At 57.5% G+C, this 123,469-nt stretch overlaps 5 protein-coding genes across 15 annotated transcripts; all 5 read left to right on the top strand.

The window, feature by feature from the left end:
• The first annotated feature begins 5,815 nt into the window (after positions 1–5,815).
• On the top strand, positions 5,816–51,328 carry MTA1 (metastasis associated 1). 6 transcript variants are annotated; one of them, XM_087447791.1, is made up of 21 exons: positions 5,816–5,988; positions 22,764–22,831; positions 28,785–28,878; positions 33,130–33,180; positions 33,647–33,773; positions 33,840–33,903; positions 36,479–36,596; positions 40,226–40,328; positions 41,338–41,437; positions 42,050–42,238; positions 43,870–43,944; positions 44,212–44,270; positions 44,710–44,825; positions 45,075–45,226; positions 45,319–45,508; positions 45,640–45,729; positions 46,817–46,969; positions 47,074–47,109; positions 50,116–50,147; positions 50,481–50,632; positions 50,714–51,328. In XM_087447791.1, the coding sequence occupies exons 1-21, from the start codon at positions 5,961–5,963 to the stop codon at positions 50,862–50,864; spliced, it is 2,148 nt and encodes a 715-aa protein (XP_087303917.1). In that variant the 5' UTR covers positions 5,816–5,960; the 3' UTR covers positions 50,865–51,328. The 6 variants fall into 6 exon arrangements, with proteins under 6 accessions (XP_087303917.1, XP_087303918.1, XP_087303916.1 ...); XM_087447792.1 differs by lacking the exon at positions 5,816–5,988 and adding an exon at positions 21,376–21,418; XM_087447790.1 differs by lacking the exon at positions 5,816–5,988 and adding an exon at positions 21,409–21,476.
• A 3,171-nt stretch (positions 51,329–54,499) lies between these two features.
• On the top strand, positions 54,500–60,093 carry CRIP2 (cysteine rich protein 2). Its single transcript, XM_087447789.1, has 8 exons — positions 54,500–54,620; positions 57,779–57,873; positions 57,958–58,015; positions 58,316–58,456; positions 58,532–58,600; positions 58,680–58,774; positions 59,187–59,244; positions 59,323–60,093. Exons 1-8 carry the CDS (start codon positions 54,578–54,580, stop codon positions 59,388–59,390), a joined length of 627 nt encoding a protein of 208 aa, XP_087303915.1. The 5' UTR covers positions 54,500–54,577; the 3' UTR covers positions 59,391–60,093.
• A 7,379-nt stretch (positions 60,094–67,472) lies between these two features.
• CRIP1 (cysteine rich protein 1) lies at positions 67,473–69,178 on the top strand. Its single transcript, XM_004434330.3, has 5 exons — positions 67,473–67,586; positions 68,487–68,581; positions 68,660–68,717; positions 68,896–68,941; positions 69,060–69,178. The coding sequence occupies exons 1-4, from the start codon at positions 67,547–67,549 to the stop codon at positions 68,934–68,936; spliced, it is 234 nt and encodes a 77-aa protein (XP_004434387.1). The 5' UTR covers positions 67,473–67,546; the 3' UTR covers positions 68,937–68,941; positions 69,060–69,178.
• A 3,247-nt stretch (positions 69,179–72,425) lies between these two features.
• Positions 72,426–110,367, top strand: TEDC1 (tubulin epsilon and delta complex 1). 6 transcript variants are annotated; one of them, XM_087447782.1, is made up of 10 exons: positions 72,426–72,673; positions 72,767–72,845; positions 73,152–73,354; positions 73,712–73,867; positions 74,975–75,073; positions 77,814–77,900; positions 78,370–78,537; positions 79,191–79,248; positions 79,832–79,966; positions 89,571–94,988. In XM_087447782.1, exons 1-10 carry the CDS (start codon positions 72,533–72,535, stop codon positions 89,630–89,632), a joined length of 1,188 nt encoding a protein of 395 aa, XP_087303908.1. In that variant the 5' UTR covers positions 72,426–72,532; the 3' UTR covers positions 89,633–94,988. The 6 variants fall into 6 exon arrangements, with proteins under 6 accessions (XP_087303908.1, XP_087303909.1, XP_087303910.1 ...); XM_087447783.1 differs by lacking the exon at positions 89,571–94,988 and adding an exon at positions 110,289–110,367 and having other exon boundaries at positions 72,429–72,673; positions 79,832–80,017; XM_087447784.1 differs by having other exon boundaries at positions 72,429–72,673; positions 79,832–80,017; positions 89,571–89,633.
• Positions 110,368–110,880: 513 nt separating this feature from the next.
• Positions 110,881–114,567, top strand: TMEM121 (transmembrane protein 121). Its single transcript, XM_087447788.1, has 2 exons — positions 110,881–110,929; positions 113,036–114,567. Exon 2 carries the CDS (start codon positions 113,192–113,194, stop codon positions 114,146–114,148), a length of 957 nt encoding a protein of 318 aa, XP_087303914.1. The 5' UTR covers positions 110,881–110,929; positions 113,036–113,191; the 3' UTR covers positions 114,149–114,567.
• Positions 114,568–123,469: the final 8,902 nt, after the last annotated feature.

Raw genomic sequence — 123,469 nt, 5'->3', positions numbered from 1 at the left:
TGGGCTCACTCTGCCAGGTCTCCTGGTCTCACTTGGGGTGGCTCATGAGGCTGCAGTCAGATGGTAGTGGGCTGATGAGCTCTCCCCCACTGGGAGCTGGCCTTTAGCACCCCACATCCCCCACCACAGCAGCCCCCTTAGGGCTGAGCCCAGAGCTGGGCAGTGTCATCTGCTGCCTGCTGTGGTTATGGCAACTACAGGGCAGTCCAACTCCCAGTGGGGACTGGCCTGGAGCCTGCAGCCCTGTCCAGTAGAGTGTGGTGCCTGAGGACAGGTGGCAGGGCCTGGAGATGGCATTGCTGTCACACTGGGGGTTGGCTTCCTACTGCTGCCCTAACAGGTCACCACAGACTTAGTGTCCTCAGTTCATTCACTGTGAGTTCTGTAGAAGTCCAGAATGGGTCTCATCGAGCCAACATTGGGGTGTGGGCAGGTCCGTACTCCCTCCTGGAGCCTCCAGGGGAGAATCTGCTCTTGGCCTTTTCCAGCTTCTAGAAGCTGCCTGCATTCCTTGGCTCGTGGCCCCGTCCTCCATCTTCAAAGCCAGCAGCTCAGCGTTTCTCTGGCCCTGCTCCCATCCTCACTTCTTCTGTCTCTCTTCTGCCTCCTCTTTAAGGACCCTTGTGACGACATCGGGCCCACCTGGGTAATCCCTTATTTTAAGGTCAGCTGGTTAGCAGCCTTAACCACCCCTTGCCCTGTAAGCTAGCAGAGTCACAGGTTTGGGGTGAAGGCGTGGACGTCTTTTGGGGAGGGGGCACTCTGCCTTCCACAGGGACTCCTGGCATCGAGGGGTAGAGGCTGGGGGAGCTGTTCAACATCCCACAGAGCACAGGACGGCCCCCCCACAACCAAGGATGATTGGGCCCCACATGTCAACAGTGCCCCAGCTGGGAGCCCCTGGGAGAGAGGGGGGCCTCAGAGGGACGAGCAGAGAGGGAGACTGTTGGGGCAGCATCAGTCTTGTTAGGATGTCACCCCGGCCACCACTGACAGTGGACACTGCAGTGCAACCACCACACGTCCCTTCTAAACTGTCCTGTCACTTCTGCTTCTTGACCGGGCAGGTCTCTTACCGGGCTCTACGAGGAACAAGGTGCCCCCCGAGGACTTACAGGGATAGCCTCGGGCGGGGGCCTGTTTGGGCACACCCCTGGGAAGGGGGGCCACTGGGTGCTCTGTGGCAGGGAGGGTGGTCTCCTGTGCTCAGGCTCGCCCAGGCGGCCCGGTGGTCTCCCTGGTCCCCAGCATCCGTCTGTACTCATGAGTCAGGCCAGCTCGGAGCAGGGAGTGGAGGCTGCTCTAGACACCCCAAGCAGAAAGGGAAGCCCCCCGTGGTCCAGCTCTCAGGGCTGGCGGGGTGCCTGGGAGGTGTAGTCAGTGCCCTCCCAAGGGCCAGCGGACGTCATTGCCGAGAGTTGCCCCTGTTGAAAAAATGACTTCATTGGCTTTGCAAGAACACTTGCTCACTATTAAACAATCTGACAATAAAGTTTTAAAAATCTCCCCACAATTTCATCACCGAGATAACCGCTGTTAACAGTTGGTGGCTATTCAGGTATTTGTAAAGGCCGGGGCAGAGATAAGAGGACACATGGAAATACAGAGTAAGCGTAGAACGACTCATTTCAAATGAAAAATTAATTTTAAGGGAAAACATGATTGCTGAAATTCGATGAATGGTTCTTCACCAGTTTAAAAGATTTCCCTAAGATTATTTTTAGAAATGACAAAAAACATTAAGAGATGAGTGTCATGTGCTTTTTAGCAGCAGCTTCGACTTCTTGCTTTGAATGCTGAAGAGCTGGCACTTGTACAACCGTCACCCTGCCCGCATGGGAGACGTACTCCTGTTGTCGAAGACCAGCCAAGTGTCTCATGCTTACATCACTGGCTGCCACCTCCCGAGCAGTCCCCCTCGTTGGGGAAGCCCACGGCGAGCTTGCCACTCAAAGTCTTTGACTCTATCCTTATTGGCTGCATTTAAGGTCAGCTTCTACCTTTTTTTTGTATGTGTGAGGAAGATCAGCCCTGAGCTAACATCCATGCTAATCCTCTTTTTGCTGAGGAAGACTGGCTCTGAGCTAACATCTATTGCCAATCCTCCTCCTTCCCCCCCCCCAAAGCCCCAGTGGATAGTTGTATGTCATAGTTGCACATCCTTCTAGTTGCTGTATGTGGGACGCGGCCTCAGCATGGCCGGAGAAGCGGTGCGTCAGTGCGCGCCCGGGATCCGAACCCAAGCCGCCAATAGCGGAGCTCGCGCGCTTAACCGCTAAGCCACGGGGCCAGCCCAGCTTTTACCTTTTTAAAGAACTTCATTTCAGTGTTGCTGGAGAAATCAGGGCCAACCTGGTTGTCGTCCTTGTATATGATATGCTTCTTCTGAAAGCTGGTTATATTGATCCTTGAAGTGCAGTAACTCAGGCAAGACAGGTCTCAGTGTGGGTGGTACTTGTGGGTCTTTCTGGAGCGTGGTTTGAAACTTTCACGTGCAGGTCCTTGCTGCTCAGGGAGACTTTCTCGCGGCGCATCCTCGAATGCTTTCTGCACTCCTCTGCCTCGTTCCGGTCTTCCTGCTCTCCCATCTCCTGCCTCTTCTCTCACCCCTCACCACACAGCAGCCAAGGGATGCTTTTGAACAAAGGTCAGCTCAGGTCACTCAGAGCCCTCCAGTGGCGAAGCCAAAGTCCCCATGGGCCCCATCAGGCCCTGCACAGGGAGGCAGCCCCGTTGAGTGGCCCCTGGGCCGCATGGCCTACCGTTAGACCGCATGGGTCCCTTTTTGGCCGATGTCCTGACCTAAACAAACACTGTTCCTCACTCTGACCCTTCTGTCACCTTAGCTTCGGCATTTTGTCTTCAAAGCCCGTGACATCATCATCCATGATTTGTTCATTCTCTCTCCCCTCCTCCCGCTAGATTGCGTGCTCCCTGAGGGAGGCACTCCTCCCCGCCACCTTGGCGTCTAAATAGTGTGGCATGAAGTGTTGCTCATCCAGCAACCGCAGAAGGAATCAGTGATTGTTGTCATGGCTCATCCTGCCCCAAGACTGTATCCAGCCTTTCCGGTCGTGGTGATGGACATCCTGCCCCTCTTGCTGCCAACTTGCTCCGTGTGACTCCAAGGAAAGATGTCCCCTCAGCTCTTACATCTTGCTCTCATTCTCCTGTTTTGTCATTTCTTATTTGAGCTTCTGATCACTGGTCTCGTGTTATTAAGCTCCTACGACCTGCAGTGCTCCTGGGGCATGGTCTTCTGCGTCTTGAGTTGTATTTTCTTCTCTGCTGGGTTTTCATCCGCCCCTCGCTGCCTCCCTCCTCCTCCGATGTTTCTGCTGTTGTCGAATGCATGTGGTCGCCGTGCCTCCTTCACATGTCATGCCTCTTCCCACCGAGGAGCGCTCTCCTGAATGTCTGTTTGTTCTGCTACTAAACAGATGGATTTGTAAGTCTTTTTTGCAAATTATCTGAGCTCTGTTGACTTGCCCCTGAGCTACTTTACCAGCAGGACACTGTGTGCAATCCCTTTTTTGTTAGTCTAGAGAGCGGGGAAAGCAGTTCAGAAACCAGCTGGAGGAGATGGGCTCTGTGGAGTCTCCTGAGATTTTATTAAATGTCACTCTGCTGTGTGAGGGCGTATCCTTATCCTTTGTGGGGAGACTTGGAATTCAGATGGCTTCGCTGAGACACTGGACCCTGGTGGCCTCACTTCCCATGAAAGTCAGCCTTGACTGCCCACTCTCTGGAAGCCATTTCTCCTCCACCCCCACTGGAGGAAGGAAAACAGCCTCCCTCCTTCAGTCTGCTCCTCTCCCCAGCTGGGGCATGGCGAGAGTCCTCACCACGTTGCCATATTCTCAGGTTGAAGCCCATCCTCTTTCTGGAGGGAGGCAGAAGCAGGCACTTTACAAGGCATGAAATTTCCAGCTTTCTCTGTGCCTAACAGCTGCCTAGGCATTTTTTGGTAGTTCTCACTAACTTTGTAGTCAGTTGGTTAGGTATCGGTGGAAGAAGGTTTTATCCTGCAGCTTCGCTGCCCAGATGAGGAGATGTAGGCCCTGACGTTAGGACAGGGGCCTGTGGGGAGGGAGGGAGACCGTTCTGCCACCACCCCCTGTTTGGGGAAAACTGCCTGGATATCATCACCCCTTCGCCTGTATCTGAGCTCCTCCTCCTGCTGTCCCCTTCCAGCCACCATCAATCTCACTGTGGTACCACACCCTCCAGCTCCCCCGTGGCTGCCCTTCCCATCCAGTTCCTCTGAGAGATGGTGGCTCCACTGCTAACCAATGGGCATTTCTCTTTCTGGTGGCCTGGGCTGCTCTGCAGCATGTGGCCTTTGGCCCACTGCCCTCCTTGGACCCCTGCCTAGCTTTCACCTCAACGCATGCTCTGGGCTCCTGCCCACCTCCCTAGTTCCCTGGAGGGAACTGTCCACAGTGGGGTTCCTACACGCTCTGTCCCTGGGTGCCTCGCCCACTGCTGTGGTACCCTGCCCTCAGCCCTGAACGCTCCCCTCTGTGTCCTACAGGGATGTCCCTCAAGCTAAACATCGGCCCCCTGCAGCCATAGACCTGCCCCATGTGATCAACAGGGCAGTAACCCACGATGTCGCTCAGACTAGCAACCTGGAGCCCCCAACACCTCCTTTCCCTTGCCTTCAGCAGTGATGTCGATCCTGGCTCCAAACTTTGGCTGGGATGCCTGCTTCTCTCCCTCTGAGATGCTACCCCCTCCACCTCATGCTCTTCCCAGCTGGGGGCACCCGGGCCATTGGTCTTGCCGGCTCCACATGGTCACCAGACTCTCCGCAGTCCTTGGACCTTAAGCAACAAGCATGCACACACACGCACTCACACGCACACACATGCACAGGGCTGGGAAGAAGAGGCAGACGCCTCACTCCTCACAGGGGCGGCCCTTCCAGCCTCACTGTTCTCTGGGCATGGCACCTCCCACCCCCCCACCCGCTGGGTCTGGGCCACTGTCAGTGAGGCCTGCGAGACCCCCAGTCTCAGGCAGGGCCTTCCAGACGGTGTCCTCTGGGCACAGGCACCTCCCTTCCTTTGGGCTTTCAATCAGGCCACAGTTCAGAGAGACCATGCCAGTTCAGGAACTCACCCACATCCAGGTGGGATGCGGGCACCATCACTGTCCAAGCACGGCAGTGGGGGCTAGGCAGTGAGAGGCAGGGACAAAGACCTGGGGTGAGTGGAGAGGGCCAGGCCTGGAAGAGAGGTGTGGGGCAGGGTCATGAGGCCAGGGCTGTGCCACTGAGCTTCACGACAGTGGGGAATTAGAGGACCCACCCAGGAGAAGGGTGTGTAGGAAAGAGGGGACAGGAGGCCCCGGAAAGGACTCGGAAAGGCGTGGAGGGTGTAGTGAGGACTACCGCGGGAAGGGGCGCTGGGGATGCCGGCAGGACGCAGGCGTGGGGGGAAAGCGGGGAGGACCCACCTGGGAAGGAGCGACCGGAGGACTCATCCGGGAAGGGGCTCGGGGAGGATCTACCGGGGTGCTCCCGGCAGGACCTGCCTAGGAGGCATGGGGAGGGCGCAACCTGGAAGTGGCGCGCAGGGAAGACCACCTGGGGGGCGCGGGGAGAAGCCGGCCTCCGGGCGCGGGGCGCGCGCGGCGGCCGGTCGGGTAACGGCCCGCTCGGTGGGCGGTGGCGCCCGAGGCCCCTCCCTCTCCACGGCCGCTCCTCCTCTTCCTCTCCCGCCCGCGCCGCGGCCCTCGGTCCCTGCGCGGCCTCGGCGGCCTCGGCGGCGGCGGCGGCGGCGGCGGCGGCAGCAGCGCGGCCCCTTTAAACCGCCCGCCCGCCCGCCCGCGCCCCCGCCCGCCCCGCGCCCCCGTCCCCGTCCCCGTCCCCGCGCCTCCATTTTCCAGGCCGCCGCGCCGAGCCCCGCGCCCCGCCCGGCCCAGCCCGCGGCCCCCGCCGCCGCCGGCCTCCGGACATGGCCGCCAACATGTACAGGGTCGGAGGTAAGGCCGCCCGCCCGTCCGCTCGCTGCCGCCTTTATGCGCTGCCTGCGCCGCGGCCCCGGTCCCGTCCCCGCGCGGCTCCAGCCCGGCCATCCCCGTCCCCGCCAGACCCGTTCCCCTGCCATCCTCGCCGGATCCTCCCCGCCATCCCCGTCCCCACCGTGCCCCGGCCCCCCGCCATCCCTGCCGGGCCCTCCCCACCAACCCCCGTCCCCACCGGGCCCCCCATCTCCGTCATCCGCCGGCCCCACGCCATCTCACCTCCCCGCCAGGCCTTGGTCCCCAAACCACCTCCCCGCGCGGCCTCGCCATCCCCCTACCTGGTCCCCTCTGCCCCCCACGTCCAGGGCCCCCTATCTTCTCCCTCCTCTCCCCAATTTTCTTCTCATCCCCCTTCCCCTCCCCCTCCGCACGGCCCCCCATCGGCCCACTTCTGGTTCCTTCCCTCCACCTCTGCACCCCTCCCCCACTGTAGGCTCGCCTGCTGGGCCATCCTTCTTCCTACCCCGGAGCCCCCACCCGTCTCTTCTGCACCCCTATCCCCACCTCCTACCCTTCCCACTGCATCTTTGCTGAGCAGCCTGCTCCTCCACCACCGCCTGTGCCTTACCCCAACCCGAAATGGCCCCTTGGGCCAGCCCCAATTGGGGCCAGTGGATGGTGTTGGCCAAGCTGGGCACCAGGGAGGTGGGGGCTCTGCCCGCTTGTTGGGGGCTGAGTGTGTGGCCTGTTGGGCCCCAGCAGAGGAGCTGTGGAAGGTGCTGGGAGGCTGGAGCATCCTTTTGGGCCTGGCCGGTGGGAGGGCCTGGGCCTGGGGCCTGGCCTGATCCCCCATTCCCTAAGCAGGAGCACATGGCATTGGGAAGTGGTGGCTGCCTTCCAGGGAGCAGGGGGTTTTGGGGCCATTGAGGTATGGAGTCCCCACCAGGCCATGAACGGGGAGTCCCTTCTAGGGATGAAGAGCCTTGTGTGTGGGCCGCAGGGTGCCTGAGAGCGGCCACTTGGGTTTGGTTGTGTGTGTGCTTGGGGGCTTCCCCCAGCAGGATTCCCTCGCAGGGTTCTCAGCAGCCTGCAGTCACTCTGAGCAGGCTTCTGAGGCACCCCTGAACTTTTTACTGCCTCCCGTCACCCCACCCCAGCAGAGAGGTGCTTTGCAAGGGTTTGGGAGAGGCAGGCAGCCCCGTACTGCTCCACAGCCTAGGTGGGGGTGTGCTGAGCTGACTGACCGGGGCCCTGAGGGTCTTCCTCCCCGGGCTGTTCCTCCTGCTTGGGCCCCAGGAAGCCCCCGGGTTTGGGCCATGCCCCACTTTGTGAGGAGGGGGCTCTGGAAGGCTGCACCCCTGGTTTTCCACTGGGTTCTGAGCTGGTCCTCAGTTGGCTCCTCCACAGGGAGGTGGGGTACCCTTGTTGCCCCCCCATTCCATCAGGGCCCACTCTCTCTGAGACTTCCAGACGCTCACTTGCCCACCTTCGGTGGAGTATGTCAGGGCTGAGAACGGTGTCAGCCTTGTTCTTAAGTCACCTCTGTCCCCAATCTACCCCCCTCCCTGGCCAGCTGACCCCCGAGTGCCTGGGACACGTGTCTCCAGCCAGCCAGGCCAGCCTTGTGACCTTGGGCACATCCCCATCTGTGCAATGGGTCAGTGTGCACCTGCCTGGCCGTTGAACCCTTCTTTGCCTTCTTGGACTCAGAGGCAGTCACAGGAACGTGGCCTGCCCCCCATTTAGCAGCAGGCCCCTGTTGGGCACCTGTGGGGAGCAGGCATGGTGCAGGGGCTCTGTGAGGGAGGGGCCCCTTCATCTCCCAGCCTTAGAGCCAGTGGTCCGTGAGGGGAGGCAGGAGTGTCAGCCTCCAAGGTCCTTCCTCAACACACCGCCAGAGAGAGTGCCCTTGTAGCTGCCTGTCGCCCCCACTGCCCTGGACCGCTGAGGGCTGACTCACCTTCCTCTGTCCCCACAGCCCCCTGCCCCCACCAGCTGCAGCCGCTTCTCCCAGTGCTATCCTCTCTGCACGCGCCCCCGTGGACCACCTTTCTGCAGTGCAGACCCATCTCCTGCCTGGCATGAACCCCCGCATGGGCTGCCTGCACCGAAAGGTTCTCCCTCACCTGGTAGAGGGCTCCCATCTGCCCTGGGCCGTTCCAGCTTGCCTGGTGCCCCACTGAATTCACCCAGCCAGAAGCTCCTCTTCGCAGGCAGGATCTTACCCTCCCATCCCCAGGGTTGTGGCTTCTGGCCCTGATGTAAGTCGGTGTAGCATGTTGAATAAATGAAGGAACTATCACCAGAATGGAGGAACGCAGCTCCTGGATGGACACGCCGAGACCGAGGGAGAGGCAGAGACAGGATGGTGGGCTGTGGACCCCTGGGCATCGTCTACCCTGCGGGGGGCTGGATGCCCTAAGCCGGCAGCTGCTGTGCCTTCACCCCTGCCCCCAGGCGCTTCTGCCAGCCCCTGCCACGTGGGGTGGGGGCTCCAGCAGGGCCCCCGCTGTGCCTGCTTGTTGAGACTGGTCCCAGAGGGAGCCCTCCCTGACCCGCCACCCTGGCCGTGGACCCCCTGGACCCTGAGTTGTGTCCTCCCAGCATGTGAGCTGCCTCGCTTGGCCTCCAGGCCCCCCGTCTGGCTGTGAACTCACTGGGGGCCTGGCCACCCCTAGACCTTGCCATGTCTTAGTGTCCCTGTGGTGTGGAAAAGGATCTCTGTGTCCTGGGGCGGCTCCTGCAGGGGAGGCCTGGCCCACCCCAAGTCTGCATGTCCCTCCTCTAAGGGTGTCCTGGAGTCCCCCTTCCAGGGCCCTGGGTTGAGTGCAAGTGGGCCAGGGCTACAGGCGTGGCTGCGGGTTTCCACTCAGCTGCCTGTTGGTGCCTGTAGAAGAAACTGCATTTACCCTGGTTTCTGGACAGAACCCTGAGGCGGCGTCCCATGGGTCCTGGCAGGGCTGGTGGTCATAGTGGGTGGTGTTGGCAGGTTGGCATGCTGTCCCGAGGTGCTGCCTGCTTGGGGTTGGGGGGCATCTGGATTTCTCAGGCCCAGACAGGAAGCGTGCCCCTCTCTCCCTGAGCCACTTGCTGCCTGGGGCTTGGCTTTGTCTGGGCAGCCTGCCCTGGCCTGGGGGAGCGCTGCAGGGACAGTCTGGGAAGTGACCCCCCAAACAGAGCCTTTTCCACAGGTGCCACATTCGGCAAGGACAAGTACAGGTCACCAGCTAAATCTGAATTTTAGATAAACGATGTCTTCCCATAAGTATGTCCCAAATACTGTATGGGATATACTTACACTAGAAAGTTCTTGGCAGAAATCCAGAGTTATTTGGGCATCCTGCATTTTACCTGGCAGGTTGTTCCAAGGCCCTGCCAGGATGTCTGGGCGGGGCAAAGGCGTGGCAGTGGCTTTGTGCCAGCTGACCAGCTGGGTGGAGTGGGTCAGCCTGGGAGGGGACAGGGCCTGGTTCTCCCCAGGGAAGTGACCTGGCTGTGGACAGAGGCCTTCTGTCAGCAGTGTGGCAGGCAGGCAGAGCCCGGACTTGGTTGGCAGGGTCAGGATCCGAGACCTCTGCTCCTCTAGGGTCTGTTCTCCCGAGGGGCCAGGCAGGTTTCCAGAACCAGCCGTGGGCTGAGGGCACCATAGGGCGATTCTTTTTCTCTCTGTGCTTTTAGTGCAAAGATGATGGATAAGGTTTCAGAACAGAAAAGCAGAAGTCAGCCCATGAGCCACCCTGCAGCACGGTGACTGTTCGGGTCGTTGGGCTTCATAATTGACAGGCTGTAACCATCTCCCCTCAGGTTTTTTCTTTTTCTTTTCTTTCATCTCTAGAAGTTAACATCTATTATTTTGGATAGTTTGCTTTTTTGAAAATGTACTTTAAAAAGGTGACAGGAATACCCCTGACCCTCCAGGCAGCTGGTGGTGTTAAGATGTGTTCCCTGCTGCTGTCCCTTCTCTTTTGGGGCAGCATCTTTTTTTTTTTTTTTTAGATTTTATTTATTCATTTTTTTCCCCCCAAAGGCCCAGTAGATAGTTGTATGTCATAGGTTCACATCCTGCTAGTTGCTGTACGTGGGACTCGGCCTCGGGTTGGACGTAGAAGTGGTGCCTTGGGGCGTGCCTGGGATCCGAACCCGGGCCGCCAGCATCAGAGCGCGCGCACTTAACCGCCGAGCCACGGAGCCGGCCATTTTTTTTTTTTTTTTTTTTTAGTTGGGGCAGCATCTTGCACGCTGTGATTTCGTGCCTTGCTGTTTGCATTTACATCATTGGTATCCTGTCCTCTTGGCAGAAATGCTTCTTTCTTCCTTTTGTTTAATTTAAACTTTGGTGGGTAAGACGTTCACATGCATGAAAACTCCAAACTCGTGAAGGGCCAGCAGGGAAGTGCCCTGGGACCCACCGCAAGCGGGGGCGCCACGATGGGCTTCCTGGGCTGCTAGGGGGCGCGGCTTTCACCCACCCGGCTGCCCCGCCAGAGGAGGCCTGCTGGGGTGGGGGCGGGCCAGTGCCTGCTTCTGGCATTCCATGTTGCTTTGAGAGAAAAATTTGGCCATTAAATTTTTGGATTAATAAAAAAAGCAGCTGTTGGTCAGGGATGTTGGAGTCAATGGTCCAAAGAAGCAAATCCCTAACTCTCGGAGCCCCGCAGGGCAGGGGGGTCCGGGCACCCCTGCATGTCTGCCTGGCCTTCCCGGGGTCCTGCTCAGCAGCTGGCTCAGAGCAGGGCATCTGCGCCTGTGGGCGTGTGGACATGGGTGCTGGACACTCAGGGATGGAGGCGGGCACTCTGCGCTCAGGAGGTAGGGCGGCTTGGGTGAGGACCGCCGCAGGGCCTCGCTCCTCCCAGGTTGCCTCCAGCTGAAGTTGGGGTGCACCTGCCTGGATTTGGGCTGGGTCCCCTTGCAGTCTGTTGCTCCCCGGGAGGAACCCCCCCGCCCCGTGATGTGCTAGCGTGCCTTCTCTCAAGAATTTGATGTTTGAAAAAGTGTCTTGTTATTCTGCCCAGAGCCCTCATGTGTCTCTCTGTCCCCATCTGCCCCGTCTGTCTTCAGGGCAGTGGGTGGGCCCATAACTGTGGTCACAGGGCGCAGGCTTCTGGGGGCTCCCGAGGGCCCCGTGCATGGACAGACAGATGAGGGGTGCTGGTGCTTTGCTCAAAGCTGCGGGGGGTCTGGGCTCTGAGGGGGCTCTGCCAGGTGCAGCTGCCAGTGTCAAGGTGTGGCCCTTGGGGAGGGCCTGGTGGGCAGGGCTGCTGGGAGGGTGGGCCGTGGGCTGGGCTCTGCTCGGTGCCCCTGGTCCCTCGAGTCCCTGCTGTAGTGCGGCCTCGGGCGCCCATGGGATGCCGCCTGCCCTCCCCACGCTCGCTGGGGCCCCCCTAGAGTTCCAGGTTTCTTGGAGCCGCTGGGGCCTCGTTCCTCCTCATCAGTGGGACGTGGGTCGGCACTGTGCCTTTTTGTGGGGACACTGTGCGAGAGCCTGGCCCTTGCTGTCCGCCTGCCTTCCTGGGCCCTCACAGCCCCTCCCTGATCGTCTTCCGGGCTGTCCCCCGGCTGTGTGGTCCATGGCCTGCCTTAGGAGATGATCCTTCTAAGGAGCGGATCTGCTTAAAACTACTTATTGGCTTCCACAGTGTGGAGAGTTGGGTCCGAGCGCCTTAGAGGCCATATAATCCGGCCTTGCTGCCTGGTGCCTTTGGGCTCTGCTGTGTTCTCTGCTGCGCAGCCCAAGGAACTCAGAGTGCCCTTCACAGCCCCCCAGCGTCACCCCCACGAGTGGGTCCTGGCCCTCTGTTGTAGCTGCGAAGGGGGCCCGGTGGGCCCAGGGCCCCAGGTCAAGGCCCAGGTTCCCCTGGGTGACGAGGGGCTCTCTGCGTGGGTGATCGTGATGACCTAGGTGCAGGGCTGTGCGCCTCAGGTGTGAGTAGCTCAGGACGGCACCCCCCCGCAGGGATCCCCACCCTCAGGATTCCCCTGGAGCAGGGTCCCTACTTCCCTGCCCCCTCTGCAGCGTGGGTCCAGGGGCCACTCGGGCTCTCCAGGGTCTGTTTGTGGGTGCCAGGCAGAGTGGGCTCCTCGGGCTGCCGCGGGGCCTGTGTGGAGGACCCAGGGGGTCACCTCTCCTGTGGCTGTGTGAGAGGACAGCCACATCCCACGTGGGTCAGTGCAGTCAGTCTTGGGTGGACGTGCTCCTGTGGAAACAGCATGAGCCTAAAGGCCTGTCCATATGGTCAGTGTCAGAGTCAGTGGTGGGCCTTCTCTGGGGCTGGCGGGGAAAGTTTTGGAGGAGGGGCATGTTCTTCCTTCATCCAGCAGACATGTCCAGAGGACCATGGGGACATCCACGGCACTCAGGCCTGGTGCCCAGTGGGGGTCCTGGCCCTCCAGCCATCTGCACGACAGGATGTCAGCCTGCGCCCTTCGCTCCAGCCCCTCAGGGAGGCAGGCCCCTGGGTCATTGGCCGCTTCCCCCCTGGAAGAGTCTGATCTCCATCCTGTCCCTTTGCACCCTAGCCCAGTGGGGTGTGTGGGTGGTAGGCCTGGCAGGGGATGGAGCTGAGGGCAAGGACAGAGGGAGAGGGTGCCCCCATGAGGGTGGGCCAGGCTCCGGGCTTGCAGAGGTGCCCAGGTTTGGCAGGTGAAGGTACTGGACCCCCGAGCAGTGTTTGGGACACGCATCGTTTCTCTGGGCATCCTGCGCTAGAGGCTGTGTGTCCGGGCCGGCTCTGCCCTTGCAGGGTGTGGGCCCCCTGGAGCCAGCTCGAGGGAGCGGGCGGGGGAACTAGGTGCTGCTTGTGTTTCTCTTGATTCCATCCTCAAATCTGGAAAAAGAAACATGCTCAGCTTGCACGTGTCTGCGCCCCTGTGCTCCTCTGTCCTGCCTTGGATGAGCAAGTAGGGAGCCGGTGGGAGTCGGTTCTGGAGGGATTCTGAGAAATGGGGCTTGGCAGGCAGCTGGCCAGGGAGCCGAGCCACTCTCAGTCTGGTGGGGGCGTCGCTGCCATGCAGCTTGGCCCTCTGGCATGTATCGTGTTCTTGTGGGGCCTCCTTTTGTCCCCACCTGGTTCCTTGTGGCCCCCGTCCCTGTGAGCCGACGCTCATCACTGTGACCACCCTGCCTCAGTTGCTCGCTGCTCATACTCATACAGTCCATCCTTGTTACTCATTACGGATTCTGTATTTGCAAATCCGCCAGCATTGATTTGTAACCCCAAATCAGTACGTGTGCCACCTTCATGGTCATTTGCAGGCGTGCACAGAGCTGAGAACCTAGACCCCCGACACGCACGTCCCCAGCTGAGGTGAACGAGGGAACACTGCCTTCTCGTTTCATCTGACACTATAATCGTGTCCTTCTCCCAGTCAATTTAGTACTGTGTTTTGGCACTTTTATACTTTTTGCTGGAGATTTCGCTGTTTAAAGTGGCCCCAAGCCTGGTGCTGCAGTGCCGGCCAGGGTTCCCGAGCGCAGGAAGGCGGGGCTGGGCCTCACGGAGAAAACACCTGTGTCAGGTGAGCCTCCTTCAGGCGTGAGCGGGAGGCTGCTGGCCATGAACTCGATGTTGATGCGTCGACCCTGTGTGCTAAGGTGTCTGCGAACAGGAGCACACGTCAAACGAGGTGATGTCTTGATCGGCTGATGGAAGTGTTGTGCCCAGAGGATGGCAGGACCTGACCCTGTTTCCCCAGGAGCGATGGTTCAGTGCTTGCTAATCCAGGGTTAGCGGTGACTCTACAGAATATAATTACTGTGACTAACGAGGACGGACTCTGTGTGTCTGTTAAATTTAAAGTCAGGTGTATTGAAGCACACTCTTCACATAGTACCCTTCCCTGATTCTTTGACTTTGAGAGATGGGCACAGTTGTGTAACCACCACAATCTTCAGAACATTCCCACAACCCCACAAATTTCCTTTTTGCCCTTTTGTAGTCAGCCCCTCCCTCACCTGCAGCCACCGTCTGTTTCTGTTCCTACAGTTTTCCCTTTTACAGATGCCGTGTAAATGGAATCGCAGGATACGCAACCTTTTAGTCTGGCTTCTTTCACCGAGTGGGGTGTATTTGAGGTTCGTCCCTGTGTCAGTACTTGGTTCCTTTTGCTTGAATGGACTCATTGTATGGATGTACCACAGTTTATCCAGCAGTGGTGGATATTGGGATTTCTCTTAGTCCCTTCAGGCTGCTGTAATGGAATACCATAGACAGGGCGGCTTCTAAACAAGGGAAACTTATTTCTCACAGTTCTGGAGGCTGTAAGTCCAAGATCAAGGCTCTAGCAGATTCGGTGTCTGGTGAAGCCTGCTTCCTGGGCTGGGGATCTCTCTGGGGTCCCTGTTGTAAGGGCACTAATCCCATTTTCCAGGGCTCCACCCTTATGACCTGAGCACCTCGCCAAAGCCCCATCTCCTCATGCCATCACCTGGGGGTGAGGATTTCAGCATGAATGTTGGAGGGACACAGACATTCACATCATAGCGGGATGATTTCCAGTGTTTCGGGATTGTGAGTAAAGCTGCTATAAACACCTGTGCTCGAATTTTTGTGTGGACATATGTTCTTAGTTCTCATGGATAAAAATCCCCAGGAGTGGGGTTGCTTGGCTGAATTGTAAGCATATATTTGACTTCATGAGAAGCTGACAAATTATTTTCTGTAGCGGCGGTACCGTTTTGTGTGCCTGTGTTCCACTTCCTCCGTATCCTCACCAGCACTTGATCTTACCGGGTTTTGCTCTTGCACAGCAGTCTGATAGGTGAGCAGCCCATCTTGTAGAGTTGTAATTTGCATTTCCCTGATGATAAAGTGATGCTGAGCATCTTTTCGTCTGTTTATTTGCGATCCATGTGTCTTGGGTTAAGTGTCTGCATAAATCTTTTGCCCAGGGTTTAGAATTGGGTTGTTTTCTTATTGTTTAGTTGTGAGAGTTTGTTTTGTATTCTAGATTTCAGTCCTTTATCAGATATGTTTTGCAAATTTTTCTCTTTTATAATTTGTACATTTTGTGTATTTACAAAATCTGTCTAACTCAAGGTCACTAACATTTTATCCTGTTTTCTTGTAGAATTTTTATAGTTTTGGGTTTTACTTTTAAGTTTATGATCCATTTCAAGTTAATTTTTGTGTGAAGTAAAGGTCAAGCTTCTCTCTCTCTCTTTCTTTTTCATATGAATGTCCATTTGTTCCGTTACCATTTGTTAAAATTTTGACTATCCTCTCTCCACTGAGTGACACCTTTGTCAGATCAACTTGCCATGTATCTGTGGTTGTATTTGTTGGCTCAACTCTTTTCCATTGATACGTGTCTATACTTCTGCCCATACACGCTGTTGTGATTACTGTAACTTGACAGTAAATCTTGAAATGAGGTGATGAGAAGCCTCTGACTGTGTCCTTTTTCCAAATTGTTTAGCCTAGGCTGGTATCTGAGATTTCCTGTATAAAGCTTAGAATTGGCTTGTTGGTTTCTGCAGAAAAAAAAAATAGTGAAATTTTGATTGGTATTGTGTCAGAACCATCCTATAGATCCGTTTGGGGGAGAATTGACATCTTAACCAATACTGAGTCCTCCCAGACAGAGATTGGCACGCTACGGCCCACTGCGTGTTTTTGAATGACTCATGAGCTAAGAATGGTTTTCACATTTTTAAATGGTTGAGAAAAAAATCAAAAGAATACTTTACCACGCATGAAAATTTTATGAAATTCAAATCTCAGTGCCCATAAATAAAGTTTTATTGGAACACAGCCTTGCTAATGAATTTACACGTATTCTCTGGCTGCTTTTGAGCTACAGTGGTGGAGTTGAATGGTTGTGGTAGAGCTCATCTGTGGCGCTCTGCTCACTGCGGTCCCGTTGTCACGGTCGTGACTCATCAGCACTTCAAGGGCCACATGTATCGCCTTGCCTTCACATCCCCCTTGCGTGGAAACATCAAGAGAGAGTGGACTTTGAATGTAGTAGTTTCAAGGCCTGGTGGCATGGGCATCATTTTGTCATTGACTAAAATGACAAAGCATCATTTATTATCTGATGACACTGTAGCTGTGCTAAAGGAATGTGGTGTATGTTGGCACTAGCCTAGTATTCCCAACCCATGAGAAGAAAATGGTCAGAAAAGTTAGAAAATTTAAAATGAGTATCTCATCACAGCTGAACTTTTTCTCAAAAATAAATGAAAATGAGACTATAATCAAAGTTTCCAAGGACCTCATTTATCAGCCAAGCAAGGACAGCCACTTACGATGGTGACGTAATTAAATCATGTTTGATTGCAGCGACCACAGAAATGTGTCCAGGGGAAATAAACTTTTTTAAGACAATCAGGGAGCACCATCAACACTAACAAAGACAAGGCAGACATCTTGACTGGTTTCCTCTGCTCTCAATGAGTCAACAGATGTTACCGATCGATAGCTGTTCAGTTGTTTATTCAAGGCATCAGTGGTCAGTTTGAAGTTAGTGAAGATGAGCCTCTGTGAAGAGTCTGGTGGACCAGGTATGCCGAGAATATTTTCGAACAATTTGGGAAAACACTAATTTAGTGCAAACTGAAGTGGAATCTGCCAAGATGCTGCGATGGTTAATTTTATGTGTCAACTTGACTAGGCTAAGGGAGGCCCAGATAGCTGGTAAGACATTATTTCTGGGTGTGTCCAAGAGGGTGTTTCTGGAAGAGATTAGCATTTGAATCAGTAGACTAAGTAAAGAGGATCTGCCCTCCCCATTGTGGGCGGACATCATCCAATCCATTGAGGGCTGGAATAGAACAAAAAGGCTGAGGAGGGGTGAATTCTTGCTCTCTCTTTTTGAGCTGGGATGTCCATCTTCTCCTGTCCTCAGACATTGGAGCTCCTGGTTCTCGAGCCTTCGGACTCTGGGAGTTACACCTGCAGCCCTTGGGTCTGCAGCTTGCAGACAGCAGATTGTGGGACTTATCAGCCTCCATAACCACACGAGCCAGTCCTTATAATAAACATATGTGTGTGTGTATACACACACACACACACACACACACACACACACACACACGCATACATCTCTCCAGTTGGTTCTGTTTCTCTGGAGAACCCTGGCTAATACAGATGTGTTATAAATGATGGTGATAAAATGTATGGAGCAGAAACGGGCTTGGTTGGACAAATTTACAAAGCTTGTTAAAATGTAAGGTGCTTAAAGCCTACAGTTACTCGTATTCCTTGTCAGCGGGTACTTTGTGGACAATATTTGAATCTGTCATGTCTTATGGAACCAGTTGGGTCAACAGTGAACTTCTTTTGACCTCGTGGACTTAACTATCATTAGTTCTGTGAATTTTTATCAGATATACAAGCTGAATATCTTGACTTGCCCTACCATACAGCGGCTTGATGGTGTAGCAGTAGTTAAATTTTACTGTAATTTCTTAAACTCGGTGGAAATAGAAATTTTTCAGAATGAGAAGAACCACTCTCAACCACCATTATCAAACACGGAATGCCTTTGGAAATTAGTTTTTGCTGCATACTTGATAATGATCCTTCATGAATTCATCTGAAAATTGCATAAAATAGCACTTAATGCAAAACTTATACTGTGGTAAAGTCATTTTGGTGACAACAAATGTCTGAGTCACAAACTTGCTTTATACGGTTTCCTTACTGTCAAAAGTCAAAACGAGAAATGCGACCTCCATTCCGGCCAGATTTGCAGCAGGCGTATTTCCTGAGCTCAAACTACAGTTCCAGTAGTGCTTCCTGGACCTCAGTGCAAGTGCAAAGGAAATTTCTGTATTTCAAAATGCATTTAACAGTGTTGAGGAGCTCCCACCCAACCTTCATTTGAGAGTGATGGATCTGTAATGCAATTGCATGCTACAGTTCATGGTCCCCAGGACCATCCTCAAGTTCAATAATTTGCTGGAAGGACTCATAGAACTCAGCAAAGCAGTTATACTCATGGTTACAGTTTATTACAACAAAAGGGTACAGACCCAAATCAGCAAAAGTAAGAAGCACAGAGGTCAGTGTCCAGGAGAGACCAGGTGCAAGCTTCCAGTTGGCCTCGCCCAGTGGAGTTGTGGACGGTGCATAATTCTCTCAGCCACCATGTGTGACAGTATACACGAAGTATTGCTTACCTGAGCCTCAGGGTCCAGGTTGTTTATCTCAGGTTGGTCACATAGTCGTGGCTGACCATCTTTGTGGCTGGCCTTAGTCGCCCGTCTCTAGCCCTCCAGAGGTTATGTCCCCTGGTCAGCAGAGACTCTTATCAGGCAGGACACTCCAAGGGCTTTGAGGTTACCTCCCAGGAGCAGGTCAAGGGCCAAACCTTACTTTGGAAGGTGCAGAGTGTGGACAACCCAGGCCAGTTGAATTAACCCTTTACTGCACATAGGCTAAAAGGAAAATGTCCAGAGAAAAATCTAATGGAGTTCAGTAAATACCTTCCAAGTGATGAATATGCTCCATTAAAACTGTATACCTGTAGTTAGATACCAGTATTTGGCAGCGCCCATCTGCGTGGAAAGACGTTCACAGATGAAACACATGAGATCGCATCACAGATCAGCATGCACAGGGGAGCATTTCCCATTGATTTTGATGACAGCCAATGCTAACTTTGAACTCCAAGGAAGCAAAATGTCCTCCCCCCAGAACAGGATTCAGTTCTTATTAGTAGACCCCTATTATTAGACACCTTTACTTGATTATTATTGTTTTAATTTAATTTCATCAGTAAAAAGTTTGTGGCAATGTGTTGTATTAGTACCTACATGGTATCCTTGGTAAAGTATTTACCATCTGGCCCTTTACCGAAAAGGTTTGACAACCTGTGTTCTAATCCATGGTACCTTATGTTACTGTTTATTGAGATCTTCATTGATTTTTCTGACCAGTGTTTTGTAATTTCCAGCATATAGGTCTTTGCACAGAACTTTTGATCTTTAAAGATCTGTAGACCATTTGTAAACTGATGCTTAAGTGTGGGATGTGTCTTGGAGCTATTGTAAATGGTACTTTTTATATACTATTTTAGTATCCTATGAGCTTGCTGAATCCTTACTCTTTAGTTTTAATAGCTTTTTTTGTAGACTGAGAAGTTCTGTGTAGACAGCCATGTTATCTGCTTGTAGAAAGTTTTGCCTGTTCCTTTCCAATCTGCATGCTGTTCATTTCCTTGTTTATTTCTCCTCCTTGCACTGACTGGGACTTCTAGGTGAACAGCAGTGGAGAGAGTCGACATATTTGCCTTCTCCTGATTTTAGGGGGAAGTGTTTCATCATTAAGTGTGACGTTAGCTGTAGGTTTTTTGAAAATGCCTTCTATCAGGTTGAGGAAGTTCCCTTTAATTCCTGGTTTGCTTAAGAGTTTGTATCAGGGGGCCGGCCCCGTGGCGTAGCGGTTAAGTGCGCGCGCTCCACTACTGGCGGCCCGGGGTTCAGATCCCGGGTGCGCACCGACATGCTGCTTCTCCGGCCATGCTGAGGCCGAGTCCCACATACAGCAACTAGAAGGATGTGCACCTATGACATACAACTATCGACTGGGGCTTTGGGGGGAAAAAAAAAGAGTTTGTATCAGGAATATGTGTTGGATTTTGTCAGATCTTCTCCAGTGTCTATTGAGACGGTCATGGTTCTTTAGTCTGTTGACGTGATTTTCAGTGTTGAACCAACCTTGTATTCCTGGATGAATCCAGGAGTGGAGATTTATTATCCTTTTTTATATGTTACTAGCTTCGATTTGCTAATGTTTTGTTGAGAAGTTTTGCATCTGCGTTCGTGAGGGGCGTTGGTCTGTGGGTTTCTGGTGACCTCTTTGGTTGCGGTGTCCGTGTGAAGCTGGCCTCGTGAGCCAGTCGGGGAGTGTTCCCTCCCCTTCTGCCTTTGGGAGGGTTGGTGTAGACTTGGTGTTAAATCTTTCTTAAATGCTTGGTAGGATTGCCCAGTGAAGCCATCTGGGCCCGGAGGTTTTTTTGTGTCTTTCTTTTTCTTTTTGGTTGTTGTTGGGAGGTTTTAGTGTATGAATCAGCTTCCCTGCTCGGTGTGGGGTGGCCTGTTTCTTCCTGGGTGAGCTTTGGTCCTTCATGTCTTGCAAGCACTTGGTCCATTTCATCCACGTTGTCAGATTGACTGGTAAAGCTGTCTGTACGTCCCTTCCTTCCCTTCTCACGGCAGCAGGATGTGCAGTGATGTCCCCTCTCGCATTCCTGGTGTTGGTTATGTGTGGCTTCTCTCTTTTCCTTATCAGCCTGGCCTGAAATTCGTCGATTGATTGTTTCAGTGAGCAGCTTTGGTCCCATTAATTTGTCACCACTGCGTTTTACTCACCTTCGTTTTTTCTTTTTTTGCTGAGGAAGTTTCAAGTGGTATAGGTCCACGCCTGGAAATCAAACCCGGGCCGCCAAAGCGGAGCAAGCCGATCTTAACCACTAGGCCACGGGGCTGGCCCTGGCCTTGGTTTTTGCTGGTTATGATTTCCTTCTGGCTTGTTTGTTTTCCCATTTACAGAAACACAATTGACATATAGTAAAGCCCTCTCCTCGTAAGTGTGCAGTTCTGTGAGTTTTGGGAAATGTCTACAGTCATGAGACAGCCCACTTCCTGTCTCCAAGCCCTGCAGGCCCGAGTGGTTACCCCTCCTGCCACCTGCAGCCGCTGGCCTCTTCTCTGCCCTCTGGCTTTCCTGGGCAGGGACTGCGCCGCCCGCAGCCCAGGAGGGCACCCTTGAGTGGCATCCGAGCACAGTGTGACCAGCAGGACTTCAGCTGGGACTGCCAAGGAGGCTGCCATTGGACGGACAGACCCGCTGCTGGTCTGTCTGCTCCCCACTTGAGGGGAACATTTGGGTTGTTTGCAGTTTTTGGCACATATGAATAATTATTTGAGGTTTAATTTGCTCTTTATGTAGTTTCTTAGAATGAAAGCTTAGATGATTGATTTGAGATCTTTTTATAAACACCACTTTATGGAGATAATTTTCATTTGATAAAATTCACCCATTTTGCTTGTACAGTTCAATGAGTTTTAGTATTTTCATGAGTTGTACAGCATCACCACAATCTAAATTCAGAACATTCCCATCACCCTAAAACAAACCTCGTGCCCATCGACAGTCATCTTCTGTAGACGCCTTTGTTTTCAGCTGACCTCTGAACATGGCCCGCTGAACGCTGCGGCTAGGCTCACTCTGGGTGTTTAGTCTCGTTGCTCTTTTGTTCCGTGGAGCTCCCTGAGGGCGCAGCATGTCTGATCCACCCGTGTCCTCAGGGCAGCACAGGTGAGCCCGGGGAGTAACGTTCACAGATGTGTGCCCCCTAGGTGCGTGCCTGCAGGTGCATCCTCACAGGTGTGCACCCGTAAGTGTGTCCCTACAGGTGTGAACCTGCAGGTGCATCCTCACAGGTGTGTCCTCACAGGTGTGCGCCCCATGGATGTGTCCCCACAGGTGTATCCTCACAGGTGCGTGCACCCACAGATATGAGCCTGCAGGTGTGTCCTCACAGGTGTGTACCTGCAGGTGCGTGTCGACAGCAGGAGGCAGATGCTTTTTCAGACCGCTCCACAGGGTCCAGGCAGCACAGGTGGGACCTCCCATGTGGGCAGGGCTGAGCTGGCTCCTTCGGCATTTGCTGCTCTTACTGCAGTTTGCCAAATCTGTGCCCAGTTGTGGGCATTTGGGCCATATCCAGGCTTTAACTGAATTCCAGCTAAGAGGAGCCTCCTGGTTGGCCGTCTCCTGCAGGGCTGGCCCAGCCTGCGACTGCAGGCCTCCTCCATGGGTGGGGAGGGACGTGGTGAAGAAGGCCTTCGCATTCCTGGTACAGGTTGGCAGGGACAATGGCTTGGCCTGCTCCTGGAGCTGAGCCTCCCCTGAGCTGCTCCAGTATGCCTGGAGCATAAAGGCGTCGGCTGGGCAAGCCAGGCTGGCAGGTGGGTGGCCTCGTGGCTGTCCTGGGCTTTCCAGGGCGAGCCTCCTGACCTCCCACTGTGGACCTCTCAGAAATCTCGGGAGACTGCCAGCATCCCTAAGCCAGAGCCTGACTCTCCCCCTATGGAGCCTGTGGGAAGCCAGAGAGCACGTGTGGTTTGTCTGTGAGGAAAGTTTGTACTGACCTGATGGTCTAGGGGACCCATCAGGGTGCTGTCGGCACCCTTTGATCTTGCTCCTCTGGGAGCCTGACAATGTCCCTGTGCTAGCAAGCTCTGCCTGGTTTCTGTCCTGCCTCTGCCCCGGAGACCCAGCCTCCGTTCACTGCTTTTGTTTTTGGAGGGAAAGGTCGAGGGGCATGGGGGGATGTGCATGGAGTTGGGGGAGGAGACACAGGGATCCAGCAGCCCCCAGTGTGCTGGCATGGTCTCTGGCTGCAGCACTCTTGGGCTACCCTCCAGGCCAGCAGCAGCCTCCTGGGAAAGTGTCCCCAGGGGGAAGGTGTCCTAGGGGACAGTGTCCTCAGGGGGAGGCTGCAGCCTGGCCCCCATGGCCTCTCTTGGGAGGGACGGAGCTCCTGGCGTTGGGACCCACGGGATGGGGAGGGCTGCTGGCTCCTGCCTGGAGCGGCCCCCTCCTGCCTCGTCTCGGGCCCTTGCCCAGCACCCACTGATGTGGTTCTGGTTATGTCATCTCTCCCCTGAGACAGTGGGGCCTTCACCTCCTTCATTCCCTCCTGATCCCTAGCCCCCAGAACCGAGGGTGCGAGGGAGTGGAGGGGGGTGTTTGGGCTCCCCTGGGTCCCTGGGGCGGTGGGAGATTCTGAGTGTGGCAGGCTCTGCTGCGGGATGACGCTCTCTCTGTACCTGTTTGCAGACTATGTGTACTTCGAGAACTCCTCCAGCAACCCTTACCTGATCCGGAGAATCGAGGAGCTCAACAAGGTAGCGTGTGTGTGTGCGGTGTGCCTGGTGGTCCCATCCCTGCCGGTGGGGGCGGGGGGGGGCAGCGTGCCCCTGCCCTTCCTGCGGCTCTGCCTAGGGCCATCGTCACAGATGAGACAAAACACGCCCCCAGCCTCTGTGCTGTGTTTGCAGGGGACTTCTTGGGTTGGCCCCAGACTGGCCACTGTCTGCTCAGACCTTTGGGTGGCTTCGTCCCCAGGATCACCTGCCTAGACTGGGTGCTTCTCCTTGGAGAGCCCATTAGTGAGGTCCCTGGTGGCCTCACTTGAGGGACATGCTCAGGGGGTGCCTGAGCAGAACAGAAGTGTTCAGAAAGCGTCTGGGTTGGACGATTCTGGAGACCAACCAAAGACCCAAGGAAGCGGCCTGGGCAACCATAGCCCGAGGGTGCCTGTGGGATCCATGTGCCTAGGGGTTCCCTGCTTGTCTCCTGTCTCCCTCCCCGCTTACTTGGGCCGCCCTCCTCCCCCTCACTCGTCAGGCACTTGCAAGTTGATCAGGGAAGGGGGTTGTGCTGTAACGGAGGCTGGGTGAGCCCAGAGCCCACCTGGGGCCTGGGATGCAGTGGGAGTGGGCTGACGGGTTGCGAGCCCCGCTACTCCCCCATCTCTCGGATTCAGAATGGCCTCCGTCTTTGGTCAGAGCCTCTCGCATCCTCCTGGCCAGTGGGAATGAGCAGTCTCCCTCCGACCCAGAGTTGTGAGCTGCCTCCCCTCCTCTCCTGCTGGCCTCGTGGTTGGAGGTGTTCGTGGGTGGCGCTGGGGGAGAGGGCAGGCGTGTCCCTTCCTCGTCCGTGGACATGGCCACAACGATGCAGGGTCAGCGGAGCCCCTGGACATGCAGCTCCTTCCTCCCTGGGCCCCTTCCCTTGATTCCTGCAGAGCAGCTACTGAGCTCCTCTCTGGAGCAGCCCCTCTCCCGGAAGCACCCGTTGTTACTTGTGCTGGCGAGGGGGCCCTTGCTGTGCCTCTGTGAAGCCAGCCCTCAAGAAGCTGCTTTCTTAGACCTCAGGCTTTGTGACAGTGTGGCTTGGGATTCTTGGGACCAGGCAGGATGGGGTGGGAAGGTCAAGTGCTGACCCACAAGGGTCAGACTTAGCTGCAGCCGAACCTGACCCCTTGGCCATGCTTGCCAAGGGCCTCTCCCTGTGGCATCTACCACCACCACCAGGACAAGGAGAGTCGGAGGGGTGCCTGTGTCCCAGCCTGAGCATGTCAGGCTGGTGGGAGTGATCTGGCAGCTCCTGGAAGTTCTGGGGCCAGATCTGGAGGTGGCAGGGCCAGGGGAAGCGACTGGGACATCCTGTGAGGCCACGGCACTGCCAGAGCTTATGCCCCTGCAGGCGCCTCGTTGGCGGGGCCCTGCTCACAGCTTGCCCAAGCCACAGGGCCTGCGGGAGAATGGGCAGCTGGCCTCCTCAGCTGGAACAGGAGCAAATGGTCGCCCATCTGCACGTGCCGGCACACACTGACGTGGGGACATGAGGAAACAGGCACAGAGACTCCTCAGATGGCAGTGGAGCATGGTTGGAGGGGCTGGGTGTCCACACGTCCTCCAGGTCTCTGCAGTGACAGGTGGTGCTGGCAGGTGGTGCTGGCAGGTGGGGCCGTGGCAGCTGGTCTTCCTGGGGCACAGGGCAGGCGGCACCCCAGGGCAGGGGCCATAGGTGCCCTTGGTGACAGGGCCTGCACAGCTCTTGCCCCTCACTCTGGCCATGACATGCAGAGGGCAGATCACACAGTCGGGGCTGTGGCGTCTGCCTGTGACAGCCACGTGTGTGACAGTAAGGTACAGACAGAGCACTGACCCACCACAGTGGTGGCAATGGCTGGTGCTGGTGTCTGAGCTCCTGCTCAGGGCCAAGGCCATGGCACCTCTGCATTTGTGTGCACTGTGGTCTCCCTGACAGACCAGGTCAGAGGGTAGGGCAGCTGAGGGACTTGCCCGAGGTCCTGCCCCCAGCAGGGCGGGAGATGCCGTCAGCGGTGGGAAATTCCAGGATTCTCAAGGCGAGAACACAGCTGGGGGGCTTCCAGGCAGGCACAGTTGACTGAACACATACTCTGTTCTCTTGCCCTTGACACCCCCTAAAATAGCAGGAAAGCAATGCCAGGGCTCTGCACCCCAAAGATGGAGAGAATAGGAGAGGAGGTGCTGCCCTGTGAGGTGTGGATGCAGATTTGGACAGAGGAAAGCTCCTGTCCCCCAGTTGTGGTGGTAGGAACAGTGGTGACCTGCAGGGCTCGTCCCGGGTACCACTGAGGCGGCTGGCGTGGGTTGAGAACACGGAAGACAGTGGATATCTGTTGTGGTAGTCAGGTGGATCCCTGGGGACCCCCTGCCGCTGCCAGCCTCTGTCTCCAGCTGGAGAAGTGGACTCGGGATCCACTCGGGGTGCAGCCCAGGCGAGTGTGGTTCAGGCAGGGGCTGAAAACGGGGTCAGTTTGTGGGGTCCCCCTCATTGGCTGACCCTGCCCCCTGCCCCCTTGTCCCTGGGACCCAGGGCAATGTCTGCTGTGCAGGAGGGCAATGAGGTGCTTCTCGCTGGATAGCCAGACCTCAGCTGGTGACATTGTGGTCCCAGCAAAGCGCCGTTTCCCAACCTTGCCCTGTGGTGACGACCTCACTTGCCAGCCCGGCCTGCTCTCAGCCTCCCAGCCTTCACAGAGCTCACGGGAACAGGAAGGGTGAACCAGAGGCCGGAGGTGTTCAAGGAAGGCTTTTAACATGAAAACCGATCAAAACGAACCCGGAAGAGGAGCTGATTCAGGGAGCAGAAGAAAACCAAAAGCACAGGAAAGCTCTCCTATCCTCAGAGAAGCGGGAGGGGGTGCTGTGAAATGGGAAGACCCAGGGGTGAGAAAAAGCTCCTGAAAGTTAGAATGAAGCTTTCCAGTCATTAGCAGAAATAAAGAATGCAGAGATAAAGGTGGGGACACCTCCCAGAAGCCGGCACAAAAGCACAGAGACTGGGAGAGAATGTGGAACCTCACCCAGCGGTCCCACATCCAGTTAGTAGGAATGTGCGAACCAAAGACCCTGCGGACAGAGTGACCTGAGAAAGTGCTGCTCCCCTGTCCTCCTCCCCAGGGCTGCCTGCTGTGGGGTCCTGGGCCCCGCGGGGACACTCGGCCCTGCCCTTTCCGTGGGTGCGCAGAGTGGCGCCCCTCCGCCCCCCAGGACCTGGGCCTTTATGAACCTCCAGAGTCAGTGTTGTTTTCTCCTAGAACTTGCCCGGATATTATTGCGTTTACTTTATTTCCGTGGAAAACTAAATCTTTACAATACTGAAGAAAACTGCTGTTTGGAATGGAAAGGGGGTGCTAGGAACCAGGGTGGGGCGTGAGCTTGAGGAGCGCAGCACCATTGCGCTGGGGCTGTTGTCCTGGGGCCGTGGTGATCCGGGTGACTGAGGCGAGGAGGCTGGGGAGCAGGCGGGAATCCCCCGAGAAGCCTTGGTGCCACAAGGCCCCTGCTGCCGACAGGAGCAGCGGTAAGGATGGTGTGGAATTAGAAGCCAAGTTTGAGGATGTGGGTGTGAGGTTTAGGTTTGGAGCGTGGAGTGTGGGGATCTCAGGAGAGCACAGCCAAAAGGCAGAAGAGACGGTGCTGCCAACCCCAAGGGCTGAGTGATGGAGGGGACGGGCCTGGGGGTACACACACACACTTACACAGACACACGCAGCCTGCTCTGGAGCGACAGCCGCCCCACCTTGGGGTGGCACCCCAGACCTGCCATGGGGGCCGTGGGTGTCCAGCTGCCCCGTGCAGACAGGAAACAGACGAAGTGCCTCGCAGCTGCACAGCCCTCTGCCCGTAGGCCCTTTGGGACCCCAGCACCAGGCAGGGGACCGAGCAGATTGAGGGGACAGGTTGCAGTTGTGAGGGGCTGAGGCCGCCGGGATCTGGGTGGAGCACCAGAGAGGGTTCTGGAAGCCCCGAGGTCCCAGGTCTGGCCCAAGCCGGGCTCACATAGGTGCAGCTGCACAGAGCAGAGCGGACAACAAACCGAGAAATGCACGTTCTCACGGGGGCGAGGGGCAAGTCCCAGCAGCCAGAGGGGTAAGACCTGTTGAACCCCCGGCCATTCAGCCAGGACCCCAGGAGGGCTGCAGCCTAGAGTGGGGCTATTGTAAGCCAGCTTCGGAGGGAGGAGACACAAGGGACACAGTGTGTGGGAGGAAGAGGGTGCGTGGCTGCAGACCCCACAGACCCCGCCAGGTGAGCAGCGTGTCAGCACACTCAGAGGATATGGACAAACGTCCTGAAGACATAGGCTATCAAAGGACTGAATTACGACTGCTGCTTAATTTAAAGTGTTAGTGGTCATTGTTGTAGACTTTATCCTAGGTTGCTTCTGTGGTTCTGTCGCAGTACTGGGTATATGTGTTGCGTTGAATGTCCCTCGTCATTTCAAGCACAGCAGACGGTTTCTGGAACCGTTTCTAGGAGGTACTTTTTGATCTGGGATTCACGGCTTGGGCAAAATCTTAAATGCCTCTGAATACTGAAAATGTTTACAAGTCTTTCACAGCAATTTTGACACATTGTGTTTTGAGAAGCGTAGTCTTCCTACAGGAAACCCAGGCGCCACCGCCGGGCTTTCCTGCAGCCGCTTGTCTTGATCCTGGGCTAGAGAGCAAAGCTAGCTGTAGTTATTGAATTTTCCTTGAAGAATTCTTCATTCTTTTTGTGTTCTTTCATAGTCTAGACAGGATGATAGTATCGGTGTACACCACTTTGCAGTATTGGTGGTGAACTTGTAAAGCAGCAAAGTTGATAATGCTTTTACTTAGTGCTCTCAGGTGTGAAAAGTTCTTGAGACTTTTTCTTGAAAAATTACTGGTCTAATGGAATCAGATAAGGAAAAGCTAAATACTTTTCTTAAAGATGATTTTGTTTAATGTTATAAATGCTAGTATACTAAATTCTAGAACGGTTAGAACTGTGATGTAATCCTTGCATCATTATTAAAAATTTTATAAACTCCTGTTAGTTCAAAAAAGATACGTTTTTCCTATGAGGTTATTTACCCAACAGGCTTCTTCAGCGTCCTTGCTCCTCCCTCTGTTCTCTTTCCATACTCGGTGGACTGTTTGCAAGTCCTTAAACTTGCTTCTGATCGTCAGGTTAGCAGCTTCCACAACCGTTGTAATCACGGAAGCATCCTCCCCTCGTGCTGATATGCAGACAGCCAGCTCCAAGCCCCAGCTGGGTGGCTTCTCTGTTTCTGATGTGGATCCAGGCCCCAGGGCTGTCTCTCTTACCTGGCTGCTGGGGTTTGCTCACGAGGCGTGATGGAGGCCAGCGGTCGGCTGTCCTTGATCGTGCCCCTCTGCATGGCGGAAAGGAGGGGTCGCCTTCGAGGCTGAAGGCAGAGCAAGGTTCGGCTGAACACTGGTCACAGCTTTCCATTCCGGTGGCCAGGTGTCAACCAGGTTCTGGCTCCAAGCAAGCAAGGCCTGGGGGAGGGACCCGGAGGTCCAGTTCTCCCATGGACAGCAAGGGGGTGGAAGGGGTGGAAGCAGCCTGGTAGGTGGCGCCTCTAGCGGTCTGGTCTCAGGCTGTGGCCCTGCCTCCTCAGGGCCGAGTTCCAGGTTAGGAGGGGCCGGGGTCTGCCTGGTATTCTCGGGTGGCACCGGAGGGAGGGGAGACCTGGAGGGTGGGACGGTAGAGACTGGGTTTAGGTCTCGTGTGTGTCTCTTACTGGGTCAGAGGTGCCACTGCCTCTTAGCCCACGGGGACCCTGGGCCCACTCCAAGGGCGTCGGCATGCTCTGCGGTTGGCTTCTCTCAAAGTGTGCCCATTGCTGGTCGCACTTGAGGTCCTGGACAGGGGATGTCCTTCCTGGGAGCTGCAAGCCCCCTCTGGTGGTGTGTCCACCTCGGGCCAGGGGCCTGTGCATTCCTCATACCCTGCCTTGCTGTTGCAGACGGCCAACGGGAACGTGGAGGCCAAGGTGGTGTGCTTCTACAGGAGGCGGGACATCTCCAGCACCCTCATCGCCCTGGCCGACAAGCATGCGAGTGAGTCTTGGGCTTTCACATGGGGGTGACCCCTGGGGGGTGGTCTGCCTGGCCCGGCCTGTGGCTCTCGTGGTCCTGACCCTCCCTCTGTGCTCTCCTGGCCTCCCCTCCTCTTCCTCTGCAGCCACGGCCTTGGGCTCTGGGCCCTGGCTGGGGTTAAGGAAGTCCCTATGCGAGTCCCTCGGGGCTTCTCTGAGAAGCAGGTCCTGGCGCGCACTTGTCTGGTGTGTGGCTGGCTGTCACTTACCCGGGGTTTTTTCCTAATATGATTAATTTTGGAGACTTTTCAAATCTGGTTGGACCATTCCTTGGATGTTACAGGGTGGTGTGGCACAGGGTTGCTGCGGGTCCAGAGGTTTCCCTTGATGTTTCAAATAGTGTTTTCAGAAACCAAGTCCGTCTCTATTTACAATTCAAACCTAAGTCTAGGAGACACTGACTCAGAGGGACTCTTAACCAGCTCAGCATGAGGATCGGAAGCTCCTGGCACAGGAGGCACATGGCCTCGTCTCTGTGTCAGGGGCTGCTGTTCTTACTCTAAACGGCGTCCACAGACCGGTGGACTGGTCTGGGTCTGCTTCCACATGGGGGCGTTACTTCAGAGGCTGGGCTGCCCTGTGTCCTCCACACGTCTGGGGCCAGAGGAGCCTGGAGTGGCCCGTGTCCCACAGTGTTATGCCGGTTCCACGTGGCCCTCCTTCTGCTGACACGGTGGGAGGTTCCAGGGTCTCCCACAAGAATGTGACTGTCCCTGGTCCCCTGGACGCTTGGTCACGGGCGGCCCTGGGCCAGCCTTGTTGCCACGCCATCAGCCTGCGGACAGTTGCATTTCTTGTCGTGAGTTCGTCAGGTGTTGCCTTGACTCTCTTCTTGTCACTGGGGTGGGCAGAGGCTCCACTTGTGAGCCCCTCCACTTGTGAGTCACCCCTCGCTGACCCCAGCTCCTCTGGGTGGAGGTCAGGCATGGGGGAGCCAGGACTTCCCAGCGGTGGCCAGCCTGCTGGGCCTTACCCAGGCTCTAGGTCAATGCGAGGACTCAGGCAGGAGGAGTCCTTCTGTGTGAGAGGCAAGACACCCAGGCCCAGTGGCCTGGGACTAGGTCTTCGTAGGCCTCGGGGATGAAGGTGAGAAGCAGCAAGGTATGGGGTGAAGGAAGATGCATTTAGGACCCCCTGTCCCTGCCTTACAGCTGGAACCCTGTTCCCAGCATCCTGGGTAGGATGAAGCCTTGAGCTATCTTCAGGGTCAGCACTGCTGGGCTGGGCCCCCAGGGCAGGCCCCTACACCGCACAGGGGTGGACGAGCTCTTAGGGGAGCCGCGTGGGCTGCAGGATGTGCAGCCAGCCCCAGGGGAACAGCTGGTTCTTTGCCGGCCTGGTCTGGCTTCTCAGGAGCATGGGATCCTGGGTGGTATTTGCCCAAGGGCCGTGTTTGCAGGAGCAGCTGTGGGTCTGGGCCTTGGTGCATTTTACACTACCCTGGAGTTTTTCTGGCTGTTGTGCAGTTTGTGTCTCATTTAATCAGTGATGTCCCCGTGATGCACGGTGGCTCCGTGTCCGGTGGTAAATGATGAAGCTGTGCCTAGAGGGGAAGGCATTAGTGATAGGACACAGTGGCCCATTGACTCCGACCCTGAAGCCTATACCCACCACCCCCACACTCTGTGGCCTCCAGGTGTCAAGGAAAAGAGCTGGAGGTTCCGGGGGGTCTATAAGCTGCATGTTCCAGGGGAGTGGTCCCTGTGGTCACTGGCCCTGCTGGTGTCAGCGAGGCTGGTTCCTGTTCCCTGCTGTTGGGACGCTGATGAGGGCCTCAAGGAGTGGGCTGCCAGGCTGTGGACCTGCTGGTCCGTATGGCCCAGGGTGGCATGTGTCACCATGGACTTAGGTGTCAGTGACCAAAGATCTGCTCCTCACCTGTGTCCATTGCCCAGCCCAGAGCGATTGTGGTCCTCACCCCCTTGGCACATGGTGGCACGCTATGTCCATGGGCCCCATCCTGGAGATCAGCCAATGGCCAAGAAGGCTCTAGGAGGGAGCTTGGCTGGGCGTTAGGTGATGGGAGCTGTTGGAGGGGCAGGTTTTCCAGGAGGGCCACGTTGGAGCATGTAAAGTTCCGCACTGTGGACTAAAAGCTGAGCAGGCAGCACGTGTCGTGTGAGACAGGTCTGCTGCTCTGCCGAGGCCACCGGCTCACCCACCTTGGTGCGGGACCCCATCCGTTTTCTCAGGAGTCTGTCCTCTGTACCAGCTGCTCTGTCTTGCAGTGATTCTTGCAGGAGCCACGTTCTGGGGGCCGTCTCTCCTGGTGTGTTCATGTGAGCCGTGGCCAGGGTGAGGCTGGTCCATCCTGCTGTCCCAGGCCCTCCCCAGCATCGGGGGGCAGGTGTGAGGACACTCTGGGGGCCCTTCTGGTAGGAGGGACAGAGACCACGGGAACCCTCTGCTTGGACAGGGAGGCCCCTGGAGCACACGATCAGATCAGCTGCTAGGGTTTCTTCTGGGCCTGAAGAACAGAAGCCCCCGCCCCGCTCCTGCCAGGGCGTCTAGCCCCCAGTGTAGGCCAGACGCCCCCGGACCACACAGGCCACCCCGTGGCAGTGAAGCCCCTCTCTTTATGCTTGTTCTGGGGTCTCCCAGCTACCATGAACTCAGCCCTGGCCCCTCGTGGGAACCAGAACAGCTGCCTCAGGCCACAGCAGACAGGCCATGGCCCACTGCCCTGAGGTGAGTGTGCACGTGCACTCGCGCACACACACGCAAAGCTGTCCTTCTGAGAGCAAGACCTTCCCGGGCAGAGTGGCAGGGACAAGTGGCAGGGACAGGTGGCAGGCTCTCCTGGAAACCCTGTGGATGAGCTGCAGGGGCTCAGGGTTGCCAGTGGGGTATGTGCGCTGAGCTGGGATGGGGTGGGAGTGCAGAGCTTGCCTATGGCTTGGGGGGTGAGCCTGGGGCCAGGGCACACCGGGTCCCAGAGAAAGGGGCACTGTGCCATGGCCCCCTGCCCCTGGGTTAACCCCCTGGATTCCTAGAGGCCGAGCACCCCAGCACCACGCAGGCCTGAGGGAAGGCTTGGAATGCTGGGGAGGGACACAGGCTCTGGGGAGGCACGCTCTCCCCATCTCCTGTAGGGGCTGGAGGCCAGCCTGACCCAAGCCCTGGCTGCTCCAGGGCCCCCTCCTCACCACTGCTGATCGAGGCCGTGGTGGGGTGGGGGTCTCGGAGCCACTGTAGGTTTGTGTCAGGCTGAGGAGGGGCTCTGTCTCTGACCCAAGTGGGTGCTGTCCATGTGGACCCTGGCCGGCAAGGCCCAGGATGACAGCTTCTGGTCCCAGTTCCTAGCTGTGCTATCTGGACCAGTGGTGCTGATGCACGTCAAGCTTCTGGGCACTGGTCACGTCCCCATGCTGGGGGTGCAGTATGCCTCGTGGGGTCCCCAGAACTGGGCCAGGAGGTGATGAGGCCAGCAGTGTGGATGCTGTGGCTCGTGTGGCCCACTGCCTGGAGCAGACCCAGAGCTGCCTCCTCCCTCAGCCCCAAACCCTGGCCTCTGAGCCGCTGGCATCCCGGGGTTCCGAGGGCTGTGACAGTTGGGGGGACTCCCCGCATCCACCACAGGGGGGCAGCAGAGGGTCGTGCAGGATGAGAGGGAAGGGGTTGCCTGGGTGGGGAGTGGCCGGAGGAGGGCACATGGGGACAGCTGGGAGCATCGCTCTATGCCCCTCACCTTTGGGGCCTGGGGTAGAGGACGGGGTTTAGCTGCAGGTCTGGAGGCTCCCAAGGTGCTGCCCAGAGCAGGGGGAAAGCAGCCCATGGGGTGGCCGAGCTGCACGTGCCCCTGCCCTGGTGTCGTCCCCGCAGGCCCCTTGCACTGTCCCAAACCTCCACTATGCCTTTGGGGGCATCACATCCCCCAGGCCTGAGTGTGCCGGGGGTCCACCTCGTGGAGGGCTCCCTACACCCACTCCTCGACACACATGAGTTTTGGGCTCTCCCTGTGGGCATCGCTGTCCCAGTCCTGGGGGTGTGGCCAGGGCCCCCCAGCACCGGGGCGGGTGGGCAGCGTGGGCGCTGGGGTGGGCAGGTAGCCAAGGTCGGCTAGGTGGAATGTCCAGAGGCCCAGGTGTGTTCTGGGTTTGGCCAGTGGTCTTCACCCCACTCCAGGAGGCCGGCAGCTCATGTCTGCCCTGCCTCCCAACCTGGAAGCCTTGTCGCTAACCCACTTTCTGGGTGCTGTCTGTCTGTTCTGTAGCCCTGTCAGTCTGCTATAAAACCGGACCGGGGGCCGACAACGGCGAGGAAGGTAAGACCACCTCTGCGGGCGGGTCCTCGTGCCTGTGTGCTGCTGGGGGGGCGCGGGCCGCCTGCATGGCCGTCTGCACCGTGCGCTGCAGCTCACCCGAGGGTCCTGCTGGTGCCAGGAGGGCTATGGGGCAGGGTCTCTGCTGGCCTTGCGCTTAGCGGTGGGCGTCTGCCTTCCCGTCCCGACCGGTGGTGGCTTCTGCCTCGTTTTCCCTTCTTGCCCTCTTGCCTGCTGCTTCCGAGGCCAGCACAAGATGCTATCTTCCCTCTTCCCGTCCTGGCGCTCGGGGGTCCCTGGTGCTTTCTGGGTGCCTGGGCGTGAACAGGTAATTTGGCGTTAGAGCATCTGCTGGGGGCTTCCAGGGACCTCCACGGCCACTCCAGCTCGGGCAGGGGGAAGGGCACGCACAGCCGGCTCATGGGCCTTCCTCTGTGGGGCCGGCTGATGGGGGCTTTTCGTCCTGCAGGAGAAATAGAGGAGGAAATGGAGAACCCAGAAATGGTGGACCTGCCCGAGAAGCTCAAGCACCAGTTGCGGCATCGGGAGCTGTTCCTCTCGCGACAGCTGGAGTCGCTGCCTGCCACCCATATCAGGTACCCGGGTCGGGCGGGCGCAAGGGTCTGTCCCTCCTCCTCTGACAGCGTGTCCTCCTCTTGCAGAGGGAAGTGCAGCGTCACCCTGCTCAACGAGACCGAGTCGCTCAAGTCCTACCTGGAGCGAGAGGTGAGGCTGGTCACTGGGGTCCCCTGGCGCTGCGGGTTCAGGGTGTCCTGGTGGCTGGAGGCGGAGGCTGGGCACCATCCCCCCACTGCTGGCCTCTACTGGCCTGGGTTGGGGGACACTTCTCCCACCTCACTGTGGGCCCAGACCCTTCCCTGCCCGCAGCATCTTGAGACCAGGCTCTGGTCACCTCCCTTCCCAGTATCCTGTGCAGCCTCCGCTCTCTCCAGCCCGGGAGGATACAGGAGGGGCACAGCTGGTGTGTTCTCTCTCCAGAACGGCTTGTCTCGGGGGGATAATGGTTGCAGCTCGTGCTCTCACTGCAGACGTGTGGCCGTACAGCAATGCAGGCCACTGCCTTGAGCCCTCACTGTGTTGACCCAGAACTATGTTGTCTGGGTGACGAGAAGGGTTTCTAAGTTTATAAAATCAGAAATGTCAGTGCTGCCAGGGTTGCACTGTTGGGGCCAGGGCCTTGGGACCAACCTCCTTGTCCGGGGACAAGAACCGGGGACCCCACACACTGGAGGATGCTACCCAACCCATGCTACCCACCCCCTGAGTTGTAACAACCAAAAATATCTCCAGGCAGTAGACATGCCCCCAGGGAGCAGCGGCGCCCCAGTGAGAGCTGCTGCTCTGAGGATGTTCAGAGACAGCCAGCTGAGGTCTGGAGGAGCTGGGGCACGTTAGTTACTTAGAGGGATGGGGTCACGGTGTAAGGAGACTCCCGGGGTCAGCTGAGGAGTGGGTGTGTTCTTGTCCTGGCTGCGGGGCCTGTCCCCTCCCTGCGTGTCCCCATGTGGCACTTGGGTCTCTGAGGAGACCTCCTTGAGTCAGCTCAGTCCACTCTGCCCGTGGCTGCCCCACAGCTCCGTGCCCCCGTCTCGACACTCGTCGCACGACTGTCATCATCTGCATCTGGCACCACTTGTTCTCGGCCACAGTCCCCTCCCACCATGCAGAGCCCGGCTCATTGCGGAGCTCAGGGGGACACGGTGGGTGGGGAACAGACTACGGATGAGAACCAAAGATGGCAGTCTGGTGAGGGCATCCTGGTGCTGTGGCTGCATCTGGGGCCTGACTCAGGGAAGCCGCCAGGAGACAACGCCTGAAATCAGTCCTGAAGTGCAGGCCCGGCTCGGCCAGGGCAGCCAGGCACCCCACCACACGCCGGCACATTGGGAGAAGGCCACCTGGAGCCTGGTGCTCCGGGAAGGGAGAGGAAGGCCTATGCGTGACCGGAAAGACCCCTTAGTGACAGCCACACAGAGGAAGTGATGCGGAGAGATGTTCATGAGCGACAAGGCTGGCTGTAAACAGTTTAGCTGTGCGGCAAGCATGTGTGTGCTGTGTTGCGTGTGTGCAGCAGTGGCCTTGGACCGACGCTCAAGGCCCTATGCGTGTCTCCAGGTGGCAGGGGCTGGGGGGTGCTTGCCTGTTTCCACTTAGCAGCTTAGGAAGCACATCATTCTTACATGATGAGAAAACGGGCTGCAGATTTGGGGGCTGGGTGCCCCGAAACCCCTGACACTCGACACAGCCTTCCCTCCCTGAGATCCGAACAGCCCCGCTCAGGCAGTCCTCACAGGCACGGCTGTAGTCTCTGCGGACTCACACCCCAGGATGACACTGGGAGGAGCCGGTCGGCTCTGCCCAGGCCTCCAGGGGCCATTTATCAATTTAAAGAAAGAGAGAAGGTGGGCAGGCCAAGGCAGCTGCAGGTGGGTTTAGAACAGCAAGGGGAATGGAGCGAGAGCTGGAAAAACAACCAAAGAGGAGCCCAGGGAGGTAGAATGGGAGTCAGGGAGAGCGGAGCCCCAGGCACATGAGTGCTGAGACCCCGAGTTTCCCCCGGCGAGTCCTCTGGTGGAAGGCCTGGGTCAGCAGACTTGCTGTTCAAAGACAATCCAAACCAGCTTGACGCATTTCCAAGAAACACCAGTAAATGTTGGGGCACAGGGTGCCGGACAGCGAAGGGTCGGGAATGCCGGACTGTGTGAATTCCAACCAAAACAGCCTGGTAGCTGGCGAGTTAGGGGAAGATAGGCTTAGAGGCAGAAGCTGAATCAGCGATGAGCTGTGTACAGCCTGCAGCTCTGCTGACAGCTCCGGGCATCGAGTCCAGAACATTCTGTAACTCCTCATTTGTGTATGTCTCCTGTGACAACCCACACCAAAACCGCACCATCTTCTTGAAGGATGTGCCCAGAATCTGTCGGATTCATCCCTAGATGCTTAGGATTTTGGTTGCTGTTAAACACTTTTTATAAACTAAATTTTCAAGCTGTTGCTGCTGATAGAAATGCAGTGATGTGGGGGTATTGGTCGTACCCAGCAGCCTCGGTGAGCTGTCTCAAGTCTGGTAGTCTGTCAGCTCTTGGTGGGTTCTAAGCAGATCATCGTCCTGTGCAGTGGTCATGTCGGCATCCTTCCTGCTTCTCGGTTTTTGTGTATTTTCTCCCATTGCTCTAACCTCCACCACAAGCTCAGACGGGCAGTGTGGCCCCACTGTGGGCTCTGGGCGAGGCCTGTCCGGCGCCCCGTGCTGACGCCTGTCTCGTGTGGTGTTTTTCAGGATTTCTTCTTCTATTCTCTAGTCTACGACCCACAGCAGAAGACCCTCCTGGCTGATAAAGGAGAGATTCGAGTAGGGAACCGGTACCAGGCGGACATCACTGACCTGTTAAAAGAAGGTAGGACGGGGCGGGGCCTCAGCTCCGCGCACAGGGAGGCTGGGGTATGGGCCGACTCTGAGTGTGTGAGGGGGTTGCTTTGGAAGTTGGTGGCAGCAGCTAGCCCTGTGCCCCAGCAGGGCCTGTCATCAAGCCATCTCTGCCACGTGGAGATTTTGTTTTCTTCGGCTTTTGTTTTCATTACTTCTTTAAAGCTCTTTTTGTGTTCAGAAAACTTTGGATGAATTTGCCCGTTTTGCTGATTTCTGCTAGTAGGTGTGGCCTCCGTGAGGCCTGCCATGCACCAAGGGGATGCGGTGCCTGGCTCCCTGACCCTCCCTCGGGCCTTCAGCAGCCTGGGGGTCGTGGGTGGGCTCGACCCCTTTCTTCTCGGCCTGTCTTGTACCCTAACGAAGCAATGTAGGCAGGAGTTTGGGACCCGTGGTGACCGGCCGGGGGTCACTGTTCTGGCAGAGAAACTCTGTGTTTCATCTGACAGTTGTGACCAGTGGCGTTTGTGGGCTTCCTTTTGGTGGCACGTGAGATGACACTGCCTCTCACGCTGTGAGCACTCAGGCCCCTGAACAGCGGCGGCTGCACTCGGGCAGCCTGTGTCCCATCCTCCCCGGAGGCCTGGGTTGGGGTTGGCAGGCGTCGAGCCTCCTTGCCTGGCAGACTGGGCTCCTGCGTTGCCTGAACAGGCCGTGCAGCTGTGGGAGCTTGCTCGGCGGCTGGGCCTCCCACAGCCACTTTCAGCTCCCGCAGTCCCCTCTGCTTCTCGTCAGCTGGCCTGGCCCCTTCTCACGGTTACCGGTCACTTCCCTCCCGCTGTCCCTGGCCGTGTCATCGTTTCCTGCTAAAGTGGTATTTGTTAGCTGTGAATAGGCCATGTGATTGGTGAGCCAAGCGAGCGTCTCCTGGTGTTTGTCATGTGAGGCCAGCTAGACAGGGTTGGACCAGAACTAGGTCCCCAGCTCCTGCCTTCCTCTGCTCCTTTCCATTTCCTCCATCGTGGGTTTCTCTAAGGATCCTTTATAAGTGCTGGACTTTCCTTTTTCTGAGGCCTCCTATTCTTCTCCTGTGGATGTGTGTCTCTCTGAGGCTGGTCTAGTTGTTTCAAATGTCTGATCCTGGCTTGTGTACGTTACAGGATGTAACGCACACCTCTCACACGCATACATACACCACACGCACACACACACACAGGTTCACACACCTGCTTCCTCCTGTTGGTTTGTTTTGTTCTTCATCTCTCGGGGGTTCCTGCCCATCTGGTCAAATGTGAGAAGGAGGCGCTAAGTCAGGGTGACAGGAAGCCGTGTGGTGGGGGGCCACACCAGGATGCGTGTGGTGTTCCCCCACCGTTCATGCGTGTCTGTCTGTCCTGCGTGCAGCGAGGCTGCCCTCCCTGCCTGCCCTGGCACTCTGCGCTGTGGTCCCAGCTTCTGGCCCTTTTCTGTCACTTCTGGTGGCTTTCCTGAGCGCACACACCCCACTCCTACCTGACCACACAGGGGTCTCCCTGCTGCAGCCTCTCCCTGAGTGGGCGGGGCCCTGTCCCCCTGCTGTGGGCACAATTGGTGCCAGGGTGGTGCCCCAGGACCGGCCATCCTCCAGGGACTCACAGGGCTTCCCGGGCCCGCGCCATCCCGATGCCAAGTCTCTGGCGGTGCCATGTCCCACCTTCCCAGCCTGGCTGAGAGTGAAGGGCCTGGTGACGGCCACGTCCAGTTAGAAATGGGAGAGGCCACGAGAGGACCAAAGGAGGACGTTGTGTGGACTGGGAATGTCAGAGGACCTTGTGATCCTGAGCAGTGGCCTTGGTGCTTGGTGGGAGGAGGTACCTCATCCCCTCTGAGCGGCCACCTCAGATCCTCAACCTCCAGGTCCCAGGAGATCTTGTTTCGGGTTGCCAGGGGTGCTGGGCTTGGGTTGAGAAGAGCAGGAGGCCCTGATGAAGCCCCTGCCTGTGGTCCAGGGGCCGCCCGTGGTTGGCATCCCTGCAGCCCTGCCCCCTCCTGGGCCCTGGGATCTTTTCTGGTGACCAAAGTCACACACCTGCCTTTAATGCATTTGGAGTTTTAAAGTGAATGCGCCATGACGGCCAGCCTCGAGTCTGCTTGGTGTGGGAGGACAGGCGGGCACTGTGGGCCGGCCATGCTCATGGCTCTGAGCTCTGCTGCCCGGCGGTCGGTGGGAGCTGGTCATGGCCTGCAGACCTGCGACGCCAGGAGGAGCTGGACCCCGGCTTCCCCGGTGCCCACTTTCCCCGAGTGAGGGGTCTCAGGGCAGAGTCCCCACCAGGAAGGAGCCCACCCACTACACTGGGAAAATCCCACCCGCATTCATCCTGGAGATGCCACGTCTCACGTTTCGCCTCAGAGCAGTCGCCAGGACCCTGACCTCCAGGACAACTTCGAGGGCTGCGCCCCTAGATTCCCACGCCTACCCATCTGTGCTGTTCATCTGCAGCACGGGGCTTCTCCCCTGTGAGCCCCCCGGCCCAGCAGCCTCCCTGGGGCCTTGCCAGGCCTGACCTTCCCTGTAGCAGGGAAGTGCTTGCTTTCTTGGTGACTGAGCTGTGCCCAGCCCTGCTCCAGGGCCCTGCTCACCTCAGGCTCCCCAATGGGCTCGCTGAGCACTGTGAGGGGTCCCCGTCCTTGGTCTGGGGCTTCGTTGCTGCTGAGAGCAAAGGGGCTGAGCGAATGTCACACGCAGCCTGAGAGCCTGAGCTAAATGGGGGGGGGTGTGGCCTCGGCCAGGGAGCGGGACAAGGACCGCTGCGGGGCATCCTGCCTGTGCCAGCCTGGCTGTGCTGGGTTGTGAATTCTCCTGAGGGTCCTCCTGGCACCCTTGTTCTGTGCTCTGAGTAAAGGTTACTTCCTCAGAGGCTGTCCCACCCTCCCTGGTTCTGGAGCACTCGGCGTTGACAGCTCCCCGGGACAGAAACCTCCCAAATGGCTGTGGCCTCACCGAGCCCCACTGGCTGTCTGCAGGGTTAGGAGTGGCCAGACCGGGGCCCGGGGGACACTCACCAGGGAAGAAAAGATGAACTGAAACAGAGCCCTTTTAGGCACCAGGAGGGTCCTTGGGTGACGTGTCCATATCTGGATCATGTCGATGTCAGTGTCCCGTGTCCTGGTTATGAGTGGACTGTGGGTGCTTACACTGGGGGACTGGGAACAGCTGCCCATGAACCTGCAGTGTCTCAGAATAAAATGCTTGATGAAACAAAAACTGAGCTGCCTCTGCTCCCTTTGGTCACAGCTGGCTGTTTTAGCCACGGCAGTGCCCTGAGCAGTGCTGGGGTCCCACCTTGGGGGTATTCACCCAGGCCCTCCCGATATCACCTGTCTTCAGGCTCATCCACCCAAGGCCATGTGATGGCTCCAGCCCTGGGTGTGTACTGTTTCCAGATGTGATACCTCGTGTGTGTGCACATGCACTGATACTGCAGCCTCCTGGGCTCACTCGGCCCTCCTCCACCCAGCACCTCCCAGCATCCGGGCAGGAGAGCGTGCAGCCAGAAGGGCAGTCGCCTGTCACCCCTCGGAAGCAGGCAGACCACTGGCTCCGGAAGGCCTTGCCGAAGCCATGGGGGTCTTCTCATGGCCTTTGTTGGTCTCACTGCCTGCATTTCCTCCTTGTAGGAGAGGAGGACGGCCGAGACCAGTCCAAACTGGAGACCAAGGTGTGGGAGGCACACAACCCGCTCATAGACAAGCAGATCGACCAGTTCCTGGTGGTCGCCCGGTGAGTGTGGGGTGCCAGGGGCGGCACAGGCAGTTAGCCTGGAATGCTGCCTCCTCGCCCCCTGCCGTGGGTGTGGGGACATGAAGCCCTTGGTGTCTGTCCTGCAGGGGATCCCCCAGCGAGGAGCATGGGAGCTCAGAGGGGCCCTCACTCTGTTGAGACTCCTTTGCAATTCGCAAGGAGGTCTGGGAGGGTCAGACCCAGTCCTTTCCTGGATGTGGAGATGCTCTTGGCTGCTGACTCTGCTGCTGGGTCCCCGCAGGTCATGGGGGCAGCTCTGGCTTTGAGGGGCTGGGCCTGTGCACCCACCCATGTATCTCAGGAGCTGCCACTGACAGAGGCTGAGCTGGCTGGGTGCAGATGGGGCTCTCTGCTCGGGCCTAGGACTGGACAGAGGAGCTTGTCCGGCTCCTGGCCGGCCCTGGAGATAGGTGGAGGCAGCCAGGAGGGAAGGAGGTGGCTTTGGACACCCAGGGCCTTACAGCACAAGAGTGGCAGCACTCTGAGGAGCAGCTCCTGCCTGGGCAGACCCCCAGACGGGGCCGGGGCTGGGGCAGGGGGAGGGGAGCTCCTGCGAGCACTTCGGGGGCCATGCGCCCAGAAGGCTCCTGCATGTTCAGCCTGGGCCAAGCACCATCGGGGACAACTTAGAAGCAGGTCCTGAGCTTTCACTGTGGAGGCAGAGCCTCGTGCCCTCTTTCTTAAGACAAGCTCTGCAGAACGCTCAGGATGTGAGGTCTCAGCGCTGCACATTTCCGAGGTGGTGCTGGCAGCGTGCTCCGTCAGACGTGTGCGGGTTAGGGAGTTTTTCAGTCAATGCCCACGAGGTTTCTGTCCCTGGTGCCTGGGGCCACTCTGGTCAGCTGGCTCCTGGGCACCGCCCTGGCTGTGTGAGCGCCGTCTGCACCCCTGGCCAGCCACGTCTCTGTGTCTTTGAATCCCTGGGTTTGGTCAGGGCGCCCCTTCTGCTCATCCAGCTCCAGTGGTCAGTGTCTCTTCTCCTCCCCAGCTCCGTGGGCACCTTTGCTCGGGCCCTGGACTGCAGCAGCTCCGTCCGCCAGCCCAGCCTGCACATGAGTGCCGCGGCCGCCTCTCGGGACATCACCCTGGTGAGTGGGATGCCCACAGCCCCGGGCGTCTGCACAGGACCAGCCCCCAGCCCTGGCCTGCGCGTTCTTAGGCCCTGCTGGGACCTGCTGTTCTGCAGGCTGTCCTGTCCCCCCCCGCACTGCTCCCTTCACAGTCCTCTGTCTCAGGGGGGTAGCTACACCTTCCAGAAGATAGCTCACCTGCCAGGGCTGACCCCTCCCGCGTACACGGGCCCGCCTTGCTAGGGCCTCTTTCCCCCTTGGGTCACTGCACCAGCCGGGGGAGGTGGGGATGGCAGCAAGAAAGCAGGTGGATTGACCACTGTCTGCTGGCTCCACGTGGCTGGGATGGGCCCCTGTGACCTCCAGGACTGCCCGCCAGGCTGGGGAGTCCCCAGGCACCGGGGCCTCCCTTGGGTCGTCTGTGGAGGGGCTTTCCGTGGGGGTCAGCCTGGGAGCAAGCCTGCCTCCATCTCCTCTGCTCTCCCCACGTCTCCCGGGGCCCCTCGGGTCCGTCCTTGTCTCATGGTGGGGCGAGGTGGCGAGCCCCGCGTGGGGCTCTGGTGTCCTTGTAGCAGCCTGGACATGGTTGCTGCAGGGGAGCCTGTGTGACCCCCTTGTCTCCTGCCGCAGTTCCACGCCATGGACACGCTGCACAAGAGCGTGTACGATGTTGCTAAGGCCATCTCGGCCCTGGTGCCGCAGGGCGGGCCCGTGCTCTGCAGGGACGAGATGGAGGAGTGGTCAGCCTCGGAGGCCAGCCTTTTCGAGGAGGCCCTGGAGAAATACGGGAAAGACTTCACAGACATTCAGCAAGATTTTGTGAGTATTGCAGGGTAGGCTCAGGACCCCACTCCTCCCTCCGAGGCCAGAGTGTGTCCGTTCCCCTCATCCATTCGAGGCTCCTGAGGAGACATGAGGGGGATACCTGGGCTGAGAGAGTGTGTGCCACCCGGTGCAAGCTGTCAGGTCAAGGGGCAGTGCTGGCGCCCCCAAGTCCTCGCTGCACTTACAGCCCTGAGCTTGTTGATTTGGTTTTGTTGGTTGGTTTTAACTAGCTGAGCCTCTTCTTGTGTGTCCTTGTTTTGTGTCCCTTGGAGGTGTCCCCCCAGTGAGCCCGTGGATTCCCAGTGTGGGCAGGGCTGGTGCCCTCAAGGACCCCTCCCCGCTGACATCCCCAAAACACATTTAAACTCGTCTGAAGGGAGAGCAGCCTCGCCCCACGGTGGACCCGATGGGTCACACGGAGAGAAGTGTGTCCAAGCAGAAAGTAGCGAGTGACCCCCAGCCCCGAGGAGGGGCCAGGACGCACGGGCTTGCCAGCGTCTGATTAGGAGGGTGACCGCAACAGTACCAGGTGAAGCATTGAGAAGCCTCCAGAAGGCAGAAGAAACCACCGAGGGTGGTGAAGTGACGTTGGTCGGGGCGGCCAGGCCTGCCCCAAGTCAGTCCCCACAGAGGCCATCGGAGGACCTGCTGAGGCTGAGAAGGCTCCAGGTCCCTGGAGAAGCAGAGAGCAGGGTGTCTCGGGAGGGTGTGTGCTCTCCTGACCTGCCCAGAGAGCCGGTGGCCTCTGCGAGGCTGATGTGTATCTAACTTGCTAAAACCTGAACGAGGTGAGTAAGATCGTCTCAGACAAAGATGAATAGAGCTGGAGACAGGGCTAGAGGTCAGACTGGGCATGAGGCAGCAGGCTGTGGTTGGAGCAGACTTCAGGGGGAAGTACCACCCGCTTCACCAATGTCACCATGCGTGCCGGGGGACACGGCCGGGACGTGGCACAGCCGCTGGAGACATAGGGCAATGGACCCCACTCTTGGAGACCAGCACCTCCTTCTCCTTTGTGACAGATCAAGTGCATGCAATGCAGACAGTGCCTGGACTCTGGACTGAACGAGGCTGCTGTCTCGGACAAACCCATGGCCCCCGATCCGCTTCCTCCGTGTGCTCGTGGGAAGTTGGTTCTGTAGGTAGCACAGTAAACCCGAAGCAGCAGAAAGCACTCAGGTGAGAGGCATGCTAACCACCACCGGGACCAGAACTCGGCCCTCGGGAATTTGAAGATGGCGCCGAAGCAACGCACAAGCTACAACTTGAGAACACACATGGGATGTTCTAAAGTAACGTTGGTGAAAACATTGCAAACTTACAGTCCTTGGGCTGTCGGCAAGGAGGCATGTGGAGGGAACGCCAGGGCCTTGTGCACTGCTGTGGCAGGAGGAAAAGGATGCGCACCTGAGTAGCCCTCGAGTTAGATCACTGGACCCAGACAAGGAGCATTTTGAGAAATATGGAGTTTGCCTAAGATAAAGTGCAGCTCGAAGAAGTATCCTGATAGGGGCGAGGTCCCCAGGAGGGGCCCCATGTGTCTTTGCTTCGGGGAGGCCCTCCTCCTCCTGGGTGGGGGTTAGTGGGCTCTCCCACCCCACCTTACGCACCCTTCTCTCACCCAGCTCCCCTGGAAGTCGCTCACCAGCATCATCGAGTACTACTACATGTGGAAGACCACTGACAGATACGTCCAGCAGGTGAGCTGCCTGCTTTCCTCCCCTGGCCCCACACACTCCTGAGCCAGGGCCACTGGGGCCGGAGAGCACAGCCCGGGACCCCAGCCACCACCTCTCCTGTCAGGTCCTGTTTGCGTTTCAGGACGACCTCTCACAGAAGTCTTCCCGAGGGAGGCAGTGGGGGGACACAAGTGCTCCCCTCCCCGTGGCCAGCCTGTCCTGGTGGCCAGCCCCCTCCCCAGGCCCAGCCTGCTGGTCTCTCTGATCCTCTGGGTTTTGTGTTTTTAGAAACGCTTGAAAGCAGCTGAAGCGGAGAGCAAGTTAAAGCAAGTTTATATTCCCAACTAGTAAGTACGCCCTCACAGCGCCACTTGCCGTCCCTGGGGCTGGGGCTGGGTGGGCCCAGGCGTAGTTTCGGCATCAGATGTTCCCTAGGAAAGTCAGGGTGGGGCCCCATCCTCGCGGCCTGGGTAGGGGCTAGTTCCCGGCAGCCTGGCCCTGGCTGCCCCTCAGCCTCCCAGGTAGTCTGGCATTCAGCTCTGGGCTGAGCCAAGCACTGGCAGAGGGAGCTAGGGCGTAGATAAGGGCTGAGGCCTCTGTAGGAGCCACTTCCAGAACTTGAGAGGAAAAAGATCGCACAGCCCTGGGTGAGAGGAAGGCCGGCTCCCCTGTGGCAGGGGGCTCTGGATGGGGGCTGCCAGCACCCTGGGAGTCTCGCTTTCCCGGGAGCTATGCCCCAACGGCCTGGCGCTCCCGTGACATCCTCCCTCTCTCCCTTACCCAAAGTAACAAGCCAAATCCGAACCAGATCAGCGTCAATAACGTCAAGGCAGGCGTGGTGAATGGCGCAGGGGCGCCAGGCCAGAGCCCCGGGGCCGGCCGGGCCTGCGAGAGCTGTTACAGTAAGTGCCCCGCCGCCCGGCACCCGGGGCACACCCAGCCTGCAGCGCTGGGCACCCCTGACCCTCCTGGGGGTCCTGGCCTTGGGGGCGGGGGCCACACCCTGCCCGGGGAAGCCCTCCTCTTGGGGTCCACGGGGTGCCCGGGCCCGCGGGTGGGGCGGTTCGGCGGGCGGGCGACAGCTGTGGAATGCTCTCTGCCGTCACTGGTTCTGCTTAAGAATCCGTCTATTTCCAACTTTATGTCCGTAGCCACCCAGTCTTACCAGTGGTATTCTTGGGGTCCCCCTAACATGCAGTGTCGTCTCTGCGCATCTTGTTGGACATATTGGAAGAAATATGGTGGCTTGAAAATGCCAACCCGGTTAGATGGAGAGAGGCCAGGACCAAACCGCAGTAACATGGTAAGTGGGCCCCCCTCCCCGCCCCACGCCTGGCCACGTGGCCCGGCCCGCGGTCATGGCGCTGTGTCGGGGCGGCGCGCCCCCTTCCACAGAGCCCCCACGGCATCCCAGCCCGGAGCAGCGGGAGCCCCAAGTTTGCCATGAAGACGAGACAGGCCTTCTACCTGCACACCACCAAGCTCACACGGATCGCCCGGCGCCTGTGCCGAGAGATCCTGCGCCCATGGCACGCTGCCAGGCACCCCTACATGCCCATCAACAGCGCGGCCATCAAGGCTGAGTGTGAGTACCTAGCCCTACCTGCGGGAGGGAGATGTGGGGGTGGGGAGGGGCATCGAGGCCCCGACGGGAGTTCTGGCCCCCGGGTTCCCCTCGTGCGTGCCTAGGCTCTCACACCACACGGCCCCCCACAGGCACAGCCCGGCTGCCTGAAGCTTCCCAGAGCCCACTGGTGCTGAAGCAGGCCGTGCGGAAGCCCCTGGAAGCTGTGCTTCGGTATCTTGGTAAGCCTGCCCCATCCCCAGCACAGCACGGGTGGCCAGCGGGCTTGGCGGCCTGCACGGAGGAGAGCCACCCGATGCTGACCCCGCCAAGTGTGTGCGTTCTCGCAGCCCCGGACAGCCAGCCGGGCCCCGAGCTGCCCCTTCGGGGTACCTTGCACTGTGCCAGGCTCAGGTGTGGCCCTTGGGGCCTGAGCTGCTGTGTCCCTGTCCCCCCTCAGGGTCCACGCTCCCCTCACGCCCTGCAGTCCCTGGGGTCTGGGGCCCCAGGTACACCTGCTCCTTGATGCCTCTGGCCAGGTCAGCATCCGCTGCAGGCCCCTTCTGGGCAGGCCACGGCTGGTGGGAGGCACGCACACCCAGCCAGCAGCCTCGCAGTGAGGGCCTTCATGGCCCGGGACCCTGAACGCCTCGGCTGGCGCCCTTCAGCACAGCTTTGCCTACCACTTGGCCAGCCACAGGGGCTTGGGCAGGAGGGGTGGGGCTTGCTGCTTTGCTGGGCTAGGGGAGGGCTCATGAGTCAGTCCCTCCCGGCATGGAGGTGACTTTCCTTCCATGAAGGACATTCCAGAACCCTGAGCTAAGTGTGTTCCGTGTAGACACAAGTGGATTTGGCGTCACTCACTGTCTGGGGTCTTGGTCCCAGGGCTGGCCTCGCCCTGTCCTGTGGGAGGAGATGGCCTCTGGCTCCTGAGAGCCACCAAGGGCTGGGGGCCTCGACAGGTGCAGGCCTGCACCACTAGGGCCAGCCCAGCCAGGCCGTTAATTCATCATCTGGCCAGCAGCCAGCCGCCTGCCATCAGCTCCGGTGGCCTGGACCTGGAGGCCTGTAATGGGCCTGCTTGTTTATGGGCCTGCGTCTGGAACCTGTAAGCTGCTGGCAGTTGCCCAGTGATCCAGCTGGTTGGCTGTGGCTGAGGTTCTGGCCCCACCAGGCTGTCCCTTGCTCTCAGGAGGCCCTGATCAGGGTGCAGGACTGGTGGTGCTCTCCCCCGGTGGGCCCTGGTCACCCTCGGTCAGGGTGGGGCCAGGGGGGCTGCCGTAGCCGTTTGCTCCCCTCAAAGCTGCCGTGTTTGCATTGCTTCAACAGAGACCCACCCCCGGCCCCCCAAGCCCGACCCTGTGAAGAGTGTGTCCAGCGTGCTCAGCAGCCTGACCCCTGCCAAGGCAGCCCCCGTCATCAACAATGGCTCCCCCACCATCCTGGGCAAGAGGAGCTACGAGCAGCACAACGGGGTGGACGGTGAGTCTGGCGGGGCCAGGCGGGGCCGGGGCGCTCAGCGACACAGCACCTGCGCCCGCTGACCGTGCTCTTTCTCCCTCTCTCCCACCGTCGGGCGCTGCCAGGCAACATGAAGAAGCGCCTCTTGATGCCCAGTAGGGGTAAGGCCTGGGGCGGCCGCTGGCGGGGCGCGGTGCCTGCCCTCTGTCGGTGCTTGTGTGCTGTGCTCTCATGTGCCTGGGGCGTGGCGGGCGGCCCAGGCCACGTCCACAGGGCAGTCCACATGGGCCGGCTGCGCTCCTCCCGAGTCCCTGGTCACCTGGCAAAGAGCCAAGCTCTGCCCCGTGGGCCCTGACTCACCCAGTGCCATCTCCTGCCCAGGGGCTTCTGGCTCACAGGCTATCCCCTCCTTCCCGGCCTGGCACCCGGTCAGTGGACTGTCCTCGCTTGTGTGGCCCTGGCGCCCCCGCCGCCTGCCTGTACTGTCTGCCATTGCGCTGTGACCACTCGCATGCCATCAGCCTCAGCTCGTGTGGCCGCCTGTGCTGTGCCTGCAACCCTTGTGTGCGCCCCTGCCTGGTGGGGGGCTGGGGGACTCCAGCCCCTGCAGGGGGGCAGATAGGACAGAGCCGTGGGCCTGATCAGCAGAGGCGTGTGAGGCCCAGGTGAACTCCCAGGCCAGGGCCTCACATGGAGGTGCACCCAGGGATAAGAGTTCCCGGAGCTGAGGCAGCAGCACCCTCTCCCAAGTGGGTGGGACACTTGGGGATGGGGACTGAGGCCTGCAGAGGGGGCACAGGGGCAGGCTGCCGTGGGACCCTCCTGCTATCAAGCGCCCAGTTGGCAGTGGCCTAGGGAGGGGCTCTTAATCATTGGGTCCTCACGGCCATCGCTTCCCCCACTGACCCAGGGCTCTGCTTTTGCTCCTTAGTTTGGGTGAGGGGCGTCATGGGCTTCAGTGTGGGGTGCTAGGAGAGGGGTGGTCGTGGTGGCAGCGAGGGGCTTGTCAACTCTGGAGGCCCTAGTGCCCCCCCAGGGTCAGCCTGTGGCAGGATCCATATGGGAGGGAGGTAGATGAGAACTGAAGGGAAGGGTGTGGCAAATGCACTCAGAGCTCCCTCCTGCCAGTCGCTTGTGATGGGCGGGTCAGGGTCCTGGTATGGGCACCCCAGCACCATGGGCCAGCCAGCATGGATGTGCCCAGAGCTCCCTCCCCAAGCTCAGGACTGGTTCCCTGAGGGGCAGGCTAAGGTGGTGGGCCAGGTTCCATTGTCTCCCAGGACCTGTAGAGAGTGGGCCGGGCATGGGGACCCGGGAGGTGACAGCGGGCAGTGATCCCCAGCCTAGCCTTGTCCCCTGGGCACTCCCTCTCTCAGCCGCGTCTGGGAGCCCTAGCAGGCATGCCCTGTGGGTCAGCCGGTGGCTCTGGTGCCAGGTTCTGCCAGCTCTCTCCATCTGGACACAGGCTGTCTCATCTGCCCCAGGCCTCCCGATGCCCCTGCTGCCTCCATCTGTGAGCCTCTCCGTGGGGGCTCCCTCTCACCCCTGGCTCTGCCCATCTCTCGCTGATCACCCCACATAAACACCTGGCGAGGGTCTGCCCACCCGGGGCAACCCGGGAACAGTCTGGCCCAATCCTCCAGAAATGGAAGCGGGTGCTCGTCTTGGGCATCTTTGGGCTTTTTGGCTTGTTTTGTAAAGAGCCGGTAATGAGGTAGATCAAGTCCCTTTACTCCTGTCAGTTTTCCCCAAATCTGTGTGCTTGAGTATCTACTTCAGTTCCAGTGTGTGGGTCCCTAGGAATATCGGCGGTGGGGCCCCTCCTGGGGAGCAACAGCCTGCACAGGAGCCCTCAATGAGGCCACAGCTGGCCCCCTGGGGTGCTGCAGGGCGGCCCGGGCCGGGGGCACTGGCACAGACGGGTGGGCAGGCATGAGCTGAGGTCTGGGCAGGGGCACGGCCCCCGGTAACTCATACCCCGGCCCCCCCGCGCCTCCGCTCTGCATCCACCTTCCTCAGCGCCGGCGCACACGCTTCCTCTCTAACTTAAACATGTGTTTTCTTCCCTCCGCGATCCCTGGCTCTGATAGGCACTTACCTGGGTAAGTAGCGTGTGGCCTGGGGGCCGCAGGCCAGGTGCCATGGCCCTTCCCCCACCCTGCCCGGGCACCCCAGGTCAGGAGGTGGTGCGCAGGTGGAGGAGGGCTGGATAGCTCTTTTCTGCTCCTCAAGAGACAGACCTTGGCCAAGAAGCAGTTTGAGGAAGAGCTGGTCCTGGGAGGCCTCGGGCAGGTCCCTGCGGGCCAGCAAGGCCAGCCAGCTCGAGGTGGAGATGAGGCCCTGCTCACACACACACGTGCACACACCCAGGCTTCTGCTCACACACTCCCGTGAACGCTCACACACACAGCCAGGGAGGCAATGTGGTCCTGGGGTAGGCCCTGCCCCTCAGCACAGGTCCTCACCCAGTGTGCATTTGGGAGTAGGGGGCCTTGGCACCGGGTGTGGGTGGTCGGGCTGGGGGTGGGGGTGTGGACGGTGACCTGGGACAGCACCTTTCCTGAGTCACCGGCAGAGTCTGTGGCTTCAGACCCCCAGCCCGGTGGGTAGAAGCACCTGTGGCGAGGGCAGCCAGCCCCAGGATCAGAGAGGGTGGCTGGGAGCCCCTTGGGAAGAAGCCAGTGTTGCCCGGCCTCCTGGGGTCAGAGTGGTGCTGCCTGAGGAGTGGCCACCCTGCAGAGGGGGCTCCATCGTGCTGCTGTATTTACTCCTCTGCTGGGCGTCGCCTGGTTACTGTTTAAACCAGGCTGCATTTGTCTCAGCCCAGTCAAGGGTGGGCGGGCGGCCTGCGCCGAGTCCCGAGCTGTCAGAACCGAGACTCCTGGCCTCATGCCTAGAGCCCAAGTTGGTGCCTCTTCTACTAGCCGGGCCAGAGATGGCTCTCAGAGGCCTTGAGAGCAGTGGGGCTGCTTGGGCTGGGCCAGGACCAAGGGGAGCTGAGGCACCTGTGTTCTCCAGGCCTCGCCTGGGTGGGGGCTACAGCTTTGGGAGGGCCACGCCCCCAGGTTTCCTGCCTCTCGGCTGCGGGTCCTCGGGGGGTGTGGGGGCCCAGGGCAGGACGTGCCCGGCCCTGGAGCCTCATGTTCTTTTCTCCTTCCTCTTGTCAGGTTTGGCGAACCACGGACAGACCAGGCACATGGTAAGAGAGAGGGCTGGGCCTCGGAGGCCCCCCGCTCCCTGCATCTGTGTGCATACGTGTGTGTTCACACGGCTCCCTCGGGCGTTTGGGAGGAGGCCGGGGCAGTCCTGCCAGCGCTGTGTGGAAGCATCTGGGAGGCCCAGCGGGACCACAGGAGGGGCAGGCAGGCAGCGAGTGCCCACGCTTCCCTGCTGGGACCACCACCTTGGGGTTTCAGGGTGCAGTGTCGTCGGCCAGGGCCTGGCTGGCAGCAGGGCTGTGCTCCCAGGGTGCAGGGTACTCCTGGGGTGCAGAGACCCCAGGACGTCTGCTCACAGCTCCCTTTCGCTGCAGGGACCAAGTCGGAACCTCCTGCTCAACGGGAAGTCGTACCCCACCAAAGTGCGCCTGATCCGGGGGGGCTCCCTGCCCCCCGTCAAGCGGCGGCGGATGAACTGGATCGACGCCCCTGATGACGTGTTTTACATGGCCACTGAGGAAACCAGGTGGGAGCCTCCCCGGGGCAGGCGGGCGGGCGATGAGGTGGCCCTGCTTCCCCGTTACTGAGCATCACTGTCCCCTCGCAGGAAGATCCGCAAGCTGCTCTCGTCCTCGGAGACCAAGCGAGCTGCCCGCAGGCCCTATAAGCCCATCGCCCTGCGCCAGAGCCAGGCCCTGCCGCTGCGGCCGCCCCCACCCGCGCCCGTCAACGATGAGCCCATCGTCATCGAGGACTAGGCGCGTGCCACCCCCCCAGAGGCCTCTCCGACCACAGGCCGCCCCCCGCCCGCCCGGTTTTGGTAGTGCCCCCTCCCACCCTCACTTGCAGAGAAACTGCCCCTCGGGCGACACTCGGGACAAGCACGGTCGGACTCGCCCCGAGCGCCCAGGGGTTGTCTTAGCTTTGTGTCTCCTTTTTGGCCGGAGCGGAGCTGAGGAGCCGCCCGTGTGCCCACCCCGCTCGGCGGGCCTCGCGGGCCGGCCGGAGTTTTGTTGTGTTCTGTTGAAGGTGCCATTTTAAATTTTATTTTTATTACTTTTTTTGTAGATGAACTTCAGCTCTGTAACTTACACCTGGAATGTTAGGATTGGTGCGGCCAGCGGCCGGCCGAGCTGCCTGGTGGGGTTGGCCCCTTGTCTTTTCAAGTAATTTTCATATTAAAAAAAACAAAGGAAAAAAAACTCATAAAAAGAAAAAACCAGCTAGCCCTTGTGGTGTCTTTTGTCCCCGTCCCTCTCTGTCTTGGGCCTCGGGCCCTGCCACCCCCCACCAGCACCTCGGAGGAGCCCGGCGTGGAATAGACGGCAGCTGCCCTGGGGGCAGGACCAGCGCTGGCCTCACCAGCATGGGTCCAGAGGCAGCCTCCAGCCCAGACTCCCGGCCAGCCGGTGCTCAGGCGGCTCCAGGCTGGAGGGTCTGCCCTTGGGTGGGAGGACCCTGGGGGAGAAGCCCCAGTGAGCAGAGTGTGGCCCACCGCTGTCCTGGCCTCCAGGCTGAGCTGGGGTTCTGCCTCTGCCCCGCACACCTGCCTCCTGCACGATGTCCAACACCCTCCCGTGGGGGTGGGAAGAGAGCCAGCCAGAGCTTGGGGCCTCGACATGGTGGAGCTGAGACCCCTGTGTCTGTCCAAGGCAGGGGTGGCCTGGACCTGGCCTGGGACCCACACTGGCAGGTGCGAGGCCCCCATGGCCGTGTGGCTCCCCTCCTGCCCGGGCAGCCAGCATAGCTGGGTCAGCCCGGCCCGCCCTCCTGCTCCTGGCAGAGCCGGGCCCCAGCTGTCTAAGGGTTTCTGCCCAGAGCCGTGGGCCACCCCTAGCAGGTGTGGAGTTTCCACAGGGAGAATTTGCTCAGATTTCAGCAAGTCCGTTGTTCTCAGAAACCCTACCTCGGGTGTCCCCCTGCACCCACCCTTGCAGGCCCACGTGACAGGTGCAGGCCCGCCAGCCACCGCAGGGAGGGTCCAGGAGGGGCATCTCTCAGGCTGTGCTAACCCAGCCGGCCCTCCCTGGGGGGCTGTCTCGTCCCTCCTCCCTGAGGTCTGCCTCCTGCTCCCCAAGCTGCACCGGGATGTGTGGACATCTCAGCCAGAGACTTAAAATAGAAATCACTTCTGCTCCTCACTGGAGACAGATAAGGGGCGTCCTGGCCTCCCTCTGTGACCCTGCTGTGGGACCCAACTGGGCCACCAGACAGGGTGTTAGAGAAGTGGCTGCAGCACGTCCCCCACCCCCACCCAACTCTAATCTGCAATCCTGGCCCCCACCGGGGCCAGCGGCCCGCACTGCCCCAGGACATAGTTGCAGTATCTTAGCCAGGGGCTAGGAAACCAGGCTGGTGACCTTGAGAAAGACACGCGCTCCCTCTGGGGCCTTTCCAATCCTGGGGGTCTGAGGATGGGGTGGGGAGGGGCTCTGTCCAGCCCTCTCTCCCCCTCCCCATCTGGCCAGTGCTGAATGCCATTCCTTTGCCCCACCCCATCCACTCGCCAGTCAGGGCTGGAGCCCTGGGGGGGCAGGCCTTCCACAGGTAGCCTCTTTCCAGAAGACATCTGTGCCCAACCAGCCCTGCTCTCCACAGCAGTCCTGCAAATTTCAGAGGTGGGTGGAGTCAGGGAGGGTGATGCCCCGGCTTCTGGTTGTTCCCAAGCTGGAGAGGGCATGGGAGCTGATGCCAAGAGGTGGGCCGTGGGCCCATGAATTGTTCAGAGATGCCGACACCCAGTCTGAGTAAGGAGCAGGCTGTGAATGACTGACCTGCGGGGAGCCGCCACAGGGGCCTTCCTGCCCAGGAAGGGGGGTGCCAGTGGGGAGGGGGGCTGGTCAGGCTGGTCAGTCAGGCTTGGGGGGGCCACATACTTCTCAGCTCTTGTCCTCATGGAAATGGCAGTGGCTGTCGGGTGTGAGTGCAAGGAGGAGGGGCCACCCCAGGGAGCTAGGCCTGGGCGGGGAGGTGGGGGGGATGCTGCCATGAAGCCTGGGTTCTGGAGGGCCAGGGACACTGGCTCGCTCACTCATCCACTTTGCAAACACGCCTGGCACCAGCAGCGAGGAGAGCGGGTGATGGAGGCCGCCAGGCAGAGGAAAGGGGGGTGCGGGGCAGACCTGGGTTGTCCAGCACAGAGCTTCAAAGACACAAGGTGGGGGGGCTGGGGGCTGAAGCTGGCTGCTCAGACTGGGTCTGATCATCTGGACTTGGAGATCTGTCCATGTGCCAGGCTTGAGGCTCAGCTGGGGCTGGAGGATCAGGGAAGGGCCTAGGGGGATATGGAGCCCCAGGGAGGAGGCCCAAGGGTCCTCCAGGTCCCCCCACCCCGGGGATTAGGACTAGGTTCTGCATGGCTCCAGGGTGGAGGCAGGGAGGGGTGGGAGTGGTCAGGCAGGCCCCTGTTGGGAGGAGAAGTTTGGGGCTCTGCGGGGGCCCCCCTGAGTGCTGCCAGATCTCTACCTCCCAGGTCCTCCAGGAGGATGTTTTGGGGCCAGAAGGCTGGAGGTCAGGGGCCCTGAACCCTGAGCTGGGGGTACAGAGAAGGGATGCTGAGGCAGGGGTCCTGGGGAGGGGGGAGAATGCGGATGGCCCTGTCAGCCCTCGGGCACAGCAGAGGCACAGAGGGCACTCCCGGGCGCTCCATCTCTTCCTCCTTCCCTCCTCCCACCCCTACGGTCCCCAGGACCGGAGAGCTTGGGGAGGCGCCTGCAGCACAGTCCTGAGGGTCCTCTCCCGAGTGTTGCCTGCTCCTGCCCCTTCCAGCAGTTTTTCTCGCGCTGTTCTTGGAAGTGGCGGGCACTCTGCCCTCCATCCGCTGAGCTGTCAACACCACCAACAGTGTTGGGCGGGCCGGAGGCGGCGGGGCCGGGACCGGGCCTGGGCCAGGTGGCAGCGCGCGCCCGGAATCTGGCTCCGATCCCGCCGCGCGGCCGTTGCTACAGAAACCGAGAAACAAAGGGAAGCCGGCAGGCGGCGCGACAGGGTGGGGGTGGGGTCCCCTGGGGGACCTGGGCGCCGGGGCCTGGCGTGGCAGACCCGTCCGCCGTCGGGGCATCCGCCTGCGTGTCCAGGGGCCGCCCTTCTGGGCCGAGGCCCCGACGGCCAGCGTTGCCCCCGAGCCGAGGGGGCCGCGGACGCCCCGCCCCGCGGCCCGGACCCGCAGCCCCGACGTTGCCACGAAAACGGGCGAGGCGCGAGCGGGCCCTTGCAGAACCACCTCGCGCGCGGGGGGCCGAGGGGTGTCGGGCGGGTCCGGCCTACCCCCGCGCTCCCCGGCAGGTGCGCCCCCGCCCCGCGGCGCCCCCTGCAGCCGGACCCAGGGGGCGGGCTCCCGACGCCCCGCCCCAGCCGCGGAGCCAATGGGCGCGCGGACAGCCGGGCGGGCGGGGCGGGCGGGGCGGGCGCGGCAGCGGCGGCGAGGAGACGGGCTCCGGCGGAGGGCGCGGGAGGACCGGGCGCACCAACCATGGCTTCCAAGTGCCCCAAGTGCGACAAGACCGTGTATTTCGGTGAGTGCCCGGGCCCGACGAGCGCCCCGCCGCCCCTCGCGGTTAGCCCCCCGCCGCAGAGTCGCGCGCCCCCCACGGTACCTGGCGTGCGCCCGCCCGGCCGCCGCCCCGGGATGCGCGGCCCGGTCCCGGCTCGCGGCGCTGCACACTCGGGTGCGGCCGGAGGGTGGAGCTGCGATGAGGTGAGGGTGGCCTCGCCCGAATCCTGAAGCGGCCAGTGGGAGCGGGACGGGGGCCCGGGGCCGGGCGTGCGGGGATGCGTGGTCCCCCCAGGATGAAGCCGGGGTTGGGGGAGCGCTCTGGGTTCGCGGGCGCATGGCGGTCCTCCAGGCTGGGCGGAGCCGGGCGGGGTCGGCCAGGGCCGCGCACTCGGAGCGCCTCTTGCGCGCTCCTGCCTTTCTTGGCCCTTCCCCGCGGACCCCAGTCCCACCTCCCTGCGGACACCTCGCCAGGCCGGGGTGGCCCCGAGCAGTGGCCCCACGCAGGGCCAGGCCAGATCTGGGCTTGGTCTGGACTCAGTCCACGCGGGGGCGACTTTGGCTTCTACCTCCCGCGTGTCCCAACGCGCTCCCTTCCTTGGCGCAAGTTCCACCAGGACTTTCCAGCGGGTGTGGTGGGGTGACAAGCTGGTCACCACAAACATGAGACGGCACTGAAGCCCAGGTGGCCAGGTCCCCCTCCCTCTTCAAGGTCAGAACAGCCTAGGACAAGAGGGGGTGGCAGGGTAGGAGGGGGGTTGTCTGTGCCAGGATGCCCCCGGGGTAGGCGGCACCCCCTGGCGCTCCCTCACTCTCTGGCGCTCACACCCTTTGTCTGGCTTACCCACTCTCCCTCCTCCTGGCTGATCCTCTCCCCCACTCTGCCAGAGCGGGGAAAGTCCCTGCCCATGACCCTCCCACCAATACCCGCAGAGACCGACAGACTTAGTGCCAGAAGTGAGGATGGCCAGGAGGGCAGGGACAGACAGGGGACCCTTCCCTGGTCATCCTGAGGACAGTGGCCATGGTCTGGGATGGGGACAGGCCGAGGTGAAGGAAACCACTGCAGAGGGAAGAAGGACAGCAGGGTTTCCCTGCTGAGGGAAGAAGGAGGAGGCCAGAGTTGTTTGCTGTTCCCGGAGGGGAGGGACCGGATTTGGCCTGGACTGCTTCTGGCCTGGCTGGGAGCCGAGGGGCTTCCGCCTGCCTCCCCAGGAGCCCGCCCAGCCCTCTGTCCCCGTCCCTGAGAGGGCTCATCCCTGTAAGGCTCAGGGTGGGGACAGTCTCCGGGTCCTCCTGCCAGCCCCACTGCCCACGACTTGCCCCCAGCCAGGCCAGCTCAGGGCTCTCCGGGGCCCAGGGCCGACAGTCCTGTGGACGACCCGGAAAAGCACTTCTGCCTGCATGGGCAGCCGCTGGCTCCCAGCAGAAAACAAAGGCAGCTCAGACCCGGCTGGCTTCTGTCCTGCCCTGGCCGGCTGGCTTCTGTCCTGGCCCGGAGCACTGGTGGAGGGAGTGGGCTGGGGTCCTGCCCATCCCCCAACCAGGCTGCACCCCAGCACCCCCCTACCCCAGCAGCCAATACCCCTGAGTGTGAGCAGAATGGAATCTGGGCCAGGACACCCCAGAATGACCTCAGGATGCCATGCCTTTGTGTCCCCAGCTACCATTCAGCTGGGTGGGGAGTCAGTTCCCTTCCAAGCCATTAGACCCAATCAATTCTGTCTTCCCAGCTTGGGCTGGTAATGTGTGGCCATTGACCCACCCGGTGGGTCTGAGGGTCATCCCCCTGCCCCCTCGTGGCCACATCCTAGGGCCGGCCAGTGCAGCGTGGTTCTGACAGCCCTGAGCTGCAGCTGCCACAGCTGGCGTGGGATCCGAGCCCGCCTCGGGCTCAGCCAGCTCCTGCCTGCCCTGGTGTGGACACCGGGGGTGGGGGGATGGCTGGTCAGTCTGTGTCCCAGCATCCTTGGGTGGAGTGGCCAGAGGGCTCTAAGCCTGTGCTGCCCCCTGGGAAGGGAGTCGGGGGTGGGGGTCCTGGAGGCTGGTCTTGGCCTGGCTGGGCCACTCAGGGCCCTGAACCTAGGCTACCAGGAGGATTCATTGCTCTTGAGCAGTACCCCCCGGCCTCTCTAGGGGGTGCCCTGGCCAGGCCCTCACTCCCTGCTCTGCCGGTGCCCTAGGGGAGGCCTGGCCCAGACAGCAACCTCTCTGTGAGCGGGACCAGAAGAGCCACTGGTCCTTGGCCTCCTCTCGTGACTCGGCCAGATTCTGCCAGGTTCAAGGGGCCATCCCGCCTGACCCCTCTCCTCCCTGACGCCTCTGGCCAGGCCCCTTCCCTTCTGAATTCCAGCTTCCACCTCCCAGCTCCCCCGCCTTTTTCCTGCTGGGCTCCCCTGAGGAGGCCCCAGCTTCCGCCCATTGGGAAGGCCCCCCACACTTCCGTCCACTGGGAGGTGGCCTCCATTGGGATGTGGCCGGCTGCCACAGCACGTGGTGGGGAGAGGGGAGGAAACAGGACAGGAAGAGACTGGACCTGGACATGGAAGGGGTCCGACCCGCTCCTCAACAGCTGGTCTCAGACCTTGGGTGCCAAAGCAGCAGCTGGAGGCCGTGGGGTGGGGGCTCTCGGAGCTCAGGGTGAGGAAGCCAAATATAGACAGGCAGGTGTCATGTCCCACGGGGTCCCACGGGGGACAGGGACTGGCCTCCCCACAGGGAGTCTGGAGGCTCAGGGCCCCCCCCCTTCAGCAGGGGGCTCTGCCAACTCCATGAGGGCCGACTGGGGGGTTCAGGGATATGTGTGAGGGAGGGATAGTTGTGTGTGAGGGAGGCAGGTGTGTGAGAGACTAACAGATGTGTGAGGGAGAGGAGTGGGAGGCAGGCATGGGAGGGAGGGGCAGGTGTAATGTGGAGGGGATTAACAGGTGCTTGAGCTGGGACCCGGCACAAGATGCCGGCTCCACCCCGCGACCCCAGGGCGGTGAGGGTGACCGAGACCCAAAGGAGAGCAGGGCCCCGAGGACGGAAGGAGTTCCAGCCTTGGGGGGTGGGGGGTGCTACGTGGCTCCCGTGTGGGGAGGGGGGATGGGGTGGGAGGCCGCCCAGGGTTGAGGAGGACAGGGGCGGGGCCGACCGCGGGGACACGCGGCGCTGCCCTGACGTCGCTCCCGCCCCCAGCTGAGAAGGTGAGCTCCCTGGGCAAGGACTGGCACAAGTTCTGCCTCAAGTGCGAGCGCTGCGGGAAGACGCTGACGCCCGGGGGCCACGCCGAGGTGAGCCCCTCTCCCAGCGGGCGGGGCCGGGGGGCGGGACTTGCGGGCAGGGCGCCGGCCCTCACCCTGTGCCCCTCCTCCTAGCACGACGGGAAGCCCTTCTGCCACAAGCCCTGCTATGCCACGCTGTTCGGACCCAAAGGTGAGCCTGGGGCCGCCCCGCCCGGCCTGGGACCCGCTGTGGCCCTGGAGGGGTGGCCAGTGTGGATCCTCCGCCCAGCACAGACCTGGGGCCGGCAACGAGGGTCCTCTGGCGCATGCTGGCCCCTCCCTGACAGCCCGTCCGGTTCCTAGAAATCTGCCCCAGCCCACTGGCGCCCTCTGGGTGGGGATCCTGACCCATAGACTGGCTGTGGAGAGCCCTCTTCTAAGACGTCGGTGGGGTGTGAGGGCTGGGTGGTGGGTCACCGGCCACCCACCTACGGTGCCTGCCACCCCGCAGGTGTGAATATTGGAGGTGCCGGCTCGTACATCTATGAGAAGCCCTCTGCTGAGGGACCTCAGGTCACTGGCCCCATCGAGGTCCCCGTGGCCCGCGCTGAGGAGCGTAAGGCGAGCGGCCCCCCCAAGGGGCCCAGCAAAGGTGGGCTGATCTCGGTGTCTGGGGGGAGGGGTGTGGGAGCCGCTTTGTCCGGCCCTGACTCCCCCTCCCCCGCAGCCTCCAGCGTCACCACGTTCACCGGGGAACCCAACATGTGTCCTCGCTGCAACAAGAGGGTCTACTTTGGTGAGTGACCACGCCCAGCCCCCACCTCCGGGAGGTCTATGCGAGGGGCCTCGGCATCACCATCTCTCCCCCTTCCCAGCCGAGAAGGTGACGTCTCTGGGCAAGGACTGGCACCGGCCGTGCCTGCGCTGCGAGCGCTGCGGGAAAACGCTGACTCCGGGCGGGCACGCAGAGGTGAGGCGCGCGCGGGCGGGACGCACGGGGCCAACGAGGAGGGGGGCGGCGGGAGGGCCGCGAGGGCGCGAGCAGGTGGACACCCAGGGGGCGGGCTGGTTGGGAGGGGCGCGCGGGTGTCAACGCGCTGGGCTGGGCTGGACTGGAGGGGCGGGAGGGCCGCGCCAGCGGTGGGGGCTGCCTCCTGGTGGCCGGAGTGGAGGCTCGCAGGCTCCAGCCTGCTCGGTGGCGCCGAGCTGTCGTCCCCACCACCACCAGGTGAGTGGACCTAGTCATGGCTTTGGGAGCTTGAGGGCTCTTGGGGAGGGAGGGAGGGAGGCGCCTGGACAAGGAGGAAGCCACCAAGGGGAGTGGGGAGAGAGGAGTCTGTGGACTCCGCCTCACCCTGCCCCCTCTTTCTGCCCCTACCCAGCACGATGGCCAGCCCTACTGCCACAAGCCATGCTATGGGATACTCTTTGGACCCAAGGGTGAGTGTGACCAGCAGTGTCTGGGATGCAGGTGCCCCCTCCCTGCCCTCCCTCCCACTCTCCCACCTCTCTCCGCAGGAGTGAACACTGGAGCCGTGGGCAGCTACATCTATGACAGGGACCCTGAGGGCAAAGTTCAGCCCTAGGTCTGCAGCCCCCTCCAGGGGCATGCGCCCATCTGCCTCCTGCCGGCCCTGCCCAGGGGCCCACTGCTTGGCTCTTCGGGGAGAGTGACAGCTGCCCAGTCCCCCCTCAGCACGTCTTGCCTGCAAGTCCAGGGCCTGCTGCTGGGGGAGGAAGCCACCCTGGGCCATTGAGATGAGGCCCACCACCCATCCTTGTTTCTTGGGCCATGTCTGTCTTTGTGTCCCAGCCACCTGTTACCCTCTTTGTATCCTCATGGCTCCATGTCCATGTGGCCCCATGTGTCCTTGTGCATCCCCATGTCTGTGTCTGGTGTCCCCACATGTCCCTGTGTCCCCATGTCTGTTGTCCCCACATGTCCCTGTGTCCCCATGTCTGTTGTCCCCATGTGTCCCTGTGTCCCCATGTCTGTCTGTGTGTCTGGTGCCCCCATGTGTCTCTGTGTGTCCTGTGGCCCTCTGTGGGTCTCTGAGGTGGCCATCCCACTCTCCCCCTCCTGCTGCCTGCCCCACAGTGTTATTTATGCCCCTCTCACGGGTGATGGTCATGGCCACGCCCCTCACAGTGTTTCAAGGGCAGAGGGCATCCCTCCAGGAGCCCTCTGCCGTCTCCCACACTGCCTCGCGAGCGCCCACCCGCCACCGTCATGTGGTTCACACCCAAATACTGAGACTTTTGCTGCCAATAAAAGGTTTGAGGACTGCAGGACCCAGCGCTGTGTCTGTTTGTGGGATGGACATGAATCCAGGACAGTGTCCCTTTGTCCCATCCACAAATACGCCAACACCCTGGGCTGGGCTTCTGGTGGGGATGCGGTCCTGTTCCCGAGGGTGGTGGCGGTGGGTGGGAGGCAGTGAGGCTCTGGTTTGGGCTGTGGTGCCCACACTGAGGTGGGGTGGGCGGCTGAGAGAGGGACCACACTAGGTGGAGGTGGAGGGTGGAAGGCATCCTAGGGATGCCCTAGGATCTTGGTCCCCAGAAATGCCAACAGTGGGCTCTAGAGCGGGAGATGCCTGGATCCATCAGAGACCTAGAGAGGAGGGAGGGGTCAGCCTTGGGAAAGTGAGCAGAGGGTGTGGCATGGAGGGAGAGGGGATGCGGGACCAGAGGAGAGGTCCTCTGTGGGGGTTGGGGGAGCTGGCGAAGGGCGGGCAGGGGAGAGGTGGGTCTTCAGTCCAGGACTGAGCCTGGAAGTACAGAGGGTTTGGATGGGGAACAGTGGGGTTGGGGCAGAATGCAGGCAGTCTGAGGGTGGGGGCTTGAGGCCCTCCTGCCAGGTGCTCCGGCCAGACCAGCGTCCCTGCGTCTGGGTGTGCAGTGATTATGGAGTCGCCCCCGCCTCCCCAGGCGGTCCAGGCTCTGCCCTTTCAACCGGGACCCCCTGGCATATCCAGGCAGCCCCCCTTACTGTCTGCCTTCCCTTTACCCGCCGCTCCCGGACAGCCCACCAGAGGGCGCGCCTTCTCCTCCACGGCGCGCAGACCGCTCCTCCCCTGTCGGCCCCGGCCCTGCCCGCCCCCGGCGCCGCACCCTGGAGGTAGGGGCTTCCGGGCCTGGTCACCTTCGGGCCCATGTCCCCAGAGCCACAGGCGGCCGGCTCCCCGTGTGCCCTGCACCCCAGGGCCAGCTCCCTGCGCCCCAGCCCTTGGCAGAGGCCCCTTCCTGGTCCACCCGCCAATACGCGGGCTCAGACAGCTGAGCCTGGATGCCGGGCCCATTGTCCTGCGAGCAGCCATCCGTGTCCCTTGGGGTGGAGCGGTCGGCTCCGGTGTCCAGCAATGCCAGGACGCCCTCCTCCTGGCCAGTCGAGCCAGGCGCCCAGCGTCGGCGGCGGCGTCTCCTCCCACCTGGCCGGCACCGGGAATGAAGCCAGGATGTGCAGGGCGAGCCGGCCTGCAGTGGGGGGACTCAGGGGCAGGTACCCCAGGGGCGCCCAGACCCCCACCCCAGGCAGAGGGAAGGTTCGGGCAGGTACCGGCCCCGGCGCGCGCTCAGAGGAGGGGCCGGACGACTTCCCTCCTCGTCTCCACCTCCCGCCAGGATGAGGCTCCCCGGTCGGAGGGTCGTTTGGGGGAGAACTCAGATTTCTTTGAGCACCCCCATGCCTGCCCTGGCTGCGGGCTCGCGGTATCGGAAGGGAAAGTCCTGCCCCCTGGTGTGGGGGGGTGCTGCTGAGGGCACAGCCGGGCCCCTCCCTCGGGAGCCTCCAGTGGAAACTATGTGAGGAGGAGGCGCGGTGGGCAGCGCGCCCTGGCCCGGACCCGGGGGGCGGGGCCTACTGGAGGGTGGGGGCCGCCAGGCCGGGCGGGGGTCGCTCCGAGCGATAATCGCCCGGCCGCCCGGCCGCAGCACTCCCACCCGCAGAGTGGTGGGGCGGGCGCGTCCCATTTCCTGCAGGCGGAGGACGACCCGCCGCCGCGTTTGTTTCCAAGGGGTTGTCATGGAAACCGGGCGGTGCCGCTACTGCCAGTCTCAGCGCTGCGTCGCCAGGCGCGTGGGTGGGGCCGAGGGCGTCCCTGAGTTGCCTGGCTCCCTCGGTGGCACCAGCTCCAGGAAGCACCCCCCGCAAGCCAGGTGCTTCCTCGGGCGCCCGCAGCCCGGGACGCCCCGCAAGATTCAGGGGAGGGGGAATAGGCGCCTGTGTCCCAGGGTGTGTCGCCTTCTCTGCCCTCCCCCTGGCCGCCACCCCCACCCCTCCAACCCATGCTCAGCCGGTGAAACGGCCCTGTAATGCCATCTGACCATCTCGCTCCCCCTCCAGAACCCCAGAGCTGAGCACAACGCCCCGGCCTCCTTCACCATCCTGCTCCCCAACCGCACCCCACCTCCCACGGGTCCAGTCTTCCTACGCTTCCTGGCCAGGCCCCTCCAAACCCCCAAGCCGCCTCTGCCCCCCACCTCTGACCTGGGCCAGTAGGGCCTTGGCTGGTGCCCGCAGCCAGGCATCTCTGAGGGGCCTGTCTGCTTGTGCTCCCTCTGCCCCCATTTCCCTGAGGCCCAGATCCTCTGGCCCAAGACCCAGACCCCCAGCACCTCTCCCTCCAGGTCCTGCCCAGCTTCCCCTGGGCCAGTGACGCCCAGCATCAGCCCTGGGCAGCACTCCCCCGACACACACACCCACCACACCCACCAGAGGCTCCTTGTGGACCCCTCCCCCAGCTCAGGCCAGCCTCCCTGAACTTCTTTAGGACTAGGAGGGGCATGACTCCCTCCTGTCCCTGGGTCCATGCACCCAGTTCACTGGCCACTGGCTGTGACCCGAGGGCTGAGTGTCATGAAATCACTTAAGTGCCAGTGACCCTGGCTCTGGGCTGCTGGCGGCTGGGCCAGGCGAGGACTGGTGGGGGACCAGGGCGGCCAGGTGCAGGCAGCACATTTTCCCAGGGCCTGGCTGGCTGCGGCTGGTGGGCTCAGGGCCCATGAACAGGCTCAGCAGCTGGACTGGCGAGGCTGGACTTGGACGGGCTTCTGCCTGGGCTTTGGCTCCAGGACAGAGATTCCTGGAACCAGGCTCGGTGGGGGCGGGGGGGGGGGAGGCGGGATAGGGGCACCCTAGCTGGCCAGACTCTGTCTGGCTGAGGGAGCTGAAGGTTGTATGTGCTCCCATCCCTCCACCCCACTCCCTCAGCATTGGGGAGGGGAAGAAGCCACCCTGCCCTCCCACCTGGTGGGGGTGAGGCCTGTGGACAGGAGCAGAGCCCCTCTGGGAAAGCACAGCACCGTCTGGGCATCTGGTCCCTTCCCCCTACCTCAGGGCCCCTAGGGGCCATTGGGCCTGGGAGGCCCACCCTGGGGCCCGACCTCAGGGCAGACAGAGGGTCCCGGGAGACAAGCTGCTGAAAATAGCCCCTGGGAATGTCTGAGTGTCCATGACGCAGCGCCCTGGGGAGGGACGGGGGGTGGACCTTGCAGAGGGAGCAGCTCTGATCTGGGCTCAGCAGTCAGTCGTCCTGGGGCACGTGTAGGCCAAGCAGGGCACCTGGGTGCATGCAGGAACACGGACAGCCCGGCTGGCCTCCAACCTTAGGAGGGGACATCTTACACCAGTCCACACCCCTCCGCTCGACCGCACTGAGGAGGGGGCCTGGAGGCCTGGGCTCTGGGTGGGGGCTTCAAGGATGGTGGGGATGAGCCAGAGGCGAGTGTTACAGTCTGTGGAGGGAGGGGGTGCAGGGGGGGCTGTCCAGCCCTGAGAACAGAACTTTCCCAGTGGGGGCGGGTGGCCAGCCCCTGGGGGTGGATTCCTTAGCGGTCACTGGGGCCCAGCACTGCCTTCACCCGTTCTCCCCAAGCCTGGAGCCCAAGCCCTACGTGGGCTGCCTGGTGGCCCTCTCGGGAATTCTGCAGGGCAGGGTCCTGCCTGGTTCTTGTCTGGGTCCCCAGCTGAGCCTGGGCAGAGCGTGAGCAGGTGAGGGTGGGAGGTGTCAGAGGGAAGGATGAGCAGATGGAGGTGGCCCTGGCCGGTGACCCCAGAACCCTGCAGCAGCCTCTCCGAGAGCTCAGGGCCCTGGGGTGCCCTCACACTGTCCTGGGGTAGGGCAGGATGTTCTGGGCACAGAAGCAGCCTGGGGCAAGCAGCGGGGTTGCTCTGCGTCCCTGTCCTGAACACTCTGTCCCTCACCCTCCAGACGCGTCCCCTGTGCCTGCCGGTCAGTGCTGGGAGGGAGAAGAGCACAGGGCCTCGTGCTGGCAGCACTGGGGGGCAAGGTTGGGGGTGCACCTTGGGGTGTGAAAGGGGGTTCACTGTGTCCTCCATTTGTTCCTGCAACAAATGCCAACAGTGTCCCAAAAGAGTGGGGGTGAGGAGTGGAGGGCCGGGCAGGGCAGATTTGGGTCTTGAACTGGCCCCGTGGTCCTGAGTCAGGCTGACCCTGGGCCAGGTGAGCTGATGGAGGCTCAAGGCCTTGCTCCTGGTTGGGGCCGGGGTCTCAGGGACACTGTCCGGGGCCTGACTGGGGCCCAGCCTCAGATGGAGATGTGCCTGGACATAGAGCTAGGGGAGCCAGAAGCTGTCCACCCACCACAGCCCCTGGGAGCTGGGGGGCTGCACCCCATGAGGGGCCCCATCCCCACTGGCGGGCAGGATGGGTTGGGAGCTCAGGGGAGTTGGGGGGCTTCTGTGGCTGAGGCTTTGGGAGGACTCCAGGGAGAGTGTGTGTGTTTCTGAGTCGAGTGTCTGGAAAAACTGTGCTGTATACCAACCAGAGGGCACAGCCCATGGCTCTTGCCCCAACCCCCCCTGTGACCATGGCAATGGGCAATAACAGCAGGGAAGGCCAGGAAAGGACTCATCACCCCTGTGGCTTTCGGGGGGGCTCCCCTGGGCAGGGCGGGGTTGGACTCACAGTGTGGGGCCAGGGCCATCCCTGGGGTGGGGTGGGTGGAGGAGAGGACAAGCTCACTGCCCCACCTGCCCAGGAGCCCCTCGTGGGCTGGGGGTGTGGGCTGGACAGATACATGGGGAGGAAGGCAGCTGATCTGAGAGGGGCTGTGCACATCCCCCCAGAGATACCCAGCTGGACGCACCCACACACAGGCATGCCTGCAGGCACACCCCTCACGGCCACACCTGCAGGCACCAGACACATGTGTGCGTGTCCCTGTACCCTGTACCCCTGGAGCATATCATCCTCTGGGAGGTGGAGGCAGCCCCACCCTGGCACCTGTGGCCTCTGCCCAGCACACCCACGAGGGCAGCCTTCTCAGCGAATGCAAAATGGTGCTTGCAGTGTGTGTGCCCTGAGCCCCCAGACCCGCCGTGACAGACCCCCTCCTCCCCAAGACCATGCTGGGCCCTGCCCCCGGCTCTTCTCCATCGCCAGTGGTCTTGGCCCCTCTCCTGCCTCTGCCTCTGCCTCTCTCTGCCTGTCTGCATTTCTGTCCCTGGCTGTGTCTCTGTCTCCCCGCTCTCACCCCCTCACCCCCGCCTCTCTGGGTCATGGAGCCAGGAGATGAGGGAAGTCAGGACCCGCCCTCCTGTTCTTGGCCTGGCCAAAGCTGCATCAGGCTCAGGCCAAGGAGACACCAAGGGATGGGTGGGGGCGGTGGGGGAGGTTGGGCTGGTGCCTCAGCTCCAGAAACTACACCGAGGTACAAGGTGCCCTGTGCTGGGCAGAGAGGGTGTCCAAGCTCCAGGGCCAGAGCAGGGACACCTGGGGTTCCACCAGTACGGGGCGCACACCCTCACTCCCGAGGGCAGTGGGCAGCCAACTACTGAGGAGTTCCAGGACGGGGTGCGAGCCTTGCAGACCCCAGGGCTTGCAGAACCCCAGCAGGGGGCAGAACTGTGGCCTCAGAGAGGGGGTCCCAGGGAGGAGGGAGCGACTGGAGAGATGCATGGGGAGCAGGTGTGGGGGTGTGGGGTCGCGTGTGCTGTCTTTATCCAGAGGAGACTCTGGAGGTGGCCTCTGTCGCCCTTGAACCCTGGGAGCTCCCACCCTCACCACAAGCTGGGCCTCATGGTGGAGGCAGAGGGCAGGTCTGGTGTGGGGGTTGAGGTGGAGGCACCCATGGTTTCTCTTTCCTCTCCCAGTGCCCGGCCCTCACGGGGGTCTGATGGTGGGCAGGTGGGCTTCAGGGAGGGTGAGGTCAGGGTCACTGGGTGCTGTCCCGGCTGAGCGCCTGTGTAGGGAGGCCAGCAGCTCCTGGGCTGTTGGAGGATGGTCTCCAGCACCCTTCGTGGGGATGGGGCCTGAGATGATGTTTTGTTTTGCAAAATGGGTGTGTCAAGGGGAGATGAGGATGCTGGTAAGAGGGGTGGTTGAAGGGAGGGACCAGGATGGAGGGGAGGAAGGGCAGGAGGGCCGATGTGGTGGACCAAGAGAAGGCCAGGAGCTTAGGCACTGGTGAAGCCAAGAAACTGGGTGTGGCACAGGGTGGCCAAGGGAGCAGCCCGGGAAGGGTCCACAGAGTGAGGGGCAGCCTCTCCCCTCAGCAGAGAGAGGCCTGGCTGACAGTGACCAGGAGGGAGGTGGCTTAGGCCAGGCAGCGCCCTGCAGGGCAGGGATTTCTCAAGGGGGCATGGAGGCCCGGCCCCCACCCAGGCCAAGGCCGAGGCCTAGGCCTGGGTTAAGGGGCGGATGGGAGGCCCCGCCACCCCCTCCCTGTGAGGCTGCAGGCCTCCCGCCCGGCGGGCATACGATGGCCAGGACCCCGCAGCCCATGAGCGCCAGCGCCCAGACCCTCCCCACGAGCGGTTGGGACCGTCTCCGCCCGGCACGGAGAGGCGCGGGCCCGGGCTTTCCTGGGCCGCGGACTTGGACTGCCCCCGCCCCTGCCGCGCTCGGGCCCTTCCCGCAGAGATAAGGCCCCTCCCCCGCCGTCCCGGCAGCTCCGAGACGGCTAGGGGTGGCCGCACCCCCTTCCCCCGCACAGTCCCCGGACCCCGCAGCCGCCGTGCCCCGCTGAAGGAGGGGGAGCCCCGTCTCGGAGTCCCCCCCTTCCGAATTCCCCGGGGACGTTCCCGCTGCGGCCTGATGGACTTCCCGGGGAGCGGCGGGGGTGGGGGGGTCGCAGAGGCCGGGACGTCCCGCGGGGGTGCGGGTGGCGCGGGCCTCCTGGTCCTGCGAGTGATGAAGGCTGGATGAGAGTCCTTGGGGGCTACCAGGCTGACTCTCCTGGCAAGTGTCCCCGGCCCTCTACTGGAGTATGTGTGCGAGGTTCTCGCACGCTAGTTGCATCTATTTGCATCTGGAGGTGACCGTCCCCTCCCTGGCTCTAGCATATCTGGGGGCCTGAGCAGGTGCCGGTGGGATGGGGCTGGGGGCGTGCTTTTCTGCTCCTGGGGAGCCCCCTGCACCGGATCCCGGACCCCGCGACTCCAGAGCCCCGGGCGAGGGGCGGGGCTGGAGCCCCGGGAGGAGCCTCGCCCCTTCGCGAGTCCCCGGATCCCCTGCGCCCCCTGAGGCCCCGCTCGGCAGTTGGCTAGGCCTGGGTCCTGCCCAGAGGCGGGGGTGGATCAGATGACCTTTCTGGACCGATTGACCTGGCACCGAGGTCCCCGGGTCCAAGTTCTGGACTCAGGAGGCGGGGCGCGAGGGGCGGGTCTCAAAGGGGCGGGGTCCCGGGGTCCCTGAAAGGCTCGGACCCGGCGGGACCCACCCAGTCCGGCGCTCCTGTCTGCTCCCGCCCAGCCGCCCGCCCCGGACCCGCCGCCGCCATGCCCAAGTGCCCCAAGTGCGCCAAGGAGGTGTACTTCGGTGAGCGCGCCTCCGCCTACCCCGGGCCCCTCCGGCCCGAACCGCGGCGCACCGCGCGGCCCCACGCGGAAGCGCGGCCCACGGGCGACCTGGCCAGGCCGCTCAGGTGGGCAGGGGGCGCCGGGGACCCTGGGGCTCCGCCCCGGGAGTGGACACCTCAGCCCTGCCCGCGGCCGCCTGGGTGTGCGGTCGGGACCCCTGCGTCGCATGGCCCTCGGGCTCCGCGGATTCGGTGTCTCTGTGCCCTCGGTCCCGCTGGATCTCCTGTCTCTCGGTCTCCCCCTTCTCTGATCTCTCCATTTCTGGGGCTCTCCGACTCTGGGTCTCCCCGTCTCAGGGTCCTGTTCTCCCGTCCTTTCTTAGGCGCGCCCTGGGCGGGGACCCCGCGGGACAGGAAGGAACGCGGCCTCCGGCCGCCCCTCCCAGCGCTAAGTAGAAACAGACGCGGAAACTGGCGCCCTGGGCGCAATCCCAGGCGCCCTCAGATCCTGGGCGCCGCCTTCCTGCCCCGCGCCCCAGGGCCCATCCACGGGAGAGGCAGGCGGAAGGGAGAAGTCCCCTCGCTCCCGCCAAGGAGAAGGACGCCAGGCAGGCCCCACCCCGTCACTCTTGCAGAGGCCGAGGGCTTAACCCGGCAGCCTCCTGGCCCTGAGGCCCCCTCCCTCCTCTTCCTCAAGGGCCGGCGCCCCCTCCCGTTTGTCTGGCCAGGTTGGTGGAGGGGACTCCAGGTCCCCCTCCCCACCCATGGGGCACAGGGGCTGGCTGAGACCTTGGGTGGACCACCAGGCATGGGTGGGCCACGCCTTGGGCAGAGGTGGCTGGAGAAGGCGGGTGTGTGAGGGGGTGGGTGTGCCCTATGTCCCCAGAATAGTGTCTCACAGGGGCCTGTCTCCTCTGCAGCTGAGCGGGTGACCTCCCTGGGGAAGGACTGGCACCGGCCTTGCCTGAAGTGTGAGAAATGTGGAAAGACGCTGACCTCAGGGAGCCACGCCGAGGTAGGTGGGGTCTGGAGGGCTGCAGGGACACCCCCTGGGTGAGGCTGTGACAGCTCCTCATGGCCCTTCTTTCTGCAGCATGAAGGCAAGCCCTATTGCAACCACCCCTGCTATGCGGCCATGTTCGGGCCCAAAGGTACGCACCCCACAGCCCCGACCCAGCCCCCCACAGCCCCGACCTAGTCCCCACACCCCCTACCCAGCCCCCCACAGCCCCGACCCAGCCCCCCACACCTCCTACCCAGTCCCCCATAGCCCCAACCCAGCCCCCCCAGCCCCTGGCTGCCCCTCACTGTCCCCCATTTTCTCTGCAGGCTTTGGGCGGGGTGGAGCTGAGAGTCACACTTTCAAGTAAACCAGGTACACCCCCATCCTGCCCAGCCCAGCGGGCCCTCAGGATGGGGTCCCCAACTCCTGAGTGAGGTCTGACCACTCGTCGGGCCTGCACTCACCTGTGTCCCTGTCTCTCTCTGTGCAGGCTGTGGAGACCCCATCCCTGGCTGCCCGCCGGGCCGCTGCCCCTGGCCTTACCCCCAGGCTCCTGGGGCTCCCCTGTAGACCGTCCGGCCCTCAATAAACCTGAACACTTGGAAGACCTACCTGTGTGTGTGTCACGGGGCGGGGTTGGGGCTCGTGGCAGGGAGCTGCGGCGGGGGTCCTGATGCCAGGCCCTGCGGGGGCTCTTGCTCTTCTTGCTGTCTTGCTGTCCACACCCCATGCCCAGCCCCGGCCCCAGGGAGGCTCAGCTCTCCAGCTTCAGACCCGAAGATGCCCCAGCCCTCCTTAGCGCAGGGCGAATCAGCTTGAGCTCACGCTGGTTCCGTTTTTGAGCAGCTTTGGGGGAGCTGTGGTGGGGAGTCCTCGCCTACCCTCCCAACTTGCTGCTGCCCCACCCCTGTCCCCATTCCCTGCCCACCCCTACCCGATGCTGCCCCTCATCTGTCCCTCGCCTGTGCCCCGGGACTCCCAAGTGGCCGGCTGCCTGAAGGGGGAATTTGAGGACTGGCTGTGCAGTGATGGTTGGGGGCTTTCTGGAAACTCCTGTGTCAGTTCAGGCAGCAGCTGCAGACCCGGCCACCCTCAGAGCCCTCCCCAATCCCCCTGCTGGCCACTCGCACTCCGGCCCTGGCAGACGGCCCCCCTTCCCAGGACTCTGCTGACCTAAGTGCCTAGAGGGGGCATCTCAACCCAGCATGTGGCCTCAGCAATGCCCCGGGGCTCTGCTGGGGGTATGGCAGGCCTGAGCTGGACAGGCTGTGGGGGCTCAAGGGCATCGTGTAGGGTCGGGTGTGTGTGTGTGTGTGACTTCGTGATTCATGGAATTCCAAGAGGTGGGCGCTGGAGTGCTTCTGGTGGCAGATGGGATGGGAGCGGGGAGGGGGGGCACAGAGGATGCTGAGGTGAGGCCGGGTTTCTCAGTGGACAGTGAGGGGCTGGGGGCTGGAGTGGAGGTGTCCTTTGGGGGCCGGGGGACTGGGGGCTTTGAGACTCAGCAATGCCTTGTGGCCAGAGCCGGCACAGAGTGGGGAGTGGGTGCACAGGGAAATCTGCCCTGAGCTGTGGGCCCATCCCGACCGAGTAGCTCTGGTCCAGGTGGGGGCAGACTCCGTGCGTGCTTAGAGAGCTGACACCTGCAGGAAGCTGATCAGCTAGGCCTCAGGTGGGAAGAAGAGGACCCAGACCAAAGGCCTAGCAGGTGCGAAGGGCCAGAGAGGGAATGGGCTCACTGGGTTCCAGAACCACCGCCGGCTGCGGGGGGTGGGGGGTGGGGGAGCTATGGACTGTGGCAGCTGCAGGGCACTATGAGGGAGTTAACAGGGTGGCTACAAAGGCCTTCGGGCTGTGGAGACAGAAGGCAGGGCCAGACTGGAGCCCTCTCCTTGTCCCAGCCAGAGCTGAAGGTGGACCCCGGAGGGGACTGAAGGTGGGGGGGAGCAGGCAGCAATGCCCCCTGCTGGTGTGGGAGGTGAGTGGGATGTGGGGCCAGCAGGGCTGGCCACTGAGCTCAGCGTGGGTAGGGTGGGGGTGCCTGGGGTAGAGGCCAAGGTCTGGAGAAGGGGGTCGGTTGTGGGGAACACACGGGGTGAGGAGCTGGCTATGCCTGAGAGAGAGGCGGCAGAGGTGAGGAGCGGGAGGAAGATGGGGGATGGGGGACCGCATTTCCTGTGGGCCTGGCCAAGGCTGGGGGCGTTGTTGGGGCAGGCTGGGGTTCAGCGAGGACTGATACCTTTCTTGTTCCCTCTCTCTCTCCCTCTTCCTTCTGTCCCCTCTCACTCTCTTTTTTACAGTTTATTGAGGTATAATTTACATTCCATAAAATTCACCCGAGCACATTCAGTGATTTAACCAGTTCACAGAGTTCTGCGACCGTCAGCACAATCCAGTTCTAGACCATTCTCACCCACAAAAATCCCCTCCTGTCCATTTGCCATGGCTCCCGGTCCCCATGTCCTCCCAGGCCCCCCTGCTCTGCCTCCTGTCTCCGCGCTCACTCTCCTGGGCGTGTCACACACGTACAGTGCACATACAGTACAGGGTTTTGTGTCTGGCCTCTTCCACGTCTGAGGTCACCCGTGCTGAACGTGTCCGTGTTACTGCCAACCAGTCCTCCACCGGGTGGCTCACTGCACAGCGGGGGCCTTTTGGACTGCTTGGTGTCTGGCTGTTACGAACAAAGCTGTATGTACCTCCGTGTAGGTGACTCTAGGTCTCACAGCCTGGGCCCTGGCATTGCTGGGTCCGGCGGTAAACTTGTGTCTAACTCGGAAAGAACCGCCAGACCACTTCCCAAAAGTGGCTGTGCTGACGTTCCTTCAAAGCAGGAAGAAGAGGCTGAAGGTGCAGGACCGAGGGAGGCTGGGGGGTGGGGGGCTGAGGGCAGAGCATGGGCGGGGAGGGGACAGAGGGAGGCCGGGGGGGGGGGGCTGAAGGCAGAGCATGGGCGGGGAGGGGACAGAGGGAGGCCGGGGGTGGGGGTTGAGGGCAGAGGATGGGCAGGGAGGGGACAGAGGGAGGCCGGGGTAGGGGCTGGCCGGGCAGAGGATAGGCGGGGAGGGGACAGAGGGGTGCAGGGGGTGCAGGGCTGAGGGCAGAAGATGGGCGGGAGGGGACAGGGGGCCGGGGTAGGGGGCTGAGGGCAGAGGATGGGCGGGGAGGGGACAGAGGGTGCGGGGGCGGGGCTGAGGGCAGAAGATGGGCGGGAGGGGACAGGGGGCCGGGGTAGGGGCTGAGGGCAGAGGATGGGCGGGGAAGGGACCGAGGGAGACCGGGGTGGGGGCTGAGAGCAGAGGATGGGCGGGGAGGGGAGAGAGGGAGGCCGGGGTGGGGGGCTGAGGGCAGAGGATGGGCGTGGAGGGGACAGAGGGAGGCGGGGGTGGGGGGCTGGCCAGGCAGAGGATGGGCGGGACTCTGGAGACTTAGTTTTGGGGTGCAGAGAGTCGCCGACCTTCCCAGAGGAGCCCTCGCACGCGCTGCTGGACTGAGCTGTCGGGGGCATCCCCGTCCCGGGCCCGGCGCGCGCTGCGGGCGCCCCCTGGCGGCCGGGCGGAGAGGGCTTCGCAGAGGCCGAGGTCGCACGCGCGGGTCGGTGGCGCCCGGCTGCGCAGCCCTCCCGGCCGCAGGGGGGCTCCCTGAGAGCGGCCGTAGACCCTCCGGCAGTTGCTAGGCGGCCGTTTGGTGCGAGCAGGGTGAGGCGCTGATTGGCGGAGTCCGGACGAGGCGGGTGTCGCGTCTCGCCGCGATTGGGCCACAGGGGGCGGACCCCGCTGAACTGTCCGCGCCGATTGGACTCCGCCGCACCAGAAGTGCCGCCGCGGCGGACAGAGCGGACGGCACTCAAAAGCCGGGGCGCCGCTCATTGGCCGCGGCCGGCAGCGTGTCGCGGCCGCGAGGGGATTGGCCCGGGACCCGGCGGCGGCGGCGCGCGATCCGAGGGAGGTCGGGGCCGGCTGCATGGGGCGGCGGCGGCGCCGGGTGGACCGGGCGGACGCGGCCGGGGCCCTGCCCGCGGCCATTGCCGCGCTGAGTCGGACGCTGCCCGGCGGGCCCAGCCCCGAGACCTTCCGTCGCGCCAAGTTCGACCGTCCGGAGGCGGTGAGGCCCGCGGGCAGGCAGCCGGGCCCGGTGGGGCCCCGGCGGACGCGGGGAGGCAGCCGGCTCCGCTGACCGCCGCTTTTTGATCCGCAGGCCCCCGCGCTCTGGCGGCTGCTCTTCTGCGTGCTCTCGCCGGTGCCTGCCGACGGCGCCGCGGCCTCGCCCGCCCCGGGTAAGCCCCGCCCCGCCCCGCACACCCATGCAATCCTCGCCCCCTGTCAGCCCCGACCGCCCGGGTAAGACCCGCTCCCATAGATTCTGCTTTACGGCCAATTCCCACCCCTTGTAGGCTCTGGCCCCGCCCACCTCGTAAGCTCCGCCCTCAGCCGTGGTTTCCTCCTCCTGGTTAAGTTCCAACCCCCTGATTGTCCCTTCTAAGCTGGGCCTCTGCTTGGGGGTGGTGGGCTGGTCCCTTAGGGGTCTGGGTGCTGTCACTTCCAATGGGTGGCCCCCTGAGCTGGCCTTCTCCTACCCCCAGTGGCCCAAGCCCGCCTGGTGAAGTCGGAGCTGCGCTCCCAGGGCTACCCCAGGGGGTCGCTGGCTCGGCTCCCTGAGGACGGCTCCCAGGGCAGCCGCGAGCTGCTGCTGGCCCTGTCCTGGCTCCTGGCCCGTGGGCCCCTGCTCGAGCAGCTGCTGGCCCAGACCCGCGTGCGGCTGGGCGACGAGATGCCGGTGTGCGAGGTGGGTGTGAGCTGAGGGTGAGCCTGGCCCAGCCTTGGCTGGGACCCTGGGTGCTGCCTGCTGGACTGGGAGGACAGGCCTGGGCAAGCCCTCAGGACAGCCCTGTGGGTTAGTATTGTCATCCTGGCTGGAGGCTGGGCCTCCGTTGGCCTCCTTGTCCTGGCCCCTGCTCCGGTCTCCCTCCCCCCTCCCTCCTTCAGGGCAGGTGGGGTGTGTGCCCCCAGGGTCTAGCCCTGACTGTTGCTCTGGCACTCCTGGGACCCATGGCTCTCACTCCTAGACACCTCTTTTCTCCTTCCCACTCTGGAGTCTCTGCTGGGGTGTGGGAGCAGGACCTGACTTTTGACCCCTCTCCAGTGTGAGGCCCTGGCCAGCCCTGGCCCACCTGCACCCCATGTGGAAGCAGATGGCTGTGTGGACGTTCGCCACCTGCAGTGGCTGATGGGAAAGCTGCGGTTCCGGTGGCGAAACCTGATCGCCAGTCAGCAGGAGCAGTGCGCCCTCCTGGGCAAGGTAGTGCCGCCTGTGCATTGCCCACCCAGGGGCAGTTGTCCATCCAGGCTCCAGGCCATCGGGCTGCCTCTCCCTGTCTGTGGCCTTCCATTGAGCCCCTACGTGGGCTGAGGCCTGGCCTGTGGCTGGATGTGGGTCTTTCTAGGCCTGGCTGGGGGCTGACCGGTTGGGCACTGCCCTGGGGTAGCTTGGAGCCTGATCCCGGGGCTCCAGGTGGCCCAAGAGGGGGCCTAGGGCAGGTGGAGGTGGGCATCACTGGTGCAGGGAGCTAGAAGAGCAAGGAGCCTGTGGGATTGGCCTTCCTGTCCCCAGAAGTCCCCAGAGGCCTCAGGCTCTGTGTCACTGAGCAATGAAATGGGCTTCAGGCCCTGGGGAAGTCACTGCCACCTGGGTACCCCTCCTCCCACCACACCGTAGGTGTGGGCTGGTGTGGGCGGTGGTCAGCTCCTGTAGGGTTCCTGAAGGCCAGTGGGGCTCAGGCAGGGCAAAGGTGTCCCTGAGGGCCTAGTGCAAGGTCTGGGCTGAGAAGCGTCTGGGCAGGTGGCTGGGGGCTTCCACCAGTGCAGGGCTCCTTGGTGTGGGGACCCCCCACCTTGCACCTCTGCCCCAGGCAGAGGGTCTTTTGCTCAGCTGGCCTTTCCTGGGACCCCTCACTCCCTCTTGCCTGGCCTTGGCTCCAGCTGCTCCTTCTGCTTGGGACACGGTCCCCTGTCAACTTTCTGCTGCCTTCGGGCCTCACCTCACTGGGGAGCCCTCCCTGTCCCCCAGACCCAGAGAGTCGCTCCGTGTTGCCGTCACTGGCCTGTCCAGAGGTTATTTCTCCCACCGTACAGGCCTGGCACTTGAGCAGAGAAGGGAAGCAGGGGTGCCCACTTTGTCCCCACCGTTCCCCCTGGAGCTGGGTTGGGTGGTGAGGCCACAGGCAGGGCTGCCCGGTGGCCCTCCTTCTCCAGGGGCTTCCTGTGGGCTCTGGGCTCTGTGCTGCCCTGAACCGCCTTGCCAAGGCGTGGCCCATTTCCTTGTCTGTGAGGTAGGCTCCGAAGGCCTCTGCCCAGCTGGGGAGGCGCCCGTCCCCGCTCAGCCTGGGGCCTGCGCTGCTCATTTCAGATCCACTCCTACACCCGTGGCTGCCACAGCGACCACAGCCTCGGTCACCTGTCTGTCGCCGAAGCGGAGCTGCTCAGGGACCCGGAGGGTGGCCGGCAGGTGAGGGCTGGCGGGGCGAGGTGGGGGAGGGCCTGCAGTCCATCTTTGAGTCTTGAGCTGGGGGTGTTTGCTGAGGTCTCCGTCCTGCCGGCATGGGGGACAGGCGCACCCTCAGAGCCCCTCCCACCCTCGGACAGCGCACTGCTGCTGGGATCCAGAGCGGCCGCTGTGTGCGCACACGGCCGGTTGTTTTCAGGGCCCAAGGGGCACTGGTGTCTGGACCGGGCTGGCAGCCAGCTGAGGGTGGCCGCTGGGATTCAGGAAGACAGCTTGAGGGTCTGAGCTGATGGTGTTGACCCTCGAGCCCGTGCAGGTGTGACCTGGTGATGGAAGGGGGTCTGGGGAGTGGGGGAGCTGGCCCAGCATGCCCCACACTCTGCTGACCTTCCTTCCAGGGGTACCCCATCTGTCATCATTGTTTCCTTCCCTTGGGCTGGCATGGCCAGGGTCCTGGGACAGGCCCAGGGCTGGCTGTCATCGAGGGCTGGGCTCAGGCCTGTCCAGAGTGTGAGGCTGTCACTGCCCGGCCCAGGGGTACTTGGCCGGGCAGGAGGGCTGAGGCTCAGGGCTGCTGTGGCCCCTTCTTTCAGGCCCAGCAGATCCCAGCTGCAGAGCTGCGTGCTCCTGGGGGTCTGCATCCCTCTTGTGGGGTCAGGGTGGCCACCTGGGCACACCTGCCTGGCCCTTGGTGCCTGCCGGGCCTGTGGCCCTGGGGAATGCCTGGCTGGCCCCCCCCGGGCAGGGCTGCGCTGGGCCCTGGAAGTGCTGAGGCAGCATCTGAGTGTCCTGAGGTGCCCCTGGCTCGGTCTCCTTTTAGGGGTGACTCAGCAAGGCCCAGGCTTCCTGCCCTTGGTGCCTCTGGGTTGGAGCAGAGCAGAGGCTGCACCAGCTCCAGCCTGGTGCTGCCTGGGACCCTGGCCTCTGTGGGGGGGCCAGGGAGTGTCCCCCCGCTCCCGGAGGCTACGCATGTTGGTGCCTCAGGACTGCGCGGCCAGGTGGACAGGGGCCATGGTCGGCTTCCTTCCGTGGTTTCTGGAGGGGGAGCTGGCAGGAGCCTGGACTGGCCTACCTGAAGGGCCTGTACTCTGGGGATGGGTCCCAGAGGCTTCTGGAATGATCTGTGGTTGCCGTGTGAGCGGCCAGGCGTGCTGCCGAGTGGCTGGGCAGCGTCCTTGGTTACTGGCTGGGCTGCAGCCTTCTCCTCATGTCCCTGAGCCTCCTCCCTGCCCCCGCCCTAGGGAGCCTCCAGAATTGCAGGGCTGGGCCACAGGGGGAGGTGGTGGTGGTGAAGGGGGCTTGTTGCCTTCCCTTCTGTGGTGCCTGCCCCCTGCCCCATGGCCTGGCGGGTGTGGGGCACCCTGTGGGACCGTCTTTGGGAACTGCATTAACTGCCCTTTTCACTGGCCCGCGGGTGGGGGTGTGTTTGGGGTATGTTTTGTGCACGTGCGAGGCCCCCTCCGCATGGTGTCTCACAGCCCTGCCGGGCTCTGTGCCCCCTAGGCTGCAGGGTGGTTCTCACTGCAGGCCTGCCTGCTCTGCCCCCTGCCATGGCTGGGCCCTTGGCCTGGTGTTCAAGGCCGTGCCCCGTCTGGCCCCAGGTTCCAGCTGTAGCAAGCAGGGTTTTGGCTGCCTGGCCGGTGCTCCAGGTTTGCTGTGGAGCCAGAGGTCGGGTGGGATTGGGGGGCAGAACAGGGGGCCCTCCCTGGCCAGGGGAGACCTTGCATCACTGGTGCGCCATAGCCCAGGGTGCGTGCACTGGCCCTCCGTGAGTGATGGCCTGGCAGAGCTCTCGTCTGGCCGACGGGTTGGCCATTTGTCCTGGCCCCAGCACCTCTGCCTTCCACAAGCAGCTGTGCCCATGCTGGGTCAGGGTGACAGCTGCTGTGTGCAGAGAGGTGCCATAGCAGGTGCCGGCTTGGGGCTTCCCAGCGGGGGCGGGGGCTGGGCGGGGCTCCGGGGAGAACTCCACCCCACCCCCACAACTTGTGGTAGGGCTGCTGGCCGGGCTGTGCTGCTAGGGGCTCCTGGCTTCTTCTGAGGCTGAGGCAGGGGCAGGCGGTGTGGAGTGCACAGTGGTCCCTGGGCACGCTGTGCTGGCAAACTGCCTGGGCGCACACACGTTCATGCGGGGTCCGCAGGCACGAGACCGTGCGTGCCTGTGGGGGCCATGGTGGGGGTCGGGCTTCGTGGGGCTTCTTGCCCTCCCGAGTGTCACATGGTTGTGTTCTCCACCTCGATGCCCTGGCCAGTCCTCCATCGCCTCCCAGCTGGCTGCCATGCAGCCACTGCCCTGCCTTTGGGGTTCCTGAGGTAACGGGAGTTTAGCCTCCTCCATCACCTCCTAGCTGGGCCCCAGTGCAGCCTCTACCTTTGGAGTTCATGAGGTTACAGGGGAGAGGTTCCCCTCCCCCAGAGCCTGGTAAGCTCTGTTGTCCCAAGCCTCCCTGTCTGCCCACAGCCTCTGGGCTACAGCCCCCAGTTATCAAGGGATGTGGGGTGGAGATCTCAAGTCAGGGGGCATGTGGACTCAGCCCCTGACCCTGTGAGGCTCGTGGTTGGGGCTGACGTGGGGGACCACGGGCTGCTCAGAGGCCTGGTAGGCTCGGCCTGGTTGTGTGTGGAGGTGGGGCTGGCGCCTGGGCGCAGGGGCCAGGGGGAGAGGTGGGCGCAGTGGGCAGGGTCCTGGCACAGGGATCTTGGCCCGTGGGGTTCTGACCAGGCCGTGGTTTTCGGTTTGCAGCTGCTGCAGAGGCTGGAGAGTGAGAATGCTCGCCTGGAGGCGGCCTTGGAGTGGCGGCGCCGGGAGCTGGTCTTCTGGCAGTGGATGGTCAGGAGGCCCAGCGACCCCACCTCCCCCTCCCTGCCCTCCCCTGCCCTGCCTTGACCACAGCAGCCCTGGGGTGGTGGTGAGGGGTCCTCCCATTTCCCTGAGAGGAAGAGGAGCCTCAGGGAGACCCCACACGCACCTGGCTGTGAGGCTGGCTTTGCACGCAGGCCTGCCTGCTCTGAGTCTGGGGCTCTTTCCAGATGTCCGTCTGTCCCACCACCACCCTGCCTAGCTCCTGGGGAGGCCCAGACTTCTCAGGGGTCCCAGCCTTCTGGAGGTCTGGCCTGTGTGCCTCCCTGGCCTCCAGACCTGCAGGGTGATGGTAGTTGTCCACCTCACTGTGCAACCTGGGGGTGGGCACTGCCCCCTGGGCCTCTGGGCCACCTGTCCCCGCTCACTGGGGAGCTGGGCCTGTGGTTGTGAGACCTGTGCTTGCCACCTGCCCACTCACTTGGATCTCTCTCTGCAGGACACAGTCCTGGGCGCCTGCCCCCCAGACGCCTCACAGCCCACGTTTCTGCCCAGGATCCCCGCACGGGGGGCCAGTGAGTTGGAGCTGGTGGCTCAGGAGCTGCAGGCCCTGCAGGAGGAGCTGCGGAAGGCAGCAGAGCCCCGGCGGGCGGCCTGGGAGGCCAGGGTGAGGGCCCGGGTGTGCTGATGTGGGTGTGTTTGACAGAGCCGCTTGTGGGATTCACGAGGTTTAATCTGATTCAGTTTGGTAGGGGTGTAGTCACGTGCCAGACGCGGAGCAGGAGGCTGTGTGGTGAGGAGCCCCCGCTGCCCCCACCCCAGCCACCCGAAGCCCGAGGCCACCCTGTTGGAGGTCTGTTCCCTCTCCCAGGGTGTTCTTGGTGTTGTCTCCGCCAGATTCCATCGACCCTGTGACCACGTGGGTCTCCCCACCCCCGCCCGTGCCCACCCGCCGCTCTCTGGAGCGGGGATGGCGAGTACCTGGGCTCGTGCTGTGAGCAGCGGGCCACATCTGTGTTCTTTTTCTGAAGCATCTAACAGAAAATTGCCAACATGGTTTTTCCCCTTAAAGTCTTCAGTTTGTTCCTGAAGAGCAAGGGGGCTTCCTAGGGGTCTTTCGGGCTGTGCACGCCGTGTGCCCTCCCTGCGGTGGTGACAGCTGAAGTGCTGGTGACGTCTGTGGGCCGTTTCTCAGGAGAAATGTGGGAGGTTCCTTGTTGGGAGGTTCCTTGTTGGGAGCCTCAAGCAGAGCAGCCGAGGGTCAGGGTCAGGGCGGGTCCCTGGGGACACCGAGGGTGCTGTCTCTTGTCACTCCCCCAGGCCACCGGACCAGCTGCCCACAGGGTCTCTGGGATCAGGCCTGCCCTAATGGCCAGAGGTGGGCTCAGCAGGTGGCACCCTCAGCCCGGCGTCCCCTTGGGTCAGCCCCATCCACACGCCCCTTCCTGGAGGGCAGTGGGAAGGTGGAAAGCCGATTCATTGGTGTGGTGGGTGGTGGGAGGCTGGGCCTGACCCTGGAGCGGCGGGTGGGGTTGGGGATGGCTGTCCCCAGCATCTGCACTCTGGGCTCTGAATGGGCCCCAAGGGACTGGGCCTGCTGGGGGCAGCCCAGCTCGTTCCCCCCACACCCCACCCCGGTGGCTGAGTTGGACCTGCAGCTGGGTGGTCCTGAGGGCTGAGGTCCTGCAGGGCGTGGGGGTTGGTGAGGCTGTCAGCCCTGTCCCTGGGGCCCCACAGCCGCTGGCTTAGGGCATAGAGGCTCGGTGAGCCTGGAAGGGCCAGGCCTGTGAGCTGGCGTGGGGTTGGCCCCCGCTTCCCTTGGAGACGGGGGATCTGGGCCATCAGCCCTTCTTGGGGAGCTGGTGGGGCTGCTGAGGGAAGGGCTGAGGGGGCCTGAAGCCAGTTTCCTGGGCGGGACATGGCTGCCCTTGGCTCACGAGCCACCATCTTCTCCTGTGCAGGTTGGAGGCTGGGGGCCAGAGTGGAAGGCCGCGCAGCGGGCCTCCGAGGAGGCCGTGAGACAGGAGCTGGCAGCTCTGCAGCGATCCTGGGAGCACGGCGGGGGCCTGGCCCAGCCCCATGGGCCCCACCGGCTGGTGAGGAGTGAGGCTGGGATGCTCGGGGGCCCGGGCCTGCCGGCCGCCAAGGTAATCACAGTGCTAAGGAGCCGGAAGGCCTGCCTGGAGGTGGCGTTGCGCCAGCTGCAGGGACAGTGTCGGCAGGAGCTGGCCAGGCTGGCAGGAGCCCTTCCCGGCTTCATCTGGATCCCGCCGCCTGGCCGCTGAGGGACACGGATACACCTTCCTTGCGTGGGGCACCTGTTATAGCTCAGCCTGGCCAGGCCTGGGAGGAGCAGGTGCCAGGGCCAGGTGGCCGCAGGGATGATGCAGACACAGAGCCCTGGTGGTGCACTCACTCTGGGCTCTGGGGCTGTCCCCACCTTGGACAGAGCTCAGCCGCTTGGCCAGCAGTGGCAGGGGCGGGCAGGGGCTATCCCCTGTGAGGAGGTCGTGACAGACCCAGTTGGTGGCCGTGGGCACTCGGGGTCTAGAGAGGAATCAGAAATCAGTTGTGGAGGTCTGCCTGCAGGGGTGAGCCTGCCAGTGTCCCTCTGCCTCCCTTTCAGGTCTCTGTCTGGGGAGGGCAGGGGCGGGGCTGGGCTCAGGCCCAGGGGAAGGGGACCCTGGGCAGTGGTGGCCGAGGCTGGGCTGGTCCGGGCTGCTCAGGTGCTGTGGGGACAGGCCTGGCTTGCAGTGCAGGGGGGGCATCGGCCCTGGGCGCCCCCTGTACACCTCATCCCGGCTCCCATCTCAAGCCCCACCCAGGCCCTGCCTGTGCCTGGTATGTGTGTGTGTGTCTGTGCATGCATGTGCCTGTGTGTATGGTGGGCAGGGGCGCCGGATGGGAGCCCAGGGGGGCTCTGTTCCTTTCCTGGGGGCGGTGCTCTGGGGGTGAGGGGGAGGCTGCCATGGACAGAGGGGGCTTTGTTCCCAAGGCGGCTTGGCCCTGACAAAGAGCCATCTGTTTCTGAGGGATGTGCCCCCAGCCTGCCAGAACAGGGCCCTCTCCATCCCAGGAGGCTTGGCCTCAGCCCTCCCCCCGGCAGCCACAGGCAGCCTCAGCCTGCCTCCCCTGCCATGGTCCCCACTTCCCAGGCCAGTCGAACCCGACCCGCTCACTGCTGGGCAGGCGAAGGGGCCTGTTGGCCACCTCCTGCTGCCAGCCAGCTCAGCCTGAGGCCACTTCCAGTCCCTGGGCCCCCTGGGCCCCCCTGCCAGAACATTCTCTCATTGGCTTTTCCTGTCTCCCTGGGGATGTGCTGGAGTGACAGCTCATACCTGGCGGCACCAGCTGTCTTGGCCAGTCTGGGCCTCTTTTGTCCCTGGGTGAGGACATACCTGTGCCGCCTCTGCACTGGCTTCAGGAGCAGCGGCCAGCCCAGGCAGTGGCCAGCAGGGTCTCCCTTTCAGGAGCACATCCCTGACCCTGTCCTCATAGGGCGGCCCCCAGAGAGCCCCAGGGCCTGTGCCCAGACTTCCCAGCCTGGAGCCCCTTCCTCCAAACCCTGGGCTCCCCTCAGCTCCTCTAGGGGCTCATCCCCCGCTGCTGTGCCCTCAGCTATGCTCCTGACCGCCGACAGGACCCTTCTTACCTGGAAACAAGTCCACTTAACACTCCTTGCCTTCTGTGGACTGCCATCGACCCGACACCCACCGGCCCTTGGGAATTTGATTTTCAGAAACCCAAATGCAAACTCAACGTTACGGAGCTGTCACTCCTCAAACTGGTCTGTAGATTCAATACAGTCACAGGCAGAATCCCAAGTGTGTGTGTGTGTGTCTGTGGGACCTTAGCTGCTGATTCCCAAATGTGCGAGGTGGAACAGGCCCGGAGAGGCCAAGCCTGTGGGAAGTAGGGTGCACCTGTGGTGGCCCCATGGCGCAGGCTCATTCTAAGGCTTCAGTGATGAGGGAGCAGGGCATTTGGCTCCTCCTGGTGCCGTAACAACTCAGCACACAGTGGCTGAGAGCCACACAGATGTGTGTTCTGGGGTCCCACACCGTCTCGCCAGCTGAAATCAGCTGTGGGCATGGCCCTCAGTCCTCACAGCCTGCCGTCTCTGACGCTCCCCTGCCTCTCCTCCTCCTAGGGGCCCCCTGGCCCGGGCAGCAACCTCAGTCCCCTTCTGCACGTGACCCCAGACCCACGGGACAGATGAGGGCCAGTGTGCACACTGGAGCCCGGCCGGGGCCATCCTGGGGCAGTGTCCGTGCAAGGACAATGTGTAGGTCCCATGGGCTTCCCCACTGAGACACCAAGACAGACTTAACTCGCAGGAGTTAAGGACACCACGCTGCATTAAGAGACAAAGATAAACTAGGCCCCATCAAAACTGGAAACCGCTGTTTATTAAAAGACCATGAAGAACGTGAGAAGACAAGCCAGAATGAGAGATTGATCTGCAGTATCTGTAACCCATAAAGAGTTGGTTTAACGGAGAAAACTGAACTATCAATAGTTGTGAAAAACTGGAGAGATGATGAGCAGAACCCAAGGGCGGGCGTGGCAGAGAAGAGGAAACAGGAAGTCAGATAAATCAGTCAAGCGCTGGCCTTCCCAGAACCAGGGACGTGCAGGACGCTTGAGATGGCATAGGAGCCCGCAGGGGGGGCGGTTGGGGGGCACCCTGAGAAGCCGGACGTCTGCGGTTGCTGAGGGGCTTGTGCTCGCCAGGGGCGGGTGGATTTGAACCGCCGCCTTGGGAAGCACTTGTGGGGAGAGCAAACACGGTAAAGGACTGTGTGCATAACGGGTGGGTGCCTGTGGACGTGCGAGGTCAGGGGTGGAAGTGACGGAGAGGGTGGTGGTTAAAAGAGGCGTGCTGGAGGGAAATCAGAACAGAGGCCTGAGGAGGGGGAGGGGGATGCTGAGTGTCCCACCCGGGAGGGTGGTCCGGGCAGAGGAAACAGGGTGCTTGTTGGTGGGCTGTGTGGAGTGAGCTCAGAGAGGAGGTTGTGGAGGGGCAGGGCCGCAGAGTCTGGTGGTCTCTGGTTAGGACTTTGGGCTTCTCCTGAGCAGGGTGGGGACAACTACCCATGACCAGGGTCTGATCTTCATTCTGAAAGGCCCCTTCTGCCACTGAGTGGAGAGGTTCTGGGGTTTAGCAGGAAGGCGGGTGAGGGGTGAGGGGTGCCAGGCTGGGCCAGGTGGATTCTGGTAGCTTTGGGGTCTGGGATCTGTAGTTGTCTTGGTTGTGGGGTGTGTGAGCTGGCGGCTTCGAGGTTTTTTTTCTTCTGGTTTGCCTATACTCTTTATTTACAATTCCCAAGATTTTTTTCCCAAGATTTTTTTTCCTCCCCTTTTAGGGACAGTTTCTTTTGTGTGGTAAAAAACACATAACATTAAATTTACCATCTTAAACATTTATATTTATATTTATATTTATTTATTTATTTTTGTGAGGAAGATTAGCCCTGAGCTAACATCTGTTGCCAATCCTCCTGTTTTTGCTGAGGAAGACTGGCCGTGGGCTAACATCCACGCCCATCTTCCTCCACTTTATTTATTTATTTATTTATTTTGTTTTTGTTTTTTTATTTTTTATTTATTTATTTTTTCCCCCCAAAGCCCCAGTAGATAGTTGTATGTCACAGCTGCACATCCTTCTAGTTGCTGTATGTGGGACGCGGCCTCAGCATGGCTGGAGAAGTGGTGTGTCAGCGCGCACCCGGGATCTTGAACCCGGGCCACCAGCAGCAGAGCATGCGCACTTAACCGCTAAGCCATGGGGCCAGCCCCTGCCTCTTAGTTTTTGCAATTAATGTTTGAAGACATGCTTCCCTTTCCTAGAGCATATTTTCCTAGATTTCTTCCTATGAGTTTTTTTCTTGCACATTTAGGTCTTCACTCCATCCAGGGTCCCCCTCTGTAGGTGGTGTTATGTAGGAATCCAGGTTTTCTCTGTGCAATGAGCCAGTTTCCAACGCCATCTGTGGACAAACATATCTTCCCTCATTGATCTGTGCTGTGGCTTTCTCCATATCCAGTTCCCTCTGTGAACTGCCCTCCCTTCTGTCTCACTGGTGGCTCCTGCACCAGTACCGTGCCGCTTTTATTACCACGTGTTTCCTCAGGGTTCAACCAGAGGATGGGAGCCAGTAGGGGATCTACATGAAGAGATTATTGCTTGTTTTTCTGGTGTAGGGAGATACTATGATGACCGGAGTTTCATCTTGGCCATCTTGCTAATGCTCAACCAGTCAGCAGCGGTGATGGTGGGCATCCTTATTCTCGGTCTGCAAGGGTAGGCATCTAAAGTTTCTCCCTTAAGTACAATGCTTGCTGTATGTTTTTGGTACATAACTTTTAGAAAGTTTTCTTTCACTCTGATTTTCCTAAGAGCTTTTTCAGAATCATAAATATCAGATGCTTTGTCTTCATTAGTCAAGACAAACATATCATTTTCTCCTTTTATCTGTTGTAATGAATTACATTACATTAATTACATCAACACCCTTTCCCCATATTAAACCATCCTTGCATTCCTGTGATAAATCCTATTCGATCATGGTGTTTTAACTTTTTAATATCTGATTGGTTTCGGTTAGCTAAAATTTTATTTAGGACTTTCATATCTATGTTCAAAGTGAAATAGGTCTATAATTTTCTTTCTTCTTATTTCTTTTTTTCTTTATATTTTCCTTATTATGTTTTGGAATCAAGATTACATTGGCCCCATTCCACCCCTGGCAATCTATTTTCTGGAATAACTTGTTAAGGTGGGAATTAACTGTTCCTTGAAAATTTGGTAGAACCGTCTGGACTTTGGAGTTGTTAGGAGGGGAAATTTTTGATTATTATTACAATTTCTTTAACACTTAAATGCTCAAGAACAAATTCTCCATGTTTAAAACCACTTTTGGTATTTTATTTGAAAAATCAAAATAATGGCTTATTTATCCACTTTCCCTGGTAATTCTGTTGCTTGATATACTTTGAGGCTAAATTGTTAGGTATTTATATGTTTATAATAGATACATCATGTTGTTTTATTGCTTCTTCTATGAGTATATAATTTCATTCTTTGTCCTGTATGCTATTTTTCTGCCTTAGAGTATATTTAATCATATATTGAGATGACATTAGAGCTTTCTTTTGGTTCATAATTGTGTGATAAGTGCTTATCTGTCCTGTATTTTTCAACCTTACTATATCTTTTTCAAAAAAAGTCTTTTTTTATACAGCATATTGTTGGTTTATTTTAGTCCAACATAAGAATCTCTATGTTTCAATTGGTTATTTTAATTCATTTATACTTATTATAATTATCATTATATTAGAACTTTTCTGGGCCACTTTTTTTTGTGTGTGTGTGTGTGTATTTTTCTTTGTGTGTGTGAGGAAGATCAACCCTGAGCTAACATCTGCCAATCCTCCTCTTTTTGCTGAGGAAGACTGGCCCTGGGCTAACATCCGTGCCCGTCTTCCTCCGCTTTACGTGGGACGCTGCCACAGCATAGCCTAACAAGCGGCATGTCAGTGCACGCCTGGGATCTGAACCCGGGCTGCCAGCAGCAGAATGCGCGCACTTAATGGCTACGCCATGGGGCCGGCCCCTGGGCCATTTTGTTTTTTATCTTCCATTTACTTTTTTTTGTTTCCTCCTTTTTCTTATTTTCTGCATTCCATTGGACAGATTGAGTTTTCTTCTGGGCTTAAACATCATATATTTATTTTTGTTCTTATGATAGTTGCTCCTAACATTTATTTGCCACTGCTGATATATATATATTTTTTTTGTGAGGAAGATCAGCCCTGAGCTAACATCCAATGCCAATTCTCCTCTTTTTGCCAAGGAAGATTGGCCCTGGGCTAACATCCATGCCCATCTTCCTCTACTTTATATGGCACGTCGCCACAGCATGGCTTGACAAGTGGTGCGTCGGTGCGCGCCCGGGATCTGAACCGGCGAACCCTGGGCCGCCAGAGCGGAGTGTGCACACTTAACTGCTACACCACTGAGCCGGCCCCAGCCACTGCTGATTTTTTACATGTATCCATATCTCTACCTTTTCCCAACAAAATAAACACTTTGCCATGTTCTCATGTCCTTTATTCTCCTAAGTTCTTATTGATATTGTCTAAAATTTTAGTTGTCGGCTATTATGAATATGTTTTCTTTCTCTTCTCCCCCTATTTTCTGTGGTTCTAGATTTATCATAAACTTTACTAAAATTTTGATTGTCCTTACATCCTATATCTCTTGAAGAGTCTCTTAGATTTGTTTCGTTTTTTTCTCCAAACATACTTTCAAGTAAATCCTTTTGTGACAAACTTTCTGAGGCCCTTTGTGCCTGAGAAAATCTTTATTACCCTCCACATGTGAATGAAAATTTGGCTGGATATAAAATTGTAGGTTCATAGTTATTTTCCTTTCATGGTTAAAATATATTTATCCATTGCCTTCTTTAATTTATGTTGATTTTTTCCCTTTGAGCGTTTTTCTTGTGAAATATAGCGCATGTACAGAAAACTGCAGACATACTCAGTGCCGAGCTCAGCGAGTTACCCCAAAGTGAACTCCCATGTAACCCCCCTCAGGACAGGAACTAGACCATTGTCATCATCTCTGGAACTCCCCGCCCCCATCAAAGTAACTCTGTCCCAGCTCTAGTGTGATTCACCTCTTGTTTTTCTGTGCGGTTTACCACCCAAGCATGCATCCCTAAACACAATAGCTTAGTTTCATCTTGTGTTTGAACTTTATATAATCATACAATATTTATTCTTTTGTGTCTGGTTTCTTTTTTCAACATTATATTTGTGAACTTCATACATGTTGTATGTAGCTGTCACTCATTTTTATTGCTGTACAGAATGCATTGTTTAAATACCTTCAGGTCGTTTATCCATTCTATTGTTGATGGACATTGGGTTTGTCAACTTAAAAAGCAAATTTGCCTGATATTTTATCCCCAAAACGAGTTTACTCGGGAATAGCCAAAAGAATTGCAATTCTGGATGTGCATGCTATGGCAAACCATAGGCAAATCTGGAAAACAAAGGAGGGGAGCTGCTTTTATAGAGAAAAGGGGGAGGGGAAGGGGCTGGTCTAAAGGAAAGTCCATTGGGAGAAAGTAACAGTTCAGGTTGGCAATGGCTTTTCATTGGCTGAGCTGGTGCGTTTCTCATTAGCTGAGCTGCCCTGTTTCTCATTGGCTGGGCTGCGGCATTTCTCATTGGCTGAGCTGCGGCATTTCTCATTGGCTGAGTGTTGCTGGGCGGGGAGAGAAATCTTCCTTCAGTAGTAAAGTAGTTGTATTTCCTGTGGGAGATGGAAGCATAAGTCTCTTCCTGTTCGGTATAATTAACGATGTGTGATATGGTGTGACAGCTCCCCCTACAGGCCTTCCTGACTCCGGTTTAGTTAAGGTTTCTTTTATTAACTTGCACAGGTGGTTTCCAGGTTTTAGCTGCACAAATATTGTTTCTATGACTGTTCTGTTGCTTGTGTGCACACATTTCTGTTGATAGACACCTAGGAGCAGAATTCTGAGTCAGAGTGTGCGGATGTTCAGTTTTATAGGTAATACCAGTTTTCCTAAGCGGTTGTATCAATTTACACTTCCATCAGCAGTGTAGAGAGCCAGCTGGTTCAGATCTCTGTCAACACTTGGTAGGGCCCGTCTTTTTAATTTTAGCCATTCTAGTGGGTGTGTAGTGGCCTCTCATCGTGGCTTTAATTTGCATTTCCCTGATGACTGAAGATGTTGAGCATCTCATTATTGACCATTTGGGAAGTGCCTGTTCAAATTTCTTTCCTGTTTTTTCTTGTTGGGGTGTCTTTTTTCTTTCTAATATGTAAGAGTTTTTTTTTTTTTTTTTGTGAGGAAGATCAGCCCTGAGCTAACATCCTTGCTAATCCTCCTCTGTTTGCTGAGGAAGACCGGCTCTGAGCTAACATCTATTGCCAATCCTCCTCCTTTTTTTCCCCCCAAAGCCCCAGTAGATAGTTGTATGTCATAGCTGCACATCCTTCTAGTTGCTGTATGTGGAACGTGGCCTCAGCACGGCCGGAGAAGCGGTGCGTGGGTGCGCGCCCGGATCCGAACCTGGGCCGCCAGTAGCGGAGCGCGCACACTTAACCGCTAAGCCACGGGGCGGCCCTAAGAGTTCTTAATACATCCTGGATGGGAGTCCTTTGTTGCTTGTAAGTGTTGCAGAAGACTTCTCCCTCTCTGTGACATGCCTTGTCATCCTCTCAGTGCTGTCTTTTGATGAACAGAAACTCTTAAATTTCTGTAATCCAATCTATCTGTCTTTTCTTTTTATGGTTACTATTTTTTGTGTCCTATTTAAAATTTTTTCCAACCTCAAAGTCATAAAGATATTCTCATATATTATCTTCTAATAAAACTTCCCTCCTTCCTTCCTTTCTTCCCTCCTTCCTTTCCTTCCTTCCCTCCCTCCCTCCCCGCTCCTTCCCTCCTTCACCTTCTTTCCTTCCTCCTTCCCTCTTTCCTCCTTCCCTCCTTCCTCCCTTCTCTCCTTCTTCTCTCCTTTCTTCCTACCCCTCCCTCCCCCTTCCCTCCTTTCTCCTTTCTTCCTTCCTTCCCTACCCCCTTCCTTTCCTTCCCTCCTTCTTTTCCTTCCTTCCCTCCCTCCCCCGTTCCTTCTTTCTTTCCTTCCTCCCTCCCTCCCTTTCTTCCTTCCTTGTTCACATTTAGGATTACAAGTTACATGGAATTGCTTTTTTGTGTAGGGTGTGAAGTAGGGGTCAAATTTCTTCTTTTTAAAAATATGTATGTTACCTTATATTTAGTAAAGTTCACTCTTTCCAGTGTACAGTGCTGTGACTTTTGACTCTTTTTCCCCTGTATGGACGACCAGTTGTCCCAGTGCCATTTATGGGAAGACGATCCTTTCCCCTGCTCCGCAGAGCTGCTTGTTGCAGACCTGGGTCCATCTGCACCTGGCCGAGGTCGGGGCCCTTCACCTGCCCCGTAGCTCTTTTTGCCCACCCTTCGTGAACACCACCTGGTGTTAATTCCTCCCTTACAATCAGTCTTCGCTTGTGTTGGTGTGTTGCCATCCTGTTCTACGTCACGAAGGTTTTAACTCTTGGCGCTTTGCATTTACATACACATTTTATAATCAGTTTGTCAAATATTAGGAAAAAACTGCTGGGATTTTGCTTGGGATTACATGCAATCTATGGATCAGTTTGAGGAGAACTGATACCTTTATACTGTTGATTCTTCCAATTTAGGCACACACCTCTCCGTTTATTTAGGTGTTCTTTAATTTAATTTGCTAATGTTTTATGGTTTTCTGGATAGAGGTTGTCGGGGGAAGAGGGAGAATCTCCCTCCGCCCTCTTCCTTAAGGTTCTTCTGGCTGGCCAAATAATTAACAAGACAGGTTAGCAGGAGAAAATAATACCAAGTTTAATAACATGTATACATGGGAGAAACTCAGAAATGAGCAACTCGTCCCTCTGTCTAAGCTGCTTGCTTAAGTATTGCAGCTAAAGGCGAGGAGCGTGTTGGGGGTGGGTAGTGGCCTGGGACTTCAGAGGGCAGGAGGACAATTCTTTTTGGGGTCATCTATAGATAATGTGGTCAGGGAGAGACAGAGTTTTTGATAAAAGAGGCTTGGTGCCTTTGCTATTGTAACCTCTATCCTGCATTATCTTTACAGCCATCATGATAGAAGATCTGTTCCAGGAAGGAGCCACCATGTCAAGTTCTTTAGGCAGTTAGTGGGGGAGGTCAAATGTCCCTCAGAGAAAACAATCAAGGTAAAGAGATATATTTTAGGATGGCCAAATCTTGATCTCCCACAGTCCCGCCTTTGAAACTAAAAGTTTCACAGTCCTTTAGAAACTTAAAGAAGTTTCATAGTCTAGAAGCTGAGTTGGTAGATTGTTTCATCTCACTGAACACATTTCTTAGTCCTGATAATAGATCAGTTCAATTAAGTTCCTTTTGGAAGGTGGTGATGCAGGTGGGCTCTCAAGGTTACGCCTATATTGTGGAAGTAAGCAATCAAGTATTTAATAGAAGCATTTCTATGGAAACAAAAGAAAAACAAGGTTAATGGTTGGAGCAAATTGGAAATGTGTTTCTGAGATAAGAGGACAGCCAATTAAGAAGATTTTTAGATGTCAGCGTCAAAGTATCTTTTGTAGTTTAAAATGTCTCTGATGATGTCATCGGGTAATCTCTTAAGTTTGTATCAAGTCCATCAGCTTCAGTTTGGAAGGCTTCAGGAAAAAGGGCAGGTTCAGTTCTCAGTGATTTCAAATGAAAATGATGGAAAAAATCAAAAACGTTAGTTTGGACATCTGTAGCCAGATATTTCAGGAGACTAGAAGAAATCAGGATCCAGTCCCGTCAACAGATATAAAACAAAAACCTCAAAAGACAACAAAACTAGGATCTAATATCTGCAAATGTATACTATAGTTTTTACTGAAATATAATTTTTCTCTCTAAAATCACCCTCATTTTCATTAAGATAGCCAATTAAAACTAACTAGTTTGCAAAACAAGTCTAGTTCCAATAGAGTTGGCCCAATTATTTACATAAGTACAGCAAGAATAGCAGTTGATCACATAGGCTCTTTTAAATCTGCTTTGCTGGAACTTTTTATAAGGAATCTCAGATTGAACTTCAAAGGCCTCTCGAGGCCAGGAAAGCCAAGCCAAGGATTTTGTCATCAGACTTTGCCTGTAATATCTACAGATTTGGGTGAATTCTTCTCTTCCGAGGTTCCCCCAAAATATCTCGAGGTTTCTTGTACCTGTCAGATAAGTGACATTCTTTACTTATCCTGGTAAGTGCTGCTTGGAACATAAAGGTACCAGGCCAATATTTTCACGTGGCTTTATTGCATAAAGTCTAATCTTCATTCCTCAAAAGCTGTATGGTTATATGGCAAATATGATGTTCCAGTCACAGTCTTGGTAATATAATCAGTGTTTCCAATTGTGTCCTGTTATAAGGAGAACAGATTTTTATTGAACTTATGTAAATAACTATATTGCCATGAAAACAACAATACTCACTAAGAGTTTCCAAATTCGAGGGATCAGATAGAGAGAAAAAGATAAATATTCCAATTTTACTTACAAAAGTATCATTTACCAAATTGCTATAAATCATAGCTAGCTCAGGAGAAAAGAGAAAAAGTTTTCCTTAAATCTGAAAAAACAAAACATTAAAAATTCAGCAATACTTCAAATGAAAAATTATAAAAATTATAATCATCCTTATCAGTTTATTCAGTCCTGTGTAATCCATTCTTGATCCCAGTCTTTTTGTTAGCAGCTTCATGAAGTTATCAGTCTCTCCATCAGATTTCTGTAATTTTTTACCCAGTTCAGCTTTATGACCAGAAAGTTTATCAGAAGCCTGTACTTCATTGTAAATGTCAGAGTCCTTTCCATGAATTTTTCTGAAGTTGAAACATTTTGTAAAAGCATTAGAGCAAAGAAATAAGTCTGTAAACAACAAGACCTCTAAATGGCAATTGACAAAGAAATTTGGTTAATTTTGTGACATGTAACACTTTAAAATAATAATAACCAGAATTATGACTGATAATCAGGACAGATCAGCATTTCAGTAATGTTATACAATTTTAAAACATCTATGTCAATAACATTTGCCCACATAATAGCACCTAAGCAGACTTATCATCACTTGTCTGACAATGCTTTCCATGTCATTTAACATACTGAATAAGCCTAATGAGTTTAGTATCTTCCTCCTTATAGGAAGAGAGCAAATTTCTTTGAGAAGTTTCAGGGCCCTTTGAAAATTCTCAAAGAAAAAAAGTAAAAAAAACAGACTTTATTTAAGATATGAATTTTGGGGGAGCTTGTCAAAAATATAAAAAGTCAAAGCAAACAGAGCATTAAGAGTCCAACAAGTCTTAATAGAGAGACCTCAGTCTTTTGAACACAGGAAATTATTTTAACCGTTGTTTTTTTTTTTCTTTTCAGTAGACTAACCCAAAGGTAAAGAAAAATCTTTTATAACTTCTTTATCAAGTTCAAGATTATCCTTTTAAGAGAAATAAGACCAAATTATAATTTTGTACCAGCTTACTTCTGATATTAAAACTCATTTACTTAATTAAATTCATTTCAATCTTAGCCAACTTGACCATGCAAAAACTCCTTTTCCAGAATTCCTCTTCCACAAACCTATAACTTTCTTTTTACATTCAGAATTTGTCCCATGTCTTTCTTTTCCCTCCTAGTACTTGAGGACAAATTTATCTTTCTTAATCAACCAAACAAAATATTTCCATTCTTTGTACCTTTTTTATGCATCTTACTTTCTTTGTACACAGACATATTTTTCTTAATTTTCAATCACATATACTAATTAGAAATTTTAACCCTTAGAAACCTTAATTTGTAAGTAAAAACTAAGTAAACAATTATAAACTTTCTTTTACATTAGTATCTTGTGGCTTGGAAAATTTATAAACACTTCATAATTTCTAGAAATATGTTACTTTATAGTACAATCTTTTAATAAAACACATGTTTACCAATAGACCCAAAACACCTTTTAGTTTTCCTGTAATGAAAAGCCAAAAGTAGACAAATGTACATTTAGCAATCAATGTCTAATATCTTACCTTATTTGGAAATGATGATACTCAGAGAATTTTTATCATAAAATTTAGCAAAACCCTAAAGTTTTAGTCACCAAAAAGAGTTTGGATGCTGTAACCACCATAACACATAATTATTGTTTAAAGTTCATCCAACATTTATCTTTTTCACAACTATTTAGTTACTTATTCCCAATAATTATTTAGATTGCCTACAAGACTTCATAAGATTTCAGATAAAATTAGCCATCATTTAAATTACTATTTTTGTTAACCAGTTCTGTAATAGAAATAACATCAGTTTTTTTTCTATAAAATTTCATGTAAATTTCATCACCTCTTATACCTTTAAACATAGTTATCATTAAGATTTTTATCAATAGGTCTTGGTCTTCTAATTTTGGACAAGGGAAGCATTCCCAGTCAGACATTTTAAAACATACTCAGGCAAAGTTGATGTAACCTCTTTATATAAAACATTCCAACCTTTATAATCTTATCAACACTTACACTTTTACGTGTTCTCAATTCAATTGTAACCTGAGTCAAGGTCTTAAGGCTAGTCAAATTTTTCCCTTCTTTTTTCTGGACTTTTTTCTTAGGTACCAAATAAATAATTATGTAAGAGCTCTCAAAACTTTTTTTTTCCCCCAATTTAGAAGTTTTTCCAATTCAAAGGATCCGTCATCTGGCCATTGACGAGTAGGATCTTTATTTGTGTATTTATTCCGATAGTGACTCGAACCAATAAGCCTTTTTAAGGAAAGACCCGGAGGTAACTTTCCACGTTTAGAATAAATCTACCATGGATGCAAGAGGCGTCCCTGGTGAGGGCGCAGATGATGTAGCCCCCGTGATCCACAGAATTCACTCCCAAAGATAGTCAGAGAAAGTAAAGAACTTCGTTGCACAGGCGGTAAGGATGGTGTCTCCGGTCTCCCACAATAGTGTGGGACGCCTCCAGTCACAGACCCGCTAATCTGTGACACCGGACAGGCGATACTGGAATGGGACTTTTCCAGCACTAACAAGCAACGAAGGTTAAGATGACAAAAGCCCTTATGGACTGGGCCCTTTATGACAAACTCCCCTGAGAGCTTGGCACAGCCGGACAAAGAGACAGTTTGGAACCCCAGTCTACTCGACTGGCCACCAAGGTGCACCCCGGTAAATGCACCTTCCGTATGGTGGAGACCAAGGAGAAGATTCTCACTGGTCACAAAGCCAAGTTCTCAGGACACAGAACAAGACATCTGGGAGGAAAAGGGATCAAGATCAAAACCAAGAGTACTCTACCAAATTTAAACCAAGAGTCACTAAAAGCACAAGAAACTAGTTTCCCAAATATTTTCTCCTGCCAATCTAAATTTAGAAAGAGAAAAAATTCTCACCATTTCCTTCCGCCAGACTCCGCAGATAGAGATTCCGGGAGGCTGACATGGTAAGAAGTCTTACCTTTTTGCCGGCTTTTGTCAGGCGTTCCCGTATCTCATCATCTGCAGTAGTCCAGGGAGGAGGCAGGTCTTCCAGCCAGAGAAGGCAACTTGCCAGCCAGTGTGGATCCTGCCGACTATGCCAAAACTGTTGGGGGAAGAGGGAGAATCTCCCTCCGCCCTCTTCCTTAAGGTTCTTCTGGCTGGCCAAATAATTAACAAGACAGGTTAGCAGGAGAAAATAATACCAAGTTTAATAACATGTATACATGGGAGAAACTCAGAAATGAGCAACTTGTCCCTCTGTCTAAGCTGCTTGCTTAAGTATTGCAGCTAAAGGCGAGGAGCGTGTTGGGGGTGGGTAGTAGCCTGGGACTTCAGAGGGCAGGAGGACAATTCTTTTTGGGGTCATCTATAGATAATGTGGTCAGGGAGAGACAGAGTTTTTTGATAAAAGAGGCTTGGTGCCTTTACTATTGTAACCTCTATCTACATTATCTTTTTTTTTTTTTTTTGTGAGGAGATCAGCCCTGTGCTAACATCCGCCAATCCTCCTCTTTTTTTGCCGAGGAAGACGGCCCTGGGCTAACATCTGTGCCCATCTTCCTCCACTTTATATGGGTCGCCGCCACAGCATGGCTCGCCAAAGCAGTGCGTCGGTGCGTGCCCAGGATCTGAACCAGTGAACCCCGGGCCGCCGCAGCGGAGCGCGTGCACCCAACCGCTTGCGCCACCGGGCCGGCCCCTCTACATTATCTTTATAGCCATCATGATAGAAGATCTGTTCCAGGAAGGAGCCACCATGTCAAATTCTTTAGGCAGTTAGTGGGGGAGGTCAAATGTCCCTCAGAGAAAACAATCAAGGTAAAGAGATATATTTTAAGATGGCCAAATCTTGATCTCCCACAAGGTATTATACTTCCTTTGTAAGATTTATTCCTAGGTTTTATAGACAATATAAACAAACGAATAAATAAGTATTTCACCTTCTAACTCTCTGTTGAAAATTGTAGAAATACAGTTGATTTCTACATGTAGCCCTGGTATAAACAATTGCTAAACTCACTTATTGACTCTAAACATTTATCTCCAGCTTCTTTAGACTTTTCTAAGCACACAATTATATCACCTGCAAAAGCTATCAGTTTTATTTCTTTATCTCCAATTCTTATTCCTTTTGTTTCTCTTTCTTGCTTCCTGCAAGAAGCTCCCTGCTTCCTGCTGCTTCCCTGGAGCTTCTCATACAATGCTGAGCTGACACGGCTGCTGGGGGCCTCTGTGTGCTTCTGTCCCGGAGAGAACAGTTCTTTTTTTTTTTTTTTAAAGATTTTATTTATTTTATTTTTTCCCCCCAAAGCCCCAGTAGATAGTTGTATGTCATAGCTGCACATCCTTCTAGTTGCTGTATGTGGGACTCGGCCTCAGGATGGACGGAGAAGTGGTGCCTCAATGCGCACCCGGGATCCGAACCCGGGCCACCAGCATTGCAGCGCGCGCACTTAACCACCAAGCCACAGGGCCGGCCCCGGAGAGAACAGTTCTGACTCTTCGTTACTAAGACTGCTCGTTGCGTAGGATTCTTGTAGATGCATTTTATCAGATTAAAAAATTCCCTTTCAGTCTATTGAGGGTTCTTTTTAAATAAATCATGAACAGCTATTGAATTCTATTAAATGCCTTTTCTGTGTCTATTGATATGATCATATTTTTTCATTTAATCTGTTGATGTGAAGAATTACATTTGTTGATTTTTTTAAACGTTTCATTTAATAATTTCAAATAAAACACCTGCAGAAGTAGTACCCGGAGCTCCCATATGCCTTCACCAGATTCCTCAACTGTGAACATGTGCTTTACTCTTCTCTCTCTCCACACACATGTCACATATGCACACGTGTAATAGGTGAGTACAGATCTCTTCATAGGCACTTGTATATGTATACTTGTTCTGCACCATTTATTTGTAAATAAGTTGTAGACATAATGCCTGTTACCCTTAAGGATTTCCTCCTATGTAACCACAGTTCCACCTTCAAAATCAGGAAATGACCACTGATCCAACACCCCCAGCTAATTGGCAGACCCCATCCAAATTTCCCCACGGTCCTGATGATGTCCTTCATGGCTCCACGGTCCAATCCCGGCTCCTGTGTGCGTTTGATTGTCACTTCTCCTTAGTCTCCTTCCATCTGGAATGTTCTTCAGTCTTTTCTTGACTTTTCATGACTACTTTGTAGAATGCCCTTCAATCGAGTTTCCTCATGAGTGATGCATTTGGGCAGGAATATTCCAGAAGTGGTGCTGTACTTTCTCAGTGCATCATGTCAGGAGGCCCACGAGGCTGATTTGTCCTGCTGTGGATGCTGTTAATTTTTATCACTTGGTCGAAATGGTGTCTACCAGCTTCCTCTACTGTAAAGTTAACTAAAAAGTATGTTGTACTTATTAATTAATACTGTCTATCTATTGGCTCATACAGCATGGACTCGTGGGTCCATGTCCCCCATCTGTTGGTTCATATCAGCGTGGACTTGTGGGTCCGTGTCTTCTGTCCGTTGGTTTATATCAGGGTGGACTTGTGGTCCACATCCCCCATCTGTTGGTTCATATCAGCGTGGACTCGTGGTCCACGTCCCCCATCTTTTGGTTCATATCAGTGTGGACTCATGGATCTACATCCCCCGTCTGTTGGTTCACATCACTGTGGACTCTTGGGTCCCCGTCCCTCATCTGCTGGTTTATATCAGCATGGACTTGTGGGTCCACATCCCCTGTCTGTTGGTTCATAGTGGCACGGACTTGTGGGTCCACGTATCACTAAAGGGCTGTAACCCATTACTTTCAATGTTTATGTGATGCTCAGATGGTCCAGACGTGGCCAGTGGAGCCCCTCTGGCTGGCTCCTGTGCCCTTTGACGTGTCCTGTCATTCCTGAGGTAGTTCCTTACTTTGGAGCCACAGGATATTTGAGGCTCATCCTGTACATTTTGCCCTGGTCCCCCAGTCAGTCATTTCTCTAAGTCGTCCTGGAGAATTCAATTAGAGACCAGGGTCTGGGCGCTGAGCGTGCTCATGCTGCTGGGGTGTCACTGCTTTTCAGCCTTCCCCGTGCACACACACATCTGTTTCTACACCATCTGTCTGCCTGGCCATCTCTTCCCGGACCACCCCTTTCCTTGTGTGTAACTCTGGTCTCTGGCAGTGAGAAACCTGGCTCCCTTCACCCTCAAATTTTTCTTTTATTTGTCCCATTCCAAATCTCCCCTCTGCACACACGAGGTGGTCTGTTGAAAGCTCAGCCCCAGAGAAAGGGGAGGGAAGCCTCAGGCAACAAGAAGAAAGAAGGGAAAAAGGCCAGTCAGAGAGCTCGGCCCTGCACACACAGACTGCCTCTCCTGGGCTGATCGTGCCCCCAAAGCTGTGTCCACGTCCTAACCCCCGGAACCTGGGATGTGACCTTACTTGGAGAAAGGGTCTTTGCAGATGTGATTAAGTTAAGGATCTTGGGATGAGGCGATCATTCTGGATTACTGAGTGGGACTTAAATTCAATGACAAGTGTCTTTATAAGAGAGACAGGAAGGGAGGAGAGAAAGAGACAGACCCACAAAGGGATGTGAAGACCACACAGTGAGAGATGCCCCAGGCCTGGGGCCACCAGAGGCTGGAAGAGGCAGGAAAGATCCTCCTTGGAGCCTCCGGAGGGAGTGCGACCCGGCTGACGCCTTGATTCTGTACTTCTGGTCTCCAGAATGTGAGAGAATAAATTTCTGTTGTTTTAAGCCACCAAGTTTGTGGAGATTTTCAATGGCAGCCCCAGGACACTAATACAGCAGCCTCCCCCAATCCTGAGCACACTAGTAAATGCTCTGCCCCTGTGAGAGAAGGGAAGGGAAGCACGGATTGATTTCTGAGTGCTAAACCCAGATGGGGGCAGATGTAGGATCCTTCAGTGGGCTGTGGGATTGGATCTGTTGATATTTTGTCAGGATTTTTGCCTGTATGTTCTTGAGTGATATTGGCCTCTAATTTCCATTTCTTGTGTGTCCGTGTCTGGTTTTGGTGTCAAAGTTAAGATGGTGTCAAAAAGTGAGTTGAAGATTGCTCCTTACTTTTCTAATCTATAATAAAATTTTTTTGGGGCGTGAGATTTGATCATTTCTTCCTTAAATGTTTGGAACAATTCACTGCTAACATCTTTTGGCTCGGAGTTGTCTTTGTGGGAAGGATTTTATTAGTGGATTCAACTTCTTTTATTGTTGCAACGCCATTCCAATTTTCGATTTCATTTTGGTAAGTTGTGTTTTTAAAGAATTTGTCACCAGCAATTTTTCTTATATAGTTGTTCTCAATATCCTCTTATTATCTTTTTGATGTCAGCCACACTTGTGCTGAGGTCCTGCATTTGTGCCTTCTCTCTTCTGATCTTGATCAGTTTTCCAGGGGTTCTCAGAGAGCAGTTGTTTCATAAAGCCAGCTGTTGGGTTTGTGGATCCTCTCTGTTGTATTTTTAAATTTCCATTAACTCTGGCCCTTCGTCATTCCCTTCCCCCACGTTCATCGGGTTGATTTTGGTTTTCTTTTTCTAAATGATGGGGTGGGATGCCTGCCTTGCTGATGTTCATCCTTTCTCCCTTCATAATATCTGCACGTGAAGTCCATGCTTCCTCTTCCTCACCGCTTTATGGATTTCGGCAGGTTTTGACGAGCAGTATTCCATTATCAGTCAGCTCAAAATGTCTGCAGACATGGGGATTTCTCCTTTGACCCATGCATTTACGGAGAAGTGTATTTCTTAACTTGCAAACATGTGTGTTTTCTAGTTATCTTTTTGGTAACTAGCCGAGTTGCATTGTGATCGGAGATCACAAGCTACACAACTTTATGCCCTTGACATTTCTTTTTTTTTTTAAAGATGTTTATTTATTTATTTTTTCCCCCCAGAGCCCCAGTAGATAGTTGTATGTCATAGTTGCACATCCTTCTAGTTGCTGTATGTGGGACACGGCCTCAGCATGGCCGGAGAAGCAGCGCGTCGGTGCGCGCCCGGGATCCGAACCCGGGGCGCCAGCAGCGGAGCGCACGCACTTAACCGCCAAGCCACGGGGCCGGCCCTACCCCTTGACATTTCTGAGACTTGCTTTTGGGGCCAGTTTGTGGTCAGTCCTTGTATATGTTCCGTGTGCTGGCAAAGAGCATGTCTGCAGTTGCTCAGTGCAGTGGTCTCTGTGCCGGGTCAGGCCTGTTCTGTGCATCACACGTGGCTGCAGAACCCCCACTACACACGGGCGGGCGTGCCTGTCTCTCCTGTTAGTCGTCACCTCGAGCTTTGTACTCTGGTGTTATGTCACCTGTTGTATTGCTCTGTACATCTGTGTGCATGGGAATGTCGGCTGTTACAGCTTCCTGGCGAACCGAAACTTCCATCATTATGCACTGGCCCTCTCTCCTCCATTGATCCTCTCTGCCTCAAGTCCACTTTAATATTAAAGCACACGCTTTCTTTTCATTTGTGTCTGCGTGTTGCCTCTTATTTTCAACATTTCTGTGTTCTTGTTTTAAATGTCTTGTAGAAACAGAATATATTTGTCTTATGATTGGCTGTTCTCATCCACTTGCATTTACTGGAATCATGAATATATCTGGGTTTCAATCTACTGTTCTCATCCACTCGCGTTTACTGGAATCATGAATATATCTGGGTTTCAATCTGCCATCCTGCTCTGAACCCCATGTACCTATAGCCTCCAACAGTTACCGACTCCTAGCATCTTAATGCGCGTGTGAAGGTGACTCATCAGTTTGAAGCTGCATTTTCCTGATGTTGAACGTCTCCTCAGGTGCTGATCTGCCATCCATGTACCCTCCTTGGCAAAGCATTTTTTCAGAGAGTTTTGATTTTTGAGAGTTTTTAAGAAATATATTCTGCACACAAGTCTTTTGTCCAACATGTAATTACAAATACTTTCTCTCAATCTATAACTTGTCTTTTTATTCTTTTAACGGCAACTTTTACAGAGCAAAAGTTTTTAATTTTGACGAGGTCCAGTTTATCAATGTTTCTTTTTGGATTGTGCTTTTGGTATCATGTCTAAAAATTTTATTTTGCCCAGCCCAAGTCATGAGGCTTTTCTTTTATGTTTTCTTCTAAAAGTTTCCTAGTTTTACATTTAGATCTATGATCCATTTTGAGTTAATTTTTGTATAAGATGCGAAGCTTAGGTTGAGGGTCTTTTTTTTTTTTGCATATAGATGTCCAATTTGGTGAAAATACTATCCTTTCTCTATCGAATCACCTTTACACCTTAGTTAAAATTAATTGGCCACACTCAACAAACAAGGAATAGAAGGGAACATTCTTAACCTGATGAAAGGAATCTACTAAACCCCACAGCTCCCATCAGACTCACTGTGGGAGACCGAGTGCTCTCCCCCAAAGATCAGGAAGATGACAAAGACGTCAGCTCTTGCCACTTCTACTCAACACTGCACTGGAGGTTCTAGGAGATTAGGCAAGAAAAAGAAATAAAAGGCATCCAGATTGGAAAGGACGAAATAAAACTATCTCTATTTGCAGATGACATGATCTTGTACAAAGAAAATCCTGAGGAATCCACAAAAAATACGAGAACTAATAAGTGGTTCTAATTAGCAAAGTTGCAGGATACAAGATCAATATGTAAAAATTCATTGTGTTTCTACGCACTAGCAATGAACAATCCAAAAATGAAGTTAAAAGGAAAATCCATTTACAAGAGCATCAAAAAGAATAGAATACTTAGGAATAAATTTAACAAAAGTGCAAAACTTGTACTCTGAAAACTATAAAACACTGTTGAAAGAAATTAAAGAAGATCTAAGTAAATGGAAAAGACATCTTATGTTCATCACCAAATCGACCTACAGATTCAATGCAGTCCCTATCAACATCCCAGGTGGCTTTTTTGAAACTGAAAAACTGGTCCTAAAATCATATGGAAACGCAAGGAAGCCAGAATGGCCGAAACAATCTTAAAAAAGAACATAGTTGGAGGATTCAAAACTTACTACAAGGCTACAGTAGTCAAGACAATGTGCTCCTGGCACGAGAGTAGACACAGACCAATGGAACAGAATTGAGAATCCAGAAATAAACCCTCACATTTATGGTCAATTGATTTTTGACAAGGGTGCCCAGACCATTCAATGGGGAAAGAATAGTGTTTTCAACAAATGGTGCTGGGGCCAGCCCAGTGGCACAAGCGGTTAAGTGCGCGTGCTCCGCCGCGGTGGCCCGGGGTTCGCCGGTTCGGATCCCGGGCGCGCAGTGACGCACTGCTTGTCAAGCCATGCTGTGGCGGCGTCCCATATAAAGTGGAGGAAGATGGGCATGGATGTTAGCCCAGGGCCAGTCTTCCTCAGCAAAAAGAGGAGGATTGGCAGATGTTAGCTCAGGGCCGACCTTCCTCACACACACAAAAAACCCCAAAAAAACAAATGGTGCTGAGATGACTGGATAATTGCATGCAAAAGAATGAAATTGGACCCTGCATTACTTTCCTAGGGCTGCTGTAACAAATGGCCACAAACTGGATGGCTTACCGTAACAGAAACTTGTTCTCTCACAGTTCTGGGAGCTGGAAGTCTGAGACCAAGGTGTCGGCAGGGTTGGTTGCTTCTGGGGGCTCTGGGTGAGAATCTGCTCCAGGCCTCTCTCCTGGCTCCTGGTGGTGGCCAGCATTCCCTGGGGTTCCTGGGCTCACAGCTGCATCACTCCAGTCTCCATCTCGCTCCTCACATGGCCTTCCCTTTACATGTGTGTCTGTGTCTTCAAATCTCTCTCTCCTTATGAGGACACTAGTCATTGGATTTAGGGCCCACCCTAATCCAGTGTGACCTCAATTTAACTTGATTACATCTGCAAAGACCCTACTTCCAAATAAGGTCACATAGGCACTGGGGGTTAGGACTTCAGCATATCTTTTATGGGGCCATAACTGAACCCACCACAGATCCCTTCCTTACAACATACATAAAATTTAACTCAAAATGGATCATAGACTTAAATGTAAAACCTAAAACTGTAAAACTTCTAGAAGAAAATATAGGGGAAAGTTTTTGTGACCTAGGGCTAGGCAAAACCTTTTTAGATATGATACCAAAAGCACAAGGTAGAAACATGGAACTTAATTAAAATTAAAAGCTTTTGTGCTTCAGAGGACACCATCAAAAAGTGGAAAAGACGGGCCCGCCTGGTGGTGTAGTGGTTAAGTCTGCGCTCTCCACTTCAACAGCCTGGGGTTTGCGGGTTTGGATCCCGGGTGTGGATGTACACACTGCTCATCAAGCTGTGCTGTGGTGGCTTCCCACATACAAAATAGAGGAAGATTGGCACAGATGTTAGCTCAGGGACAATCTTCCTCACCAAAAAAAAACAAAAGAGAAAAAAATGGTGGAAAAGACAGCCAGCAGAATTGGAGAAAATATTTGCAAATTACATAGCTGATAAGAGACTTACCCAAAACGTATCCAAAATATATAAGAACTCTTTCTTACAACTCAACAATAAAAGGACAATAACGCAATGGAAAAATGTGCAAAGGATTTGAACAGACATTTCTCCAAAGAGATACACTTGACCCATAAGCACATGAAAAGATGGCTAACATCATTAGCCACTATGCAAACCCCAACCACAGTGAGATAGATACCCCTTCACCCATTAGGATGGCTATGATCAAAAATACCGACAATAATTGTTGACAAGGGTGTGAAGAAATTGGAACCCCATACACTGCTGGTGGGAATCTAAAATGGTCTGAAAAACAGTTGGCAGTTCCTCAAAATGTTAAACATGGAGTTACTATATGACCCAGCAATTCCACTCCTAGGTATATACTCAGGAGAAATGAAAACATATGTCCACATAAAACTTTGTAGAAAGTGTTAATAGCGGCATTAGTCATAACAGCCAAAAAATGGAAACAACCCAATGTCTACCAAATGTCTACCCAAACTCAACCCAATGGAGGAGTAGATAATAAAATAAATACTGGACTAAATAGTGGAATATTATTTGGCAATAAAAAGGAATAAAGTAATGATACATACTTGGATGAGTCTTGAGCACATTTTGCTTAGGAAAAGAAGTCAGTCACAAAAGAGCACATATTGTATGATTCTATTTTGTGTGAAGTGCCCAGAACAGGCAAATCTATGGAGACAGGAAGCAGATTAGTGGTTGCTTAGGGCTGGGGAAATTGGGGAGAAATGGGGAGTGACTGCTGATGAGTCTGGGGCTTCCTTCTGGGGTGATAAAAATGTTCTAAGATATGACACCCATGAATATACTAAAACCCATTGAATTGTAAACTTTAAGTGTGTGAATTGTATGGTAAGTGAATTATGTCTCAGTAAAGCTGTTAAGAAATCAGTTGGCCCTACTGGTGTGGGTTTATCTCTGGGATCCATTTTATTTCATTGATCTGTGCGCCTACCCCTTTGCCAATATGTACTGTCTTGATTACTTCAGCTTTACAATAAGTCTTAAAATCAATTAGTGAGAGTCCTCCAACTTTTTTTCTTCTTTTTCAGAATTATTTCAGCTATTGTTCTTCCTTTACATTCCTATATAGATTTTAGAATCAGCTTGTCTATACAAAATTTCCTCTAGGGATTTTGATTGGAACTGCATTAGATCTGTAGGTCATTTTGGGGGAGAACTGGCATCTTAACCATATTGAATCTTCCACTTCACAAACACAGTGTGTCTCTCCACTTATTTAGGCTTCTTTGATTGCTTTCATCAGTGTTTTGCAGTTTTCAGCATACAAATCCTGTACATGTTTTGTTAGATTTATACCAAAGTATTTAATTTATTGAGGAGCTAATATAAATGTTATTGCTTAAAAATTCTTGGTTTTCCATTGTTTGTTTCTAGTATTTAGAAACAGGACTGAATTTGTGTTTTGATCTTATACCTTGCAACCTTGCTAAACTCACTTATTAGTAATCAGACTTTTTTTTTTTGGTAGAATTTTTGGGATTTTCTACATAGACTTTCATGTATTGTATGAATAGAGACAGTTTTATTTCTTCCTTTGTAATCTGTATGTCTTTATTTATTTTTATTATTTTATTGCATTGGCTAGGACTGCCAGTACAGTATCAAATAGTAGTGAATAGAGTTGACATCTTTGCCTTCTTCCTGATCTTAGGGCAAAGTATTCAGTCCTTCAGTATTAACTGTCATGTTAGCTGTAGTTTTTTTGTTACCTTTTTAGATGCCCTTTATTAAATTAAGTAAATTTTCTTCTATTTCTAGTTTGCTGAGAGTTTTATCATGGATGGATGTTGAATTCTGTCAAATGCTTTCTCTGCATCAACTGATATGATCACATGGTGTCTTCTTTAGAGTGTTAATATGGTGGATCACATTGCTTTATTTTCACATATTGAACCAGCCTTGCATTCCAGAGGTCCCTCCATGTGGTTGTGGGACTCATTTGTTTTGGTTTTTTATGTTGCTTGATTCTATCTGCTAATATTTTGTTGAGGGTTTTTGTGTCATATTGGCATTGGTGGCTGTTGATTTTCTTTTCCCTTGTGGGTTGGATTTTCCTGGCTCTTCATATGCAGAGTAATTTTGGGTTGTATCCTGCACATTCGAACATTATGCTATGAATATCTGGTCTTGTTTAAATCCCACTGAGAATGTTGATATTTTTGTTTTTGCACGCAACCAACCCAGTTGGATTCAGGCCGCAAATTCCAGATAGCCTCCTGTGGGTTGTGGTTTCAATGTCAGCTCTATTCTCAAAGCCTTTGCAGTGTCAGCTGGATCCATCCTGTGTGAGCACTGCCTAGTGGCCAGTGTGGGACTCAGGCAGTGGTCTGTCCTGTAGTTCAGTCCTCAGACTTGGTATGCTAATTAGGATCAGACCCACGCATGCACAGCTTGGGGTTGAGCCCAGAAGTCATGAACAATTTTATGGGGTTGCTTTCTGGAGCTCTTCCCTCTCCACAAGCTCTCTGGTACTTCCTGGCCTCCGGGGCTCCCCTTTTCAGTCCTCTGGCAGAAGTCTGGGGCTTTAGTCACCCCACTCTCCTGCACAATCCCCGTGACTGCACTTGCATCTTGAGACAGACAGCAGGCCCTGGCTCTCTCCCCCTCCCCTCAAGTGGGAGGGTCCCACCCTCTGGAGACCACATCTCCTCCGATTGGAGAGGAAAGTCTTCTCCCTAAAAAGGTGCTTGTGAACCCTGCTGCCTCGACCGCAGCCTGGGGGGGATTGCCTAGGGGCTGGGCTGAGAGAGAAGGGAAAAAAGGAAAGCCACCACCACCCAAACCAACAAACACAACCACCCCCAAGCCCAACCCTCTCCACCGGGGTTCTCCTCATCTCTGTGAGCGCTAAGATGCCCCTTTCTGGGGCCGGCCCCGTGGCTTAGCGGTTAAGTGTACGCGCTCCGCTACTGGCGGCCCGGGTTCGGATCCCGGGCGCGCACTGACGCACCGCTTCTCCCGCCATGCTGAGGCCACGTCCCACATACAGCAACTAGCAGGATGTGCAGCTATGACATACAACTATCTACTGGGGCTTTGGGGAAGAAAAGGAGGAGGATTGGCAATAGATGTTAGCTCAGAGCCGGTCTTCCTCAGCAAAAAGAGGAGGATTGGCATGGATGTTAGCTCAGGGCTGATCTTCCTCACAAAAAAAAAAAAAAAAAAAGATGCCCCTTTCTTTCCTGCTCCCTGAGAGGGCTTCTCCTGTGGCTCTCTCTGTCCACTTTCCGTCCCCATTTCTGGTTTTCAGGCCGGGTTGAGTCCAGGTGGGGGGATTTGGGAGGAAGATCCGGAAACTCACCACCAGGGTGGTGTGCTTCAAATTCTGGCTTTCTCCCCAATCTGCCTGTTACTGTTTACTTTTCAGAGTCCTCAATGCTTCATGCATCGTCTTCTTTTTATAGCTGCCTTCAGTGGACAGGACAGGGTCAACTGTGTTTACCCCATCTCACCCAAAATGGGAACCCAGAAGATGTAAAAGAATAATACAATGAACAAACATAGACCCTTGGTCTCGATTCAGCAACTCTTACTATCTTGCCACGTTTGATTTATCTTTATTGATGTGTGTGAATAAATATACATTTTATTCTGGACCATTTGAAAGTAAACTACAGGCACCATAGCCATTCACCCTGCCTACTTCATCAGGCATGCTTGGGAATAGAACAGTCTCCTCTGTAAGCACCAGGCAACCACCACATCTGATACACCGCAGTGATTCTTGACACCATCTTTTTTTCAGTGCATATTTGCATGATATATATTTCCTATCCTTTCCCATCCCTATTCTCATGAGTTATATGTGTCTCTTGTAAATAGTACTGATTTTGATCTTTTTAAAAAGATCAGACTGATCATCTTGATCTTTCAATGGGAACATTTAGTCCATTTACATCTAATGTAATTACTGATATATTAGGGTTCAAATCTGCCATACTTTAAAGTTTTCTAACTTCTACAGCTGCTCTATTTTTTCTTTCTCTTTTCTTGTCTTTTGGGTTGATTATTTTAAAAAAGTGCCATTGGTTTCTTTCTACATGTTTGTAAGTTACACATTCTGTTTATATCCCTCAGTGCTTCAGCTACAAGTTACAAGGTGCTTCCTTACCTTACCAGAGTTGATACCCGCCTCTCTGTTTCCCTCTTGCTTCACATGCTGCTGTTGGTCTGTATTTTAATTTCATGTTTCCTAAAATGTTACTATTTCTAAACATTTTTATCATAATTACATATGTGGTCCGTGTTCATTGAGATTCCCATGTATTTGCTACTGGCTTCGCTTGTCTTTCCCTCCTGTCTCCCTGACCTCATATCTGGGATTATTTTCTTTACTGAAGTGCAGCCTTTATACCATTTTTGCTGCAGGCCTGCTACAGCGAACTCTCAGTTTTTGTTTGTCTGAGTAAAGAGCCACTTTAGGTCAGCAATTGTATTAGTTACCTATTGCTGCTGTGACAAACTGCCACACACTTAAAGCAACACAGATGTACCCTCTTACAGTTCTGCAGGGCAGTAGGCTCACTGGGCTAAGATCAAGGCTGGTTCCTTCTGGAAGCTCTAGGGGGGAGTCTGTTTTCTTGACTTTCTCAGGTTCTAGAGGTGCCTGAATTCCTTGGCTCACGGCCCCTCTTTTGTCTTCAAACCCAGCAGTGCAGCCTCTTCACATCTCTTTCACACTCCTGCCTCCCTGTTAGGAGGATACTTATGATGACACTGGGCCCACCCCAATAATCCGGGATAACCCCCCATCTCAAGGTCTTTAATTTAATCACATCTGCAAAGTCCCATTTGCCCTGTGAGGTAACTTGTTCATAGATTTTGGGGATTAGGATGGGGACATCTCTCGGGGCCATTACTCTGCTGACCACAGCAATGATCTTCTTCCAGCAGATTAAAGACATCATCCATTGTCTTGTGGTTTCTGCTGTTGCAACTGAGAAGTCAGATGACACTCTTTCCTTTTAAGGTTATCTGACTTTTTTATATCTGACTGCTTTTCAGATTCCTCTTTGTCTCTGGTTCTCACCAGTTTTATGTGAGGTGTGAGGTGGGGGTTTTTTTAGTGCTGCTCCGGGTTGGCTGGGCTGCTTGGATATGTGGTTTGTGTCTGTCAATAGGTACAGACACTTCTCAGCCGTCTTCTCTGAGTATTCCCGTGCCTGGTCAGGGCCCTGTGGGATCCTAGCCACACGCAGATGAGAGCTTTTCGCCACCCTCTGTCTCTCTCCTCTGCTGTGGTTTTCATGTATGTCTCGTGCTCCAGTCTGCATTCTGCCCCCTCCTCCAGTTGTTAGACGCTCTTTTCAGCTGTGTTTGATCTGCTCCTAACGCTTCCTTCGAGTCCTTAATTTTGGTTGTGTTTTTAGTGCTAGAATTTCTGCCTGGTTCTCTTTTCCAATATGCCCTGTCACATTCAGTTTCTAGGGCCCCGTCTTGGGCCACAGTGAACACAGCTGTTTCCAGGCTGCATCTGAGAGCTCTGGTCCCCGAGGTCTTGGGGGTTCATCTCCGTTGGGGTCAGTCTTGGTTTCTGCTGGCTGCTCCTGGAATCCAGTTTGCAGGGCAGGTTGTGTTTGAAAAATTACTCGAGTAATAATTTGAGGCCTGCACTGGAGACACTTCCCTCCCTGAGGAGTTTCCTGCACTTCTGCTGGGCACTGGAGGCGCAGCCTGTCTCGGGTCACCTGAAACCAAGTTCAGAGCCTGAGACGGCTGGTGACCCCTCCCTGGGGTGTGACTCTGCCCCCTCCCGGCCTGGATGCTCTCACCCTCAGCCCCCCAGGTGCTCAATTACCAGCACACAGCACACCTGGCACAGCAGCTGTCAAGTTTCTTACTTTTCCCCCCAAGGGACCCCATGCACCCATGTGACTTCCCACGACCTCTCTGTTGATTTGGTTCTGCTGCATCAGCCCTCCAGGCAGGCCAGAGACACAGAGCCCACCCTGGTGACCACATGGAGTGATGGCCAATGGGAAGGGGCTGTGGCTAAGGCAGGTGGCCAGACCCCGGAGTCGAGGAGGTAGCTGGATGGAGGCCTGTCCTGGTGGTAGGTGCACAGGGCTGGGCCGGCCACCCAAAGCAAGGGCAGTGGTGTTCCAGCCAGGGGAGCCACCAGGACAATGTGCACGGTGGAGAAGCGAGGCCTGGCTAGGCTGTGAGGGGCTGTCTTGAGTGATATGGTTGGGGGGGCTGGCAGGGCCACGATGGGGGGCTTTATGGCCAGGTGTAGGAGCTCAGTCCTTCATCAAGGCCATGGGGAGGTATGGCAGTGACAGGAGAGACACAGTCGGGCAAGGTGGGAAGGTGAGTTATGGGTGGAACTGTGTCCCCCAAAAGATCTGTTCAAGTCCTAACCCCCAGCATCTCTGATTGTGACCTCCTCTGGAAACAGGGTCTTTGCAGATGTCATCAAGTTAAGATGAGGTCTTTAGGGTGAGCCTTCCAGTAAGACTGATGTCTGTGTGAGAAGAGGAGAGACACAGGGGGAAGGCCACGTGATGTCAAGGCAGAAGGGAGTGGTGCATCCACAAGCCAAGGCAAGGAAGCCTGGCAGCCAGCAGAGGGTGGACGAGGCAGGGAGTGGACTCTCCCCTAGAGCCTTCCGAGGGAGCACGGCATGTGTCCCACCCGCTCTGGGCCTGGCCCTCAGCTGGCACACCTCTGTCCCGAGGAAGTGGAGACCCAAGGAGAAGGGGTGTCAGGAGGGGACGGAGGGTGAGCCCCAGGTGAAGTCAGGGCAGAGACAGGCCTGGGGTTTGCCAAATGGGAGGCGACAACTAGATGCTGGGGAGGCGGGCGTGTGGTGCGCAGGGCACTGATGCGGGTTGCAGGTTTTGGGTTAGGACTGGGCTTTTTGAGCACACTCTTGGGTGAGGTGGGGGAGGGCAGAGAGAGAGAGACCAGAGAGATGGGCAGGGTGGCCTAGGGGTCAGCCCCTCCCTGATGGTGGCTGGCAAGAGGGAAGGAGCAGGCCACACGAGGCTGTAGTGTGGGCTCGGGGGATGCTGCAGTGCTTCTGGCCCCCCTCCAACCCAGCCTGCCCGCCCTGCCTCCTGGGCCTGCCGGGAGGTCACTGGTGGTGCCCTGGGCTGCCTCCTCCCCCATCCATGCTGCAAGGAGTGGCCTTTCCACCTAGGCCCTTTGTCCCTTGAGGCAGAGGGAGGTCTGGAGACCTCCCTGGGGGAGGTGAACCATCCCTGTGGGATCTGGGGCCCTCCCTGGGCACAGAGGCAGCTTCCAGGTCCTGACAGCACTTCCTCGAGTGAGAGCAAGTGTGTGAGTGGGTGTGGGGGCTGGTATCCCCAGCTCGCCATCCTGAGGGCTCACCCCAATGAGCACCTCACTGCCTCATCTGTGCCTCTCATGGATGGCCCAGGCCGGCCTGCTACTCCCCTTCGCATTGGCCCCAATGCCCCCCCAGCCCGCAGCGCTGAGGGAGGGTGGCAGATTGGGACACCTGCACAGACCTGGCCACCTGGCCAGACCCAGGACCTGGGCACCTGCAGACTAGGCCACCTGTGTGGCCCCAGGCACCTGCTCAGGGTCTCAGTGTAAGCAGACCTGGGTGCCAGTGGGATCCTGGGTGTCCCTTCATGTCTCTGACCCTCCATGTCCCCCTCTGTCAGAGGGCAGTGGGAACGGCTCTGGGGAGGACAGCAGGCAGGCAGTAGGTGTGCTCCCCTCCTCCGTCCTAGTAGTGGAAAGGCTGGGATGAGTGGTGGGCTCAGTGAGGATAGGGTGGGGACTCGGGTGGGGGCGGGAAGAAGTCTGAGTCTCCAAAACTCTAGCGTGCCCCTTGGACAGGTGGAGAAGAGGCCGAGGGCTGCCTACTGCCTTCATCCTCCGGGCTCAGAAAACACCCGGGAAGGCTGGAGACATCCGGAACCCAGGGTCCTCCCTGGGACGCGGCAGCGAGGCCGCGCTTCCTGTCCTGTTCCCACGGGCCACGCCGAGGTCCCGTGGGTCACCTGCAGAGAGCCGGCGGTCCTGCCTGCCGCCTGTCGCAGGCAAGTGGGGTCACCCTGGTGGGCGGCCTGGGTGGGGGCTGCAGCGGAATTTCAGGGCGTGAGCAGGACTGAGGCGCCCGCGGGCGGTTCTCCGGCTGTGGGTGAGGAGGGGCGGAGGGGAGACCTCCCGGGGCCTGCGCGTGGAGCCTGGGGGCGTCCGGCTCCGCAGTGCCACCGGTCCCCGGCGCCGCTGCCGCGCAGCGCTGTCGCCGTGACAACTGGCGCTGCGGAGGGCGGGGGCGCCGGGACCCTCATCCCCGCGGGCGGCGGGGAGAGTGGGGCGCGGGGCGGGGCCGCGGGCCGGGGGCGGGGCGGGGCGGGCGCGCGGGCGGGGGGCGCAGCAGAGAAGAGACGCGGAGCAGAGAGGAGTGCGGCCTTGGCCCCGCGCACAGGCTTGGCGGGCGGGCGGGCCCCGCGCGGCACAGCATCTGGCCGGCGGTGGGTAGGCGCGGGCCGGGCGGGGCGGAGCAGAGGGCCTGGCCCGGGCGATCCGCATCCCCTCGGCCGCAGGGGCGGTGGGGTGCGGGGGCGGCGCTGCAGGGGTGAGGCCTGGGCCGGCGGGGCGACTGGACCAGGCCCTGCCCCCGGAGCCGGTGGAGGAGCAGAGACGCAGCTGCTGGGAGCGGCCCAACCCCTGCACCGCCCTCTGTCCGGTGGGATTGGCGAGTGCGGCCCCTTCCTCTCCCCTGCCCCTCCTCTCTGAGCACGGAGGGGTGGTTCTGGGGAGGGGGCCCGTGCGAGCACCGGAGTGGGGGCGGGCAGCTAGGGGCCTGGAGGCTCCAGAATCTGCGAGGTCCGGGCAGCGGGGATGCGGGGGCACCAGGGCCGGCGCAGGACAGGCAGGGCAGGGGGACCTGGAGCCAGTCCTCAGGGAGAGGTCTGGCCAGGGTGTGGGGGAGGGGTGGTCAGGCCCTGGCTCTGGCTTCCTGGGGCAGGGGCTGGGGCTCCCTCTGTGAGCTCCGTCGGGATGGGGTCTGTCCCGGCACCCCCAGCCCTCAGCCCAGGTTTGATGAGTGACTGAGGGAGCGAGAGCGCCGTGGAGTGGATGGGGAGGAAAGGGTTAGCGACGCAGCGGCTATTTGGCTATTTGGCCCGGCCAAAGGCTGGAAGGAAATTCCCAGGCAACCGCTCGCTGCAGCCACGGGAGGCCCGGGTTGAGGGGGGCTTCTTGGGTCAAGCGTGTCCACCCAGTGGGGATGAGAACAGTGAGTGTGTGGGTAGAGGCAGGGGCATAGGCCATGACCCCCCAGGCACCCTCTACCTGAGCTGTCCCTCAGAGAGGTTGGGGGTCCTGTGTGTGACTGCGGGGACCCCTGGGAGGCGGGTGCTGGGTGGGGCAGCAGCTGTGATGAGGGCAGGGGTCGGGGTGCAGATTTGGAGGAGGGCTCCTTTCCGGGTCAGTGGGGGCTGCGGTGTCACCAGGGGCAGGCTGAGCACTCGCTCCACAGTCACGGGTGACATTAAATTTTATGTCCTTGTCTAGACAGGGCAGTAAACAGAGCCCCGGGGCCGGGGGTGATGTGGAGGGGGGTGGGGGGCCTGGCTGGGAGTGAGACTGCCAGTGACTTTCAGGCAGGTGAGGGCGGGCAGGCAGACCTCCACTGTGCCCCGGGTGTGCACCCAGGGTGTGGGGACCCGCAGTCTGGTGTGGGACTCCAACCAGCAGCCATGACAAACAGTGCCAGGGACGTGAGAGGTCCAGGGGAGTGCGGGGCCCAAAGGGTGCCCAGGTGCGCGGTAGCGGAGGGTGGGATTCCTGAGATGCCCTGAAGGTGCAGGGGGAGGGAGGGACAGGGGGGCCACCCCCCCAGTGAGCAGGGCAGGTCGGGGGCAGTGTACAGGGCAGGGGCTGCGGCCAGGACGCGAGCCTCCGAAGGCAATGGGAGCCAGGGTGGGAGCAGGGCAGACAATGGTCCACACAGCCTGTGGAGGATGGACCGGAGGGGAGACTGAGTCTGCTGGGGCAGAGAGGCGAGCTGGTGGGGCTGCAAGACAGGGGTGGGAGGCACGGAGAGGCTTGTGGGATGGAATCCTCAGGACTTGGATGACTCTCAGTCCTGGATCAGAAAACTCGCCCAGAGCCCCAGCTCCCGGGATGGGGCCTGGACCTCCGCGGGCCGCCGGCACTCCCTGAGCAGAGCGGAGGGCGCGGGCCCGCCTCTCCGCCCCCCAGTGCGGCGCCGGGGTAGAGAGGACACCCGAGCCGCCGGGAGAACGGCTTCGGGCCGGCAGCCCGGGCGTGGGGCCCACCAGGGACAAACCACCGGGGCCCCGGGAACGCGCGCGGCGGGGAGAAACCACTTCCGTTCCTTTTCCTTCCTGGCGGTGGCGGGAATGAGGTCTCGGGTCTCAGGTGAGGCTGCAGCGCCCCCTGGAGGCCCCGCTCCCGACTCCCGGTCCCCCCGGCGCGCCTCAGCGCCTGCGTGCGAGAGAGGCCTCGGGCGCCGCGCACCGGGACAGCGCCCCGCGTAGGAGGCACATCGCGGGGGTTTGGGGATCAATCCCCGGACCGCACCCTCACTCTGTCTCTTCTGGTCTTCCCAGGTTCCTGAGCTCGCCGCTCGGGAGCAGTGGTGCCCTCGGGACAGCAGGACAGGCCCCGCTGCGCCATGCCCGCGGGCTGAGCGCCGCCGCCGCAGGGCCTCGTCCCGCCTCGCGTGGGGGCCGCGCGCGCCCAGGCCGAGGCCCCGGCGGCCCACCATGGTGCTGCCGCCCCCGGACCGGCGCCACGTGTGCCTGACTACGCTGGTGATCATGGGCAGCATGGCGGTCATGGACGCGTACCTGGTGGAGCAGAACCAGGGCCCGCGCAAGATCGGCGTGTGCATCATCGTGCTGGTGGGCGACGTGTGCTTCCTGCTGGTGCTGCGCTACGTGGCCGTGTGGGTGGGCGCCGAGGTGCGCACGGCCAAGCGCGGCTACGCCATGATCCTCTGGTTCCTCTACGTCTTCGTGCTGGAGATCAAGCTCTACTTCATCTTCCAGAACTACAAGGCGGCGCGGCGCGGCGCGGCCGACCCGGTGGCGCGCAAGGCGCTGACGCTGCTGCTGTCAGTGTGCGTGCCCGGCCTCTTCCTGCTGCTGGTGGCGCTCGACCGCATGGAGTACGTGCGCACCTTCCGCAAGCGCGAGGACCTGCGCGGCCGCCTCTTCTGGGTGGCGCTGGACCTGCTGGACCTGCTGGACATGCAGGCCAACCTGTGGGAGCCGCCGCGCACCGGGCTGCCGCTGTGGGCCGAGGGCCTCACCTTCTTCTACTGCTACATGCTGCTGCTGGTGCTGCCGTGCGTGGCGCTCAGCGAGGTCAGCATGCAGGGCGAGCACATCGCGCCGCAGAAGATGATGCTCTACCCGGTGCTCAGCCTCGCCACCGTCAACGTGGTGGCCGTGCTGGCGCGCGCCGCCAACATGGCGCTCTTCCGCGACAGCCGCGTCTCGGCCATCTTCGTCGGCAAGAACGTGGTGGCGCTCGCCACCAAGGCCTGCACTTTCCTCGAGTACCGCCGCCAGGTGCGCGACTTCCCGCCACCTGCGCTCTCGCTGGAGCTGCAGCCGCCGCCCCCGCAGCGCAACTCGGTGCCGCCGCCCCCGCCACTGCATGGCCCGCCGGGCCGCCCCCACGGGCCCTCGCCCACGCGCGACGCCCTGGACACGTGACAGGGCCCACACGGCCCCTGGGGACGCCCCCGGGGCGCCGAGACTCGAGACTCGGGGCTGGCGGGGTGCGAGTTTTGCATGGGATGGGGTGGGGGCGGGCTCCCCACGGGGCCAGGTTCGGTGAGTGCCGGTGCCGGGGCCCGCGGCCGCTTCTTCATCTCAGGAATCCCTCGGACCACGGACCCTCAGCCCCCGCTCCGCCAGCCCACCCCAGCGCGTGGGCCAGTGTGTGCTGCCTGGGCTGGAGCGGAAGGGGCCCCACCCCTGCCTGCTGGGGGCCTGGGTGGGAAGGGAGGAAAGAGTGGGCGGAGGTCTGGTCCCTTGGGGTCTCTCGGTGGGGGCCTCGGGCTCAGAGTTTGGGGCCAAGGAGGCCTCTGTCATTTTAAAGACTCGTGTTTACAGTTTTGTATCCAAAGTCACACTGCTCTGCCTGTTTGATGCGTCCTATTCTGACGGCTGATGGAGGAGGAGGCGGGAGGAAGGGGTGTGAGTGAGTGAGGCGGTGGGGCTGGGCCAGTCCACCTCCCGGGCCTCCGCCCGGGCGCCTCTCAGGAGCTCCTGGGTGGGGGACCATTGCTGCCCTGTCCCAGAGACACCGTCCCTCCAACTTCAGTGTCCCCACCGCCAGAGGTACCATAATCCTGACTCTTCCTGAGACACCTTAACCCTATCCATCACCCCAGGAGTGCTGGCCCCATGTCCCTGCCCCCACACTGCAGACCCAGAAGTGCCCCCAAGCCCCTGGTTCTCTCCTCCGGTGCCCGGGGCTACCCCAGCTCAGGACAGCCAGAAGCCAGATGGGTCCTGGCTCTGCTAACGGGTGCACGCTGCAGCCTAGGCCAGGAGCGTGGAGCCTTGGCCCACCTCACGAGACACCCGTGGAGGCCTCGTAGGCGGAGAGGACACCTTTGGCCGGCTGATCTGTGGCAGAGAGCACAAGGCATTGAAGCCCATCTGCGGGGGGTCTCCCGCCTGGCCCCTGCACTTGTGATGCTGGGACAGTGTCTGTACCATCCAGGAGGCGCCTTTACCTCGGCGTTATGAGGCTGTTGACATGGCGATTTGAGGATGCTTTGCACGACGACCTGGTGATGGTTACACACATTCCTCAGGTGGCACGCGTGGCATTGTGGAGCCCCGTGGTGAGCGAGCACATGCTCCCTGTATTCGCCTGCACTTCCCGATGGCAAGTCCCGCCCTCCCTGCCGCCCGACCCACGTGTCCATAACCGGCGGCTCCCGGAAGGGCGGGAGCTGGCAGGCTGAGCGGGTCCTGGCTAAGCCCCCTTCCCACCAACCGCTGCAGGTCAGGGCGTGGCTGGCGTCCTCGCCCTCCAAGCGCGCCCCTGGCCCCGCCCTCTGGCTGCGCCCTCGGCTGCACCTCTGTGCGTGGGGAGCCCCCATGGGGGGCAGGAGGCTGCCCCTCCTCGGCAGCCTCGTTGGCAAGTGGAGGGGGAGGGAAGGGGGAGGGTGAGGTGCGAGGGAGCCGCACGGGAAAGGCCGAGCAGGCGACAGTGTGAGGGGCTCCAAGGAGTCCGCGGACGCGGGTGGGGTGGGGGATGGGCATGCGGTGGTCTGGGGACTGTGTGGTCTGGGGAGGGGGCGGTGGGTGAGGCCTGCAGGGCCAGCTCCTATCTGAGTGTTGGGCCTGAGCCTGTCCCTTCCTCCCTCCGAGGTCAGTGCTGGCCATCCTGTCCCCACCTGGCATGTCGCTGGGGATGGACGGCTGGGAGAATGGGATCAGAGAGGGTCTATTGTGCTGCCCCTCCCTACTGCCTGTTATGATGCTTCCCCTCCCGGCCTCTTCCCAGTGGAGCCCCTTGCTGGCCCTTGTGGGGTCAGCTTTGCCCTGGTATCAGAGGTGGGAACTGGTATCCCCAAGCTTGGCTGTGTCCCGGGGCAGAGAAGGTGACCCTGGGGCTCACAGACCACCCGGGCACACCCCAGGCCTCCCAGCCTGCCCTCAGCACTGGTTGTCACTTCCCCTCTCTGCCTCCACCAGCCTCCCATGCCAGGGACCCTGGCCCTCCCTGTCCTGACTTGGTTTAATGGCCCATGTGCCCCTCCGACTGTGTCTCTGAGGGCATCTGAACAGACGTTGAGGATACAAGGGCCCCCTTCCCCCATGAGGCCCATGGCAGGCACCCGCTGTTACTGTGACCTGGGGTGCTACTCCGGCCTCCCCACCACGACCTTTGTGGGGCTCGTGGCCAAAGGTGTCTGCCCTCTGGAGTCTGCCTTGGGAATGGGGTAGGGACCTGGTCACATTCCACCCTGCCCTTCCCTGGCTTCCTGAGGTGGCCTGCGATGGCCAGACGTGACAGAGAAGCTGGATAGTCACCTTGTCCTTCATTGCCTCAGTCATCGGCTCACAGGTCCTGATGGGGTGTCAGCTGCGTGCCTGCCCCACGCGGGCCCTGAGGCTGAGCCCAAGCAGAGGCCGTCCCTGTGCATGTGCAAGGCAGACAGTGGGGTGGCCAGACTGGGGTTGGCACAGGCAGGGGGGGTTCCTGCCGGGAGAAGCAGGGAGACCATCCTCAGGTGGGGAGTCGGGGCCGATGCCTGGGGTGGGAGAGGGAGGGATGGTGGTGGTGGGGCCTGAAAGAAGCATGGTGGGCATTGGGCTGGCAGACAGGGTGGGGGCAGGGGCTTGGGTTTGGGCTCCAAGAGCAGCCGGACCCCCACATCTTGTTCTAAGTGGGGAGCAGTGTGATTAGATCGGTGCTGGAGGAGGTCACTGTGTGGGGACCCCGGCTGGCCCTCGGCAAGAGGTGGTGCCAGCCCAGGAGGTCAGCAGGAAGTGGGGAGCCGCAGGGAGGTGGGGCTGTGGGACTCGGGGACCCACTGGATGTGCGGGTGAGGACAAGGAGGAGACAAGGAGGCACCCCGGCCTGAGCTGCCGGGGGGGGATGTTCACTAACATGGAGGACTGCTGGGCAGGAGGTCACACGGCAGTTTGGGAGGAATCAAGAATTTCGCATAAGACACCCCTGTGGAGACGACAGCTAGGCATTTGGGTGTTGGTGTCCGATTTAGAAGAGGGTCTGGGATTGGGTGGGTCCCCTAGAGAGTAACGAAGTAATGGGCAGAACCCCAGGACTGGCCCAGGAGCCCTCGAGACTTGGAAGGAACTAGCAAAGGAAGCTGGAAGGGCCACAGGCGGCCGGAGTGACAGCTCACAGGGAGCAGAGTGGATGGCTGAGTGGGAGGGGGCGGGTGCCCAGCGTGGGGTGGACAGACATCCGTCAGGTCAACCAGGAGGCAGCTGGTGACTTGACAGGACAGTGTCCGTAGATTGCGGGGTGGACGCTCTGCTTGAGTGAGTTCACAAGAGCGGGAAGGAAAGTGAAGACGTGGTGGCCAGCTCCTTGGGAAGGTTTGGCTTGTGGGTGTGGTCAGTGGGAGAGGAACTGGGCAGTAGGGGTCAAGGTCCTGAGAAGGGGTGTTTCCCAGCGCTGTGCCCCTCTATGGGTTCTAGCTCACCTCTGCCATCTCCAGAGGCCTTTCTCCACTGCAACTCCTCCTCCCAGGCAAGGTCAGAGGCCACCTCCTCACACGTCCTTCCCCCAGACCTCTGGACAAGAGAGTCAATCAAGGGTGGAAAAGAAAACCTGGATATGGTAACAGCTGTTGTGGACAGTGATCTGTGCCAATGCCCCAGAGTGGTATGCGCCCTTCTCCCAACTTGAGCGTCCTGGCCAGAGAGACCCTCATTTCCAGATGCCTGGGGAGCTGGCCCTGCGAGGATCTGAGGTGCTAACCTGAGCCCACCTTGTGTGTCTTATGCCCAGACACGTGTGAGGTCCGGCTGCTGGGCCTTGCTGCTTACTGTGGCACGCTGGGCCCTAGCCCCACCATCACCTGGGGAACCAGGCACCACCAACCCTGTCCTAAGAGAGTCCCAGCCTGGTAGCCTCCTCCAGAGAACTCAGAGTTAGCTAGTTTCTAGGTGGGAAGATCAGATTGTGTTTTGGAGGACATTTGTCTTCTCACTCAGTGTTTGAGGCAGGCCCTCCTGGGGGGCTTCAGCAGCTTGGCCGTACCACGCAGGACCCAGGCTCTTTCCACCTTTCTTTCCCATCTTAGAGGGTTGGCAACGTCTCTCTGGGTCATCCCAAGGGGCCACAACAGCACCGAGCTTCACATCATCTCAAAAACAGCATCCAAGTGTGGAAGGAGAGGGCAGGGGCTCCTCCTTGGGAGTCTCCCTCCTGTTGGTAGGAAAGACTTTCTCAGAAGTCCCCAGCATGGGTCCCCTCAGGTCCTGGGGTCCAGATCTGGCTCCCATGACAGCCCCTGTACTCATGGCTGGCCATGGGGAGTGAGCTACTGTGACTGGTTGGGTCTGGAGTTTGCCTGCATCCTGGATGCCAGCAGAAGACATGAGACTCCTGGATCCGAGACAAAGGACTTCGTTACTTACGGTGCAGCACTAGCACCCTCATGCTTATGTTGGTTTCTCTGCCCATAAGTCCTATAGGGTGATGCGGCACACAGCTGACAGTGCTCGCTTTCCCTCTGACGATACCCAGGAGGCTCTGATGTGGCATCAGAAATACTGCAGCATGGGCCCAGTTCCCCCACAGGAGCTGTGAGCTCCCCCCACAGTAAAAGCCACAGTCATGATCAGTCCCATTGCTAAGATTTTCTACATAATGCCAGCATATATTTAAGTCCCCACTGAAATGTCCAATGAAACCCACACAAAGGCAGCCCATTCTCCAGGTCCGTGTCAGCATGTCAATCGCTTCCCTTCTGAGGTGGTCCCAACAGCAAGACTCAAGCCGCTCCTGAGACCTTGGGAAGTTCTGTGGTGTCCCACAGCCCAGGGCCAGCCCTGAGCAAAGTCCCACCCACCCACCATCCCTGGAGGGTGAGGGACCTCCGTGTCCGCCTTCCTCCTCCTGGAACAGTGGGGTCAGACGCACCTTCACCTGCTCGCGGGGAACACGAGTCAGTTACCTCACACCACAGACACGGATCGGTCACTCAAAAAGGCGAAAGAGCTTTGAAGTTCTGACCCTTCATCTGCCGTTCCAAAGCACATTCACATTTTCTGCAGCAAAATAGGCTCATGATGGTGATAACCCAATTTCGCAAAATTGAACCCACTCATCTTAAGTAACATCTAAAACTTCACATTGTCAGATTCATTTTGTCCAGTAAGGTAACAGAGATCCACTAATTGAAAAGCCCAGAGGAAGAGTCGTCCTCATGGCCCAGGTTAGGATGGCCGCCATTTCTTCTGCTTTTGGGGAGTACTTTCTGCTGATGGTCCCAGGCTGAGGAAGGAAAGGAGGCTGCAAAGTCACACTGCCACCATGACTGAAGCAAGTGGCCTAATTTGTGGTAAAAACAAGGTAATGCCATTTAACCAGAGAAAGACCAAGAAAAAAAAAAACAGTCAGAGGACCTCAGGTTGGGTGCTGCCCCCAGGGGCTCAGCCTGGGGTTGGAGGCTCAGAAGTATGAACAGCCGGGTTAGCAGGGGCCCCCGGGAGGCCGAGCGGTTCCTCTACAGGGGTGGGGATGGGGTGGGGTGCAGCTGGATGCAGGCTGCACCAGGGAGCTGAGAGCAGAGGAGGCAGAGGTTCTGGAGGTGGCGTATCAGTCAGGGTTCTCCAGAGAAACAGAGCCAGTAGGATGGATATATATGGGTATATGGAAAGATTGATTTATTTTTCTCTCTTTTTAAAAAATTATGTGTTTCACGTGTACAGCATTATAATTCGACATCTGTATACACTACAAAGTGACCACCACAAGTCTAATTAGGATCCATCCCCATACTGGTGACCTCCTTCACCCATTTCACTTACCCCTCTTCCCCTCTGGTAACCCGATGCATGAATGGATAAAGAAGATGTGGTGTATATATAATATATATATATTTATATATACATATATTCCATAATGGAATATATGTATATACAATGGAATACAGCTCAGCCATGAAAAAGAATGAAATCTTGCCATTTTCAACAACACAATGGGCCTTGAGGGTATTATGCTAAGAGAAAGAGATTTATTGTAGGAACTGGCCCATTTGATTGTGGAGGCTAAGTCCCACGATCTGCTGTCTGCAAGCTGGAGGCCCAGGAAAGCTGCCAGTGTAATTCAGCCTGAGTCTGAAGGCCTGAGAACCAGGAGCTCGGCTGTCTGAAGTCAGGAGATGGACGAGCTCAAGCAGAGAGAGCGACGACTCCTTCCTCTGCCTTTTCGTCCTATTCAGGCCCCCACGGATTGGACGATGCCCACCTGCACTGGGGAGAGTGATCTTAACGCAGTCCACCGATTCAGATGCTCATGTCTTCCCAGGAATAATGCCTCACATGTTGTCTGTGCTTCCTGTGACCCAGTCCGGTCGACATATAAAATTCAGCATCACAGGTAGTGGGGTGAAAGGTGGGGTTGGCAGCCGAGGGGTGGGAGGCAAGGCAGAGAGAGGACTGGGGAGTATGCAGAATGAGCAACGGCCTGGATGTGGGAGGGAGGTCAAGACAGGCGAGGAGGATGCATGCTGGGCTTGTGAGCAGGGCATTGCCGTGGACGCATAGTAGCCACCTCTTCATGGTGACAAGACCTAGATTTCCTTTGGGATCGCCCCGTCCTCTCCTCAGCCCAGCAGTTGATGGGCAGTCACCTCCATCCTCACTGGTGCTGGGTCATCTGTCAGTCACTGAGGATGCTGTGCTAACTTCCCACTGACGTCCCCTGAGAGAGACGAAACCTGGGATGACGGTGGTTAGATGATGTGAACGTTTGTGGCTGTCCAGGCTGCAGGTCCATTCCACCCCATCAAGGACACACGTCCCTCCCATCTGAGGGCTCCTCCATGTGAGTCCTGCTGTCACAGGTTCTGCTGCTCTGTCCAGGTTCTCAGCCGTGGCACAGACAACGTGCTGAGACCTTGCAAGGGGACACTTGTCAGATCTCCTGACATGGTTCTCAGAAGCCAGCACGAGACACCTGGCTAACAGTCCACTGTCCCAAACTTGGACATGTGGGTACACCGAGCTGCTGGGAGCCCAAGAAAAGGATGCCAGGGTGTCTAGGTGAAATTCGTCTCCGTGGAGGAGGGGACCATGCTGGGGCCACTTACTAGTCTCTGAGAGAGCAGCACCTGTTAACTTTGCTAGATTTTTTAGCTTTTTTTCTCCAGAGCATTTGCCCTCATTTGCATTCTCATTTGAGGGTTCCAGTTGCTCACCTCCTTGCTCGCCTCCTTGATGGGCCTGGGACCTCGCAGGTGCATTCGCATTTCCTTCATCACCCCTGAGGTCGAGCGTCTTCTCATCTCTCCATGAAACCTTCACTGTCCCTCTTCCGTGAGTTGTTCATAGTCTGTCTTTCTATCGGATTGTTTTTTCTTATTGATTTGGAGGAATCCTGTGTATATTCTGGCCACAATCTCCTTTTCTTTAAACAGAGCTCAGGTGGAAAGAATTGGAGGGATCCTCAGCCTCGGTTCACGATGCGCTCTCTTCATTGGTCCATGGGGGGGGGGTGTGCGTCTATTTACATAGTCAGTTCTTTATTTTGTTATTCTCAGTAATAGAATTGGCACCTGCAAACCCACCATCCAAAACAAAAGCTGGAATCTTTTTTTTTTAAGACATGCTGGACGTCACTGTTTTTTTTTTTTTAATTTAATTTATTTATTTATTTTTCCCCCAAAGCCCCAGTAGATAGTTGTAGGTCATAGCTGCACATCCTCCTAGTTGCTGTATGTGGGACACGGCCTCAGCATGGCCAGAGAAGTGGTGCGTCGGTGCGCGCCTGGGATCTGAACCCGGGCCGCCAGCAGCGGAGCGCACGCACTTAACCGCTAAGCCACAGGGGCGGCCCAAAAGCTGGAATCTTGACAGTAACCGCATGACACTGCGGCATCCCCAGCCCTGTCCGCCCGAGACAGCTTCACCTGGGTCTGGGAAGCACTGTTCCTTGCCTTCCTTTTTGTACAGATTTATTGCATCTATTTGCATTCCCAACATGTATGTTTTTGGTTTTAGTTGTTTTTCACTTTATGGAGAGGGTATCATGCTATATACATTCTTCTGTGACTTATTTTTTCCCTCCCTGTTTTACTGAGATTCATCCGTATTGTTGTGTGTCTGGATTGATTCATTCTGAGTGCCCACTGTGTGAACATTCCACACTAGTCTGCCCTGTCCCCATTGATGGATATTTGGATCTTTTCCAGACTTTTGTCAATGTGAATGGTGCTTCCATGACTATTTTTATACATGTCTCTCGTACGTGGGCAAGCGTTTTCTTGGAAGTAAAACTGCCAGCACACAGGTGAGGGGGTGGAAACCTTCACCAGGTGATGCCAAACGGCTTTCCCGAAGGGCTGCAGTGGGTGGCCTCTGCCATCATGTATGAGCACCGGCGGACCCCCGTCCTCTGCCAACTTGGTGTCTTTGCATCCAGAATTGCTTTTGGAAAATTGCATGTCGGTCTGATTCTTGGCTCTTTGTGTGTGATCTTCGCTTTTTCTCTGCAAGTCTGTAGAATTTGTCTGTGATGTTCTCGAATCCCCTGCATATGTCCAGGTGTGGACTTAGGCTTCTCACCCCTCATGGCCCCGTCAGCTGAGGGCTCTCGTCTTTCTGAGTCCTGGGGCCGAGCAGAGGTGTTTGGTTTCGGGAGCCATTGCCGCTATATCTGCTGTCAGAACCATCTCTTAGCTTTGGGCCCCAGTGGTTTGGTTGAAAGCTTACATGTGGTTGTGTTTGTCATGGTCTTGTACTTCTGTCACTGAAGCTAGGTACCTGAGGGTTACTGTAAATATTCAATAAAAATCTGGGCCGTGGACGCACAGCTGGTATTGCCAACTGTCCTCCTTGGGGACACCCGGGAATGACCACCTACCCAGAGTCTCCTGCAGCTGAACTTGGGACAGGCGTGCCCAGTGGGGCCCAAGATGACCCTCAATGGGGTACGGGGCTTGGGGAGCGTCCCCCAAACAGAAGTGATAGACACAGCACCCCCACCCACCAGAGGGATGGGGCGCCCACCCTCAGACCTCCCCCCTCAGGCATGGGGTGGGCCTGAAGCTGTCAGGACAGCTGACACAGCTGCAGTGGACACACCTGACGAGGCAGGTGTGTAGGCAGAGGACCGAGCTTGCCCACAGGACAGGTGTGCCTGCACACGCTGTGACCCTCCTTAAGGTTCTAAGGACCACAGAGGCCACCTCCAGTAAAGGGCGTGGGGTGAGGACCGGGGTCCAGAATGTGCACATGGACTGCGCCAGCCCTGGGCCCTGGCTTAACTCGGACATTACCCTCAGTGGTATTGGCCATGCCCTCTGCCCTCTG

Source organism: Ceratotherium simum, chromosome 24, assembly GCF_057802395.1.
Source record: "Ceratotherium simum simum isolate JZ-2026a chromosome 24, ASM5780239v1, whole genome shotgun sequence".
NCBI lineage: Eukaryota > Metazoa > Chordata > Mammalia > Perissodactyla > Rhinocerotidae > Ceratotherium > Ceratotherium simum.
Note: the sequence above shows the minus strand (reverse complement) of the source record. Positions and strands in the feature narration are given on the sequence as shown.

Excerpts from the sequence above, each read along its gene's own strand:
- MTA1 (XM_087447790.1), top strand. The coding sequence starts at position 21,437 with ATGAGCCTGCAGGTGTGTCCTCACAGGTGTGTACCTGCAG. Across the intron at positions 28,879-33,129 it reads CCTGGCCGACAAGCATGCGA|CCCTGTCAGTCTGCTATAAA; the intron begins GTGAGTCTTGGG and ends TCTGTTCTGTAG. Across the intron at positions 45,730-46,816 it reads AGCTGTGCTTCGGTATCTTG|AGACCCACCCCCGGCCCCCC; the intron begins GTAAGCCTGCCC and ends TTGCTTCAACAG.
- TMEM121 (XM_087447788.1), top strand. The coding sequence starts at position 113,192 with ATGGTGCTGCCGCCCCCGGACCGGCGCCACGTGTGCCTGACTACGCTG.
- CRIP2 (XM_087447789.1), top strand. The coding sequence starts at position 54,578 with ATGGCTTCCAAGTGCCCCAAGTGCGACAAGACCGTGTATTTCG. Across the intron at positions 58,457-58,531 it reads CCCCAAGGGGCCCAGCAAAG|CCTCCAGCGTCACCACGTTC; the intron begins GTGGGCTGATCT and ends CCTCCCCCGCAG. Across the intron at positions 59,245-59,322 it reads GATACTCTTTGGACCCAAGG|GAGTGAACACTGGAGCCGTG; the intron begins GTGAGTGTGACC and ends CTCTCTCCGCAG.
- CRIP1 (XM_004434330.3), top strand. The coding sequence starts at position 67,547 with ATGCCCAAGTGCCCCAAGTGCGCCAAGGAGGTGTACTTCG. Across the intron at positions 68,582-68,659 it reads CCTCAGGGAGCCACGCCGAG|CATGAAGGCAAGCCCTATTG; the intron begins GTAGGTGGGGTC and ends TTCTTTCTGCAG. Across the intron at positions 68,718-68,895 it reads GGCCATGTTCGGGCCCAAAG|GCTTTGGGCGGGGTGGAGCT; the intron begins GTACGCACCCCA and ends TTTTCTCTGCAG.
- TEDC1 (XM_004434331.3), top strand. The coding sequence starts at position 72,533 with ATGGGGCGGCGGCGGCGCCGGGTGGACCGGGCGGACGCGGCCGGGGCC. Across the intron at positions 72,674-72,766 it reads AGTTCGACCGTCCGGAGGCG|GCCCCCGCGCTCTGGCGGCT; the intron begins GTGAGGCCCGCG and ends TTTGATCCGCAG. Across the intron at positions 73,355-73,711 it reads ACGAGATGCCGGTGTGCGAG|TGTGAGGCCCTGGCCAGCCC; the intron begins GTGGGTGTGAGC and ends ACCCCTCTCCAG.